The sequence below is a fragment of the Physeter macrocephalus genome, chromosome 16 (assembly GCF_002837175.3).
Source record: "Physeter macrocephalus isolate SW-GA chromosome 16, ASM283717v5, whole genome shotgun sequence".
NCBI classification, from domain to species: Eukaryota; Metazoa; Chordata; class Mammalia; order Artiodactyla; family Physeteridae; genus Physeter; species Physeter macrocephalus.
The window spans coordinates 68,535,086-68,679,264 of NC_041229.1; the positions used below are offsets into that span (position 1 = coordinate 68,535,086).

The 144,179-nt window shown below is 40.1% G+C and overlaps 2 protein-coding genes across 5 annotated transcripts in view; one reads left to right on the plus strand and one right to left on the minus strand.

Moving 5' to 3' along the window:
- SPON1 (spondin 1) overlaps positions 1 to 3,255 on the plus strand; it is a 276,795-nt gene extending 273,540 nt beyond the window's left edge. The window contains exon 16 of the mRNA XM_024118692.3: positions 1,303 to 3,255. Within this exon, the coding sequence (XP_023974460.1) occupies positions 1,303 to 1,466 (164 nt within the window). The 3' untranslated portion in view covers positions 1,467 to 3,255. The remainder of the gene's footprint in view (positions 1 to 1,302) is intronic.
- A 15,331-nt stretch (positions 3,256 to 18,586) lies between these two features.
- On the minus strand, positions 18,587 to 90,447 carry RRAS2 (RAS related 2). Of its 4 annotated transcripts, none has more exons than XM_055078761.1 (7): positions 58,100 to 58,127; positions 35,836 to 35,884; positions 34,438 to 34,525; positions 33,418 to 33,520; positions 33,137 to 33,245; positions 21,876 to 21,994; positions 18,587 to 19,412 (listed from the first exon to the last, which is right to left on the minus strand). In XM_055078761.1, exons 2-7 carry the CDS (start codon positions 35,869 to 35,871, stop codon positions 19,325 to 19,327), a joined length of 543 nt encoding a protein of 180 aa, XP_054934736.1. In that variant the 5' UTR covers positions 35,872 to 35,884; positions 58,100 to 58,127; the 3' UTR covers positions 18,587 to 19,324. The 4 variants fall into 4 exon arrangements, with proteins under 4 accessions (XP_054934736.1, XP_054934737.1, XP_023974349.1 ...); XM_055078762.1 differs by lacking the exon at positions 58,100 to 58,127 and adding an exon at positions 39,190 to 39,210; XM_024118581.1 differs by lacking the exons at positions 35,836 to 35,884; positions 58,100 to 58,127 and adding an exon at positions 90,050 to 90,447.
- Positions 90,448 to 144,179: the final 53,732 nt, after the last annotated feature.

Consider the following 144,179-nt stretch of genomic DNA (forward strand, 5'->3'; position numbering starts at 1 on the left):
GAAGGCGTTCCAAGACTTAAAAAAAAAAAAAAAAAAAAAAAAAATCCCACCTAGAGCTTCACTGCTGAATAAGCTGATCCAAGCCAAGTGTGCAATATCATCAGCAAAATGATGAAATGGTAAGTTGGGAAGATCCGCGGTCAGTCTTGGGTCCAGGCCAATTGATGGTCTTTGGATTCCCTGCAGTGGGTAAGGAAGGTGCCGCATATAAGTGAAGGTTAATGGGTTTCTATTTTTAAAGGTGCAGCTCAAATTACCCTTTTCTCTTCTCTTCTCTTCCTTAAGACATTACACCTCCATCTAGGACTAGAGAAGTGCAGATATGCAGAGCTATCTGAAGTTCATTATCTTTCCACTAGGGAGCTGTTCCCATATCAAAATGTTGTCTATTGCACATGGCGGTCAGTTGGCCAGTCAACAAACATTATGCCCAACTATGTGCCAGGCAGGCACTATGACATAAAACTCAGCGTAGTATTGACTGGATAATCATAAATGTAATTAATTGGATCTACAATGGAGTAATGTATAGAGTGCTATGGAAGCTCTTTTTTTTTTTTTTAAAGATCTAACCTAATCTTGGGGTCAGGGAAGTTTTCTTTGAGAAAGTCATGTCTATTTACACAGGAAAAATAATCAATTATACCTGAGTTAACTTAGTACTTGAGAGGCTAAGTACTTGGGGGAGCAAAGCATAAGAGAGAGTGGTTAACTGCTCCTTGAGTGGCTGCAGCATTAACAAGCCACCCCAAAACAAATGAAATTAACATGATTCTGTAGGGCAGTGACTTGGCCTGACTCAGCTGATTCTTCTGGCATCTAGTTTAGGCTCTCAAGTCGCTACTGTCAGGTGGCGGCTCAGCTAGGGCTGGAAGGTCTAGATTGGCCTCACCTGTGTTTCTGGAGCCTCTCTCCACGTGGTCTCTCCAGCAGATAGCCAGGCTTGCTTACATAGTGGTAGAAAGGTTCCCGACAACCTTTTTCAAGCCATGTTTGCTCATGTCCCATTGGCCAAAAGCAAGTCATAGAGCCAAGGCCAGATTCAAGAGGTGGAGAAGCGGACTCTGCCCCTTGATGGGGAAGAGCTGAGTGAGTATTTATGGCCAATTTTTGCAGTCTGTCACATATAAGCTAACAGTCCCTAATAAGGACTCTAGCCATTATTTAATTCAACAAATTGTTACATACAAGAGCAGAAAAGCCCAAACAACTAACTAAGTTTGACAGCTGTTTACTAGAGTTCAGCTTCCTTGTTCTTTCCCTCGTGTCTGCTGGCCTAACCAGGTCTTCTCATGCTTTCAGGCTGTAGGATGCGCCCATGGACAGCCTGGTCAGAATGCACCAAACTGTGTGGAGGTGGGATCCAGGAACGCTACATGACTGTAAAGAAAAGGTTCAAAAGCTCCCAGTTTACCAGCTGCAAAGACAAGAAGGAGATCAGAGCATGCCATGTTCACCCGTGTTAACAAGGGTACACGCTTCCCAGGGCTGCACTCTAGACCCCCCAGAGTCACCAATGGCTGGATTGTTTGTTTGCTTGTTTGTTTAAGGCAATTTAAATCGTGTACATTAGTTTTCATTTCTGCAGTGTGGTCTGCCCAGTAGTCTTGTGGATGCCAGGGACATTCTTCTGTACACTTCTTGGTGGGCACAGACTGAGGGGGGTGCTCCCTCATCCTCAGCCAGCCCTCATCCAGCACGAGTAGTGTCAGCCACCTGTACTGAATGGAAACGTGTCCCTCTGGAGCACCGACCTGGGTGGCAGGAAAGAGACCCCGGCCTCCTGCACATGGAGAGGCAACTGTCTGCAGATGACTCTGTGCCTGGTGCCGGGGCGCAGCATGGGGGAGACAGTCCCTGTCAGGTGGAGTGCAGATTCCCCTCATTCTCGTCTGGCCTGCTCCCTCTTGCAGGGAACTATTGTTTGCTCGTCTCTTCTCATTTAGTGGAACTTTAGGGCCCATTGTTGAGTCTCCTCGGTCATCAACAGTTCTTGGGGAAAACAGCTGGCAGACATGAAGAGAAGCACTGATGGTGGGTGGCTTTTTTCTTTCACTGAGAAATTCGTATGTATCTCAACCCCTAATATTGGTTCTTGATGGCCCAGAGGAAAGAAATGATGGCTGCTTTATTTGAACATAAGGTAACCAGTTCTTACGCCTGAGGCAAAAGGTACTAAGTCTAGAAATCATTTTTCCCTTCTTTTTGGGGGTTTTTTGGACACAATTCTCTTAGGAAGCCAGCCTTATGAACCTTCTGATGTTAGATCCTTATAGAACCAAGGCCAAGGCAGCAAAACTAGCCTCTATAGCAGTCCCAAACCTGAGTGAGTTTTTAAAATCTTCCGACACAGACTTTTAAGTTCTCAAACCAGTTTCTAACAAGAAAACATTTTTTCAGTTACGCAAACATTTTGTTAAATCTGTCCGCAGCCCACCAAGCCATTCCTTCAACAGAAATACTATCTATCTCTGTACTTGAAAGGGCTTCTTAAGTCCTAAAATTTTATACATAGAAAAAGTGTTTCAGAGGCCAAGAAAAAGACGTCAAATCTAGGGAGAAAGGAATGTTGCAGAATCAAGCTTGGCCGTAAAATCTGGGGAAGTCAAACCTATGTCAGCCCTCCACACCAGGGGTCTGGTCCTCTGACACAACCATAGGGAAGATCATGGTTTTCCATCCCCTTCCGAGCACTCATAAGCACACCAAATTCAGGGAGACTATCAAGGATTAGTGTAAAAGGTCATTTTACCGCGTTGAGTCCATCAGCAGTTGTTACTCATTCATTGTTAAAATTACTGTTTCGTTTCTGTTGCAGGCCTTCTTTATCATTCTTAATCCAAATATGTACCATGGATGAGATGCATACATTGCTTTGAATACACTACTTTAAGAATCTGCATTAAACACATCAGGATATTCCAAACACAACATATATATATATGCTATAGCCTTGAATCTGTACTATTTTCTTTAACACAAGAGACTGTTCAATAAAAAACTCATCGGGTCTGTCTTTTGTGTTTTAGTTTTAAACTAATTCAGTGTTCAGAAGGTTGGGTCTTTTTAACAATTGTTTCCACTTCAATCAGAGTCAGCAAAAGATATGCCTTTTGCACCCTCATTCTGGCGGGACCACTATTACCATTCCTGAGCTTTCTGGAGGTTTGAGTTGTTTCCAACATTATTTTTTTAATCCTTAAGTGAACCGCTTTCTCCTCCCACAAAGCAGCACAAAATTTAAAGAAATAAGAAGTTTAATTTCTACTTGATTTCTACTTGGACCAAAAAAAGTCCGGATACAGAATCTGCTCGCTTTTGCAACATTACTCTTAGCTACCCAGACGCATCCTTCCTCTCAACCCATGAAAATCATCAAAGTTCCATATAATGGCAATTCCTAAGTAACTCTAAGGACAAGCCACCCTAGTATCTCATGTTCTTATTTGGTCCCATTTTTAATCCAATTTTGGAGACTTAAAACCAGGCAACTGGTTAATGGCTGAGAATGGGTAACATGTTTCTTGTTACATAAGTGTTAATTCTTTTTTGTTTGCAAGGGGGAATTTTTAAGAAACATCAAATCTCTTTCTTACCAAAGTCTTGTGTTAGGTGGTTTATAGTTTCTCTGGCTAACCAATCATTTTGGAAATAAAGACTTTTTACTACAAAAATGAAATCTGTTTGGACTTGAGATACCTGAGATGATAGTAAACAGATCATAAGACACCCAGTTAAAAATTGCCATATAAAGAACAACTATAATTGTGTATGCTTTTTTTTATCAATGCCAAACCACTTGGACTCCAATTTACATCCACATTTTAAGATGAAAATAAGTTCAGAGATATATTCCCCAACCAGACATGGGGTCACTCACCTGTCACCTTGCCAATGCATTATTTGAAGGAAATCTGTTGTAGCAAATAAGAATAAAGCCTGGGCTTCTTCAGACCCAGAATTGAAAAAATTTAAACAATTTTGTGCTGTTTTTAATTTGAACTTTGTGTATTAAACGTGTTTTAGGCATAGTCAAGGTCTGTGTACTTCTTCCAGGAAGTAAGGATACATTATACATTCTCACATGACAATTCTCCAGAAACTTAGTCCAGGTCAAGTCCATGGCTAAAACGGCAAGACAAAAATTCGCAATGTCAAATTATTTCTGTGACCTAACAGCCCATGTTTCAGTTTAAAGGAGTTAAATATTAAACTGTACTAGGACTGTGCAGTCCTTTCCCCCCACCAAGTTAAATATTTATATCCTAAAGAAATGGACAGTATTGTCCAAATAAGACTAAACATAAATGTTTAATCTCTAATTACAACACAGAATTACAGAAGACATTGCACTCTTTGGTGCTATTAATTTTCATAACAGACAATTCATTTTGTTTTTCATATTGCCCAAAGCAGGGAGAATGAATGAAAATAGTCCCTTTTGAAAAAGAGTGAGATACTGTAACAAACTATAAATAGCAGCTGAATGCTAGTGAGCATGAAGACAATTTTTCAATTTAAATCCTTTGAAATCTGTGAGCCAAAGATCTGTACTAAAATGACAAATTTAAATAATGGCATCCCTGCTTTAGAAACACTGTCAGTATGCTTTGTTGGGCAGAGGAAGAAGTGGTACAGTGGTTAAGCATGGGCAGCCTGGGTTCAAACCACTGCTGTTATTTTACCTTTTCTGGCCTCAGGCTTGGTCACAAGCTTTCTTACACTGAAGGATTTCTCTACCCAACCTCCACAACTAGCCAGTTCGCATCTTGAGAGCGAGTCCTGATGGTAACCTGGCAGTAGTTTCACTGAATGTGTTTTACCCCGCCAGTCCCCTGCTTCCTCATAAACCAAGAAATGCCCACTTTGTGCTGAAGCTGGCTTGAGCTGCACTTCTATCACTTATGACTGTAAGTGTCCTGACAAATAAATTACACATGCAATACTTTTACCCAGCTATCATCGGAGCAAAATGCAATTCCAGACTTTTCACTCAACGTAATGTCGTAACGGGAGATAGCATTCATTATCTATCATTATCACTTTCTCATATAGTTCTGAATTCTTCATAAAACTCAGAATATGTGCTTAACTACTTCCTGGCTTTAGAACTAATTGGTAAAAGTTCTCGTATTTTAATAGTACTCATATTTAAGGTAGTAATCTTCATAGTTTAACTGTTATGTGTTTAAACAGTTTTCCTTTACTTCAAGTAATTTTAAGTCTTAGAAGGGAAAGGGGCCAACATCTTATTCAAGACTACTGACTTGTTTACTACATTTGGAGTTTATAAAAGTAGAGTCTCTACTTTTTGCTAGTGTTAGCATGCGACTCCTACTGGGTGATCTTAACCTGGAACTTACTAGCCCATCTAATAACTCAGATGGGCCACTCAAGAAAAATACTTGGATCTCCTGCTCCCTCACCCACTACCATTAGTGCTACTGAAAGAGAGACTGCAGCCTGGGAGCATCCACAAACTGTTCGTTACCATCCTACAATGAGAGACAGAAATTAAAAGCATTCAGAAACTTTTATAGTAATTTGATATTGCCACAATATCCGAGAGTATGATTATTTTTCTAACAGTTCATTTTTTGTATTACATTAGTAAATTATATCATTCCACGATGGTGAAGGTTAAAAATTTTTTAAACTGGCCCTTTACCTCAGTCTGAGCAGCACTGCATGACGCCATTCTCACCAGTCAGGAAAGGGAGGTCGCCTACAAACCACAAGCTTTTGAATCCCTCAAATGCTTATGTACCTAAACAGTAATAGCTGCTTCCAGACTTGCATACCTACGTATCTATGACTGAGTGCCCTGCACTGGCTCTTCTTATGCCTCTAACATCCTACCCTATCAAGCAATTCAACTGCCCCATCACCCTCTGACTTTGCCACAGAATTTCTACGAGTAGTAACCCAAACTTACTTCCCCCACTTCCTTTTCCTCCAATCACACCACAACCCACTATAATCTGGTCCCCCAAGCAGACTGACCAAAACAAATCTCTCAAACTCATCAGCAACCTCTAAACCTGCACTGCTGCCCCTTACCCCCCAATCTTTGCACAGCACTCAAAGCTCTTAACCACCCCTCAGCTTCCTTGACAATAGTCTCCTGGGTCTTTCCAATTATGGGCTGCTTCTCTTGGCTTTTTCCTGCCTTTTAATCTTTTAATTTCCTAAATGTTCATTCTCCCCTAAAGTGTTACCCTGGACCTTCTCTCAAACACACTTTCTATCTCAATCCACTCCCACCTCCTCAATCATTAGCTCAAAATAGATCAATTCCAAATCTGCACTTTTACTCCCTGCCTCTTCTTTCATGCTCCAATCCCCATTCCCCAATGCCTTCTGGACTAACCCTGTATGTAACTGCCACAATCACCATATATTTTATTTCTATCACCAGAAGGTTGCCTGTGCTCCTTATCCATTCATCAAATGGTTTTCTGCACATGCCAGGCAAAGTGGGTAATGCAGTAAACCCAAAAGACACAGTTCTGCCCTCACAGAGCTTATGATATTAAGGTACAGGTCAGACAAGACAGACAAAATAATCACAGGTGGGTTAAGTGTCATGAAGTAAATACAGGGCAGTGTGGAATTAGAATGGGGTGGTCAAAGAGGGCTCTCTGAGGTGGCACCTAAGCCAGGAGAAAAAGGGTGAAACAGCTAATGACAACAGTCAAGGGAAGCAAGTGATTTGGAAAATACTCCGCCAGTGCTAGGGTGTGAGAGAGCAAGTCAGCTTGAATGTGAGAGGCAGGAAGATGACAGATCCTGCAAAAGGTTTCCTTGTACACTATGGGAAGGGATTCAGATGTTAGTCCAAGTGCATTGAGATGATGACAGATTTTAAGCAGCAGTGTAACATTTAATTTATGGTCTAAAAAAGATCCCTTTGTACTGAAGGAACGGCTTTGTGGGGGCAAAGTGGAAGTAAAGACTACTTCACAGACTACTGCAATAACGTGGGTGTGAGACAGAGGGGCTTAGACAAAAGTAGCAGAACGAATGGAAAGAGAAAAGAGTCCATGATTCCAATAACCTCTCATCTAACCAACCCTCCTTAAATCCATACTTCTCCATCATCCATACTACACTAGAATGAATTCGGGCACTTCCTGTTCAGAAACCTTGGCAGTTTCCCATTATATACAGAAGGGCCATCATATTTAAAGCCCTCCACAACCCAAGCCCAGTCTACTCTATAATTTTTTCCCCACTGCATTAAAATCCTTTTAGATTAAGGTTCCAATCCCAGAATACACTCTGCATGCTGCCAGCTCTGTGCTTCTGCCCGGGCTTTTCCCCAGCCATTCCACACCTCACTCTTCTCCTCTCTTCCCACCTCAAAGCCTACCAATCTGTCAAGCTCCAGCGAAAACATCACTTCTAATTAAGAAGCTAAGCTCCCTCAGATTTTCTAGGAGGAATATAAAAGTATCACTTCTGCTGGACCTGAGAACTTTCTGCACACTCCTCACACTCTGCCTTAACTCTACCCTCTCGGCATTTGTTTTTGTCACTCTGCATCTTCCTCCACTAGACTGAATCATCTGTAGGAAGGAAATCTATCCATTCCCCAGAACACCCAATAAAGCCTTACACAAAGAAATCTGTTCAAATTAAAATGCTTTTAGAAGCCACAACAAGACAGCAGGAGGGGCACTTTCATGACATAATCAAATCCCATGCCTGCCAGATGGGTGACCCACAAACTGGAAAATAATCATATCACAGAGGTTCTCCCACAATAGTGAGAGTCCTGAGCCCCACATCAGGCTCCCCAGCCTAAGGGTCTGGCATCAGGAGGAGGAATTCCCAAGGCATTTAGCTTTGAAGCCCAGCAGGACTTGAGTGCAGGAGGTCCACAGGACTGGGGGAAACACAGACTCCACTCTTGGAGGGCACAAACAAGGTTTCACGTACACTGGGACCCAGCACAAAGCAGTAACTCCACAGAAGCCGAGGCTGGACCTACTTACGAGTCTTGGAGGGTATCCTGGGGAGGCAGGGATCCACTGTGGCTCACTGCGGGGGGCAAGGACACCAGTGGCAGAGGCCCCAGAGAATACTGATAGGTGTGAGCTCTCCTGAAGGTCGCCATTTTGGCATCGAGACCTGGCCCTACTCAGGTTCCAGTGCTGGAAAATCTCAGGCCAAACAACCAACAGGATAGGAACACAGCCCCACCCATCAGCAGACAGGGTGCCTAAAGCCACACTGAGCTCACAGCTGCCTATAAACACATCCCTTAACACAGCTCTGCCCACCAGAGGGACGAGACACACCAGTGGACAGGCAGCAGTCCCTCCCACCAGGAAGCGTGCACAAGCCCCTGGACCAACCTCACCCACCAAAGGGCAGACACCAGAAGCAAGAGGAACTATGATCCTCCAGCCAGTGGAAAGGAGACCACAAACAAAGAAACTCAGACAAAATGAGACGACAGAGAAATATATTCCAGACAAAGGAACAAGATAAAAACTCACAAGAACAACTAAATGAGGTGGAGACAAGCAACCTACCTGAAGAATAATTTACAGTAATGATAGTAAAGATGATCCAAGATCTTGGAAAAAGAATGGAGGCACAGACTGAGAAATTACAAGCAGTGTTTATCAAAGAGCTAGAAGATTTAAAGAACAAACAGAGATGAACAATACAATAACTGGAATCAAAAATAACACGAGGAGTCAATAGCAGAGTAACTGAGGCAGAATGAATAAGTGAGCTGAAAGACATAATGGTGTAAATCATTTCCACAGAAAAGAATAAGGAAAAAAGAATGAAAGAAATGAGGACAGTCTCAGAGACCTTTGGGACAACATTAAACACACCAACATTCACATAGGGGTCCCAGAAAAGAGACAGAGAGGGGGCCTGAGCAAATATTTGAAGAGATGAGAGTCAAAAACTTCCCTAACATGAGAAAGGAATCAGTCACTCAAGTCCAGGAAGTGCAGAGAGTTCCACAAAAGATAAACCCAAGGAGGAACATGCCAAGACACATATTAATCAAATTGACAAAAATTAAAGACAAAGAAAAAAATATTAAAAGCAACAAGGGATTGGGCTTCCCTGGTGGTGTAGTGGTTGAGAATCCGCCTGCTGATGCAGGGGACACGGGTTCATGCCCCAGTCCAGGAAGATTCCACATACCGTGGAGCGGCTGGGCCCGTGAGCCATGGCCGCGGAGCCTGTGCGTCCGGAGCCTGTGCTCTGCAACAGGAGAGGCCACACAGTGAGAGGCCCGCATACCACCAAAAAAAAAAAAAAACATACAAGGGAACCCCCATAAGGTTATCAGCTGATTTTTCAGCAGAAACTCTACAAGCCAGAAGGGAGTGAATGATTAAAGTGATGAAAGGGAAAAAACTACAACCAACAATCCTCTATCCAGCAAGACTCTCATTCAGATTCGATGGAGACTCAAAAGTTTTACAGACAAGCAAAAGCTAAGAGCATTCAGCACCACCAAACCAGCATTACAACAAATACTAAAGGAACTTCTCTAGGAAAATAAAAAGCCACAACTAGAGTCAAGAATATTATGAATGAGAAAGCTCACCAGTAAAGACAAATGTAAAGGTAGGAAATCATCCACACACAAATATAGTTTCAAAACCAGCAACTGTGAGGAGAGTACCAATGCAGGATATCGGAAATGCATTTGAAATGAAGAGATCAGCAACTTGAAACAATCTTGTTTATATATAGACTGCTATATCAAAACCTCAAGGGAACCACAAACCAAAAATCTATGTTAAATACACACACAAAAAAGAAAAAGCAATCTAAACACATCACTAAAGATAGACATCAAATCACAAAAAAAGAGGACAAAAGAGGAAGGGAAGAAAAAAGACTTCAAAAACAAATCCAAAACAATTAACAAAATGGCAGTAAGAACCTTCATATTGATAATTATCTTTAATGTAAATGGATTAAATGCTCCAACCAAAAGACACAGACTGGCTGAATGGATACAAAAACAAACCCATATATATGCTGTCTACAAGAGACCCACTTCAGATCTAGGGACACATACAGACTGAAAGTGAGGGGATGGAAAAAAGATGTCCATCAAAAGAAAGCTGGAGTGGCAATACTCATTATCAGACAAAATAGACTTTAAAATAAAGAATGTTGCAACAGACAAAAAAGAACAGTACATAAAGATCCTGGGATCAAGCCAAGAACAAGATATAACAATTGTAAATATATATGCACCCAACATAGGAGCACCTCAATATATAAGGCAAATGCTAACAGCCATAAAAAGAGAAATCAACAGTAACACAATAATAGTGGGTGACTTTAACACCCCACTTTCATCAATGGACAGATCATCCAGACAGAAAATCAATAAAGAAACACAGGCCTTAAAAGATACATTAGACCGAATGGACTTAATTTATATTTATAGAACATTCCATCCAGCAGAATCCACTTTCTTCTCAAGAGCAAATGGAACATTCTCCAAGTCAGATTACATCGTGGGCCACAAATCAAGCCTCAATAAATTTAAGAAAATTGAAATCATATCAAGCATCTTTTCTGACCACAATGCTATGAGATCAGAAGTCAACTACAGGAAAAAAGCTGTAAAAAACACAAACACATGGAGGCTACACAATATGTTACTAAACAGTCTGTGGATCACTGAAGAAATCAAAGAGGATATCACAAAATACCTAGAGAAAAATGACAATGAAAACACAATGATCAGTTCTAAGAGGCAAGTTTATAGCAATACAATCTTACCTCAGGAAACAAGAGAAACTTCAAATAAACAACCTAACCTTATACCTAAAGTAACTAGAGAAAGAGGAACAAGCAAAACCCAAAGTTTTGAAAGGAAAGAAATCATAAAGATCAGAGCAGAAACAAATGAAATAAAGATGAAGAGAACAATAGCAAAGATCAATGAAACTAAAAGCTGGTTCTTTGAGAAGATAAACAAAATAGATGAACCTTCAGCCAGACTCATTAAGAAAAAAAGGGAGAGGACTCAAATCAATAAAGTTACAAATGAAAAAGGAGAAGTTACAACTGACACCACAGAAACACAAAACATCATAAGAGACTACTGCAAACAACTATATGCCAATGAAATGGACAACTTAGAAGAAATGGACAATTTCTTAGAAAGGAACAATCTCCCAAGACTGAACCAGGAAGAATATATGAACAGACCAATCATAATACTGAAGTTGAAACTGTGATTAAAAAACTCCCAAGAGGGACTTCCCTGGTGGCTCAGTGGTTAAGAATCTGCCTGCCAATGCAGGGGACACAAGTTCAAGCCCTGGTCCGGGAAGATCTCACATGCCCCAAAACAGCTGAGCCTGCACTCTAGAGCCCACAAGTTGCAACTACTGAGCCCATGTGCTGCAACTACTGAAGCCCACGTGCCTAGAGCCCATGCTCCACAACAACAGAAGCCACCACAATGAGAAGCCCACACACCACAATGAAGAGTAGTCCCCACTCGCCCCAACTAGAGAAAGCAAGCGCACAGCAATGAAGACCCAACACAGCCAAAAATTAATTAATTAATTAAAAATACAAACTCCCAACAAACAAAAGTCCAGGACCAGATGGCTTCACAGGTGAATTCTATCAAACATTTAAAGAAGGGTTAACACCTATTCTTCTTGAAACTCTTTCAAACACTGCAGAAGAAGGACCACTTCTGAACTCATTCTATGAGGCCACCATCACCCTGATACCACAAAAAAAGATACCACAAAAAAAAAAAGTACAGGCCAATATCACTGATGAACACAGACATAAAAATACTGACCAAAATATTAGCAAACCGAATCCAACAACACATTAAAAGGATCACACACTTAGATTAAGTGGGATTTATCCCAGGGATGCAAGGATTCTTCCATATCCGCAAATCAATCAGTGTGATACACCACATTAACAAACTGAAGAATAAAAACCATATGGTCATCTCAATAGATGCAGGAAAAGCTTTTGACAAAATTCAACACCCATTTATGAAAAAACTCTCCAGAAAGTGGGCACAGAGGGAACCTACCTCAGCATAATAAAGGCCATGTATGACAAGCCCACAGCTAACACCATTCTCAACGATGAAAAGCTGAAAGCATTCCCTCTAAGGTCAGGAACAAGGCAAGGATGTCCACTGTCACCACTTCTATTCAACATAGTTTTGGAAGTCCTAGCCATGGCAATCAGAGAAGAAATAGAAATAAAAAGAATCCAAATTGGAGAAGAAGTAAAGCAGTCACTGTTTGCAGATGACATGATACTACACATAGAAAATCTAAAGATGCTACCAGAAAACTACTAGAGCTCATCAATGATTTCAGTAAAGTTGCAGGATACAAAATTAACACACAGAAATCTGTTGCATCTTCCTATACACTAACAACGAAAGATCAGAATGACAAATTAAGGAAACAATCCCATCTACCATCGCATCAAAAAGAATAAAATACCTAGGAATAAACCAACCTAAGGAGACAAAAGACCTCCACTCTGAAAACTATAAAATGCTGGTGAAAGAAATCCAAGATGACACAAACACATGGAAAGATACACCATGGGCTTCCCTGGTGGCGCAGTGGTTGCGCGTCCGCCTGCCAATGCAGGGGAACCGGGTTCGCGCCCCGGTCTGGGAGGATCCCACATGCCGCGGAGCGGCTGGGCCCGTGAGCCATGGCCGCTGAGCCTGCGCGTCCGGAGCCTGTGCTCCGCGACGGGAGAGGCCACAACAGAGGGAGGCCCGCATACCACAAAAAAAAAAAAAAAAAAAAAAAGAAAGATACACCATGTTCTTGGATTGGTAGAATCAATATTGTCAAAATTACTATACTACCCAAGGCGATCTACAGATTCAATGCAATCCCTATCAAAATACAATGGTGTTTTCCACAGAACTAGAATGAAAATATTTTTTAATTTACATGGAGACACAAAAAACTCCAAATAGCTAAAACAATCTTGAGAAAGAAAAACAGAGCAGGAGGAATCAGGCTCCCTGACTTCAGACTATACTACAAATCTACAGTCATCAAAATAGTACGGTAGTGGCACAAAAACAGAAATATATTAGATCAATGGAAAAGGATAGAAAGCCCAGAAATAAATCCATGCATGTATGGTCAATTAATCTACGACAAAGGAGACAAGAATATACAATGGAGAAAAGACAGTCTCTTCAATAAGTAGTGCTGGGAAAACTGGACAGTTACATGTAAAAGAATGAAATTAGAACACTCCCTGACACCATACACAAAAATAAACTCAAAATGGATCAAAGACCTAAATGTAAGGTCAGACACTATAAAAATATGAAACTCTTAGAGGAAAACATACGCAGAACACTTTGACATAAATCGCAGCAACGTCTTTTTTGACCCACCTCCTAGGGTAATGAAAATAAAAACAAAAATAAACATATGGGACCTAATTAGCCTTAAAAGCAAAGGAAACCATAAACAAAATGAAAAGACAACCCACAGAATGAGTTGAAAATATCTGCAAATGAAGCGACCGACAAGGGATTAATCTCCAAAATATACAGACAGCTCATCCTGCTCCAAGTCAAAAAAACCACAAACAACCCAATCAAGAAATGGGCAGAAGATCTAAGTAGACATTTCTCCAAAGAAGACATACAGATGGCCAAAAAGCACATGAAAAGATGCTCAACATCACTAATTATTAGAGAAATGCAAATCAACACTATAATGAGGTATCACCTCACAACGATCAGAATGGCCATCATCAAAAAGTCTACAAACAATAAATGCTAGAGAGGGTGTGGAGAAAAGGGAACCCTCCTATACTGTTGGTGGGAATGTAAATTGGTACAACCACTATGGAGAACAGTATGGAGGTTCCTTAAAAAACTAAAAACAGAACTACCATATGATCCAACAATCCCACTCCTGGGCATATACGCAGAGAAAACCATAATCCGAAAAGATACATGCACCCCAACGTTCACTGCAGCACTATTTTACAAGCCAAGACATGGAAGCAACCTATATGTCCATTGACAGAGGAATGGACAAAGAAGATGTAGTACATATATACAATGGAATATTATTCAGCCATAAAAAAGAATGAGGGCTTCCCTGGTGGCGCAGTGGTTGAGAGTCCGCCTGCCGATGCAGGGGACACGGGTTCGTGCCCTGGTCCGGGAGGATCCCACATGCCGTGGAGCGGCTGGACCCATGAGCCATGGCCACTGAACCTGTGCATCCGGAGCCTGTGCTCCGCAACGGGAGAGGCCACAACAGTGAGAGGCCCATGTACCACAGAAAAAAAAAAAGAAATCATGCCATTTGCAGCAACATGGATAGACCTAGAGATTATCATGCTATTGAAGTAATTCAGACAGAGAAAGACAAATATCATATGATATCACTCATGTGGAATCTAATTTTTTTTTAAATGATACAAATGAACTTATTTATGAAACAGAAACAGACTTACAGGTATCAAAAACAAACTTATGGCTACCAAAGGGGAAACTTGGTGGGGAGACACAAATCAGGAGCTTGGGATGAACATATACACACTACTATATGTAAGATAGATAACCAACAAGGAGCTACTGTATACCACAGGGAACTCTACTCAGTATTCTGTGATAACCTATATGAGAAAAGAATCTAAAAAAGAATAAATGTATGTGTAACTGAATCATTTTGCTGTACATCTGAAACTAACACAACATTGTAAATCAACTATACTCCAATAAAATTAAAATTTAAAAAAAATTAAAATGCCTTTTTTCTAAAAAGTACTTTGAAACTTTATAAGCAGTCACTGGTTAAGTACCTTTAAGTGTTTGAATGATATTGAAAAGTGATCGCTTTATCATCATCTCCCATTTACCTGCCAGTTACCTGTTCAATGGCATCACTATGTATAGGAATGGGGAAAGAAAGAAATTAAAACAAGTGGTGATGAACAGTTAGAGAAGGAACAAGTTAGACCTTAAGTATATACAACTTTGTTACACTGAATTTTATTAGTCAAAGGATAAAGTATATATATATATAACAAAACTCTGAAGTCCCAAATTTAGAGAATCATCAGTGTAAGAGGTGTGTCAAGAGGGCATAATGTTCAACTCTGAAACATTGTAAAGCCCTAAACAAACAATATAGGGAGAAAATTCCTAGGACAGAAATTCATGACTGTTAATTCAGGAAATCCTGTTTGAAAGAATTTCCACATTCATAAGAGATTCTGAAGTTGGGGGTGCAATTTCAAATGCTAAATGTGCTAAAGAGCAGGATTGGCAAACCATGGCCCACAGATCATATCCAGTCTGCCATCTGTTTTTGTACAGAATTATTTTTACAATTTTCAATGAGTTTTTGAAAAGAATTCAAAAGATTAATATTTTGTGACACACGAAGATGACATGTGACTTCCCTGGTGGTCCAGTGGCTAAGACTTCATGCTCCCAATGCTGGGGGCCCGGGTTCAAACCCTGGTCAGGGAGCTAGATCCCGCAGGCCGCGACTAAAAGATCACGTGTGCGATCGTGTGGGCCCATGTGCCCCAACTGAAAGATCCTACGTGCCGCAACGAAGATCCCGCGTGCTGCAACTAAGACCCAGCGCAGCCAAATAAATAATAAAAAATAAAAAAAAAGAAAGAAAATTATATGAAATACAAACTTCAGTGTCCACAAATAAGGTTTCATTGGAACACAGCCACATTCTTTCATTTATACATTGTTTATGGCTGCTTCGGCACTACAATGGTAGAGCTGAGTGGCTCGGACAAAAACCACATGGCCTGCAAAGCCCAAGGTGATATTTACGAACCAGCCCTTTAGAGAAAAAGTTTGCCGGCCCCCCAGCTAGAGAGGAAAACACAATGGCCACACAGACAAGGACTATTCGTGTCAGGAGACTGGCCATTCTCTGTGAGAAAAGATTTCAAGTCATAGATTGATGGCTACAAGGTACCTCTGATTATATGATGGAAATCAAATGCGAACGACCTCAGCTTCCAGTCATGGAGTAGCATGAACCACATTTAATCTCCTACCTTAGACAATCAGAAAACTAGAGTAAATAGGTGAAACTGTTTTCAAACATTATACACCAGGCAGCACAGGACTACAATCCCTGATGGAAGAAAAATAAAATAAACCTTAAGACTGTTCTGGCTCTCTGCCTAGAGACACATTCCAGATTGCAGAGGGGATAGGGGATTCCAAGCAGGTCACAAATGTTTCCCTGAGCTGAAAAGACAGACACTGGAGATCAGGGAGTTTGAAGCAGCTGAAAGCTGCAGGACAAAGTTCTGGAGGGGAGAGAGCCAAACAGAGAAAGAGTTCCAAAAATATGCAGAGGGTCAACGAGGCTTTGCTAAATATTAACATACGCACGTATAGGGTGAAACTCCAGGAGGCTAGGGAAAGAATGACCCAGGAGCTGTGAATAGAATGGTTCCCCAGAGCTCATATGTGGCTGGGAATTGTTTGAGTTCCCATGAGCCAAACTGGAGTCCTCAGTGATTACACAGGGCATTCAGTAGAGACCCCAAAAAGGCCACACCTTAGTAGTGGAGCTAAACTATCCTGGGAAAAAAGCTAGTTGAGTCTGCACGAAGCTTAAAAAACAAGCCTTGAAAGGATCAAAACTGAACTACAAATAAATTAACTGGCTACCAGAACAAAGCCCAAGAATCTTTAGATGAAGGCAACAAAATCTAGGCAGCGAACAACATAAAATACACAATGTCCAGCATCTAATATCAATAAAAACTTACTAGACGTGAAGGAGCAGGAAAATGAGACCATAACTAGAGAAAAATCAGTCAATAGAAATAGATCCAAAACTTATAGAGATGATCAGTGAACAAGGATGTTAAACAGCTATTGTAACCATGTTCAAATATTCAAAGCAGCCTTTCTCAACTGGGGTTCTGCGAGAGAATTAAGCAGTACAAAAAGTTATTTGAGGGATTATTTTCTCAATTCTCCCAAGGATGGTACACAGCTAGAACCATTCCAGATGCACAGAAGTTAATTCACTATATACAACAGATAAGGCATTAGACCCAATTCTCTGGGAACTCAATTGAGAGGGGCTGGATAAGAGAAATCCATGAACATAATGAGGAAAGAAACAGAAGATATACTTTTTAAAAAACAGGACTTCTACAGGAGGAAAAAATGGCAGGTCTGAAGTAAAAAATTCATTGGATGGGATTAACAGCAGACTGAATAACTGTAGAAGAAAACATTAGGGAACTTGAAGATGTAGGAATAAAAATTATCCAAAGTAAAGCACAGAGAGAAAAAAAGTAAACTGAGATAATAAAATTTAACTTTTAGGCTGCTTTGTTATAAATCACCTACTCAGAATAAAATAAAAGGTTTCCCACTAAATATGAATGTTGTATAGACTATCTCTTATTATCTGAAGTTACCAACGATAAATAAAAAAAACTTCCCCAACTGAAAGTACTAACAAGGATACAAGACAGTGCTATAGCACCAAAAGCCACGGGATAAATGTGGTATCTTCCTGGGCAGTAATTTTAATTAGCACTCGAATAAATTTGTGTGCTTTGCTTCAGCTGTTTTAGGCATCATCCTCAGAGAGAGTATATGTGTATGTATTCACCCTCCTCTCCCCTCTACAGTGAGAAATCTCTGTCAGGAGCACTTCTTAGAAAAAGTTAAAGAAACAATGACTTAAGAAAATATTCAGGAAATCACTAAAAACACCAAGCCATTTCACTTCAAGTTCACCTACTAAATAACCAGTATTGATCTTAGATTCAAATCCTCAGGAAAAGGCATAGAGCTATGAAAATAAGTTTCCTCCAACACTCATTCCTTCAATAAACCACCAAAATAACAAGTCATCAAGCATCATCTTGTGATAACAGATCAATTTTAATTCTAGCACCTGAAGCTATACAAGGGTATGCTTTATAAACTTCATGGAACTGTTGTACACATTCAATAAAGTGACAACTGTGCAATACCACTTAGTATCTCAAAATCAGGAACATACTTTTGAATTGTTTAAACACAATCCACAGAATTAAAAACAAAATCAGAAGTCACCCACAGTTATACTAATTGTCAATTAAAAGTTTTACCACTTACTACTTGATATAGCAGTCAATATCTAGTAGGGGATATCGGAAGTGATTTCAGATTCTCATCCTGTTGTACTCTATTGGGAAGGTTTCTTGAGTAGCTATGTGACTGGCCAAAGGTGGGTACAACCAGGACCAGAACAGCATGTAAGGTTCTACCACAGTTTCTGTAGTTTTCACTTTTTTTCCTTTGTCAGCTAAAAGTGAACAGTGAGAATTAAATACTTATCTTTACATATACACAAGGTATGCTGTGAAAGCATATTTGCTTACAAACATATAAAAATACTTGTTAACTAGTTTGATAAGAAAATAATGTATAAAAGTATATAGCAAAACATTAATCATCTCTGACCCTGGAAAGATCAATTCCATATTTTATATTACAAACAAAAACAGTTTTAGTTTTTTTGAATCCCTTATCCAGAAATACTTGAAAAGGAAGACAGACAGAAATTATTTATTTTTACTCTCAACATGGCTGTGAAAAGAGTTAAATTAAAAAACCAAGAACACTAAAATGCCTAAGTCCAGAATGAGTTGAAATATTTGGCCACACAGAATATTATCTTTAGGAATAATAGTAAAGGCTTTACACGCAGTTTTTAACCTATAAATACAGTAGGCATTTTGGTATTTTGGCCACTGGAAAACAAAAGGCTATAGCATCAGTAAAGGTCTGAGATGTCTCACTTTTGTGGATTCAATTCAGTGTATTTAAGGTTAACTAAAGTTGACATCAAAATTTTTAGAGATAGGCAAAAATTCACATTTTAAAAAAACTCCCTATGTTTCTATTTAGAGTAACAGTAGGCAATATGATTCCAGAAGTTAAAAGTTATTTCACAACCTGTGACTTCAGCTTGGCAAACAGCTTAGGTTCCAAAACTGATCCATCCCTATTAAAAGTAAGCCCTTAAAAAAAGAATGTGTCTGTGTATATAGATATCCATTTTAAAGGAATCAGATAATCTTTGAAGCAGCCTTAGTGTTTCCTTTAAATCTGTCTTGACTGACCATTGGATTAGCTTCATGGAAAGGATTAGCCAGCTTCTTGGTCTAAGGCTACCACGGTGATCATTTATCTAAGGCTAGAAAGGTACCAACGTGATGTAAACTGTAAGGAGAGAAGGAGAAGATGAGGGCTTTTCCTGGCAGTTGGTAGCTAAAATTCAAGGGATTCTTAGAAAATGACACAGTGGCAGCCTTTCTTGTCTTTTTCTTTCCGTGTTGGTTCTGGTGAAGGAGGACATTCCTGCTCTTGAAATTTCCTGTAAGATAGAAAAACCTATAGATAATTGACTTTTTGGTAATACATTATTATAAATGCAGGTTATTGTTGGATGAGTCTGGTTTATGTGCATATGCTTTTCAATGTTAAATTTCAACTAGGGAATCAAAGCAAATCTTTGGGGGCAGGGAGGTACAAATGCTTCAACATGAGCATAAGCAAAGCTGTCTGAGTTTCATTTATGGGTGAGCATTCAATTAGGTGAGATGCTGAATTCAACAACCTCTAAGTTCCCTTCCCAGTTTGAAATTCCATGACTCTAAGGTATCCTTAGGAATGAACATCCATCACTAGAGTACCTGCCCTTATGAGGCATGACATTCCTATCCTGGTTTTGCCACTTCATAACTACAAGTCTGTATTAAACAAGTTAGTTGACCTCTCTGAGGGGTGTTTTTTTAGGAGGCATAATAAAACCCTACCTTTCACAGTTGCTATGAGGATTAAAGAAGATTTTGTTATGTTCAAATGTCTAAGAGTCTCTGGCACAAAAAAAGTCTCATGTACTCCCTCCTCACTCCTGACTGACTGATGGATGTGGATCAATTCTGAGGATCAAAACCAAGGATTAAATATTTCAAAAAAGCAATAAAAATTATTTTTAAAAGGCACTGGTGGGGGCTTCCCTGGTGGCACAGTGGTTGAGAGTCCACCTACCGATGCAGGGGACACGGGTTCGTGCCCCTGTCCGGGAAGATCCCACATGCCGTGGAGCAGCTAGGCCCGTGAGCCATGGCCGCTGAGCCTGCGCATCCGGAGCCTGCGCTCCGCAACGGGAGAGGCCACAACAGTGAGAGGCCCGCATACCGCAAAAACAAACAAACAAACAAACAAAAAACAAAAACAAAAACAAAAAAAAGCACTGGTGGGACTTCCTGGTGGCACAGTGGTTAAGAATCCGCCTGCCAATGCAGGGGACACGGGTTCAATTCCTGGTTTGGGAAGATCCCACATGCCACGGAGCAACTAAGCCCGTGCACCACAACTACCGAACCTGTGCTCTAGAGCCCACATGCCGCAACTACCGAGCCCACGCGCCACAAATTCTGAAGCCCACGCACTCTAGGGCCCACGTGCTGCAACTACTAAGGCCTGTGTGCCTAGAGCCCGTGCTCTGCAACAAGACAAGCCACCGCAATGAGAAGCATGCCCACCACAAGGAAGAGGAGCCCCCGCTCGCCGCAACTAAAGAAAGCCCACGCGCAGCAACGAAGACCCAACATGGCCAAAAAAAAAAAAAAGGCATTGGTTTCGGGGGTTGGGGGGGGCAGGTAAGATACACATAAAATTTACCATCTTAACCATTTGTACAGTTCAGTGCTTTACATATATTTACAATGTTGTGCACTACTATCCACCTCCCAAGTCTTTTCATCTTGCAAAACTGAAACTCTGTATTCATTAAAAAATAACCGAATTTGGATTTTTAACAAACTACTAAAAAAAAAGCAATCTTCTTTTCCACCCCACAAAGAGAATGCCCTAGTAACGGGCTAAGAAAAAGTACAAGTAGAAGCCCATAGCTCAAAATGTCAATTCACCTTAGATGTACAACTAACAGGAACTAACTCCATATACCTGTCAAACTAACTAGCAGGGAAACCAGCAGATCTAAGAACAGAGGATGAAACAGAGGCCAAGCCACCAAGACCCAAAATAATCTCACAAAACCCCACCTGCTAAAGCAGGGGGTTTCTCACACACACCAACTCCAGCCAACCTCACTCACCGCCTCCAGCTTCCTGGAACCCAGTAATACTTTCTGAACCATACTTTTCTGAACCACAGAGGCCTCCTAGGCCAGCAAACAGAAAACCTCTATGAAGTCTGGATATCACACTTCATACGCTGTGGGACTGCTGAATCCCTACTGCCTGTCTTCCTCGTGGCCTGGGAGGACTGGGTAAGAAGCAAAGCTAAGAGCATAGGCTCTGGAATCAGAGACCTGGATTTAAGTCCCAGCTCTGCCATTTAATATGTTCAAATTACTTCACCTCTCTGTAGCTGTTTTCTCATCGGAGAGTAGGGGCATTATTGGGTTGTGCTGGGGATTAAATGTAGTAATACACGTGAAGCACTTAGCACAAGATCTGGCAGAGGCTACCTACCAGTCAAGTGTTAACTGCTGTCGTCACTATCTTCACACCACTGCCACCTTTGGAAGGTGCACCAATTCTTTTCAAAATCTCTATGTGTACTCTACTTCAATATAATAAAATTAGGCTTTTTATGTAGGAAGTAACCAGAATTATGTACATAATTAAAATTTTTAACATACCATGTCAAAAATGATTCCCAGAAAAGAATCAGTCCTACATACAATTTCCTCTTTCTTATGAAAAACATTTAATGGTAATTTTTAAAAATTTTTTAAAAAAGCATAATGTGACTACCCATCAAATTCAATAAACTAAAACAAACTTCTGGGATGTGTTTTGCTTACCTTATAACCCGGACAAGTTCATGGAAAGCTTGATCTACATTCATCCTAATCTTTGCTGACGCCTCCATGTATGTTACCTTAAGTTGTCGTGCTAACTGCTGTCCTTCTTCCTGCGTTACCTGAAATTTCAAGAGGTGTGTTTGAGGTACAGTATTAACAATTCCATCTGCTCCATCTACTGCTTGGCCACACGCTGCACTGTTAATCCAGCCAGAGACCAAGCTGGTTTGCCTTAAGACGAACAAAAACACTTAACAGCTTGACACATAGTGCTGAAGCCCACCTCTGCAGAAAAACTCAGAACATGACAGAAGCAAGATGTCATCTAGTGATTACTCAAAAAGTATTAAATACAACAGTGATAAATTCTGGGAAGTACAAGGCGCTATGACAGTATATAACCCTGCTGAGCAGGTCAGGGAAAGCTTCCCTGAGGAAGTGATATTTAGGTAAAGTGTATGGAGTTGGGTCAGGGTGAAGAAGTATCCCTGACAAAGGAAACAGCAGGCATGAGGGCACTCCAAGTTCCAGAAACTCAAAGAAGCCTAGAGTGGCTGGAATACAGTAAGCTAAGAGAGAAAATGGCAAGAGATGAGCCTGGAGAGCAGGGCAGGCCTCAAGACGCCATGGGGTCTTCTTCCCGCCTGCATTCCCCAGTACCTGGTACTTGGAAGACTCTCAATAAATACGTGGGAAAAAAATAATGAAGAGGACCACAAGCCCTCACAATGCCTTCCTTACATGAAGAAATAAAGTAAGGTAGGCAGGGAAGGGTGGCATTGCTGATGACATATAAATGGTAGGCCAGGATAAGAAAAGGCTAATTGAATATTAGCCCTATATAGTAAATGCCCTATATATATTTTAAAGGTAGAGAGTTGGACTAGTGATAATTACCTACAACTATTAAACTATATTACATTTATATTTATATAGTGGGGCTGAAAATCCATATTTCTGAAAAAATGACTTTCACTGCTGTCATTACCACAAAAGTAAACACTTATAGAAGGTTAGAAAATTACAGATGGGCAAAAAGGAAAAAAAAGAAAATTTAGGAACTTATCATCCATACAGAACCACATTCTTCTCATCTTTTTTCAATGATATACATTTTTCTCTGCAAAACAGAATCATAATTTTTGTATCTTTATCTTAGAACCTGGAACTATGCTAAACTCACTGATCTAGGGGGTTTGTTTTGTTTTTTGTAAATGCCATAGGCTTTTCTATATAAGCAATCATGCCATTTGCTAATAAAGACAGTTTTGTTGCTTCCTTTCTGATGTGGATGTTTTTTCATTCATTTTCTGGCCTTACCTCACTGCCTGGAAGCTCCAAGACAGCAGTGGTGAGGGGGTACTTTTGACTTGTTTCTGATCGTAGGGAGAAAGCATTTGATCTTTCACCATTAACTAAGCTGTTGGTTGTAGGGTTTTATTACAGATGCCCTTTATCAGGTTAATAAAGTTCCTCACTATTCCATTTATAAAGAGTTTTTATCAGGAACCGATGCTGGATTTTGTCAAATTTTTTTCTTCTGTATCTGTTGAGATATGATTTTTCCTTTTTAGTCTGTTAATATGATAAATTATACTGATTCACTTTTGCCTGTTAAATCAACATGGCATTCCTGGAATTAACTCCACTTGAGTGATAATGCATTGTTCTTTTCATATATTGAATTCTATTTACTAAAATTTTAATTAAAAAATTTTACATCTATGTTTATGAGAAATATTGAACTGTAGTTTTCTTATATCTTTGTCTGATTTGGTATCAGAGTAAAACTGGCTTCATATAATGAGTTGGAAAGAATTCTCTCCTCTTCAATTTTCTGGAATAGCTTCAGCAAAATCAGTTTAGTAAAATTGGCCCAGTGAATCCATCTGGGCCTGGAGTTTAGAGGAAAGGTTTTTACAATAAATTGGATTTATCTTATACATATAGTACTACTCAGCTTATCTAGTTTTTTCTTGAGTTTGTGCCTTTCAAGGAATAGGTCTATTTCATCTAACCTGCTGAATTTATTGGCATAAAGCTGTTTATAGTATTTCCTTATTATCTTTTAAATATCTACTAAGACTTGAAATGATGGTTATCTCTCCCATTACTGAATTTTTTTCTTACCTGATCATTCTGGCTAGATTTGTAACTTTGATCTTCTAAAAACCAGTTTTTGGTTTTTATTTACTTTTCTATGTTTTTTCTATTTTCAATTTCATTAGTTTCCATTCTTATCTTTATTATTTTATTCCATCTTATCTTTATTATTTTTCTTCTGATTACTATGGTTTCAATTTGCTCTTTCTTTTTCTTATAGTTCTTAAGGTAGAAGCTAGTCACTGAATTGAAACCTTTTTTCTTTCCTAATACAAATATTTAATGCTATAAATTTCTCTATAGGTACTTCTTTACTAGCATCCCACAAATTTTGATATGCTGTTTTAGTTATCATTCAGCTCATAATACTTTGTAATGTCCTGTTTTTTCTTTGTACCAAGGGTAAGTTAAAAGTATCTTAATTTCCTCATATTTGGAGATCTCCTAGATATCTTTGTTATTTCCAATTTAATTCCACTGTGGTCAAAGAACATACACCATCAGACTAGAATCCCTTTAACTGTATTGAGACTTGTTCTATGACCCATTCTCATTTCAAAAGATGTGTATTCTGCTGTTGTTCAGTGGAGTGTTTACTAAACGTCAGTTAGTATAAGTTGCCCAACAGTGTTGTTCAAACCATCTATATCCTTACTGATTTTCTTTCTACTTGCTCAATTATTGAGAGGTGCTGAAACTTGACTATAACTGTTCTTCCCATTTTTGCTTTAAGAATTTTGAAGCTGTTATTCATTACATGAATGTTTAGGATTGTTAAGTTCTCTTGATGAATTAATCTCTTTAGCATTATGAAATGATCCTCTTTATTCCTAGTAATAATATTTGCTCCGAAATCTACTTAGTCTGATATTTATATTGGCACTTCAACTTTTTTTTCATTAGTATTAGCATGGTATACCTTATCCCATCCTTTGTACTTTTCACCTATTTGTGCCTTTATGTTAAAAGTAGATTTCTTTTTCTTTCTTTCTTTTTTTTTTTTTTTTTTTTGTGGTACGCGGGCCTCTCACTGTTGTGGACTCTCCCGTTGCGGAGCACAGGCTCCGGACGCACAGGCTCAGCGGCCACGGCTCACGGGCACAGCCGCTCTGCGGCATGTGGGATCTTCCCAGACCGGGGCACGAACCCGAGTCCCCTGCATCGGCAGGTGGATTCTCAACCACTGCGCCACCAGGGAAGCCTGAAAGTAGATTTCTTGTAGGGTCTTGCTTTTTATCCAATCTGACAATGTCTGCCTTTTAATTGAGGTGTTCACCCTATTTAAGTTTAATGTGATCACTGACATAGTTGGGTCACCTTGAAATTTGTTTCCTAACCATCCCATTTATTCTTTGTTCTACTTATCAAAAGTTGCCTTCTTTTCGGTTAACTGTATTGTTTTTATGATTCCATTTGATCTTCTCTGTTGGCTAATAAACTATGTATCTTTTATGTTATTTTTATAATTGCTTTAGAGTTTATAATATACATGTTTCACTCATCACTGTCTAATTCAAATGATATTATGTCAATCCATGTATAGTTTAAGAACCTTATAACAATAGTATGTTTCTCCCTCCTGCTTTTTATTATTATTACCTATTACTTTAGAATACATTGTTATTATTTTTGCTTTAAACATCCAATTATGTTTTCAGGAGATTTAAATAACAATAAAAGTAATTTATATTTACCCACATAAATGGGTAAAGGTGTTCCTCATTTCTTTGTATAGATCCAGATTTCCATTTCGTATGGTTTTCCTTCTTTTTTTCATTTCTTTTAATGTAGGTGTTCTGGTAATAAATTCTTTCACTTTTTGTTTATCTGGGAGAAGTCTTTACTTCACCTTTGTGTTTGAAGTAAATTTTCAGATGAGTTTTTTCTCTCAGTACCTGGAAAATTCTGTGCCACTATCTTCTTTGCATCCGTCTCTTGTGAGAAACAGTGTGACTGCTGTCGTCCTTATCTTTGATCCTCTGTATGCAATGTTTCTCCCCCTCTGGTTACTTTTCAGTTTTTTCTCTTTATCACTGCTTTTAAGCAATTTCATTATAATGTGCCTTGTAGTTTACTTCATATTTCTCGTGCTCAGGGTTTGTTGAGCTTCGTAAGTTTTCATCAAATTTAGAAATTTTTCAGCCATTACTTCTGCTGTTAATCCCATCCAGTGTATTTTTCATCTCAGACATTGTAGTTTTAATTTCCGGAAGTTTGATTTTTTTTACATCTGCCATGTCTCTACTTAGCATATTCGATATTCAGTCTTTTCTCTAGCTTCTTGAACATATGGTATATGGTTATAATAACCATTTTAATTTCTCTGCTCACCAAGTCTATCATCTGTGTCATTTCTGGATCTGTTTCTATTCACTGTCTTTTCTCCTTATTATGGGTCATATTTTCCTGCTTCTTTACATGCTTGGTAAGTTTTGAGTGGATGCGTGGCTACTAGATTTTTACCTATTGAGTTCCAGATAATTTGTGTTCCTATAAATATTCTTGAGCTTTCTTCTGGGATGCATTATTCGGAAAGTTTGATCCTTTCTATTGTACAGTACACCAGAACAGCATTTCATCTAAGGCTAATTTTGCCCCACTACTAGAACAAAACCCTTCTCAATGCACTATTCCATACCCCAGGAATTATCAGGTTTGACACCCTGGCTGATTAGAATATTCCTGGGCCCTGTTTTAGCTCAAGGTATTGTTCCCTCTAATCCTTTCAGGTAGCTTGTTCTCCTAATTTAATATTATATTCTCAAAATTCAGCACCTTCAATACAATATCATTAGGCCATTACATTAATGCACACACATCTAACAATTACTTCATAACATTTTATACTCTGTTGTATTCCGAAAGAGTGGCAGGCAGGTTCTACATAATATTAGTATTTACATAAAGTTTATGTAACTTTAAAATTTACCCTGCCTCTCTTCAAAACAGCACATGTACCATAAGGCCTATGGTTTGAAATATAAATCAATCAAATCAAGAAAGCAATTAACAACAAGTAAGGAAACCAAGTAAGAAAATAAATCTTTACAGAGCCACCAATTTAGAAAGGACAATTCCTTTTTTTTTTTTTTTTTTTTTTTTTTTTTTGTGGTATGCGGGCCTCCCTCTGTTGTGGCCTCTCCCGTTGCAGAGCACAGGCTCCAGACACGCAGGCTCGGCAGCCATGGCTCACGGGCCCAGCCGCTCCGCGGCATGTGGGATCTTCCCGGACCGGGGCACAAACCGAACCCGGTTCCCCTGCATCGGCAGGCGGACGCGCAACCACTGCGCCACCAGGGAAGCCCCAACAATTCCTTTTTTAAGAAAAGTTGACATAAAATTCCTTCCTACAAAAATAACCTCATGTTCTCAAAAATTCTGTTCCTTCATCCTGGGATGTCATCCCTTCTCTCCCAACTCTATACTCCTAATTTGTTTCATACTAATACTTCAAGACTCAAGCAAAAACTTCTCCTTAGTGTTGTTTTTACAACAGCATCCCAGAAGGCCCATCACATCCTATAATGACCAGCAAAAAAAGTCAACACACTACACTACAATTTTTGGTTTTGTTTTCTCATTATCCCACCATTATGTCCTTTTTAGCTAAGTTGTAAGGTATATTTGTCTTTGTACACCCAGAGCCTAGAAAAGCACACAGTAGACATTTAATAAATATACATTAAGGAAATAGAGTATGACCAAATAAGTACATCTTGAAGTGAAAGAAAAGAGATATAAAAGAAGTAAAAATAAATTTTTGTGACATCAATCTTAATAAATTACTTACTTTACTAATATAAAGTAATTTGATTGGGGAAGGGAAATATATGTCCTTAAGAATTTTGTTCTTTGTATTTCTGCTCAGTTATTCTCTAGAAAGCTACCTTGCCCTATCCCACCTACATACTGTAATTCAGCCAGAAGGAAACAGCAAATAACCTATCTTTATACAATTAAGAAAAATTAATGAATTAATGGTCTAGATGATAAAACAATCCCACGGCTAAGACTGTTTATGTGCTTCACTTATTTATTTTTAAAGCACAGTCTCACATCAGTCTTCCAGGAATCGAGGTCAGCAAAGTTCATACACACATTTCTGGTCAAGAAATCTCTAACCACACATAAAGCTGCTTATGAGCTCACTGGTGTAGCATACTTTTAACGAAGAAGTAAAAATAGCATCACTACCACCAAAGGAAAAATATATGACAAAAAGAACACCACATGTACCAAAGCCAAAACATTGTGAAGCCAGAAATCAACAGAAGATTGAAAGCTACACAAACAAGGATTTCCTAGAGGTTCCCCCAACCCAGAGAATTTTACAAAGATACCAAATCCTAAGCCTGGATATTCTGGTTTAGTAGGTCTGAGTGCTACCAGAAATGTTTTGTTTTAAACAACGAAGGTGAACCTGATGCAAGAAATTCAGATTTACATTTGGGAACCTCCAGTGGGACTCAGTTCTAAGGCACAAATGAATATTTGTGAAAATCCACAATAACATGAGTTTATCTAATACTACCTATTTCTAAATAGAGAAGAGCAAAATGGGAATGATGAGAGCAATTTTATTAAAAAAACTAAGTTTAATAAGAATAGAGTACAACATCTGCAATAGTCACTTAGGGATGTGTCAAGTTAATGAATAACCTAAGTTTACAGAAGCAAAACTTGTTTTGTTTTTCAAAAATATCTATTATGTAGAAAGAGTCATCATATTAATACCACATCTTGATTCACTGATGCCTTGATTCATTCATTCAGCAACTGTATATTGAATGCATACCTTTGTTCTCTGTGCTAAGGACAAAACATGAACAAAACTAAGTGGTCAAAACTGAGAAGCCGTCATGGCACTTACAAATCTTTTAGATGCAGACAAGGCACAAACAGGTAAGGCCACAGAAGACCCTTACTCTATTGTTGCGGGGAGGGGATTCTTTTTCCTGGGAGGCTGCAGGGCACATTGTGGTCAAGGTACTGACAGGTAAGTGGAGTGGGGATTAATACACTTAAGTAATCTATTGTTATAAGTGTAATGGGCTCCTTTCTCGAATTAATGGTGGCCAGTAGAAATTAAGTACCTAACAAGGGGGACAGGAAAGGGAGAAACTGAGGCAAGCCAGGAGAGGTAAAAGGGAGAAAATCAAAAAAGCAAAAACAAATTTTTTAAAAAAGGCAAAAAACCATTGACTTCTAGATGAGGCTGAGTCAAGGACAAGGAACTTGAAATCAAAGCTATCATGAAGTCCACAGTCCAAGCCCACACACAGCTGCTGTATGAAATTTCAGAATCAATATGTTGTCATATTTACCTACGTTTACATTTTAGCAAGGGCAAGTAAATCATTTACCCATATTTTCTTCCTATACCGCTGACAGGATAAACAAAATGATCAATGTATCTCTAAGGGCCCAGGTATGTGGTAACACTGCCATTCAAATTCTACAGATCTCTCTTTATTTCGGTGACCTTGTTTTTTCTACTGCTCTGTCATAAGTGTCTAGAAAGTGTTCTGTAAAAAATTGGATAAATAGGTGGGTGGATGAAGCAAGTCCACAGAGATACAGAAGTCAAAAGGAAATAGGCAAAGCCTCTTCTGGCTTATCTCCCCTCCCTGATGTGTTCAGAATCTCAGGAGCAGTAGTAGGAATGCCCAGGGCTGACCCACAAATTCAAAGAACATGGGGAACTGGCATTTGCTATGTAAGAGAAAACGGGCTAGAAGCTAGAGAAAGTCCAAAGGGTAGAGCCTAAGACAAAGGCAGAAAAGAACAAGCTGATCAGCAACTAAGAGCAAGCCAGACTGGTCACTGACCTAAAGGGATGACCAAAAAGTCAGCATTTCCAAACAAGTGGAAGAAGTTATTAAGAGGTGCCTGTGGCCTGTCCAGGATCAGTTGGTAGAGCAAGTAAGGGTGCCAAGGCATTACAGAACAACATCTTTAATTCTGAAGAGACTTTTAAAAGGTAAAAACCTTTAGTACAGCATCTCAATTTCAACTACACCGAGTATGGCCCTCAAGGCTTGAAGGGGTAAGGCATGTTTGTCTTTGTACATCCAGGGCACAGAATGTACACAGAAGAGAGTGTGCCTGAGCCCTAAGACACCTGAGAAAGACAAGGAAGTACCAACAAAAGGAGAGAGGAGGGGGGAGGATGCATAGGGAATGGTGTTCCAGAGCTAAGTAAAGAAAGTGTTTCAAAAAGGAAAGTGTGGGCAACTGTGTCAAATGTTACATCTGCGCAAGTAGTGACCTTGACCAGGTGCTACATGCCTGCAGTCAGTGCAGACAAGAAAAAGAAAGGAAAGGAAGTAGAGCGTAGATAATGCTTCTAAGGAGTTCTGCTTACTAGGAGGAGCAGCAAAAAAGGTTCTCGGGGAGGAATGTAAGATTAGCTTTTGCTGTGGTTATTATATTTTGTTTTAAAGGTGAGAGCATTGTAGCATGTCGCATGCTGATGGGAATAATCATGCAGGAGAGAAATGGAACACCTAGATGGAACAATTGCTGGGGTGATGCCCATGAGGAGGAATGGACGGGCTTCAGTGCCTATCAGAGAGGCTGGTCAGAGAGGTGAAGTTTATCCATGCAAGTGGGAGGAAGCAGAATTAATGGGGCATACGTGCCCTTAGGTTAGCGCATGTGGAGGTGGGAACACGTAAAAATTTCTCAGTGAAACAGGAAAATACCATTCATCATCAATCTGCTGAGGATGAGGAAGAGGAAGAAAGTGTTATTAATTTAAAAATAGAAAGTAAGTAATAATCATCCAAACAAGTGGGAAATGAATAGACTAGAGAAACATAGTAGGATTTCCAGTCAGCACTAAAGGCTCTCACGTAAGAGTAATGATGATGACTTTTACACCTGAGCACAGGGTGAAGGAACCTAGAAAAGAGAAGACAAAGCATGGGAGGAATAAAATATTTCTTTGTGCCTATCCTTCAGAGAGGAGAACCTATAGGAACGAGCAGAAAACTAAGCTGTCAGTTTTCAGCCATTTGCTTTTCTCCCTTGGATATATATACATTTCAACTTTTCAGCATGTACATAGTACTTAATGTCTATGTATATGTTTTAAAGCAGAGAAATTAAGAACTTACTCCAAGCTAATTGCCTATCTTTAAGGTGATGGAAATATTAAACTTATCATCCCCTATCTTGCTTCTTTTACCACCTTGTTCTTATTTTACTCTGAAATCTATTACTTTTATAAAAAGAAAAAAACTTAGATGAAAAATTTATAAATCTATGGTAAAAACAAAGCCAAAGTGCCACAATATGTTAATATCTGCAGACAGATGGAAACCACACTCCAAATACTGGCAATCTTCAATTTATAAATGACTTAAAAGTAATTCATACAGACCCCTTGCCCCCAAGCTAATCATAGCAAGGCTTGGTTAGTTCTGATGGACATACTCCTTTTCCTCTGTTCTCCCTAATCTTGCCTAAACTATAGAAGGCTCCCACCTCACCCCAGGCCTACCACTTATTCCTTTACTGGAGTTACCACCGTAAAAAAGTTTGAGAAAAGGGCTTCCCTGGTGGCGCAGTGGTTGAGAGTCCGCCTGCCGACGCAGGGAGCACGGGTTCGTGCCCTGGTCTGGGAAGATCCCACATGCCGCGGAGCGGCTGGGCCCGTGAGCCGTGGCTGCTGAGCCTGTGCTTCCGGAGCCTGTGCCCCACAACGGGAGAGGCCATAACAGTGAGAGGCCCGCGTACCACAAAAAAAAAAAAAAAAAAAAAAAGTTTGAGAAAAATCACGGCAGGAAACATATCTATCTAGCATTAGATAGGGCAAGAACTGCTTGCTCCCTGCAGAGTTACTTTGCCATTATTCCCCAGATCCAACGACATCTAAAAGTGTTTCTAGTACTAGAAAGGACTGAGAAGAGCAGTAAAAAGGTTCTACTGGGCAATATTTAATAAACATAATTAGATTCAGAAACACTGAAGGAAATGGTCCCCAAAAAATAAAATATAAGTGAGAAAAAAAAAAAAGATGGACTGTCTACTCCAGGTTTTAAGATGTGAGCAATGTCATATCCTAAATTACTTCCAACAGCTTATACTGGTTTGAAATGAAGACTGAATGTTTTCACCTTAAGTTTATAATAATTCAGATTTGAAAAAGGGCTGACAGTAAAATTCATTCTACATCAGGTAAACATTTCTAAACCTTAGCATTAGAACAATATCATTCTCTTAAGTTCATGCTTTAAACTTGGTATACTTTCAACAAAACTTTACAAGTAGAGCACACAAATCAAAGATTATGTTTTAAATAATAGTTAACTATAAAATGGAAGGCTATCCTCAATGCTGTTTATCAACCAATTTTTCCTGATGTTTGCACTTTCAATCAAAATCTGTTAATACAAAAATCTGTTAACACAAGGTTATATAGAAACAAACGAGAAGTTAAATACCGGCAAAAATTAAGTATTTAAACAACTGTATTCCAGATGTGGGATAGAGACTAAAGACCTAAAAGAAATGAAGACACCAAAAGAACCCTCAAATAATGTAGAGCCTCCATTAATTTATATCTGATCTTGTTTCCCTCCCCCACAGAAAGATGAGGCCAATATTTACCAAAATTTTTTTTAATTAAATGTGAAATAAGTGGGTAAAGAACAAGTGAGTATAAACAAGCCTGCAACTAAATACTAAAAATATTATTTTCCTGCAGGTTACTGGTGTTAGAGCTGCCCATGTGAAGAATTAACAGAAAATTCAGTCATTAATGGGACTTAGGAAAAATCCAAATACTGTAATTTAAATCAAAGTCATTCTCTAAATGAGGTAATTTAGCATTAATACTAAATTACAGGTAAGTTTAAGAATATCTAACTAAATTAGAGCTGTGGGTGTTACCTAAGAAATTACAACATGTGAATGGAGCTGGTGCAAATACTTGCAGACTTATAGAGTCCACTGAAGTTCTGTATAATATGTAAAAATGTAATGTCCCCAAATCTACTTCCTTTTTATTTGTCACCTATTATAGGACCTCTATAAAATCCAGTGTGCCACACTCAGCACAGTGTTTTTTGATCATGGCACTTTCTCATTAAACATATCTGTTCACTTACATGATTACAAATAATTGGCTTCCCAATAGCAAAATTCCTTCTCACCTGTCTCTGATGATCCAGATCTGCTTTATTACCAATTAAAATCATTGGAAACTCATCACGATCCTTTACTCTGAGAATCTGTCTTTGAAACTTATAGATTTCTTCAAAACTAAAAACACAAAAACAAATTAATCAATTTGGTCAACTATCAGAATTCAGAGTCCCATGCTCCATTTACTACTTTATTACTTTTCCTTTTTCTATAAACACAAGAATGCAAAGTCAATGAAACAGTGATCTAGACATGAACAGGAGAACTACAATTGAATATTGATACAAACCTGCCTCTATCTGTGACTGAAAAGACCAACAGGAAACCCTCGCCAGTTCTCATATACTGTTCTCTCATAGCTCCAAACTCCTCTTGTCCCGCTGTATCCAGAACTAAAGAAAAAACAAGAAATGTAATTATGTTCGTGTTTTCATCTTACAAAAATGGCTTCCTCACAAGGGCAGGCCCAGTTAAACTGGGTCCTCTGGAGCACATCATACTTAGTATAATTTTAAAAATGGCATTCTCCTTTTAGTACTTTATTCAATGCTAAAGACAAATATATTCTAATGGCAGACAGTTTCAGAGTTATCTTCATCAGTGCAGGTTGATTTTGTAGTTAGAATATATTAGCATAGCAATTACAAGGTTAAAAATATCAAATACATCTAGGCAGACAGTCAGATAACCTCTGAAGTCTCTTGGATGTTTACCTCCTCCATGAAAAGAACTGAAAAAGATACTTGTAAGTTCAAGAAAGAAATGCTGGTCCACCCCACCCCCCAAATACCATACTGAATGTACAGATGCTAATGTATTTCTTGATCTCTGTGAATAAAAGAATCATACAAGTTAAAAGAACAGGGCTTTCTTTTGTGGAGGGGTGGAAAGTTTAGCCAAGCACAAAACACTATTTGCTAAGGCCTCTGTGCTATAAACTCTAAGCAAGTTAGCAAATATTGAAGCTTTTCTATATTTACTTCACCCATTTCAGCCTTCATCCAAAGGTAGGAAGAGCCGAAACCTCATGTTTTTTCCAAATGTCCCAACAAACACAACTTCTGCAAGTTACAGTGACGTGACCAATTTCACCAGAACAAGCTCAATCCAATTATTGTTTTACATAACATTTACTGAGGAATATTTAAATTGCCTAATATGCAGATTCATCAATCAAAACTAATGAAAGAGATGGGCTTATATTCAAGATCATCTAACATTTCAATTGTAGTATTTAACCTAGCAAAACATCAAAGCTTACTTTTAAAAATATGATACGTGAACCATCAAATAAAGGAAGATTACTTACTATCTAGCCGGGCTGCCCGGTCATCTATCACGCACTGCTTTGTGTAGGAATCCTCGATGGTTGGATCATAATCCGTTACAAAATAGGACTGTAAGAAAAAGAACCTTATTTTAAAATTTATGTTTACTTGCCCAAGTACCAATGTAACTTTATCCAGAATTAATCAAAATATTTTCATTGTATTAAGGTTTATCCTACTGTGTCAATTCCCCATTAAATGAAGTCTATTCAGAGCAGGTTTCAAGAAGAGAAAGGCTACTAAATATCTCTGAATTTTCATATCTGAAATATGCAAGGAGACTGTAAAAGATCTACTGCAGTAGATCTTTTTTTTTCATAACTTATATACACCTAAGACTCTAGATCTCAAATTCCAGAAAAACTAGAAAAACACAGTAAACTATAATTCAGGTCTATCTGCAACCCAATGGCAGGCATCAGTCCTTAGAACAAAGTAGTTTGAAACAAACAGGATTACACGAAGTCTGCCTGATTCAATGCCTCATCTTCTTTTCTCTACTTTTCGCACACCTTGTCTTAGAGTTCCCTTTCAGCTGCCTTGTGTATTATCCTAAGGAAATGATTTCACGATTTTTTTTCATCTTTGTGGATCTCAAACTTATTCTTTCACTGATATTTTTGTTTTTCATCTTAACTTCTATTTCTTCTTATGTTAGCAAAGTCACCCAACTGTTATCTTATGATATCGTCACCAGAAGGAGGACAGTTAAGGTAGCAGAGTAAGAAGGGAAGAGTCTTAGCAAACCACTTAATGTTTGTATATTACATTTCACAATCTTTTTTTAAAGGTTTTAAAAAGAAAACAGAAACAAGAATCTGAAAGACAACTTATTTCCCCCTTCATACAGAAGGGCACTAACTAGGACACTGACATCAGTTCTGAGTATCTCCTTCGCTCTCTCCCCCTCCTGACTGACTTCCTCACAGCCTGTTTTGCCACTAGCTCATTACAAAATCTGAGCGATGACTTGGAAGAAGGCAGCTTGATGCTAGGAACGCACGCCAAAGGTGTTCAGTCACTCTTCAGGCAAGGGCTCCTGGAAGCTGGACCAGTGCTGGCTCCAGGGACACATCATTCTTAAGTGACAACCCCTGCATGGTGAGCTGTGCAAACACCAGAAAGCTACTCAGAAGTAGGCACGCTGAACAGGGCAGCAAAGAAACTCCTGGTTTGGCAGCGGGAGGGAGACTGATCTGCTCGCTACCATGACTCTACATATTTATTTTATTTGTGAATGACACTTTCTATTTTTTATTTATATTTTTGGATTAACTTTAATTACAGAATTCGGTATCCATAATCCTATTTCCCTTTTGATGGTTTCATTTAAATGCATGATTTATTCAACAATGTCTATTAAAAACAGAAACATTTACCAACAGGAGCAGCTTCGAGTAGAAAGACATCTCCATCACCACCCCATCCCTGGTTAAAAACACACAGATATCAAAACAATCCTGAACTGACTTTCTGGCACCCACCTCTTAAAAAAGTAAATACAACTGGCAATAACAATATTCTTTGTATCCATTACTCTAAACAACACAAAACAGCAGTATTTCACCAAGCAAGCTGGATAAAGCATGCTATTTATATCTTAAGATTAGTTTCCTGCAACATGTTTCTGCATAGTAATCTGACACTTCTTGCCATGCTTTCATCTTGACTACTCCCAAGTTATGCCTAAACGTGCCAAAATGTCCTTCCCACTGTGTCTGAAAACACAATGGACAAATATTAAATATATTTTTTCAAATGTCCAAGTCATGTATAATAGCTAGAACTCTTGCAATGTGATGGGTTTTTTTGCATTGTGATACCAAATTTTAAAAAATAACACGTATAGAGGATGGTTGGTTTAAGCAACTTTGAGGGCAGTTAAAATAAACTGTTTTTCCTTTCTATGACTGTGGAAGTTTCATATTTTCTTTGGATGTCTTAGCTCTTGAAATACAATCTTAATGTTATAAGAATTTTGCCACTGCACTAGCACTGGCATGCATTTATTCCACTCATTAATTTTTAAGACAAATTAATTGTTGGAATTTCTGGATATTTAGGTCTACATTTCATCTTTGTTGTGTCCTATTTTCAAAATTTGTAGAGACCTTGCTACATATAGATTTTAAAGAGCCATCCTCACTGACAGCATCTTCCTCCCTCATAAAGATCCATCTTAAGGAACATTACTCTGAGGCCTGACTGTCACAGAATCAAAGATCCCTTTCCCTCTCACAATTCTAATAAGCCACAGGTTATAATGTGCCTAAAAACAGCAATCATCGTGTGCATGTAAGAAGGATAATCATTACCTTGTACCACAAAGACATAACATTTTTGTTACTTAAACCTGGGCCCCAGATATTTGAGGCAGCAGATCACCAACAAGAAATCAGTCTCTGATGATGGGCAGTCCTGGATTTAATTCTAACTCTGCTACCTTCTGGCTGTAGAACCTAAGACAAGTTACTTTACCTCTTTAACCTTCAGCATCTGTAAAACAGGATAGTAACGAAACCCCATGGAACAGATAAAATGAAGTAATGAATACAAAGTGCCAAGACATGCTGATGATTAATAAATGTTAGTCAGTGTATTGTTTTTGTCATGTAATTAAATGGTATGAACATTTTTATTCAAGTAAAAAGATGTGCTAATACCAGGAACAGCTGTTATAATTCCAACCCTAGTTATACCACAGTCCAAACTTGGTATCCAAAATGCTGTGTATCAAGATAAAGCTCCCCATCTGGAGTTCTGGAAATATTTTTGGGGTTGAGCAGTAATTACACAAGGATATACCTATGTAAAAACCTCATCAAGCAGTACATTTAAGATGTGTGTACTTTTTTGTACACATACAAGTTATGCCTCTATAAAATGCATAAATGGTTCCCCACTGCTTATAGGATTCAGCCCTTTCTTTACACAGCTCACAAAGCCCTCCAATTTGATGTGTGTTGTTCACCATTCAAAGTGTTATTTTTCACTACCTGAAACCCTTGTGCTGATTGCTCTTGCTCTTGGTTTCATTCATTTGTTCAACAATTATTTATGGGGCATCACAGGGACAAGGGCCTTACTTTCACAGAACCCACTGCTTTTTACAGATCTAGCAATTGTGCTGTGATTGGGGGCAACGGGAATGAGGAGTATTAATCACATTGGCCAAAGAACAGAAACAGCATGAAATGCGAATAACATGCTTGTTCAGAAGGCAACAAAATTTAAGCAGTTAATACTGCAGTCATATATAGGAATTATGTGTACAATTCACTTATGAACAGAGCCCCAGCAATTTGCTTAAAAACAGTCTCTCTCCTGAAATTGAAAAAAGTTACCAACCACAGCCCAGAAAGGATATTTTGTAGCAGAAAGCAAGAAAAACAAAACACAGCAATGCACTGTGGAAGACAGTAGAGGCTCAGGCAAAGGCAGGAAAGCACAGTGGACTAGAGTTCAGTACATTGAAAGGGGGAATGAGGGTCGTGGGTGGAGAAAGTAATGTGCTTTCTTGAAAACACAGGACAGGATGCATGGAGAAGAATCTCAGCCAGAAAGAAATGGAATGCCTCCTTTCAATGAGTGGGATGCCTTCCAGGTAGTAAGAAGGGCAAACGTGGACCTAAGTCTCTTTAAGGTTGTTAAGATTTATGGAGAAAAGTTTAAGATTAGGGAAGTTTCCCATTCAGACAGGGAGACTTTTCCCTGATAAACTCTGGTCTGAGTAGGGTTGTCCAAAGCTCTCAGTAACAGAATAGTGATAGCTGGGAATGTTATTCCTGCATATATGCCACTAGGTTGCACAATAGGAGCTCCGCTTGGCTTAAGAGAATTGCCACTTCGTTCTCTTCCCATTCAAAAAAGTTGCCTTAAGGAAGCTAAGGAGGAGCCCAGGGAGGAAAGAGAATAAGCTGAGGCAACTTCTGCATTTAGTGGGCAGGAGTGACAAGTCACTCTCTCCAGACACCGAGCTGCTGGTGAAAGTGTAGTTCCCAAGCACTGCCACAGAGCGGTGCCTGATCTACACTTTGGGATGGGTAATTTACTGGAGATTCTGGGAAACTCAGTAAATCCACCTCACTGGTTAAAGTCCACCACCCTTGCATATAAAAAGGACAGGAGATTAGACCTAAGGTGCCACTGGAAAGCTGTAAACAAATGGGCATTTGCTCAGGGCATTTCTGAGCACAGCACGATTCTTAGGAGTCCTCTAAACACATAGGGTGCAGAAAGAGGGGAAAGGGAGAGAGCAGAGGAAGGAAACTGGTTAAACAGTATGGGAAAACCTTGACAACTACTGAATCTGGGTAATGTGTATACGAGTGTATATTATATTATTCTCTCTACTTTTGCATATATTATTTTAAAAAATTTAAATCTGGTGGTAGCACATTAAATACTACAGGAAGGGTCAAATCAAGAGAAGAATATACTGGATCATTTTTAGGCCTGAGTTTTCATCTCACTCTACTCAAGACAACTAACTCACCTAGAAACTTGAATTTTTTTTTTCTTGGCCTATTTTGCAGTGCTCTCTATGTTTTATTTTTTCACTTTTATTGTCCATGCTTCCCCCAACCCGACTAGAATATAAGATCCATGAAAACAGAGATTTTTGTCAGAGGTAGAGCGACTTGCCTCATGTTTAAAGAGCGAATCACTGGACGATCCAGCACTAAAAGCAAGGTTTCCAGGATTCTGGCCAATGTTCCTTCTGCTCTACTCACCCTGACTCTTGGAGTTAAAGCACGCTCACGCGCATCCTCCGTTCCCGCTTCCGCTGCCGCTGAAGCACGCTCACGCGCATCCTCCGTTCCCGCTTCTGCTGCCGCTGAAGCACGCTCACGCGCATCCTCCGTTCCCGCTTCCGCTGAAGCACTCTCACGCGCATCCTCCATTCCCGCTTCCACTGGCGCTGAAGCATGCTCACGAGCATCCTCCATTCCCGCTTCCACTGAAGCACGCTCACGTGCATCCTCCGTTCCCGCTTCCGCTGCCGCTGAAACACGCTCACGCGCGTCCTCCATTCCCGCTTTCGCTGCCGCTGAAGCACGCTCACGCGCGTCCACCGTTCCCACTTCTGCTGAGGCTAAAGCACGCTCACGCGCGTCCTCCGTTCCCACTTCCGCTGCCGCTGAAGCACGCTCACGCGCGTCCTCCATTCCCACTGCCGCTGAAGCACGCTCACGCGCGTCCACCGTTCCCGCTTCCGCTGCCGCTGAAGCACGCTCACGCGCGTCCACCGTTCCCGCTTTCGCTGCCGCTGAAGCACGCTCACGCGCGTCCACCGTTCCCACTGAGGCTGAAGCACGCTCACGCGCGTCCACCGTTCCCACTTCTGCTGAGGCTGAAGCACGCTCACGCGCGTCCACCGTTCCCACTTCCGCTCCCGCTGAAGCACGCTCACGCGCGTCCACCGTTCCCACTTCCGCTGCCGCTGAAGCACGCTCACGCGCGTCCACCGTTCCCGCTTCCGCTGAGGCTGAAGCACGCTCACGCGTGTCCTCCGTTCCCACTTCCGCTGCCGCACACTCACGCGCGCGTCCTCCGTTCCCACTTCCGCTGCCGCTGAAGCACACTCACGCGCGTCCACCGTTCCCACTACCGCTACTGCTGAAGCACGCTCACGCGCGTCCACCATTCCCACTTCCGCTGCCACTGAAGCACGCTCACGCACGTCCACCGTTCCCGCTTCCGCTGAAGCACGCTCACGCGCGTCCTCCATGCCTGCTTCCGTTGGCGTTGAAGCACGCTCACGCGCCTCCTCCATTCCTGCTTCTGTTGGCATTGAAGCACGCTCACGTGCATCCTCCATTCCTGCTTCCGCTGCCGCTGAAGCACGCTCACGCGCATCCTCCATTCCTGCTTCCGTTGGCGTTGATGCACACTCACGCGCATCCTCCATTCCTGCTTCCGCCGCCGCTGAAGCACGCTCACGTGCATCCTCCATTCCTACTTCCGTTGGCATTGAAGCACGCTCACGCGCATCCTCCATTTCTGCTTCCATTGCTCCCATTTTTAAAACGTGAGATATTCTCAATCACAATAACAGGAGTCATCATTTATAGAGCATCTGTTATGTGACAGTTTATAACTGATACATATAAAATTTTCCCAATTAATTTTCACAATGATCCTTTAGATATATATTTCCCTCTTAACAGATTTTTTTTTAAATGAGGCACAGAATTATCTTAACCTCTTCCAGGTCACACAGCTAATGAGGAGAACTACAATTTAAGTTCTGATCTTATCCTCATGAATGTTTCAGAATTCCTGCTATTTAATATAATTCATAAAATTTCAAATCTTTCATTCCTTTATTGGCCTATAAATAAGGAGTAAAAGTACCATGAAAAATAAGAAACAAGGAAAACCAAGACTAACAACTTCATGTTCCTTTCTTACCTTTCTTGAGATCCTGCTCACCTCTCCCTTTTCCCCCAAGTGACACACAGAACCCAGGTCATGAAACATTCTAGACACAAAATTCTGTGGTTCTCTGGCTCCCCTCCACTTTAAACTCAGTATTTTCCTATTATTACTTCTAGCCACAAAACCTGTATTGTTTTTTAAATTATGATAAAATAAACCCAAACATGAGGTTTTAGGAGGGCTTGCTTTCTATTAATACATGCATTTATAAAGTCTTCACTAGAAGCAGCAGGATGAGAAGAAAACATATGGGCTACGGAGTTTGAGAGAACTGAAATTCAAACACAGATGCCATTCTACTTCCTCTTAGTTTGATTAACATCTCTAAAGCCCATTTTCTCAACAGAAAAGAGTGAGAACAGGGCAAATTTAAGGAGGGCATGTTCCAGTGCCCACTTCAGATGTGGCACTGAAGGATAATGGAAAAGGAAACCCAGAAGGCAGAAAGCGGGCACAAGGAAGTGGGATGATGAAGGGTTAGGGTTACTCACAGAGCTGCCCTGAGGGACTGAACAGTCAGATCACCAGTGATGCTGTGTGTGCGCCACTCCTCTTCCTGCTTATCCTGGCCCATTCCACCACTGGATCTTGGTGTGCAGCCACCAGGGAGGCAGCAGAGTGAAGTGGGAAGAGCCTGAGGTGTGAGTCACCGACCAAGATACAATTCTACCACCTTTACCAGATGTGGGAAACTGGAGCACCTCATTTAACCTGCCTGAACCTCAGTTTCCTTGTCTGTAAGATGGAAATAATACTAACCTTGCCGGATTGTTGTAAAAAGTAAAAATAATGTATGTGGAGTATTTTTACAGCATAGCCTATGATACACAGTAAGCCTTAGTTATAGCTAATGAAGCCCAAATCACATCTTACTTTCTTTGCAAGGCCTCCAGTACTCCAACCAGAAAATGATCTCGGTATGCTCTAAATTCCTCTTACCCTTGTTTAGCAGAAACCAGAACGTGAGTGAAATGGGGGAGAGCCAAGTGGAGTGCTGTGGGTCTGGTAGGCATGGCTCACTCTCAGCAAGCTGTTTGAGCTATGCCTGCGGTCAGTAACTCAGGCTGTTCCCTCCACTGCAGACCAGTGGGTAGTGTAGGGTCACAGTTTACTGGTGAGTAGAAATGAGAGGGAGGGACAAGAATCCATATTGATTAGAAGGGGAGAGGTCCAGCACTGGGAGACTGGACATAGAGGAAGTCAGAGTAGTTAAGCCCTGGCTAAACCCAGGGTATACCTTCCTTTTTTCTTCACCAGGTTAGACTCAATTTTTGTTTTTGCAAAAATGTATTCATTTCTCAACAACTCTATTTTATCTTTTTTAATTGAAGTGTAGTTGATTTATAATATTGTGTTAGTTTCAGGTGTACAGTAAAGTGATTCAGTTATATACATATATTTTTCAGATTATTTCCCATTATAGGTTATTACAAGATATTGAGGGCTTCCCTAGTGGCGCAGTGGTTGAGAGTCTGCCTGCCAATACAGGGAGGGGACATGGGTTCGTGCCCCGGTCCGGGAAGATCCCACATGCTGTGGAGCGGCTGGGCCCGTAAGCCATGGCCGCTGAGCCTGCGCTCCACAATGGGATAGGCCACAACAGTGAGAGGCCCGCGTACAGCAAAAAAAAAAAAAAAAAAGAAAAAAGAAGAAGATATTGAATATTGTTCCCTGTGTTATACAGTAAATCCTCATTGCTTATCTATTTTATGTATAGTAGTTTGTTAGTTACATACTCTGAGTTTATCTGCCCCCCACCTTTGGTAACCATAAGTTTGTTTTCTACGTCTTTGAGTCTGTTTCTGTTTTGTATATAGATTCATTTGTATTGTTTTTTAGATTTTACATAAAAATGATATCATATAAATAAATAAATAAATAAATAAATAAATAAATAAAATTCCTCTTGTCCTTAAGGTGATGATAGTCTGGATTTTCCCAACTTCAAATATTCTACCTTATCATTAATAAATAAATAAATAAATAAATAAATAAATAAATAAAATTCCTCTTGTCCTTAAGGTGATGATAGTCTGGATTTTCCCAACTTCAAATATTCTACCTTATCATTAAAAGTTGTGATTTGGAAAATATGTATATCAAGCTTTACGTATACCACGTATTTGGTACTTAACAATTTCCTTTTATAATTGCTCATCTTTTCATGTATGTGTATATATGAAGATATAAATGAAACACTGAGCTAATAAACTCAACAGGTTATAAGCATAAAACGTTCCTTCAAAGCCCTTCTGTGTGCAAGTTTTTCCTTGCACCTGAGAAATCTAAGACAAATCTCCTAATTTTTTCCAATCATTCTTCAATTATAAATAGTTGTTCAATTACTTTCAACCCCAAGAACACTGTGATTTCAATAATTAAGTTGTCTATACAGATGGCCAGCAGGCACATGAAAAGATGCTCAACGTCACTAATTATTAGAAAAATGCAAATCAAATCCACAATGAGGTACCACCTCACACAGGTCAGAATGGCCATCATTAAAAAGTCTACGAATAACAAATGCAAATAAACACAGAAACAAACCTATATGTCCATCGACAGATGAATGGATAAAAAAGATGTGGTACATATAAACAATGGAATACTACTCAGCCATAAAAAAAGAATGAAATAATGCCATCTGCAGCAACATGGATGCAACTAGAGATTATCATACTAAGTGAAGTAAGAAAGAGAAAGACAAATACCATATGATATCAATTATATGTGTAAGCTAAAATATGGTTCAAAGGAACCTATCTACAAAACAGAAACAGACTCGTAGACACAGGGATCAGACTTGTAGTTGCCAAGGGGGGGTAGGGGGGTAAAGAGAGGGATGGACTGGGAGTTTGGGGTTGGTAGACGCAAACTATTACATTTAGAATGGATAAACAACAAGGTTCTAATGTATAGCACAGGGAACTGTATTCAATATCCTGTGATAAACCATAATAGAAAAGAATATTTAAAAAGAATGTATGTTATGTGTATAACTCAGTCACTCTGCTGTACAGCAGAGATTGATTGGCACAGCATTGTAAATCAACTATACTTCAATTTTAAAAAACTGAAAAAAGAAGAAAAAACATAATAATTAAGATTTCTAGTACAGAGTCTTAATTGCATTAGTCAATACTCATTTAAATTAAAGTTTCTTTCTCCCCTTTCTACACAGAGCTGAGACGTCTGCGATAGGACAGGGGTCGGGGGATAGTTAAGACCAGTCATCTATCTTTCCCCATCTTATTTATTATGCATCTTTTCTACCCCCAGCAAGGCTGCCTCTGCTCTGGCTCCTTAAGGGCTGGAGCTGAAGGAGTGGGGAGAAGTAAGGGGGGTTGAAAAGACCACACCAATGAAATCTGATGTCCATGCTAACTTTCTCATGAGGGCCTATAGGCTTCCTGGAAGAGTGCACCAGTGAGACCCACCACGTGCAATTCCCAGGACGTGAGTGAGTCCTGGCCATTTACACTTCCATCTCTCAATCCTTGGGGTTCCCATGGGCACCTCCTGATTCACAGCATCTTCTAGGTAGCCATGCACAGTGTCTCTTTTTAGAAGGCTTTTTAAGCTGGTTCCATCCAGAAACTCAGGGAAACCTACTGTCTTTCAAAGTGCATACTGCTAACTAAACAGCCCTCTTCCTTTCTCTCTCTGCTATCAATCCACAGATTCACACACTAATCCTTATGCTCTCCAAACACCTGGGGATACACGTCAAGTTCTTAGAATGATTCTATTAGAGCTTCTCCCATCATTAGGCTTCAATGAAGGGGGCTTAAGAGAAGCATCCTCTCCTCTCTGCTGAGTGTGGAGGCGGGAAAGGACAAAGAACACACAGCATACTGACAGCTCTCTCCAAAAACATCCTTGTCTCAGAACCCTTAACTCTCCACACTTTTACTTCCGGGAGATAAAGTATGGGCTAAACGTGCAATAGCAATTTAAGGCCACCTTCTATGCAAGTCCTTGAAATATGAGAGTCACTTGGCAACTATTGCTTTATTCCCAGCCTTTGGGGCTTCAAGAGAAACTAAAATAGGTTAGAGTTCCAGTTAAAATCCTGTTATATATGTCCAACTAGATTTGATGAATCCAAGGTCTACCTCACGCCTTTCAGAATTTCTTTGGCATTAAGCAAGGTACTCTGCACAAACACAGTTAGAGCCTCAAAATATTTTCTGTTGGAAAACCCCGTAATTATGAAGATCATAATGAGGAGTTAGGAATTAATTTCCAAGAGCACTATATGGACCTGGTTAGCTATCAGTAGCCTCTGTTTGCTAAAACAGGAGCAGTGCAAATTCCTCTGGTAACACTAGAGAAGACTACAGCAACTTCAGGCAGCTGTGAGCCAGAGTCGGGCGCTTCCTGGTGTCACTTTTTAACAGCAGCTGTCAAGTCACAGAGAACCTTTGTTCCCTGCAACACCCTCCCTTACTTTCATGTCAAATGTTTCCAATATGCTTGATATTCCTTCACTCAAGTACATATTTTTTTCCTGATTGAAATGAGTATTTCATTTAATCTAACATGTGTAATTACAGAGATCTCCATAATTTATCCTCCAGAACTCTAATGCAGAATAATAAAAGCTACCCTAAACCCTGTAATCTTTTAGCTTCTTTTTAACAAAACTTAGGCCTTCAGTCAATGTTGCTGTCTCAGACTGTCTAAAGCCACCATGTGCCTTTCATGTGACCTCTGTGCAATCTCAGCGATAATATACAAACCTCAAGCAAAGTAACTGCTTGCAAATCAATGGGTCTAGTATGCACTAAGTACAGTACAAAGTCAACTTACAAACTGGTTCTATTACAAAAGTTTGTTTCTAAAGTCAGTTATTTGGTGCTCATTTTCCCAGGGAAAAACTGTTCTAATCTGTGTTTAGGTCCATAGGCCAGACCACAAAAACTACTGTTGAAATTTGGTCCTGAGCCAGTGTTAACCCTGAGTCTAACCTCTGCAGCAGAGTCGTCTGGCCCAAGAAGAAATGGGAAGAGTTTTGGTTCCTTTCCCAGAGTACAGAGCCAGCCGAAGCTACACTTATAAGGAGGAAAAGCTTGTCCTGGGGCACCCCTTGTACACCCAGACTCCTCATTCTGCCCCAGCTCCCCACTACTACACTCTTACCCTAGCTTTAGCCTCCTCCTGAAAACATACTAGGTACGAAACCACTTACCTCTCTCCCCACTGTTCCTTCTACTCTCAAAGTAAAACTAGCAATTCCCTCAGGAAAGCTAGCTCTCACCCAGAGGCACTAGGTAGACAATTATCAGTCCAAATTAGAGCACATTGCAGTATGAGACAGCTCACCTCAACCCTGCAAATGCTTGCTCTTTTTCAAAAGCAAAATTCTAAACCAAAATGAATCTTCAGTAACATTTTTACCTCCGGTTCAAAAAGAAAAAGAAAAGCTTCAGACTCTGTGAAGGGAAAATTATTCCGGGGGGTAAACCGCCATTTCACGATGCCAGCTCCCTGTATTCTTCACAGCTTTCATCCCTCCAAACCCACAGGCTTTAAAAGGAGAGAAGAAAAGAGAAAGGTTGTCCTCTTTCCACTTTCCCTGCCCTCCACCACCCTACAACTTGTAAAGCTAACCTATGGCGTAGACAAGATCACACAACATTTTCCATTCACAATGCCAGTGAGTGATTTTGAAAACTGTCAACAAGAGGAAAAGGGCTGCCACAGCTACAGCCACGATTCATATATATAAACCATTTGCATGTAAGTCAAGCTTGACTCAGGAGCTACCTACATAACTAGACAGTCATCCTTTAATGTTGGCATAATATTTACAAACCATTGAGCAACAATAAGCCAGTGGCCTCTATCATGTAGCATGATAAAGTTTATTTCACTTCCTTGAACTTAATAGTTGTTTACTCTTTTTTTTTTTAACATCTTTATTGGGGTATAACTGTTTTACAATAGTGTGTTAGTTTCTCCTTTACAACAAAGTGAATCAGTTATACATATACATATGTTCCCATATCTCAGTTGTTTACTCTTATCCCCCAATTACTGTAGTCTTATACAGATACCATATAAAGCCTACAGGAAGTTTTAAGGATAAGAATTAACAATTTTTTAAAAGCACAATGATAACTGGCACAGAAAGAGTAATAGATAAACAAAGAGGGCCATATAAGCCTGTGTATCATATGTACCTCACACCATCCCCATGGGAAATCTGAGTAAATCTCAGACATTCCCTTTTTCACACCAAGGCACAAGTCTTGTGTCTTTCAGTTCTTGCCTTGACTGAACCTTGCACTCCAAGGGAGTTTCCACACCCACCCCATCTTTTCCATCCCCATAGCTATTACCTTAGTTAAGTTAGCCTTTCCTACTTCTACCTCATGTGGACCACAGCTCCCTAAACAACATTATACTGCCCTCAGTGGGACACTTTAGATGAACGAGGCTGCCCCTAACCTCTAGGGGCACAAAACTGTCCAGGCTTAACCTGGGTCCCATCTCTGCATCCTTCCTCTCCATCAGGGTCCTCCCCACACTGGAGTCCCTTAGGTCCTCTCTGCAGGCTCAGCCCCACCACACAGACCTCAGGACCAGTATCAGCTTTAGGCAAGAAACATTTTCAACTGTTACAAGATCCACATTCAGAGTCTCAGCATTGTTAGCTTTGTTACCCGTCTGACCTTGGCACGATACTACAATGCTGATAACTGCTTCTATTTTACTCCCAAACCCCAATATCACCATTTCTCCTCCCTTTTAATAGACTTTCCCAATCAACATGTGTTCCAGCTCTTATAATTGGGTTTCTTCTACTCTGAACTCTTTTCTTATACTGATTATCTGCTAAGTAACTCAGGCCCTTCCTAGAACCAGGGCCTCATTTTTGTTTGTTTGTTTGCTTTTAAGAGTGTTATTGGGATATAATTCACATACCATAAAATTCACCCATTTAAGGCAGACTATTTAATAGTTTTTATTAACTTACAAGGTTATGCAGCCGCCACCACTATCTAATTCTAGAACACTTTCACCACCCCAAAAAGGAATCCTATACCCATTAGCAGTAATTTCCCATTTCCCCCATCCCCTCCCATTCCTATGGCCACTAAACGACTAATCTACTTTCTGTCTCTATAGGTAGGCTTGCCTGTTAGTGACATTTCACATAAATGGAATCATACAATATGTGACCTTTTGTCTCTGGCTTTTTCCACTTAGCATAATGTTTTCAATGTTCATCCATGTTGTAGCATGTATCAGTAATTAATTTCTCATTCCTTTTTATGATATGCCATCATATGGATACACCATACTATATTTATCCATTCATCAGGTAATGGACATTTGGGTTGTTTCCACATTTTGGCTATTATGAACAATGGTGCCATGACCATTCATGTACAATCTTTTGTGTGAACATATGTTTTTGTTTTTCTTGGGTATAAAATCAACTAGTAGTGGAATGGCTGGATCATATGGTAACTCTACGTTTAACTTTTCGAGGAACTGCCAAACTGTTTCCCAAAGTGGCTGTTCCATTTTACATTCCCATCAGCAGTGTTCAAGGGCTCTCACTTCTCAATATCCTCACCAACACTTGTTACTGAACATCTGTCTTTTTGATTCTAGCCATCCTAGTATAAAGCAGTTATTTCTTCGCAGTTTTGATTGGCATTTCCTTAATGGGATGTTGGGCATCTTTTAAACATGCTTTTTTGCCATTTGTATATCCTCTTTGGAGAAATGTCTATGCAAATCTTAGCCCGCTTTTAAAGTGGGTTGTCATTTTATTGTTGAGTGTAAGAGTTCTTAATATTCTTCATACAAATCCTTTATCATATATACAACTTGCAAATATTTTCTCCAACAGTCCCATTATTTTATAAAGTCTTCCTGCCAAAAATTAATACACAGTTCCTAAATCTCAACCATGAGCCAAAGTCCTGTTACCTACCAACAAATTGCCATAATTCCAACTTCCATATACCCACATTTCTGGGTAATATCTGTTCTTGTGTTCCATCAGTCATTTGCACTATCCTCCACTGTGTAGTGGATCTGCTGTGATGTTTGCCTAGAACAAAATTTCCATTGCCATACCCACCTCCCTAACACTCATCCACACCTACCCCAACCCTGAACTTTCCCCATCACACTGAACTTCCTCTGCCTATGAAATGCCCTAGCAAAGTTCCCTTGTGCGAGTATTTGGAGTCGCCCTACTTCATCAAATCTAAGATGCCGTCAATTCTAAGACCATCATTATTTTATATGCCAAAACAACTATGGCACATCTTTGATTATGAAGCAGCTTAATGTCAGAGATACTAAAATGTAGAGGAGAAAAACTGAGTTAGAATCAATGAAAGACGGTAGACCTAGACAACAACTTTATAAGGCTGGTGTTATTATTCGCGTTTTGCAGATAATATCAGTTAAGTGACCTGCCAAACGTCACAAGGTCAGTAGGTTGGTGGAACTGAGATCCAAATCCAGGTCTGACTCCAAGGCAATACTGCTTCCACTACATTTTCTTTAACCCGCCATATTAACATCAAAGCATCAGCATGCATCAGTTTAAAAAAGAAATCCTATTACTCTTAAAATAAGTTATTTTTTTAACTGTAAACTGCTATTGCCAAACAGGAAAGACAGTTAAAAACAGCTTTATTCAAAATGAAAACACTCCATTTCTACATTAAGAATAAACGTCTAGGGACTTCCCTGGTGGCGCAGTGGTTAAGAATCTGCCTGCCAATGCAGGGGACACGGGTTTGAGCCCTCGTCCGGGAAGATCCCACATGCCACGGAGCAACTAAGCCCGTGCGCCACAACTACTGAGCCCATGTGCCACAATTACTGAAGCCCACGTGCCTAGAGCCTGTGCTCCACAACAAGAGAAGCCACCACAATGAGAAGCCTGCACATCGCAACGAAGAGTAGCCCCCACTCGCCACAACTAGAGAAAGCCCGGGCGCAGCAACAAAGACCCAACGCAGCCATAAATAAATAAATAAATTTATTTTTTTTTAAAAAAAAGAAGGTCTAATGGGACTGCCTTGGCGGTCCAGTGGTTAAGACTCTGCACTTCCTTCCACTGCAGGGGTCACGGGTTCAATCCCTGGTAGGGGAACTAAGATCCCACATGCCTAGCAGCGCGGCCATAAATAAATAAAGGCAAGCCACAGATTGAAATAATATATTAAAAAAATAAATAAATAAAGGTCTAAGTATGGCAATATAAAAAAATACAAAACAAATACTCTTTGATCTAGCAATTTTACTTCTAGAAATTTATTCTACTGATACACCTGTGCATGAAAGAAATGACCGGTGCAAGGTCATTCATTACTGAATTGTTCTTAATTTTAAAAAACTGAAAGGACTTAAAATGTTCTTCAGTAATTGACTGGTTAAATTATGAAACATTCATTCAATATGAATGCAGCCAATAAAAAGAAAAATTACGAAGAAGAATGACTTCACGTGCAGCCAATAAAAAAAGAAGTAGAAGAATGACTTCACATGCTAATATGGAGTAATCCACATGATACATCATTAAATAAACACACACAGTTTAAATATTTGCTTTATATACATAAAATATCTCTGGAAAGATACACAAGAAACTTATTTAACTTTGATTACCTGTGGAAAGAACTGGGTTGCTGGGAGACATGAGTGGGAGGGAAAATTAATTTGCAGGTTTTGAAATCTGAAACATGTGAATGAAAGAAGGAACTAAGGGAAAAGACCCAGACAGATTAAAAATAAGCCCTTTAGTAATAAAAGCAGAGCACAGGAGTGTGAGGAAACCTAGATTCTAGTCCCAGCTCGACACCTAGATGAGTGTTCCTGGATGAGTCAACCTCTTTCTTGGCTTTTAGCTGTAAATGAGCAATTTCCTCTTCATGATCTTTTAAAAGATTCTTTCCAGCTCTTTAATTTTATTATGACATATTTAGCTCCCACAAGTGTGTCAAATATAATTTGTAGGTACTATTTAAAATGTCTTTGTTTTAAGTTTGTGGCACAATAGAATATCAGATCTTGAGTCAGGATGGTTTGCTTAAAGCCCTAGCTCCTGCTACTTTGTAGCTGTAGGATTTGTAGCAAATCACATCACTGACACCAAGCTCTACTACCTGTAAAGCTGAGATGATGCCTAGGCGATGTGGTGAAGGTTATTTAATCTCCTAAATCTCAGTTTCCTGACTTGTAACATGGCCATAATGATTCTTATTTGAAAGGACTACTGTGCAGGTGAAACGACACTGTAAAGTACCCAGTACCCTGCTTAGCTCAAAATGGGCATTTGAAAATTGGTTCTCTTCCTCTCCAGACTTAGAAACAAAAGGCTGCCCTGCAAGCAGGGAGCTGACCAACTCACTTCTGGCTGTAACTTTTGCTCCCCAGAGCCTGGGTTGTTACTTCCTTTTTCACTTCCTTTCCCCTCTATCCACTGCTACCTACGAATATCCTATACCCCATTTTCATTTCTCATCTCTTCTAGAGCAGAAAAGGGGCCTATAGAAGCAAAACCAGAAGTAAAGGAGGGTGATGACTTTCGCAGCCCACATTCTACTAAACTTTTAAAACTTCCACATGAATCTTCCTTAGGTTCACTCACTAACCCACTCAATCTACAGATGCTAATGGAGTACCTACAATGTGTCAGGAGCTAAGGATGAATCCCCGCTCTCACAGAGCCTGCAGTTTTTTGGCGGTTGACCATCAACAAATCAACAAACATAATGTATCAGAGATGATGAAAACTCTGAATAAAAATCAAGGGAGCTGACAGCAGCAGGACCTAGAGGGGAGGATGTGATAATGCAAAAGATGGCCAAGAAGGCGTCAGAGACAGTGTGACATCTGAGAGAATCTTGCATCAGTTGAGGGAGTGAGCCATGCTGCTACCTGGGGGCAGACCATGCCAGGCAGAGAGGACACGAAGTTAAAGGCAGTGAGGTAGGATGTGTAACACGTCAGAGGACCAGCAAGGAGGTCAGCATGACTACAACACAACAAGGAAACAAGTTCAGAAAGTTCACAGGGAGGCAGGCAGAGCCTTGAAGGTCTTGGTAAGGATTTTGGATTTTATTCTAAATGAAATTAAAACTACTAGAGAGTTTGATGCTCTAATCTCATCCTCTATTGGCTGTTGCTTTCCTTCCCAGTCTTACTATACATAATGGACAGAACGGTTATGATACTTCCTTTCAAAGAGATTAAGCCAAGATCCGTCCCACAGAGGGTCAATTATGCCTGAAAATTATTTCAGTAGTACATTTTAAAATGTGCTGAATTGTTTTATAGGAATATACTATAAATAGAGGAAAGCAACATTGTAAGCTACCGCAGATACATATAAGATACGCATACACACAAACAATATGTTTGGGCAGTTTTGTTTGTTATTGTGAAAAACTATTGATAACTTAAATGTCCATAACAGGGAACAGTTAAATGAATTACAGTCTGTACATTATAGAATAGTATAGTAAACAGCCATTAAAGGGAATGAGATAAGTCTCTATGTATGAATTTCAAGAGTGTCCAAGAGGGACTTCCTGGTGGTTCAGTGCTCCCAATGCAGGGGGCCCAGGTTTGATCCAGGGAACTAGATCCCACATGCATGCTGCAACTAAGAGTTCGCATGCCACAACTAAGGAGCCCACGTGCTGCAACTAAGGAGCTGGTGAGCCACAACTAAGGAACCCACCTGCCGCAGCTAAAACCCAGCACACTCAAAGAAATAAATAAATATTTTTAAAGGGGGGTGTGGTGGTGGGATGAATTGGGAGATTGCGATTGACATATATACATTAATATGTATAAAATAGATAACTAATAAGAACCTGATGTATAAAAAATAAATAAATAAATAAAATTTAGGGACTTCCCTGGTGGCACAGTGGTTAAGAATCCGCCTGCCAATGCAGGGGACACGGGTTTGAGCCCTGGTCTGGGAAGATCCCACATGCCATGGAGCACCTAAGCCTGAGTGCCACAACTACTGAGCCTGCACTCTAGAGCGCGTGAGCCACAACTAATCCGGCTGCCGATGCAGGGGACACGGGTTTGAGCCCTGGTCTGGGAAGATCCCACATGCCATGGAGCACCTAAGCCTGAGTGCCACAACTACTGAGCCTGCACTCTAGAGCGCGTGAGCCACAACTACTGAAGCTCGCGCACCTAGACTCCATGTTCCACAATGAAGAGTAGCCCCCACTCACGGCAACTAGAGAAAGCCCGCGCAAAGCAACGAAGACCCAACGCAGCCAAAAATAAACAAATAAAAATTTAAAAAATAAACTAAATAAATAATTTTTTAAAAGTGTCCATGATACATTAAGTTCACTTATTCAACAAGTATTTTGCCACTTTGAAACTGGGACATAGTCCTAAATGAGAATAAAACTGCCATGGTTCTGGCACTTGCAGAACTTACTTTTTAGTGGCGGAGACAATACATAAGCAAGCAGAATGAAGGTGACAATTTTTGAAATAAGTGCTACCAAAAAAAAACCCAGACTCTTCTGGATAGAGAATGGGGGCAGGGGCTTTTAGAAATTACATTGTCAAATATTATAGCTATGGGGCTATAGCACAACTAAACTTTAAAAAACTACCTGAATGAGCCTATATTGCTATTGTTTCATCCTAATAACAATAAGAACTTAATTCCTCATGACCTTCATATCTCAAAATGGGAGAGAAGAAGGAGAGAATGCTCTCACCAGTGTCTCTCCAAACAAACCACATGCCAGGAGGCTGGGCCAGCACTTCTCAGAAAGTGGCTCTGTCTATTCACACCAAGGACCACCTCGCTTACTTCTGATTATCTAATCCCATTTACCCACCCAGCAATTCTCAGTAGTTTCTGTAAAGTCCCTCCTTGTGGCACACAAATTTAAACCAGACTAGATCACTGGATAAATTTAAACTTTTTTAAGTGGAGACAGACATGATTCATATCAAAAAGAACCATATAAACATTCATCTTACAAAAATACCCAACTATGTAGGTTTAAAAAGCCAAGAGCTAAATGGCCTATGCTCACAGAATTCAAGACTTTGCTCACACCATTTAAAGTCACAAATTATAACTTGTCTGTATGTGTACAGCCTAATTTCACAGTGAAAGAATGCCACATCAATTGCAAACCACATGAAGAGAAAGTAAACATGCAACTAAATTCTGAATCACATTTATGTACATATAAGTCAGATTCTATAACTATAATTCCATTTAGTAAAAGTACAGTGCTTATTAGCAAATTTACAGTGCTTCATAGTGCTTATTAGCAAATTCAGGAAGGGGTTTACTCACTGTAGTGGGTTGAATTGTGGCACCCAAAAGGATATGTTTAACTCCTAATCCCTGGTACCTGTGAACATGACCTTATTTGGAAATGGGTCTTTGCAGTTGCAATTAAGTTAAGGATCTCCAGATGAGATCATCCAGGACTTAAATCCAATGACTGTGTCTTTATAAGAGAAAAGAGTGGAAGATTTGAGACACACAAACACAGAGAAGACCCAGAAGGGAAGACCATGTGAAGGAGGAGACAGAGATTAGAGTGATGTGTCCACAAGCCAAGAAACAGCCAAGAGCAGCCAACAATCACCAGAAACTGGGAGAGAGGCATGGAAGAGATTCTTCCTCAGAGCCTCCAGAGGGAACCAACCCTGTTAGACAATTTGATTTGGGGATTTTGTCCTCCAGAACTGTGAGAGAATAAATTTCTGTTATTTAAAACTATGCAGTTTGTGGTAATTTGTTATAGCAGACCTAGAAAAGAAATACACTGACCTATAAAATCTGACCTCCCCAATCTTCCTAATTATTTTCTGTATGTAGCTTACAAACCCAAGAGGGGTGGATGACAAAAGAGAATTTTTTTCTACTCACAAGCTATTGAAACTCAAATATTGAGCCGTCTTCACAGTACTGGCACTACAACTTACTACAAAGATATATACACAGACACATGTAATAACTATTTTTCATTCTCTAAACTGGAGAGACTCAATTATTTAACAAAAACAAAAAGTGAATGAAGGTAAATGGAGTTAAATAGTTCCAAATTTCTAGTAGTTTTGGGAAAGCAGTCAAAATAATACTTTCTTTTAAAATATAATAAACCAATGGGACTTCCCTGGTTGCACAGTGGTTAAGAATCCACTTGCCAATGCAGGGGACACAGGTTGGACATGTCGCAGAGCAACTAAGCCCGTGCACCACAACTACTGAGCCCACGTGCCACAACTACTGAAACCTGTGCGCCTAGAGCCCGAGCTCCACAATGAGAAGTCACCGCAGTGAGAAGCCCACACACCACAACGAAGAGTAGCCCTGCTCACCGCAACTAGAGAAAGCCTGCCCGCAGCAACGAAGACCCAACGCAGCCAAAAATAAATATAATAAATTTATTTTAAAAATATAAGCCAAGATTTAACAAGTTAATTTTATTATTTTCAATTTAGTTTTTCCTTGTTATAAAATAATACATCCTCATCGTAGAAAATTTGGAAAAGCATATGAAAAAGAATTTTAAGTTCCTCTTTAAAATCAAAGTCTCTCTTCACGATTTCTCAACTTAAAATGTGAAACCAGACATGTATTTTCTACCCTGCAAGTTGAATAACCCTTTCTTAAATTGCTCAAATAAGGCCCATCATTAAGGGCCTTTGTTTACAATCAAGTTTGTATGTCAGTTACACAACTATGAAATTGAGAGTCTACAATGGAAATTCTAATCTAATTTTAACATAAGTCTTATAATTGAAACACACAAATGGGAACTACAAGGAGAGCTTTATTGTCATGGGGGTTTCCGACAAGGTGCTTTCCCTTGATCATTTTGGGTCCTGAACTGTTCTGGTCTCTAATCATAATTTACATATCAACTAAGCCCTCAATTTTAGAAATAATATTTTCATGTGCAGAAAAGCAATAGATGAAGATCAAAATATCAACAAATTTTATTCAAGAGTTTCTGACTAATGATCTCCCATATTTCCCTTTCATATTATTTTCTCAAAAGTAAGTATCAAATAGACAACACAAAAAGCAGGTAAAGAGGAACACCTAACAGCTGTCATGCAATAGCAAAGGCTGAAAACACTGAGAATGAAAATAAGCTTGAAACTTTTTGCCAAACCAAATCTCTGAATGCAGGAACATTCCTTAATGTTTTATTTAAACAGTGATGTTTTTGTTAAAAACAAAAACTTCACTAACTCCAGGTACATTTTTAAACTGTTGTGCCATTTAAATATGTTTATTCAATATCACACAGCATTCCCCACACCCTAAGTGTGCGCTGCACATAATGACTTCCCTCCAAAGAATACGGGAAAAAAAGCAAGAGGAGACGAGTAACTTTACAGTGGAGAAACCAAACAAACACTACCTCAGCCAGATGATCAAGGTCAACATCAACAGTCATAAACCGTGCTGACAGTATGTACTCTTGATGTGATGTGATGAAAATGGCACTTTACCTCTGTGGTCTTCCTCCCCAAAACCCATAACCCTAGTCTAGTTATGAGGAAAACATCAGACAAATTCCAATAGAGGGGCATTCTACAAAACACTTGACAAGTACGCCTCAAAATGGTCAGGCTCACCAAAAACAAGGAAGGTCTGCTGAGAGGAGCCTAATGAAACATGACAACCAAATGTAACGTGGTGTCTTGGTGGGATCCTGGAACAGAAAAGGGATATCAGATAAAAACTATGGAAACCTGAATGAAGTATGGACTCTAGTTAATAAAAATGCATCAATGTTGGTTCAATAACTGCAACAAATGTTCCATATAAGATGTTAACAATGGGGGACCGGGGTGCCGCCATTATATGGAAACTTTCTGTTTATCTTTTCAGTTTTTCTGCAAATCTAAAACTCTTCTAAAAAAAATAAAGCCTATTTTAAAATTTTACATGGCAGTCATTTCCAGAAAAAATACTAATTAAGGTCCTAGATCAGACTTTTCTAACCCCTCACACATAAAAGCTTAACTTAAGGGAACAACTAGATCCACTAAGCAGTTTCTTCTTTTTTTTTTAAAATGGAAGAAGCATGAGAGATTGATTGATTGATGGCTGCGTTGGGTCTTTGTTGCTGGGCTTTCTCTAGTTGCAGTGCCCTGGGGCTACTCTTTGTTGTGATGCGTGGGCTTCTCACTGCAGTGGCTTCTCTAGTTGCGGACCAACTGGCTCTAGGTGTGCAGGCTTCAGTAGTTGTGGCACAGGGGCTCTACAGCGCAGGTTCGGTAGTTGTGGCACACGGGCTTAGTTGCTCCACAGCATGTGGGATCTTCCTGGACCAGGGATCGAACCTGTGTCCCCTGAACTGGCAGGCAGAGTCTTAACCACTGTGTCACCACGGAAGTCCCAGCAGTTTCTTCTAGCATCAAGATTACATCTAGATTTTGCAAGACTGATAATTAAGGTGCTCAGGGGCAAGATAAAGGGAGACTAGATCTACCCCACCTTCTCAAGCAAACATTTGGTTTTTTATGATAAGGACGTGAAAACCCAAGTCTCATAATCACAGAGCTATTTGTAAATCAGATAATTTTAAACTAATGAAAATAACAAAAGAAAGGTATTCAGAAGAGGATTCTTCTAAAGCACAAGCCTTGAGCAAGAAGTCTGGCCTTCCATCACCAGGGACTACACATTATGTCCCTAAGCAACTGACTCCCCCTCGCCCCCCCTCCCCCCACCGTTTCCTCATGTACATAATGGAAAGTGATTTTGACACCATGCAATATCCAAAGGATGCTCAAAAAATAACAGTATATCATAAAAATATAACATTCTTACTCTTTCACATCACTGGCATCTGCTAAAAGCAACCAATTCAGGTAAAATGTATGTAATACTTTTTCTGTGAGGTATGCATCAGTACTAAGCAAGAGAATCAACCAAAAGAGAGGGGGTGCAAAGGAGGGGAAGTAGAAGTAGCATTTAACTAACTACTTATCAGCAATTACCAGGCCCTCCTTTTAGATGTTTCTCCCTGCAAAAGTGTCCTAGTGAAAGTCTCATTTTAACTAACGCTTATTGAGATGATCTTAAAAATTGCTACACTGTAGTTCAGCAAAAGCAGAGGCTCTAAATGCAAATCAGACACTGGAGACAACAAAAATAAATGAGTATCAGTTCTTACCCTCAAGGAGTCTACTCACCCTCAAGTAGGAGGCAAGACAAGAAAACAAGTACAATCTTTTCTTGACTCAAGGATGCCATCAATTGGAAGATGCATCCTAATTACAAGGATATTAAAATAAGAATTTTTAAATGTGTCTTAGAATGGATAAGACACTATAGTTTCTGAATGATAAGCCCTAGGTAGGTTAGCATAAGAAACAATATGGGAGCACAGATATGAATGTTCTACCATCTGACATTGCTATCTTTATGGGGGCAGGGGGGAGGGGGGTAGGTATGAGCAGTTCCACATATTCTTAATCCTATAAATCAATGGGAAAAATAGAACTCAAAATTTATACATCTTGCTAGGAAGAGCTTTATTTATAAAAGGCAAGACAGACCTGTAAAGATGCAGAATACCTTTATTAATAAAAATTATTAAAGCCATAAATGTATGAATAAATTCATACTGATATTTCACTAAATTATTTGGGAAACAAAATTCACAGGTAATTTCTTTACCTAAGAAGAAAAGCCTTTTTATCAACAAGATACTTAGAAGATGAGAGAAGTTAACAGTTGTTCCTCTTGATCTTCCTCTATAAAACAAATCATAGTAAAGCTTTTAGTGTATGAAGGGAGACAATCGTAAAATAAACTACATTTCTAAAAGAGAATTCGGTTCTTTTCAGAGATAGCAGAAAGAACAAAACATTTTCATGATGTTTTTCCCTTCAGTTAGGACTAAAGCACTAAAGCTCTACTTTAGGACAGGAAAACGCTGTTTTTTGCAAAAACTCCTTTAAGGTCATGCACATAAACCCTGGAGAAGTATTTGCTGAATGAATGAAATCACTAGCCCAATAAGTCCTATTTGGATGTTTACTTCTTTTTAACACTAAAGTGCCCAGAGATGAGATGGCACCTGTTCAATTAGGTGCCCTAATGAGATAAGTAAAAACCCTTCTTTCACAGCAGGACTCCTGTATCCAGCCAGGTAAGGCCCTCACTCAGTCTCCCCCGCTGTGTTATCCCAGCAAAGAGCCCAGCTCAGCCAGGCCATGGAGCAGCTAAGACAGAAGAAATGTTTCCAGAGGAAGGCAGACAGTGTACAGTAAAGATAACCCAAGCAGAGACATTTTATTGATTCTTACATTCCCCACTTTGGGGGCTATTCAAAAGTAACTTTAAATCAGACTTTTAGAAAAATTAAGTTTCACACTTCCAACTCCTTCAGGGAAACATATCTGTACACCTTAAGTCACAATACCTCTACAGAGTTTACTATGTGCCAGGCACTAGGTGCTTCACAAATATGTTAATTGAAACCTCACAATAAGTCCATGAAGTAGGCAGGTACTCGTATTACTGTCTCCATCTTATAGGTGAGGAAAGGGAGACATAAGAGGTTAAGTAACTTGCCCAAAGCCACAGGACAGTAAATGGTAGAGTGGAGATTGATTCCAAGCAGTCTGGCTTGATTCTATGTCCCAAACCACTACGTTACACTGAGAGCTACCTGCAGAAAACAAATGTATTACCCCTATTTTCTCTATATTTATGGAGTAAAATGTCCAGACCTCAAATCCTTCTCCCCACAGACCTCAGTGAACCCTGACGTTGGCAATAAGCTGGCAAACAGGCGAAGTTTTTCCTAGGTACGTAAGTACGACTTGCATTGCAATAAACACAGATATAAACTATCCAGACGCCCTTCTGCCCTCTAAGAAAGAGCACAGAAAACTGCAAGCTTACCATACATATTGAAGGATTTCTCCTTCCCCTTTAAAGTATTATGAAAATATCTCACATCCAACACTTAACAGATAAAAGGTCACGATCCTATCCAAAAGGCTTATGGTAGAGAGATGCAAGTATTAGTTTTATTTTTCCTACTGCAAAATAACTGTGTGAGTAAAACAATGAAACTTGCTGGATAAACTAACAAAAACAGATGTAAAAGAATCCAACATGACATGATAAAGGGGGTTAGTTCCACATTGTGAGGCATAAGATCTCTTACCTTAAGGCGCTCAAAATATGTAAGCTATCTGCCCAAAAGAGAAAAATGAAGAGCTCACTAGAGAAATGATAACAAAATACGATTATAAAAACACTAAACACCTCATTGTAACTGTTATATATTTACAATGAACTAGTCACTGTGAAAATGTTTAAAAAATAATACCCAAAAAAGAGTCAGTGAGAAGAATATAAAGATGAGTTAAATAAAGGTCTTCTTGCATAATTCAATTTGTTTATTTAGTTGTAGCACTGCCCACCCACCCCATCCCTCAAAAAAAGCCACACTCATTTGAAGTCATTTTATCTCTTGCTATTTCCTTTGCAGTGAGTCTGCAAAGTTGTGATGCATGGTGGTGATCCTATTCATTGAACAGAAAGCAAGTGAGTGAAACATACAAGCAACTAAACCTCTGGCACCCTGTAAAACCACAAGAGAGAAAGATCTTTTTTTCCCATGTTCTAACAGATTTTTAAAAAGCCCTTTTCTTAAGTGGCAATATACCTAGAATGACTGCATGTTTGTCTAGAGTCACATGCTCTCTACCAAAAGTCAGAAGTCAATTGACACTGAGACTGGAAATTAATCCACTCAAAAATTTTAAATGGACTTTTAAGCAATTCTCGCTTATTTACTTACAACATTTAGCTAATTTCAATCTGTAAATAAAAGTATCAGAAAGTTTTTTTTTCTGTAGACCTTAGCTTTCATAGTTAAAAGAGACTGCCCATTCTCCAGAGAGTCCCCTTAATCAAATTTTTGTTTTCAGAAAAAGTTATGCAAAAACATTAGCTAAGAATGGCTTAAGATAAAAAGCACAGGAATGGAACTTTTCTAAAAGGCACTAAATATACTGTCAGTTTATATAAAGTATCATGGATTGGCAAAAATAAAAATACCAAATAATTTAAATTTATTTTAAAATTCATCTCTCAAGACCCTGACAACCAATCATGAAAAGAAGCATGATATAAAATAGAAAAATACTTTGAAAATGTGAGTTAGTGTTCGTAGTAACTTAAGCAACTTAATGATAAAAGATAAACTGATTGTAAACAAGTAAATGCAATGTCAATACTTTAAAATCTTTAGGAAATGTCCATACCATCTCTCCTTCTGCTAGCATGACTAATGAGAAAACCTAAATTTTCTCTCAATTAATTTCCCTTCGTGGAAGGGTGGTGGAATGTGGCCGGGAACTCTGCAAGGATGGCAGTGGAGTCCCTCATTCTTTATACTGACACTGAAGAATGATCAAAAAGTATCAAAATACCTGATGTCCCTGCGCAGGGTATGGGTGGAGCCTAAATCTGTTATTTGTTATTTCTGCCCTGTCTTGTCTTCTGTTAGTGCACATTTGCTTGATCATTCGGAAGCGAGTGGGAGTAGAGAGAGCAGGGGGCTGTCAACCTGCTAAGACCACTTTAGCCCACCTATGACCACTTCGGCCTGGTTGGAGGGACCCCTCTTAATGAGAGAAGTCTCAGATTTAGCTCCCTTTCCACCCTCCAGCTTGTTCCTAATTGAAATTGACTCGTTCCTGAAATTCTGCATTTCCTGTTTTCTTATCAACAAATGCTCCCTTCTCTTACTCGAGCTCACCCTAGCTTGGGGATAGGGTAATTAGGAAGCGTGAATAATTCTAGGACCAATAAAGGAAGAAAAATTAAGAAACAAAAGAACCTTGTTACACACACACACGAAAAATCAGGTCCAGAACTTGTAAAAGCCAGTTCTACCAAACTTTGAGGGAGCAGGTAATTCCAGTATTACAAAAATTTTTCCAGAGAACAGAAAAGAGGAAATACTTGCCAACTCATGAGGCCAGTATAACCTAGATACCAAAACCAGACGAGGACATTAAGAAAAGTGAAAATTATAGGCCAACTTCACAAAAAAAAACCCACAGATACAAAAAAAATTTAAAGCCCGTAAACAGGGCTTCCCTGGTGGCGCAGTGGTTGAGAGTCCGCCTGCCGATGCAGGGCACACGGGTTCGTGCCCAGGTCCGGGAAGATCCCACATGCCGCGGAGCAGTTGGGCCCGTGAGCCATGGCCGATGAGCCTGCGCATCCGGAGCCTGTGCTCCGCAACGGGAGAGGCCACAACAGTGAGAGGCCCGCATACCAAAAAAAAAATAAAAAAATAAAATAAATAAATAAATAAATAAAATAAAAGCCCGTAAACAAAATATTAGCAAGCAGAATCAATCCAACAGTAGTACATAAACAAGAATACAGATTATGACTGATGACAGATGTATCCCAAGAATCCAGGAATATAAGGATACACAGACTTTTTGAAAAAATTACAAACATAATTCACCACATGAGATTAAAGGAAAAACAATATGATCATAAGAAATACAGGAAAAGCATGAGAAAATGTCACATTTATCTTAAAAATTCATAGCAAGGGGGACTAGAAGGGAACCAAAGACCTACAGCAAACATTTTTTTAACAGTGAAACTCTTTAAAATCAAGAATAAGAATGTCATTCTATAATGGAGGTTTCTTAAAAAAACTAAAAGTAGGGAATTCCCTGGCAGTCTAGTGGTTAGGACTCGGCACTTTCACTGCCAGGACTCGGGTTCAATCCCTGGTCGGGGAACTAAGATACCGCAAGCCACGCAGTGCGGCCAAAAAAAAAAAAAGAGAGAAAAAAGAAAACTAAAAGTAGAACTTCCATATGACCCAGCAATTCCACTTCGAGGTATATATCCAAAAAAAACAAAAACACTAATTAAAAAAGATGCATACACCCCAGTGTTCACAGCAGCATTATTTACAATTGCCAAGATATGGAAGCAACCTAAGTGTCCATGAACAGATGAACAGATAAAGATGTGGTATATACATAACAATGAAATACTACTCAGCTATAAAAAAAAGAATGAAATTTTGCCATCTGCAGCAACATGGATGGACTTGGAGGGTATTATGCTAAGTGAAGTAAGACAGAGAAAGACAAATACTGTTTATCACTTATATGTGGAATCTAAAAAATAAAACTATTGAATACAACAAAAAAGAAGCAGACACAGATACAGAGAACTAGTGGTTACCAGTGGGGAAAGGAAAAGGGGGAGGGGCTTTAAGGATGGGGATTAAGAGGTACAAACTATTAGGTATAAAATAAGCTACAAGGATATACTGTACAACACATGGAATATGGCCAATATTTTAGAATAACTATAAATGGAGTATAACCTTTAGAGATTGTGAATCACTATGTTGTACACCTGTAACTTACATGATATTGTACATCAACTATACTTCAATTAAAAAAAAGAAAGAATGTCCACTATTACTACATTATATTGGCGATCCTAACCAATGCAATAAGTCAAGAAAACAAAATGATATGAGAATTAAAAACAGATTACAGTTAGAACAGTCCTTAGAGTTTCCTGAAAAGACTCTCCCAGGTTATAATCCTCAGGTTGGTGCAAATAAAATTTTCCATTTCTTTCTTAAACACACACACACAAACGGTTGACCCCTGAATAACACAGGTTTGAGCTGCATGCGTCCACTTATATGTGAATTTTTTAAAATAGTACTACAGTACTACATGATCCATGATTGGTCGACAGAGGAACCACCTTTACGGAATGCCAACTAAGTTATACCTGGATTTTTCCACTGAAAGAAGGGTCAGGCATCCCTAACCCCTTCATTGTTCAAGGGTCAACTGTATTTGATATGATTATCTACGTAGAAAACCCTACAGAATACACAAAACAATTATGGGAAATAGAGCTCTGCAAGGTATATGGATATCTTGCAAGGTATTTGGATACTTGAATACCCAAAACTAAATCTACATAACCCCCAGCCAAAAATAAGCCATTTCTGTATACAAGCCATTAGAAAACTTAAGTCAAATAGAAGATCCATTTACAATAGCAACAGCAAATATATGATAACTGGGAATAAACCTAATAAAATATGAAAAGAAACTATAAAGCCAAACAAAGGTCAAAACAGAGGAGGGAGGGAGAGAGGGAGATACACATGAATGGAAAAGCATTCTATGTTCATGGATAGAATTGTCAAAATGTCAGTTTTTCCTTATCTGATACAATTTAAAGTTGAAGAATCTCTCAGGTTTTTCATGAAACTTGAAAGCTGATTCTAAAATTTATAAGCAAGACAAATACCCAAGAAATTCTTTACAAGAGTGATCTCCATGAAAATTTTTTGTTTTGTTCAGTGCTATTTTCCCAACACCTACACAATTCCTGGCACAAAGAAGTTGCCCAATAAGTATTTGTTCAATGAAACTTGCATTGTATATGTATAGCTGATGCACTTTGTTATAAAGCAGAAACTAACACACCATTGTAAAGCAATTATACTCCAATAAAGATGTTTAAAAAAAAAAAGAAAGAAACTTGCATTGAATGAATACAGCAGTGAAGCTCGTCCTAACCATTCATGAAACTAAGATAGAGTGGAACTGATACAGGAATAGGCAAAAAGACTAATAAAACAGAAGGCCAAAAAAAAATTCTACATATATGAAATTTGATATATAAAGAAGCAGAATAACAGATCATAGGGGAAGGTTAGAATAATCAATAAATGATGCTGGAACAACTGCTCATGCACATGGGGAAAAGTGAAATTGGGAGGAGGAGATTATAAAAGACCTATAAATACAGTATGCATTAGCTCTAGAACCACCCTAGAGGCCTCACAAATTTTGATTTTCTAAATATATTTAGATGCTATTCTAATAGAGAAAATACATAGTACTTTGCCTGGAACAGTAGTACTTAGTAATGTAAGTGCTTACTACATATTAGCTATTATTACACCTAAGCCCTCAAACACCTTTTGTGATGCCTTGCTTCAACTACTTCCTAGCTTTCTGACCTTGGAGAGGTCTTGATTTCTGAGCTTCATTTTATTCATCTACCAAATGAGCTTACACTAATACTTACCTCAACAGAGTTAACTATCTGGTGCAGTTTTGTTTTTGTTTTTGTTTAGAATGCCATTAAACTTGTAGATTGACTTCTAGAATTGACACAGTTAAGAACCTGAATCTTCAAATCCAAAAATATAGTGTGCTTTTCTATTTACTTGGGTCTTCTATGTGAAATGTGGTAGCATTCTCAGGTTTCCTGATATAGATGTTATACATTTTTTAAGTATGTGGAAGAACTGTCTCTTTGTTCGCTGTTGTACAACAGATCTCTTCTTCCAACATAACTTCTATTTGGTTTGGAAAATGATCATTTTTGCATAAAATACTACTGTCCAATTATGAAATGTAGTGGGGGCTGGGGAAGAAGCAGCAATTGATCCCATTGTGAGAGAAGATGGGAGTTTAGAATCTCACTAGGCATCTCCTGACTACTTCCTCAAATTTAAGACCTTCTGTCTGGGAATATTATAGGAAAGCATTAGGCAAAACACAGACATATTAGAATCTTTTCAAGAGTTTGGTTTTCTTTCCTTCAATAACACTAAAAATGACCTCATTATCCCACGGCATGGAACATGAAAATATTAGTGAAGGCTTCAAAAGATTATGTGCAAATCTAAAAAGCTCAGGGCATATACCTAATGCTTTACTTATTTTTCATAAAACCAGAAACAGTAATAACTTAAAACTACAAGTAACTAGATTATATACCTTCTAAAACGCTGCTGCTACTAAGTAATTTTTAACATTCTGTATATTGAATTTCTGTGCCAGGAAGTATGCAATTGTTAACTATTTTACGTGATGCTTCTATTTTTTTTAATATTTGTTTGTTTATTTGGCTGCATAGGGTCTTCATTGCTGCATGCAGGATCTTCAGTCATGGCATGTGAACTTCAGTTGCAGCATGTGAACTCTCAGTTGTGGCATGTAGGATCTAGTTCCCTGACCAGAATCGAACCTGGGCCCCCTGCATTGGGAGCGCAGAGTCTTAGCCACTGGACCACCAGGGAAGTCCCGATGCTTCTATTTTAAATTAAAAGTCATGGGGCTGCCCTGGTGGTGCAGTGGTTGAGAATCTGCCTGCCAATGCAGGGGACACGGGTTCGAGCCCTGGTCTGGGAAGATCCCACATACCGCGGAGCAAAGATCCCACATGCCGCGGAGCAACTAGGCCCGTGAGCCACAACTACTGAGCCTGTGCGTCTGGAGCCTGTGCTCCTCAACGAGAGGCCGCGACAGTGAGAGGGCCGCGCACCGCAATGAAGAGTGGCCCCCGCTTGCCTCAACTAGAGAAAGCCCTCACACAGAAACGAAGACCCAACACACCCAAAAATAAATAAATAAATAAATAAAAATTTTTTAAAGTTATGGCACATACTAGCTTAAACTACACCAATTGTTGGGAGATTGAAACTTATTTCAGGGAATATAGGCTTTCCAATGCTAATAAAGTTTTGGAAAAGACTGTAAATATTCAACATAAAATAATATATTAAGTTTCACTGTTTAGTAAGCCCTGTGAAAGCTAAACAGTGGGTAAGAAAAACAAACTTAAGGGGTAAAAGTTCTCCTATACCTATATGTCAGCTGACGTTGGCATATAAATCAGGAGTTCCAATTCAATTTAGGACATAGCTTCCAATAAAAGCAAAATGTCTGTCCTCTGCTGAGTTGCTGGGGGTTGGTAGGGTGGGGACACTTAGCAAACCAAGCAGTTGAAATTCATGTCATATCTTAAAACAAACATTGCAAATCTATTAAGAATATGAGTTCGGCTGTGGAAAAACAGGCATTCACTGGTTAAAAAAAAACAACCTCAGATAAAGCAGAAATAGCATAAAACAATTAAGCCAAATTAAGTCAAAACAACAGTGATGTTTTAAGACATAATATGCACGCATGAATTTCATTACAGAAGATATTATAGTTAAAACACCACTGAGTATACTCAAAGTGACATGTAAAAATAAAAATAGCTGAACAAAAGGTGGTCAAACCTCAAAACAAGTGCTATAACCACCACCCAAAAATGCAAAATAAAGGAAGTTGTCTTCTTCAGAGTTAAGGGGGGGTGTGTGTGTGGGGAGAGTCTCATTCTATATACTAACTTTATTCAACTTGGGGGGCAGGGATCAGTTCCAGGGCCTTCCTGAATGTTTAAAGAGCAAATACAGATTGCCATTGCTAACACGAGAAAAGGCAAGCAGTGTTGTATTAGGTTCACAAGTATTTTTATCAGTACTAGAAAAACTGCCTTTTAATTTACACTAATATACTAAAAAGTAAGCAAACTAAGTTTGCATTGCTTGAGTGTACACACACACACACAAACACTCAACCTGAAAGGACCCCACAAGGATGTGGGGATTATAAAACCAGGAGAATAACCAGTTACCTTAAAATTCACTTGATTTCATTTGAAAGACAAGTTATCAAATTGCAACTAGAATTATAACAATATAAATTCATGCAACATAACCCAAGCCACATAAATTCTCCCCTACTTAAGGAATCTCTAAATGCTTTAAGGAAAAAGAAAATGTGCAGTACATAATTTTAATCTCTTCCAACCAACTCTTCACATATTCATATATACTCACTACCACAGCTCGTTAGAGAAAGAATTTCATGGATGAAAATTTTACTTACTCTCCCCTCAAGCAAAACACACACACACACACACACACACACACACACACACTGCCAGTAATAAAAATAGATGTTACTCCTTAAAAGTCTCTGTAAAATAAAGAAACTACAACACATGTCAAACAGAAGTAAGGAGGGAAAAATACAAAGAGGCCAAACTGAGACCAAAATAATCGTAATAAAATTAAGAGGCTTCCTTAAAAAAGAAGAGGCTCAACAGGAGTTCTTTTTAAATAAAACTGAACAATATAGTGCTCAAAAAAATAGAAGGCTAACAATAAATGTGTGAGCAAACAAATGTATCAAATTTAGTCAACAGAGGAAAGCAAGGATGAAAACATCATTATCAAACATGGTAAAATTTATTTGGCAAGAGCTATAATGAGATTTTATAATGTCTTTATGCAATAATGGAAACAAAATTATTTACATAAAAAGTATAAGTCAATGCAAAAACTATTAGAAACATGGGAAATTTAGGAAAACATTATCTACAGCATGTAATCAAAAATATAGAACACAAAAGATATGAATAAAGTTAATGAAGTTTCAATGTACATATACCAAATTTTATATTTTAGAGCTGAGGTAGATTCACCACAAAATGAATGTTGGGTTGGGTTTTCTTTGTTTTTTTTGTGTGTGTGTGTGTGTGGTATGCGGGCCTCTCACTGTTGTGGCCTCTCCCGTTGCGGAGCACAGGCTCCGGACGCGCAGGCTCAGCGGCCATGGCTCACGGGCCCAGCCGCTCCGCGGCATGTGGGATCTTCCCAGACCGGGGCACGAACCCGTGTCCCCTGCATCGGCAGGCGGACTCTCAACCACTGCGCCACCAGGGAAGCCCAAATGATGGGTTTTGAGGCCCTTTATTTACACAAATGCCTCTTTTCTCATTCTAAACAAATATTCATCTATGTACATAATTCTGTATTCTTTCTTAAAGACGGTCCCCAAAACCACATAGGCTTCAGGCCCCTCAACACTTGGATCTGTCCCTGCACTAAAGAAAAATATCGTCTCTAATGTCTAAAAATACCAGGTCCCTAGCCACAATGCCAAAAACAAAACAAAATATAATTAAATCTATTGTACTGTATGTCCAGTTTTATACTCTGCATTTACCTCCTACTTAATGAGTATTTCCTCCTTGCCAAATACTCTCTTAAAATTTAATTTTAATGACATGGACAATTATTTAATCCATCTTTATTATTGATCATATAGGCCAGCGATCCTCAACTTTTTTGGCACCAGGGACCGGTTTCATGGAAGACAATTTTTCCGCGGGCAGTGGTGGGGGGAGATGGTTCAGGCGGTAATGCGAGCGATGGGGAGAGGCAGATGAAGCTTCGCTCACTTGCCCGCTGCTCACCTCGTGCTGTGCAGCCCGTTTCCTAACAGGCTACGGACTGGTACCGGTCCACGGCCCGGGTGTTTGGGACCCCTGATACAGGCTATTTCCAAAATCTTGTTATTATATGTAACACTGTCTCAAAACTTTGTATATAAATCTTTGCATCTTATAGCAAATTACTTCATCAGGAAAAATGCCTTGAAAATTAACTACTAGGTCAAAATTTATGACATTTAAGACTAATTCAGATGGCTGATTTACAATTTCAATAGCAATGTCAGAGTACCCATATCCTTATATCTTTAACCTACAACAGATAACCTTTTATTAATTTTTGTCAACTGATAATTTTAAAATGGCTTTTAAAAAAAGTTAACTAGGTTTTTATTTTTTAATTTTATTATTATCATTTTTTCACATCTTTATTGGAGTGTAATTGCTTTACAATGGTGTGTTAGTTTCTGGTGTGTAACAAAGTGAATCAGCTATAGATATACATACATCCCCACATACCCTCCCTCTTGTGTCTCCCTCCCACCCCTCTAGGTGGTCACAAAGCACCAAGCTGATCTCCCTGTGCTATGCGGCTGCTTCCCACTAGCTATCTATTTTACATTTGGTAGTATATATAAGTCCATGCCACTCTCTCACTTCGTCCCAGCTTACCCTTTCCCCTCCCCCCATGTCCTCAAGTCCATTCTCTATGTCTGCGTCTTTGTTCCTGTCCTGCCCCTGGTTCTTCAGAACTTTTTTTTTTTTTTAGATTCCATATGTAAGCATACAGTATTTGTTTTTCTCTTTCTGACTTACTTCACTCTGTATGACAGACTGTAGGTCCATCCACCTCACTACAAATAACTCAATTTCGTTTCTTAAAATGGCTTTTTTTTTTTTGCTACTCAGTAAGGGGTGACAATTTAAAACATTTATTATACTTTGTTTTTTAATTGTTGCTCACCTGTTGCCATTTTTCTTCTGAAACACAGGAATTGTTTGTATCATCAGCCAATTTTTTAAAAATATGCAACCGTGAGATGCCTGAAATTAACTCCACACTCCCAGGCCATAAAGAGGCACCCCAATACCCCACTGGATAGCGTCAGAGAAGGCCAAGTAGGAAGCCAGGACTTTCATCCCCACCGACCAGTAATGGACCTCTCTCACCCAAGAGCATCACTGAAGAACATGAGAGGAGTCTGGACTTCCACCCTTACCCAGCAGTAATAAGGAGTGTCTCCCCTCACCTCAGGTTCCAGTGGAACCTTGGTGAGGCATCTGGAATGTCTACCTCCACCTGGCAGTACTAAGGCAGCACCTCCACCTTCCTTCTGCCAGAGAAGCATCAAAGAGTCAGCTAACACAGATGGTTTGAGTAAGATCTAAAGTCTCAGAACAAAATGTGTTCTGGTTTCAACAGAAAATCCAAGAACCGGGACTTCCCTGGTGGTCCAGGGGTTAAGACTCTGCACTCCCAATGCAGGGGGCCTGGGTTCGATCCCTGGTCAGGGAACTAGATCCCACATGCATGGCACAACTAAAGATCCCACATGCCGCAACTAAAGATCCCACACACGGCAATTAAGACCCAACACTGCCAAATAAATAAATAAATAAATATTTTTTTTTTAAAAAAGAAAGAAAAAAATCCAAGAACCAGGAAGATCTCAAACTGAATGATAAAAGTGCAATCAACAGACACCCACATCAAGATGACAGAGATGTTAAAATCATCTGACAAAGACATTAAAGCAGTCTGGACAAAAATGTTTCAACAATTACAAGCATGCTTGAAATAAACGGGGAAAAAAAAAAGAAGTCTCAGCAAAGAAATCAAAGAGTCAGCAAACAAATATGTTATAAAGGACCAAATGGGAACTTAAAACTGAAAAATAGAATAACCAAAATAACCAGAATGGAAGAACAGAAATAACCAATGGACTGGAAGACAGTAGGGAGAAGCTACCTAATCTGAAAAACAGAGAGAAATAGGTTGAAAAAGAATGATGCCTCAAGGTCCTGTGAAACTGTAACAAAAGATTGAACATTCATATTATCAGCATACAGGAAGGAGAGGACAAAAAGAGTAGGGCTTAAAAAGTACTTGAAGAACTAATAGCTGAAAAATTCCCAAATTTGGCAAGACATAAAGCTATACATTCAGGAAGATGAGCAAACCCTACAAAGGTAAAAAGCCTGAAAAAATCCACACCAAGACACATCATAAGTAAACTTCTAAAAACTAAAAACAAAGAAAACATCTTGAAGGCAGTCAGAGAAAAACACCTATCTATAGGGGAAAAACAGAATGACAGCAGATATCTCATCAGAAAACACGAAGACCAGAAGTGGCACAATTTTTCAAGTGCTGAATTATCAATCCAGAATCCTACACCCAGAAAAAATACTGTCTTATGGAAAAAAGATAAAGTAAGTATAAAAGAATCTGTCACCAGCAGACTTACTCTTAAAGGATGACTAAAGAAGTTCTCTAAACAGAAAAGAAACAATACAAGAAGGAACCTCAGGAAGGAAGAACAGTTAGCAAAAATATGGATAAATGCAACAGGTTTTCCTTCTCTTGAGTTTTCTAAAGTATTCCTGAAAGTTGAAGCAAAAATTGTAATATGGTCTGATGCAGTTCTATACGTATGCAGAAGAAATTTTTTTTAAGTATATTATAAACAGGGGAGAGTAAAGGGACATAAAGGGAGGTAAGATTTTCATACTTCACTCAAACTGGTAGAATGACAATACCAGTCGACTGTGATGGTAGATGGAAATGGTAACGGTACTTGTAGGATTTTAGTTTTGTAGGTGTTCCCACAAGTACTATTACCATCTCCATTATATTGATGAGGATATAAAGGCTCAGAGTTGAGAAAGTATGCAGATACTAGTAAGTGGTGAACGAGACTCAATCCAACAGTCATCTGGATCCAAATCCTTACTGTATTCATTCATTCATTCATTCATTCATTCATTCTGCATTAAAAAGAGTTTCTTGGGATTAAAACTTCAAAAACATGGATGGGGAAAATTTTTTTTTCACTAATCTCTAACCAGAAATTTAGCATTTCCTTCAATAAACCACTATAGCAGTACCTGTGACTGTCACCAATAGAAATCACAGATATTTCATATAACAGCTGTTGCAGATAAATCAGAATAGCATTTACACTCAACATGTGTTAAAAAAGACTTGTTTTTAATATTTTGATAACTGTATTTAAATATAATTGGTTTCTTTTATAAACCTATGTGGTATACATTTTAAAAAACAGTATTCTGAGAAGTCCAGAGGCTCCACCAGAATCCCAAAAGAGTCCTTTGTACCAAAAAAAGGTCAAAGAACCTCTGCATGTAGAATATTTTCCAAATTCTATTACAAGTCTTAATGGATCACAGCTTCCACTTGCCACTGGAATGGAAAGAATGGCTCTCCTTATGAGAAGACACCAGAAGAAGAAAACCTATAAAATTAAACCATGCTAGAAGCAAAACACTTTTTCAAGTTTCCAAAAATCAATACCACAAGAGTCCAGTCCTTCCATGACATTCAGAATCCATCCAAAATCACCAAGAGACCCCTGCAACTTACATCATGAGTTAATTTGTAGGTAACCCCCCCAAAAAGGAGATCATTCAAACCTCTAAACTCAAGAACAAGAGCATTTACTCCACCTTCCCCAACCTTCTACCTCTTACCCACTCTACCCCACCCACTTCCTCTTAAGCACACATTATAATCTTTAAATCTAAAGAGGCCCTTTAATCACGTTTTCAATCCATTTCTTTGAGGGAATTAGCAACATCTAACCATACATACTTTCACGCTGAAGAACACAGAATTCCTTTTCTCTCCCATCTTACCTCTCCAAAATGCAGAAGTACCCAAATAAAGGGAAAAAGCTTTCATATGAACAACCACCAACAGCATTTTTTCTAATCCTATAATCACCCAAACTTGGAAATACGATTCTTTTTCATTCACAAGGCCATCAAATGGGTAGCATATTTTTAAATAAATAAATAATCCTATCCCCCCAAAATTATCAATTTTTGATGATAATAGTCCAGGAATTATCCATTTTATAAATGAGTGAATTTCATAAGCAAAAATGTTTAACAGTATAGCACACAGCACAGGTCTAGTATATAATAGTCTAGATTTTCTTTTAATCCTTACTCACACCTATCTAAAACCACATTATGTGAGCATTCATTTTTTATATCTACTAATAGTCTAAGAATTTTATTCTGGGAAAAGGTAAAGGTATCAGTTCTTCATACAGGAAATTTAAGGCAAAATGAATCATCAGTTCCTGTAACCACCATGATGAAATGAGATACTGTGCTTTGGAGAAATCTTCAGAAACTGGGTATAGTAGTTTTAAAAGCAAATCACAATAAGTACACTTATACACACACATTCATACAAAAGCTTTACTCACAAACTCAATTACCAACTTTTTAACGTAATTAGAATCGCACTCAAAGTCTTATTTGTTGTTTGAATAGACAGGGAAGAAAATAGTTTCCCACCCTGAAGGAAAACCCCTAAAGAACACACTTGTGTCCTGTCAACCAAGTCATGATACCTTGAACACCAAATGAAAGGCTCAAAGTTTCCATTTGACTACATAGTTAAGTCAGTTTAGAGCACATTCTTGTTCTTAATTAACTATAAAATATCTCAGAAAACGTTATGAAGAAAAAATATTAAGACTATTTATACCTATCTCCCAACTTAGGAAATAAAACATTAGCAATATGACTGTAGACCCTTATATGTCCCTCCACAATCATACTCCCCTCTCCTCTCCTTTCCCACCCCAACAGATAATAAATACCTAAATTTGGTGTTTGCCATTTTCACGCATTTATACAACAGTGATACTCTTAAAACAGATACCTCAGTCTTGTGAAGCTACACGTTAGAGAGAGGATGCCATTACACAGCTTGGGCCCCCACACTAGCTTTCATCGGTGCCATCATCAGCAGTTTTAGCAGAAGTATCAAGTCATCAAGTGGGCTTCTGATTGAAACCTCACTTACTCTTCCCTCTCTCCACCCCTCCGCTATTCAGTGCTCCTCCAAGATTCATATTGGTAACAGTCAGATAACAGAATTCCATTCATTAAATGAGTATGTATCACTCTTTTCAGTTCCCCTCTAGAAAGTGTTGGCACTTTTGTTCCAACTTAACATTCCTAGTTCTGTAGAAAGACCACTGTATTTTAGGAGTCAGGAAAACCAACTTAAATTCCAACTTCACTGTTTGCCTGCTATAGGACCTTGAGCAAATCACTTCTTCCCAAGCCTCCATTTCCTCAACTACAGAATGGAAATAATGATGACCATGACAACGTCATGCCACCTTCCAATCATAAAGGGTTGGTGCTGGTATAAAAGGAAATCATGTACGTAAAAGTCCTCTGAAAACAAATATTACATAAATGTAAAACATCACAAAAGGTAAATGCTAGTTATGACAAAATTCTTAAGGAAGAATTATTTTTAAAAGTTAAAATGTGGCCAATTAATTTTTAATAATTCACTAAATAACCTAATACTTTTACTACAGAACTTAAAATTACTAACAATGTTGAAATAACGCTCGGTTCTTTGAGTCTGTTTATAGCACAGTAACTTCTACAACTAAATAATTTGTTCTAAATTCCACAATGAATCAAGATTCTCACTTCTTTAGAAATCATGATATAATGATTAGAAACTCTAAAACCCTCTAAAAGGAATTATACATAAATCATGTTTTTAAAGGTAATAAACACTATTGTGCCGAATTGGTTTTTTCTTCTCTTCTCTTTTGTTTTAAGTAATTTAGAAAACTCCAAGGAATGACAGATTTATTTATTGACTGTTACGGGAATGAGTCCCCCACTCCCACCCTCACCCCACCAAAAAAATACCACTTTGTCTTTCAGTCTGGCAAGAGACATTATCTAGGTGTGAAGAATATCATGGCCCCAAAGTAGGAACAGGTCGATTACAATCCAAAGCAATGAAACATTTATATATTATACAGAAAGAAGTAGGAAAACAATTTTTTAGAAAACTTAGGGTGGAAAAGGTCAAACAGGATGTAACAATCTAATTTTTTAAAACTCATAAACTCATGTGCTTTAGAATCGGAAAGGATCTTAGATATAATCTGTTTCAGCCACTTCATTTTATAGATGAAAAAAATCAAGGCCAAGAAAGTGTAGATCCTTCTAAAGAATAAAGAAAATGTAGTAACTGGGGGCTTTTGCCCCTAAAGAAAATATGAGTATGACACAAGCATTCTTTGAGAGCATTAAAAAAACAACTCTTGTCACAAAACACAAATTGGAGATAGCAAATTTAAATAAGAAATGAAGGGCTTCCCTGGTGGCACAGTGGTTGGGGGTCCGCCTGCCGATGCAGGGGACACGGGTTCGTGCCCCGGTCCGGGAGGATCCCGCATGCCGCGGAGCGGCTGGGCCCGTGAGCCATGGCCACTGAGCCTGCACTTCCGGAGCCTGTGCTCCGCAATGGGAGAGGCCACAACAATGAGAGGCCCGCGTACCGCAAAAAAAAAAAAAAAAAAAAAAGAAATGAAGAAGGAAACGAGGAAGGGAGAAAGGAGGGGCATTCAATAAAGAGTAAGAGACACAACCCTAAACGCTCAAAAATAACTAGTTATTAACCTGGCCTCAGGGTCTGTACCCATAAGATGTTAATTACAAAGGGAACAGTAGCAATTTTTCAGCAATTAACTAAGGGATCAGATTTCACATCAAAGGTTATGGAGAAATGTTGCCTCCTAAATATGATGTACTGGAGAAAGACTTTTCTATTGTGATATTTATGCCAAAACTACACAATTTGATTCTAATGATAAGAAAACACAAGACAACCCAAATTGTGGGATATTTTATAGATAACTTCTAAGACTAAAAGATATGAAAAATAAGCGCAACATGCAATCCTGGCATAAAGCATTATTTTTCTTTTGTTATAAAGAACATTATTGGAACGGTTGGTGAAGTTTGAATAATGTAAGTTAGATAATAGTATTATCCTGATTTTGATAACTGTACAAAGGTTACATAAAAGACTCTTTTTTGTTCTTCAGGCATTACTTCCACAACTTACTCTGAAAAGGTTCGGGGGGAAAAAAATGCACAGGATACTATGTTAGCACATGGGAGGGGCACCTCATCCAATCTGGATACTCCCTCAGGAAAGGCTCAGATGAACCCTGAGTCACACCTAGAAAGATGACTAAGAATTAGATTAAAAGGGCCTACTTGGTAAAGGATACAGCAAGAGTCATGGATGTACACTTCACACAGATTGTGACTAAAATGTGATCAGACTGTGTTTCTCCAGTCATAATGCACTATGTGAGAGCAGGAATTTCAAATAAGTGTGGGGCAGGTGTTTGAGGGTTGCCAGGTCAGGGGAGAGCAGTAGCCAAAACAGCACGTGCAGGAGTAACAGGAGAGACTGATCACAGACAGGCAGGAGGGAGCAGAGAGGGAGGCAAACAGATACTATAAACAACCCTTCACTGCCTATTCAATCCCAGGTTTCCTAATTTCAACTAAATGGAAAGTGCTTCATGAACCTAATCAAAGAAAAACTTCAGCAAAGACTTCATTATTAAGGTAACTCACTTAATAAAACGTGTTTTATTTGGGCAATGTAATAGAGCATAGTCCCCTTAGGTGCTTTGTAATCAAGAAAATATGGCTTCAAGTCCCATCTCAGTCATTATTGTGGGATCTTGAGCAATTTATTTAACTTCTGAGCCTCAGTTTCCATGTCTGCAAAAAAGAAACAATAAATTGTAAAGATTAAGGCAATGTTTGTAAAGCTTTTAGCATGGTATCTAACAGAGAAAATGTTCAATATATATTAGTCATTACTGATTCAAACTACTCTTCATAGGTCCTTGTTCCTTATTAAAAAACAAAACAAAACTTGAAGCCCTTAGTATTATAATTCAGTTACTGTGTAAGATAGTAAAATGAATTGAAGTACAACCATCTGCTCAAAAAAACATAAACTGAAGTCTACCTATACAGGTTCTATACAAACTTTATAAACACAAAATCACGGCTTTTCATCTTATAATTCTATTGAAGCTTATTAATACAAACACAAGGTTAAAAAAAGAAATTAGAAGATGCCAGTCTCATCATCCAGATGCAACTACTTATTTGGGGACATTATTTAAGTTTGGTGCCTTTTTCAATGTTTAACACAACTTGTATAAATATTTTACATCTCCAACTTTAATTCACAACAAAAAATTACAAAGGTGACAAAGTTTAAATCTGTTACTCATAATCCATTTTAGCATCATTCTAAATAAACAGCTATTGATAGGCATAAAAGTGAAGAAAAGTCATTAAAGTAATTGGCAGGATCCATTTTAAGTAATAAAGTATAGAATATTACAAGGGGTTCCATTAAAAAAAAAGGAATGTGGGGTATTTTGTGACAGGCCAGTAAGACAGCTGGAACAAAGCTGTTGGAGCAACAGCTGTGCACCATGTACTGTTCTCATCTAAAACCACAAACTAAAGTAACCCATGTCAGACAACTTCATTTGACTAATCAGCTCAGTCAATGGCTCCTTCCTGAAACTATCTGCTATAAAGAAATCTAAATACATAATTTGCAATTTGAGGAAGGAAAAAAAATAAACATCAGTCTGTGTCTTTAAAATGTAAAATTAAAAATTGAGAATCACACTGTTAACACTGTAACAGAAGACAATGTTTTCCATAGTATTTTACCACCTGCTAAAATTATGACCATAGAACCTATCAGACATCATGATGGTAAGGAAATAAACCCAAAACCCAACATTTGATGAAGTATGAATTACTAACATGCAAGCTCACCAATTTCTACTCCATTCTTAACTTTCAACTTTGCACTTTTATGTTTACCATAAAACGCTGCAATGGTTACAAGAAATTTTTAACATTAAGTAACTTAACAATTAAAAAGAACCTAATTCAAACCAACTTGTTGGCATGGACCATGGCAATATCTGAAAATAATAAATTCATGTAGTACTCAATTAAGCTACCATTATTATTCATTTAAACGTCTGCAAGTCATTAAATTATCACAGACCTACACCTTTGTTTTATATTTTATCTCCATTTTTTGATTCCAAAAACAATGACCCTTTCTCTCACCTAAATTCACTCCTTTCTCAGTTTAAGTAAGATACACACCTATGTGCACTTGTGCACATGCATATACACACATAAGGTGAATTTCCCTACCTTATTTAATTGATATATCTTAATTTCGGAGGCAAAAGAGACAAAATTACAAATTTAATATTTACATATCTTTTCCACAAGATTTTTGAAACTTAAATGTTATATTTATCACAAATCTTCCTTTGCAGTTTGACTCAACTACTTGCTTACTGTTCTTTTCCTTTCGGCTAACAAATTGCTGACTGTTGTAATCTCAACCACATGTCATCATTTAACCAAGGCATTAAGAGAAAACCCACCAGGAAACAAGACAAAAGTAATAAATCTTTAAGACCTTACTCTCAAGCTGTTTTACATTTCCTGAGTCAGAATTTCCAGAGAGAAATTAAAATAGGACAATCTTCTCCAAAGATTATTTTGAATAAAACTGAATGCTGTGGATCAACTGCTAAAACTCCTAAAACTCAAGATTCAACTGTGCATATGTCACATATAAACAATCTTTTAATTACAGAGAAACTCTGAAATCCAAAATCAAAAACAGTTTAGTTCTACATCCTCTTCAGTGACCAGCAGCTATGGAACCATAATAGATACAACTCATGTTTCCTAAGACCTCTTTTTTCCAATTATTTATTATGCCCTGTTCAAGACCCAATACTAGCAATTAATAAATACTAATAAATATTTTGCTATATGCTTACTTCTATGTAACAAAAGTATTCCTGGTCTATGACACTCAAAATCTAAATATGAAGAATAAAACGTACAAACAAGTATAACCAAGGAGCAGACATTCAGGCAAAAATTCCAAGCCTATAAAAATTCTCTATTAAAATACTTGTTTTACTTGTAAACATTCTACTGTTTAGAGTTTAAAATAATGCCAAAGTGAATCAAACACAGAATGGTTATCTTATCCAAAGCCACAGTCATATAGTAGCTAAATCAAGATCTAGAGAAATATCTTGACTCGCAAGGATTCTTTACACTACGTCAAACTGCCTGTTCTCAGATAAGCAGTATGAGTTTTTCCAGGTCTAGGACATCTTTTTAAAAAACAAAAACATGGCAGCTGTGGTGTTTAATTTCACAGACTACTTATGACTATGACAAAGGCAACCACAAGGAATAAGTTTCTCAGACACAACCTCTACTTTTAAAATAATCTCTATTTTTTTTTACTCTCAATGCAGGTGAAATAAAGCAACAAAAACAAAATTAAGTCTGCAAAAACAAATGTTAAAAGCAAAGAATATAAAAAGAGTAAAAAGGATCAAAGCAAATTTATCTAGATTATTTCACAAATACATAATCATATTATACAATAAATGTGAATGGGGTGAATTCCACTGCTAAAAGACAAAGACTCTCAGGTTTGATTTTTAAAGATCACATTACATATTATTTACAAAAGCTTACTATAAAATGACCAAAAAAAAAGAAAGTAAAATATAAATGAAATAAATGCATACAAACAAAAAATAGAAAGGGCAACATTAATATCTCAGGTTGAAATTCAAAGTAAAATTCTGCACAAGACTGGTACTATTTAATTATAAGAAAGATGTAATCATCATAACATTTTATATACCAAATAATACAACATCAAAAAGCAAAATTAGAAATGCAAGGAAAAAATTAAAACAGATTTAATAAAAATTTCAGAGCTTCACAGATTAAAAATACACAAGAAAAAAGTATACAGAAGATCTGAATAATACAATCAACAAATTCTATTTTAATAGATTTATGTAAAACTTTGCACCTTATAAGCTACAAATAAATACTCATTCTTCTCTCATGCTCTTGGAGTATTTACAAAAATCAATGGTATGTTTGGCCATTAAAAATTCTTAATGTTCCAAAACAGGGAATTTACAGGTCACATTCTTTGACCATAGCCCAACAAAGCTAGAAATCTACAGAGAGCCACTCAATCCTTCCTCAAATTTAAATCATGTAAAAATTAAGGGACTATCCAAACTGAAATCAAAATTATCTGAGAATTAATAAAAAGTACAAGATTTCATTTCAAAAGAAATAATGCAAAATCAGTTTTACAATGCTTTTACAAAAGTCATTAAGGATACTACAGACTTTGTGATGATGGTAATGTAAGAAACATTCTAGAAAAGCTCTTACTAGAAATCCTTTCAAATACCTTTCAAATATAAATTACAGCAGATAAGTTACTTAAAGCACTACTGTGAGAAATAAATGGCAATCAATCCCATTTTTTAAGGAAAGGAGAAAGCACAACAAAGTTTATATATGAAATCGTACAATACAGCATAAAATAAGCATACTTCATATTACACACACACACACACATACATGCTAAAGAAAGGACTCCAACTTTTGATTCTAGGCCCTTCTAATATCTATACCAACAAGAAAAATCTTTGCATTGATCTGCATTTTACAGCTTCACACACACACTCTCAGCCTCCCTCCACTATCTTCCCTAGCCTCTTCTACTTGCCTCAATTCAGAAAGCTTAGATTTGAAGTATTAATAAACTTGAAAACTATCCCTTTTAACCATCTCTAATTCTCCATAATTATACCTCTCAGCCAAAACAAAACAAAACAAAACATAAATTTGCCTGAATGTCTTAGCAGATTTCATAGAATTTCATATTTGCTGACACTCCAAATATCAAAGCTCCCTAGTATCAACTTGCCCATCAGTATCAAAAAAAAAAAATGGGAATCTCAGTGTCCTGCAGGAATTCTGAGGGACGGCCAGTTCTTTATTTCCAGCACCAAGAACGGCTAAGATCAACTGGAATCTCAGTGTCCTGCAGTAATTCTGAGGGACGGCCAGTTCTTTACTTCCAGCACCAAGAATGGCTAAGATCAACTCTTTGTAAGAGGATAAATTTAAAACTACATTCTGCCACTCAAGAAAAAACCCTTCCCTGGCTAGAGTTGTTTCCTTAAGCAGTACCAAGCTTTAGGAAATACCAGTTTTGTGGCCTTAAGAAAAGACAAGAGAACATCACCACTGATTAATATTAGACTGAGATATCAAGGGCATTAAATCTGTTTAAGAGAGTAATTTGATTTGACATCCAGAAAATTTCATCAGTGATACAGAAGGCAAATTTGACAAATTCTTGAATGGAGACTATATTAGCCTTCTCACTGATTAACTTAAGAAAATATGGAACAATGATTTTAAACAATCAATGCACAAATAGGTATTTCAGAAGATAATTGGGATAATGACTTCAAAAATGAAGAGGAAAACCTTCCCAGACCTGAGAATGTTTCATCATTTCTCAGAGAAAAACTTCTAGTCATATCCTGATAAATGTTTCTATTTCCAGTGATAAGAGAAGGCTACAAGCATACAAATAGAAAACTAGTTATTCCTGCAGAATAGAAACTTGAGGCCAGTTAGATAAAGGCAAAGACATGAAAGATAAATAAAGCAGTACCTCCAACTGCTCTAATACAAAAGTCTTGGGATCCAATAATTTTATACTCAGCCAAGTCATTTGTATCATGCAAAAGTAAAATTTTAATCTTAAGACTAAAAAAGTACTCGAAAGTGTTCTCTAAATAACAATTCAAAGTAAAAACTAGCTGCTCATGAGGATTGCTTGTAAGCACTGAAACCAGTTAGAATGAAAGAAATGGCAAATAAAAGCAACAGCTCCTAATGAGAAAGGGGTTAATACCACTGAGTGTATTTACTATTACAATTATAATAACAAAATCAAATGCAAAAGACAAAAAACAATCTCTTAAAAACACTGCAGTCACACACACTTTTGGTAGCTTTAAATAAGGATATTTGGGACTTCCCTGTTGGTCCAGTGGTTAAGACTACGCACTCCCAATTCAATAACAATACCTTATGGGGAGATACTTTGAGACTATGTTAATATCCAGCTACTCTCAAACTTTTACATACTACTTTTAACACCCATTTATGATTCTTACTTAAATCAGTTGTTTGACTGCCAAATGGTGATTTTCTAATTCTACCATTTCCTCTATGTTTATCAGTCAGAATTCTACATTAAGGAAGAACTTCCCTTCCTCCTTTATTTATTTATCCTTATGGATTCTTAGATGCTTACATTATTTATGGGCAATAATCAATTACTATCATTATTTATTTTGATGATGATACTGTCCCAGAGTTAGCCAATGGGAGTTCTTCCAGGCTGGCTGTGTCTCTTTGACATGCCACCATCATTTTGTTTTCTGAGCAGCTCTTTACTTTCTGGCACTATAAGATGCTCCAAGCTCATCTTCTACTTTGTCCTTGCCCCAGCCCGGGATCAGTCATTTCTCCAAGGTTCCTTTTAGTAAAGAATGGTATTTAGAAACCAAGATCCAGCACTGGGTGTTCTCACTGGTAATAGGGTGTCACCTTTTCTATGCACTCTCAACAGACAGAGCTGGAAAAAAGATGTATAGATGTGTTCATGAGTATCCACACACACCTATTTCTATATCTATCTTTATACTTTTTAAACCATGAGTTCATGCCAGTATCCTCAATTCCAATCAAGCATCAAGAGTTCTTCCTAGCCTTAACCCTTTCCACAATTATAACTCCCTTCTCCAATAGTGAGGAACTTGGCTCCCATTTTCCACAATACATTTACTAATTTACTTAATCCTAGTATAGAAAATGGTTTTAGAATTGCAAACCCATGCCTTTGTGATGAAGGAGGGGGGAAAAGAAGCCTATTAACCAGAGTTCAGTGTTTATTTCGAATTCTTTTTGTCTTTATCCTGAGGACATAGTCCAAATACCGGGTTCAAAAGTTACTTACATTAGTTTTTTTTCTCTCCCTCCTTCAGTGTGGTTATGTTAGTCATCTGATATAAAGTTCAGTTCATTTGTTTTGTTTGTGTTCCACCTTTTGATTTTATTGGTGCTTGCTGTTTATATACTGAGTATGTGAAACATTAAACATGGTTCCACAAGTCAGAAAAGTATCCTCAGAAGAGTCACTATCCCTATTCCCTCTATCACTTTCTCCTTATCCCTACCCACCCCCATAGCTAACCAATAATATCTTTAATCTCAAATTCATCCATTCTGTGCTGTTTTTGCCCCAATAAGTAAATACAGTCCTATTTTCTCATTTCCTCTTCTTTCTTACACTAAAAGTAGTATATCACTAATACAGTAGATACTTTTGCACTTTGTATTCTTCACTTAACAATTTATCCTGGAATGCATTTCCCATCAGTTCAGAGATGGTTCTTACTCTTTTTATAGGTGCAGAATGCTCCACTGGGTGAATGTACCAAATTCTATTCAACTTCTCTCTCTCCTGCAGGTTGTTTCTAATGCCGTGACCTCATGCACATGTATTTTCATACTGTTGGAAGTACATTTTCAGGGTAAATTCCTAGATCTGGGATTACTGAGTCAAAAGGTAAGCAACTATGTAGTCAAATCAACATCCATTTTATGTCTCCTGATATAATGCACTGAGAAAAACATCATTTCTGTGCTATTCCTGCCCCCAAAATGAATCTAACCATGAAGAAACAAACTCAAATTGAGGGAACTCAACAAATAACTAACTTGTACTCAAAGATGTCAATGTCATAAAACACGAAGACTAAAGAACTGTTCCAAGTTAAACAAGACATGGAAACAAAGTGCACTGCATAATCTGAGATTTTCTTTTGCTATAAAGGGCAATATTGGGACAACTGGCAAAATCTGAAAAAGTTCTGCATATTACATTAGTAATATATCAATATTAATTTCTGATTTTGGTTATACACTATGTTTATGTAAGTAGGTACCCCTGTGTTCAGGAAATATACATAGAAGTATTTAAAAATAAGGCGGCATTGTCTTCAACTTACACTCAGATGATTCAGAAAAAACAGTGCGTATACATGGGGGGGGGAGGAATAAAACAAATACAGTAAAATGGTAGCATGTGGGAAATCTGGGTAAAGTTTTTTTAAAAAGCAACGCCAGATATCATGTTGGCATGTATATCCGCACTTTCAGTACTGAACATTTACTAACTTGTATATAAATTCTTTCTCCTAGGCAAAAAACATCATCATATGAGGTGACAAGATAAATTGGCTGGCAATATTAAACTACTAATATATACAAACAACCAATTCTGTAACTATAATATTTTTAATTAAACTATGATTTAATGTTATTTAATGTTATGTAACCAATAAACAACTGGTTTATCACATTGCTCTTATAAAATGCTAAATCTAAAATATAATTTAGAAGGAACTCAAGTCCAGTATAGCTCCAGTAGCACAACTTTAGTCAACTTATATTTCTTTGCTTCTTTCAGAACCACACAGTAAATAAATAATATATATATGGGGCTTCCCCGGTGGCGCAGTGGTTGAGAGTCCGCCTGCCGATGCAGGCGACACGGGTTCGTGCCCCGGTCCGGGAGGATATATAATCTTTGTCTATTTCATAAAGGCCTGAGAGACATTTTTCTTTGCGAAATAGAAATAAATCAAATGGCTACCAAGGACATTACTTTAAACTAAGTTTCAATCCCAAACTCAGACTTCATGGCTCTACCCAAAGTAATTCAAGATCAAGGCCTTTCAAGAAGATTCAATGACAATTAACTCTACATTGCTTACAAGCAGAGTCTTTTACTCATTATCACTTTTCAACAAGGAACTAATACCCTAAAGACACTTCTATTTTTCCTCACCAAAAGGGGCGAAAAAAAAGTAATAAACGTTCATGCAGCATCACAAAATCTGTTTCTATTTTATGAGATCAATTTTAATTTGAAAAAGGAACCTTTAAAAATGTTTTAAATAATACAGCTTTAAGAAAGTCTCTTTCTGCACTCCTCCCCCACTTTAATGTTGGCAATTTACTTTCCTCACTGAATTAAACAGACTAGTTTCATTTCAAAGCTTAGGAATGACTCTTGACATTTCAGCAATACAGATGAATTAAAAATCCCATCCCAGTAGGTAGCTGCCTGTCATCACTTTGCCTTCAAATGGTATTATACCAAGGGAAAGCATAATTCTTAATCTACTCAATAGAAGCATCCCCACTAAACTCCTGCAACTTCCGCATCCCAAGACAGAGAGACAGACAGACAGACACACACACACAAAGGTTAGAAACGAATAAGAAGAATGAGTTTTAAGAAACCCTAGGTTAGAATTTCTCCCTCCTCTAAAAGAAAGTGTTCCTCCTTGAGTGCCTAACATTTGGATCTAGGAATTACAATGTCCGAGTCATCAGAACCACTTCAGCTCCTTGGGACTTCCCTGGTGGTCCAGTGGTGAAGACTCCGCCCTGCCCACGCAGGGGGCGCGGGTTCAATTCCTGGTTGGGAACTAAGATCCCATAGGACACGCAGGGCACCCAAAAGATTAGGAAAAAAAAAATCATTACAAGAACCATTTCAACTCCTACCAAAATGAGGAAATCTCTAGTATGTACCACCACTAGGAGGGGTACCTTATTTTTCAATGCTAAGAATTCATTTGTAAATTACTCTGAAAATATAAAACAGTAATTTGCACACTAAAAATAAGTCTACAGTATAGTTTCAAATTCACAGATAAAATTTATTTTAAGTGATTTCTAATGCAGGGCACATGTTCAAGATGTAGCAACAGAAGAGAAATTCAGGAATCTAAACTCACAAACTTCACACAAAGATCAATTAACTTTAACACAAATGCATGTGTCTTGAAATCTCTTCTAGGATCTCTGCCCCAGGAAAAGGCAATGGAAAAACATTCACCAAAACGCAAATTAGGTAAAAAGCAATGTCTGAGTCAGCTCCGGGCTAAGAGGTTGTAAGATTGACTAAAACTCAATAATTGAGAAATCAGCTACCCCCTACATAGCTCAAAATCTGACAAACTGCTGAATAATAAGTCAGGGTGCTAAATGAAGAACAGAGGCTGGGAAATTCCTCTCCTTAATTGTGTAAAACATGTATGGTCTTTTCTCAGAGTTGCCAGAAACCCCAATGGTTACTCCATTATTTCCAAAAATCAACGCTCAACTGATAGTTTCCCCAACTCAAAATGGGATCAACATTCATTACCTAAATATCACACAAAAGTGAGGAGAGGAGTATGAGGCTGAGGGGAAAAGGGGCTGAAGACTTAAAACAGATCAGATTACATGTCAAGAAAAAATGAATCAATTACCAATTTAGTTTTGGAGGAACAAGATACAGAAGTAAAAGCAGCAAATTTATTATTTTACTTATTCTTAGATGGCACTGTGCTGAATGAGTTGGATAAATTATTTTATTTACTCCAAAAACCCTAAAGGTACTAATATTAGTCTCCCTTTTCATACAGGAAACTGAGGCTCTGAGAACTTAAGAAACTTGACCTAAGACACCTACCTAGTTTGTTAACTGAGTAAGAAAGAACCTAGAATTTCAAAGATGCAGATATTTGTTCACCCAAATCCAACATTTTATGGAGGAAATTAAGCCCTGAAGAGATTACAGACAATTAAAAGATTCCCCAGCATCACCTGAGTAGGGAGACCTAGAACCCAGATAGTCAACGCTCTTTCCATTTCACTTTGTACAATGTTAAGATCATTTCCTAACGATAGAATCCACTCATCGTTTAGGGGCTGTATTCACCAACAAAACTTAAGACGTCTTTCAAAAAACTATGAACAGAAACGAGGAGGTCATGCACACACATACTCTTAATAATATTTTACATTTTTAATCATGGATGCTTTATGATGTGTTACATTCATTTTTAAAGAGAAAAAGCCATCTCAATTACATAATTATAGCCTTAATTTCCTAATTTTGTAGCTCTTCATATGCATAAAAGGCAACAAGTAATTTACGGTTAAGGAAAGTCAGGGTTAAAGGCAAAGTTGTTTTTTCAAGTTCTCCACTCCCAAATTTGTTCATTATATTTTTTCTACTCAAGATTACATAATAGAAAAATACATACTGAACACTGTAAAAAAGTGTCGTGTCTCAGGAGTCTTACAAAATAAATAAAACCAATTTGTACCATCCTGATCTCCTACAGAGAGAACTGGCTTCCGCTCATTAAGGGTACTATCCTTCTGCAGTCTCCTCTCCTTCCAATTACTACTGCGAGACAATCATAACAGAATGGATTTTAATTTCCCAGGAGTCAGACAATAAACAGCAGCTCTATTAAGTGTAGATGATAGTCACCTTAGCTCCATAAGCTACGATTAATACAGTAACAACAATAATAATAATGTCTGTAGCCTTACTATGTACCAGACACTGTTCTAGGCCCTGAACATATGTTAACTTATTTAATTTTCACAACTGTATGTAGTACTTTGTATGTCCCCAGTTCACAGATGGGAAAAACTAAGGTTCCGAGAGGTTAAGTAATTTACCTAAGATTACACAGGCAGCAAGTGGTAGAGATGAGACTCGATCCAGGTCTGGTTCCTACTTCTCCAGAAAGCCTCCTCAAAGTCAGAGGCCATGTTCCTCCATTAAACTGGCCCCAGGTCACAGGCCTATCCCACTCCCCTCCTTGCCTGCTTCCTCTCTCCAAGCTAGCATATGACTGCCCCACCCCCCATACTCAGGTAAGACATGTCCTCTCTTCCCACCATCACGTCTACACAGTACTCTTATCAATCCTTCCCAAACTGACTTTTCCTCGATTCTGAATTCCCTTTGCATTTAAACGTGTTAACAGAAGTGTACACATAAGCTTATATAATAGCCATCATTAATAGAGCACATACTACATACTAGACACAATGCTAAGGATGTTCCCATAATTTAAAGGATTATGAAGACTGTGCGATCAGACCCATTTTACTGAAAAGAAAATTGAGGTTCAGAGAAGCTAAATAATATTTTCGCAATGTTCTCCCAGTAAATAAATAACACAGCAAGATCTAACACTCAAGTCTGTATGACTCAAAGCTCACACTCTTTCTCTATGTATAAATACACGTCTCTCGGGCACACACGCCTCTTTTACTTCTTTTAAATCTAGAGTGCCTAGATACAACACTATTCATAAAGGTGTTTCTTTAACAAATGAATTCTAGAAAATCATTAAGCAGACAGAAATTACAGTTATCTTAATGGTTTCTAATACTATTTCCAAAAACAAAAAGTTCCAATACCTTAACTAAATAATTAACTTACAGATTCAAATACATTTCGATGGTCCGTCCCCCCAAAACACTAAAGAAATATTTGTGGTTTAAATCTTTTAGGGAACACTATTTTTTTTTGAACACTATTTATTAATACTGGAACCCAGTATTATTCTCTCACTCCTCACCAACCTCCCATCTCCCCCTAACTACAGTTCCCAAAGAAAGACTTGGCTATAAATTGTTTTGCTTTGCCATCAGTTACTTAAAGTATCTCTTGGCCCTATGAGAAATAGCAACATGACGGCATCTCTGATTCTGCAGTTAAATTGCAGCTAAACTGAAAGGCCAAGTTGCCCATCTCACCTCTTAGTGTGATTTTTTTTTTAACCCACTAATGAACATACTGTACATGCTCACTACATAAACATCTCTTCCTGGATACAAAGGTTTTAGCAGCAGTTTTTAATACTTTGAAACAGTATAACAGCAATTATTGCTCATTTAGTCAAGTGAAAGGTAACAATCATATGTATGTTACAGTACTCGGTATTTTAATGTCACTAGAAACATTAAGTGAAACGAAATACGCTATTCAAGTATGCCAAGTGATAACATATGGGTCAAACAAAAATATTTCACCAAAGCATCTTAAACAATACTCGATATACTGAGAGTACCTTTGTTACCTGTTATAACGCGATACCTTCATTCTCTCCCACCATATGCCACACCTTGTAGGTTGACAAAAGCAGAGAGATATCTGGGCTTCTCTCTTTTAATAGTCCCAGAAAAGATCACTCAAACCTCCTACCAAGAGCAAATCCTAAGAATCAAGAATTCCACCGCCCTTTCCTTTACAACCCGACTTTCCGCCTCCAGCTACCAGAGAGGATTGGGGGTGGGGGAGAGAGTGGTTGGAACGGACACAGAACGCACGACTCGGTCGGTCATCTCCCAGCCTGGCCCACCCCAAACTTCACCTTGGCACGGCGAGAGGCAGGAAGGCACCAGGAATACCTAGGAAATGGTCTCACCCCTATCGGAAAACATTCTTAACTTCCTCGAGGCCACCATTTCCCTGGGGCATTATCACACACTCCCACCCGGACGTTATTACCTAAGAGATTACTTAAAAGAAAAGCACAAACACACACAAAGAGAAACACTGCTTGAAGCGGGCAGCTCCGGCTCGGCGTGCGCGGAGAAGCCCGGAGATCACGCGGAGCCGCGGCCAAGTTGCCACCGGGATTGCACCCACGGTGCAGGAGGCGGCCGGGGCGGCTGGAAACCCAGCGCGCGGGGTTCCAGCCCCACGCCCTACGCCCGGCGCCCCAGCCTCGGGGCAGGAAGCCCGGCGCGGCAGCGCTGCCTCTCCCGAAGGGCTCGGGCCGCGGCCGCAGCGAGAAGGTGGATCTGCGCTTCCCACCCCGCCAGCTCCGCCCTCCCGGACACATTCCTGAGAAGCCCGACTCCCGAGACGCCGAGCTGGGCGCCCAGCAGGCAGGAGCGGGGCGCCCCGACCGCAGGGCAGTAGGGCAGAGACGGCCGGAGCCCCCCGCCCGCCTCTCGCCCACCCCCGGCCCGCGCGGCACCTCCGGGGCGGGGTCCCCGCCGCCGCCCCACCACAGGTAGCGCGAGCCCCCGCCCGCCGCCGCCCCGGCGCCCCGGGGAAGGCCCGCTCCAGGCACCTGGATGAACTGGATGGTGAGCGCCGACTTGCCCACGCCGCCCCCGCCGACCACCACGAGCCGGTACTTCTCTTGGCCGGAGCCGTCCCGCCAGCCGGCCGCGGCCATGGGGACGCCGCCGAGCCCAGCCCGGCCACGCCGAGCCGCCGCCCGCCCTAGGCCCGGCTCCGGGGACTTGTGCGGCCGGCGGGCTACGGGCGAGCGGCCGGGCGGGGGTCCCGGGCGCCGGGAGCTGCTGGAGGGCCGGTCCGGGCGGCAGCGCGGCGCCCGGGCTGGCCGGGTCCCAACCGAGGCGCGGAGAAGCGAGGTGACCGCAGCGGCGAGGGGCTGCAGCGTCCGGGGGGCGCACTCCTGCACACGTCTTCGCAGCGCCTGCCGAACGCAGCCTCCAGCGCAGCTACAAATGGCCGTCTGGGGGCCGGGCCGCCAGGCTGAGGTGCTGCATATGCATGAGGGGGCGGGGCGGGGCGGGGCCGCGATGGCCTGGGCTGAGATTCGGGAGCTGACGGAGGGCTCAGACCCCCTCAGATGTGCCCCTGCAATCCCTTGACTGTGAGTGGGTGTGTGCACGCGTGTGCGTGTGCGAGTGAGTGTGTGTGATAAAGAGTGTGGGAGTGGGAAGAAGATGGTAGACAGTGTGTGACCATAATTGCATATGTCAGGGATGGTCAGGGATTGTGTGGATAAAAAATACAGTATGCGAAGGCGTGTGTGAAAAATAGAGCTGTTGTCATCTTAATTCAGTTTGTAGGAGGGTAAATATCCTGTTTTAAGAGTACAGATGGTGACCATGACTGTATGAAAAACAGTATATGACAGTGCTTGAAGATTAGAGCTGTCACAATAATTGTGTATGTGATATGCTTGCGGTGTGTGAGGGATGTCACAGAGACTGAATCACAGTGATTGAGGGTGCGTGGACAAGAGTATATGTGGCATATGTTGTATCAGGAGAGTGTCTTAGTGGCTGTGTGTATATGTGAAAAGTGTGCGGTAATTGTATTTGAGGGGTGTGAGTGTGAGAGATTAATTTATGCTTTTTTACACACTACATACCAGGCACTGTGCTCAGTGCTACTGATCCTTTTATGAACAGTTCCCTGCCCTCAGGGAACTAAGAATCCAATGGGGAAACGGCCAGGACAACGGGCAAGTTGTCAGGCATAATGATAAGGGCTATAACTAATAGCTCCGTGTGGCCATGGGAGAAGCACTCACTCCAGAGCTGGGTAGTCAGGGAAGGCTTCCTAAAAGACCTGAAGAATAAATAATATAGAGAGAGGAATAACTGGAAGAAAAGTATTCCGGGGAAAGCAAACCGCATATGGAGAAGTCAGAGCGGAGAAGGTAAGCCATGTGTCACATGATTTTGATTGTGTTGGGGGAGTGTGCTTGTAAATTAAAAGTGATTATGTGTATAGCAGTTTAACCAAATGTAGCAGGAATCACATCTGTATACTGAGGCAGTGTAGGGCAGTAGATAAGACCATGGGCTCTGGGGCCAGACTGGATTCAAATCCTAGCTCTCTCACTAATGGTATCATGTTGGGAGCTCACTGAACTGTGCCTCAGTTTTCTCTTCTCTAAAATAAAGACCGTAAGACTACCTACCTTAAGGGGGTTTTTAGTAAGAATCAAATGAGTTAATACATATAAAGCACATAAAACAGTGCCTGGCATGTAGTAAGCATTTATGGCAGTTTTGGAACATGACTGCAAGTTCTTGGAAACAGCTTAGTGACTCTCTTGGAACCAGTAGAATGCAGCAGAAGAGATGCTGTATAACTTCCAAGTCTAGGTCAGAAGAGGCCACGTGGCTTCCACCTGTTCTCTTGGGATTCTCACTCTGGGAGAAACATCATAAGAAGTTTGGCTACCCTGAGACTGCCATGCTAGAGAGGCCACATGTAAGCATGCCAGTCAAAGGTCTAGCTGACTGCCAGCATCAACTGCCAGCCATGTGAGACACCTTGGACACTGAGCTCTGTCCAGCCTTCAGATGACTGCAGCCCCTGCTGGCATCTGACTGCAACTGCATGAAAGACCCCAGGCAAGAGCTACCCAGGTCAGCCCTTCCTGACCTACAAAATCATGAGCAAAATAAAACACTAAACTGGTTGTGCTTTTTTAAACTGTTTCTTTGGGAATAATTTCAATCTATAAAGTATAAAGAACAGCCATACGCCTTTACCCAAATTCAACTATGTGAGCATTTTACCCCACTTCCTTTATCATTCTCCCCTCTCTATCTCTGCTTCTCTCTCTCTCTCATATATATGATATAGTTATTCATATAAATTTATGATAAATTTATGTATATATATATAATTCATATATTAAAATGAATTTTTGAACCATTTAAGGGTAAGTTACAGGTATTATGCCCTTTACCCCTAGGTGCTTCAGTGTGTATTTCCTGAGAATAAGGATATTATCTTAACATAACCACAATACAGTTATCAACATTAGTAAATTTAACATTGATATGAATACTTTTGTCTAATCTACCTTTCATAGTCCAATTTTGTCAGTTGATTCAATAATGTGCTTTAGAGCAATTTTTTCCCCTCTAGTACAGAATCCAGTCTAGGGTCAGGCATTGCATTTAGTTGTCAGATCTCTTTAGCTTTCTTAATATGATACAAAATGGTTATCTTAGCACCTTTTTTATTTTTTTTGAGGGGAGGGAGGTATTTTTTATACAGCAGTAATAGCCAGAAAAGCCTTAATGCAGATAGTGTTAGCAATGTGAAAAGAAAGAAAAATAAAGAGGAACCCATGTCAAGGAAATGTTGAGAAAGGGCCAGTTATGCTTCTCTCAGTGCCTGTTTAGCCCTGAAATTTCCCATAATCCTTCAGGACCAAAAAGATAACCAATGAGTCCTCCTTATGCAGCTTTTCTTCTAAAGTACAATCCAGAATCTTTCTCTCCTTTCAAGAAGATATGATCATCTGAAAAACTTATCAAATCTAAAAAATATCCAAAAGAAAGAAAGTTATTCCCTGACAGGGAAAAAAACAAACAAACACATAGGGATTTCCCTGGCGGTCCACTGGTTAAGATTCCACGCTTCCACTGCAGGGACACGGGTTTGATACCTGGTCGGGGAATCAAGATCCTACATGCCACACGGTACAGCCATAAAAAAAAAAAAAAAAAAACTAGTCACAACTATTTAGACTGGGGGAATAAGGTATTGGTCCTAAAGCAATTATAATGAATTCCTTAGTATTCTGTGCCTCTGCATCTGGTATAGGAGCACTCAGGGGGTTCTGAGCCTGATGATAGTTTGACCAGTAAAAGAAAAAGAGGATAAGGTGGTAATGAATACAAGCTTGTGTGCACATATGTATTCAGTGACTAGAGTTTTCAGGGAGAAACTTATTTTCAATAGAACCTATTTCAATCCTTATTTGCTGAGCTTCTTCTCTGCCTGAGTCCTGACCAAGATTTGCTTTCCTTCCTACTCTGTACCACTGCAATCTCTGTGTACAGGACAATTCCAACGCTGCAACCAAGCAAGCAAACCCATGCTGTAGAAACCATGTGTTGGTTGCCTCCCAGGCATCCGTTTCTCCTTCCTTTCATACAGTGTCTCCTAATTTTCTCTCGGTGGTTTGAGAGTGACTGACTCCCACCTGCAGCTCCAGGGATTTACGCTAATTCACTGAAGATTATCAACCTCCACTGGCCACAGTAATTAGCTGATAGATGGGCGTATGACCTAGGTGAAGTCAATCAAGAACAGATTCAACTACAGAATCAAAACTACAATGAGATACCACTTCACACCCACTAGGATAACTAGAATCAAAAAGACAGATAATAACAAATGTTGACAAGGATTTGGAGAAACTGAACCCCTCATACACTGCTGGTAGGAATGTAAAACGGTGCTCCTGCTTTGGAAAACAATCTGGCATTTCCTCAAAAAAGTTAAACATAGAGTTACCATATGACCCGGAAGTTCCAGCCTTAAGTATATACCCAAGATAAATTAAAACCTGTCCATATGAAAACCTGAAAGTGCAAGTTTATAGCAACATTATTTATAATAGCCAAAAAGTGGAATTAACTCAATTATCCATCACCTGATGAACAGATAAATAAAATATAGGGTATTCATACAATGGAATATTATTTTGCAATGAAAAGTGATAAAGTACTGATACATGCTACGACATGGATGAATCTTGAAAACTTTAGGCTAAGTGAAAGAAGCCAGTCACAGAAGACAACATATTATATGATTCCCACTGTATGAAAGGTCCAGGATAGGAAAATCTATAGAGACAGAAAGTAGATTAGTGGTTGCCAGGAATGAGGGGGAAATGCTCTGTGACTGATAATGGGTATGGGGTTTCTTTTTGGAGATATGAAAATGTTCTGGAATTAGATATCTGTGATGGTTGCACAGTTCTGTAAATATACTAAAAACCATTGAACTATATACTTCTTAAAGTGAGTTTTATGGCATATGAATCAAATCTCAAAGCTGTGAGGATGAAAGATTCAATTGCAGGGTTTTATTTGAGTTACTAAGGAAATGTCTTTTTACTTCAAGATATTCCTCATGTCAACTCTATTCCTTTATTTTTTAAAAAATTTAACTCAAAGTCAAGTGTTCAGCAAGGAAGAAGCCCACATGTTCAACTCCATGTAGACATTCTTTCCCAAAATGCTTTCTTGCCCTTACAAAATATCCCAAAAGCCTACAGCAAAAAGAAATTCTCCTGCAAAACAAACCACTGAAGACAGGAGTATCTGGCAGAGAAAGAACTAGTTGTCATTCATGCCAATTAAAGATGAATTTTCATCTTAATCTAAAAAGTTTCTTTCTCAAGTAGCTAAGAGATAACAGGGGAGTACAAAAATCTTCATCAGAAGAATGACCCAGAACCTTGGAAAGGACACTAGAGATCATGCCTCTAATCTTACCGAAAGAAATCCTGTGACTAGGGAAGGAATTTCTCTCCCAATGTCACCTACCAAGTTGTTAGCAGGATACAGGTCTCCTGACTCCTATGCTCAGAGCACTATGCCCCATGCCAAGCTGGGTGTTACCCAGAATCCCACAAAGCCTCATAGCACAGAGACAGCGTGATGCTGCCAATCAAAAGAGATGTTGAATGTACCATTTTGATTTCAGTGGAGTGATGGTCTGGCTAAAGGGGTGTCAGGAGACTTCAGTGGGCAGATTCAGGGTCAGATTTGGCCAAAAGATATGTTTTGAATACAATTATTGAATTGCTTGCTGATATTTGAATTTAGAATATTTCACAAACAAATCTAGATTTCTAACTCTTCTTGAAAAAATTAAATGGAACATCTACCAACACTGGGCCAGCATTATCATAGGACAATGGCTAAAGGTAAGTACAGGCTGCCCTTGAGAAAAGTATGGATGTTCCTATTCTTCAAACTAATCAGCACTCTTGTATCACACCCCACCCATTTGACGTTACCTGTTTGGCCTCTGTGGGCTTTAAGAGTTTGCAAATCCTACTACTATATGCCAATGTTCTCCACCTAGAATGCACATTTGAGTCCCCTGTAGTATCTTAAAATGAAGAACCTAGGCTCCACCCCAGACTTAGTAAATAGAAATCTCTATTTGCAGACCAAGAATATGAATTTGTGTATTTAAATACCCAAAGCGAAATTATTAGAGAAATGCAAATCAAAACTACAATGAGGTATCACCTCACACCAGTTAGAATGGGCATCACCAGAAAATCTACAAACAGCAAATGCTGGAGAGGGTGTGGAGAAAAGGGAACCCTCTTGCACTGTTGGTGGGAATGTAAATTGGTACAGCCACTGTGGACAACAGTATGGAGATTCCTTAAAAAACTAAAAATAGAATTACCATATGACCCAGCAATCCCACTACAGGGCATAATATGGAACCTAGAAAAATGGTACAGATGAACCAGTTTGCAGGGCAGATATAGAGACACAGATGTAGAGAACAAACGTATGGGTACCAAGGGGGGAAAGTGGGAGGTGGGGATGGTGAATTGGGAGATTGGGATTGACATGTATACACTAATATGTATAAAATGGATAACTAATAAGAACCTGCTGTATAAAAAAATAAATAAAATTCAAAATTTCAAAACAAATAAATAAATAAATAAACAAATACCCAAAGTGACTCTGAAACACCACCACAGTTGGGAACTCTTGGAGGAGAGTAGACTCATGCATGTCCACTCTTTTTTTTCAGGACAAACAATGACCCTCTCATCTGGAATGCTGGTTACTCATCATCTCTAAAAATGACCATTGCCGAAATACCATTCCTGGCCCATCCCAGAGAAAGGATTTGGGGGTGGAGTGGGGAGGGAGGTGCTGAAACTAAGATTCCCCTGACCTCATCTACAGCTGAGTCAGACAGAACCCAGGCCTGGTCACCAAAGAGAACCAAACCCCCAGTTCAGAGAGCATTCGAATCTCATCACAGTTAATGGAAGAGCACCATCCACTTATTTCCTTAATAGGCCCCTGCTTCTAATGTGAATGAATGGCTGGTGGAGAATGAAACAACCCAGCAGGAGCTGCATGCATCTGAGATGAGACAGACGCACAAATCTATTCCTTGTTTAAAGATCACGCTGCTAAGAATAGAAGCTGAAACACAGGCTGGAGCGTGTGCACACACAGCCCTAAGGAAGGCCACAAGAGAGCTGGAGGAATCCACAGCTTAGTGGAGGACGATCAGAGAATCATAGAGCCTTAAAGCAGAAAAGGGACCCTGAAGTCATTCCCTCTAAGGCTCTCATTTTATAGTTGGGGAAGCAAAGGCCCAGATAGAAAAGAGCATATTCCCCACCATTGCCTAGAGATAGAGCAGAAGCCTGACTGGAGCTCAGATTCTGTCTCCCAGCTGGGTCCTGACTTAATGTAGTGCACTGCCTTGGGAGCCCAAGAGTCCAGAAGGCTAAGCAGGGCCAAGGTCACACCGCCCTTCTCAGGCATAACTGCCAGGAAGAATCTAGCTAGAGTGTCCATTATTGCATTTTTCTAAATAATCAAAAATCAAAAACCACCTAAATATTCAACAACAGGGACTTGATTAAATAAATAATGCTATAGCCATAGTATAGAATACTATGTAGCCATTAAAAATAATTTTTAGGACTTCCCTGGTGGCGCAGTGGTTGAGAGTTCGCCTGCCGATGCAGGGAACACAGGTTCGTGCCCCGGTCCGGGAAGATCCCACATGCCGCAGAGCGGCTGGGCCCGTGAGCCATGGCCACTGGGCCTGCATGTCCGGAGCCTGTGCTCCGCAACGGGAGAGGCCACAACAGTGAGAGGCCCGCGTACCGCAAAAAAATAATAATAATAATAATTTTTATTTATATAGGAAAATGAAAAGAGTGGGATACAAATCAGTATATACACTATGATTCCGGTGATACATATATATATATATATATATATATATATATATATAATAGCTACCATCTACTGAGCACTTACCATGAACCTGGCACTGTGCTAATCCAATATTATCCAATTTAATCCACAAATCAACCAACTGAAGTGGATTCTATTTTTGTTTGTATTTTACAAAAAAAGCTTTGGCACAGAGGTGTCATATAGCTAGTAAATTGCAGAGTGCATATTGAAACCCATGAGGTCTGAGCTCCAAAGCTTTGTATTTAATCATTATTAATAGATTTTTTAAAAAAAGAAAGAAAGGCAGGATATTCAGTTATCCTAGGTTATTTGCCACTTTTCATTTTTCTGTATTTTTTACCTTTTTTTCCTGCAATTTCGCATTCCCTCCTACCCCCAGCCCCTGATAACCTCTAGTCTACTTTCTGTCTCTGTGAATTTTCCTATTTTAGATATTTCATATAAGTGTAAGCATACATGTGTCCTTTGGTGTCTGTTTTATTTCATTTAGCATAATGTTTCAAGGTTCCTCCATGTTATAGCACGTATGCATGCTTCATTCCTTTTTATGGCTGAATAGTATCCTATTGTATGGATATACTACTATTTGTTTATCCATTCATCTCTGTTGATGAACATTTAGGTTGTTTCCACTATTTGGCTACTGTGAATAATACGACCCGCTATGAACATTTGTGTACAAGTACCTGAGTTCCTGTTTTCAGACCTTTTGGGTATATGCCTAGGAATGGAATTGTTGGGTCAAATGGTAATTTTATGTCTCTTTGAGAAACTGCCAAATTGTTTTCCATAGCAGCTACACCATTTTACATTTCCACCAGCAATGTGAGAGGGTTCCAATTTCCTCACATCTTCATCAACGTTTGCTATCTTCCTTTTTTTATAATAGCCATCCTGAAAGGTATGAAGTGGTATCTGATTATAGTTTTGGTTTGCATTTCCCTAATGACTAATGATGTTGAGATGTTGAGCATATTTTCATATGCTTATTTGCCATCTATATATCTTCTTTGGAGAAATGTTTATTCAAGTCCTTTGCCTATTTTTTTTAATAAATTTATTTATTTTTGGCTGTGTTGACTCTTCGTTGCTGCATGTGGGCTTTCTCTAGTTGTGGCGAGCGGGAGCAACTCTTCGTTGCAGTGCACGGGCTTCTCATTGCAGTGGTTTCTCTTGTTGCGGAGCATGGGCTGTAGGCACGCAGGCTTCAGTAGCTGTGGCACATGGGCTCAGTAGTTGTGGCTCGCAGGCTCTAGAGCACAGGCTCAGTAGTTGTGGCGCACGGGCTTAGTTGCTCCGCAGCATGTGGGATCTTCCCGGACCAGGGCTTGAACCCGTGTCCCCCACATTGGCAGGCAGATTCTTAACCACTATGCCACCAGGGAAGTCCCTTTGCCTATTTTTTAACTGGTTTGTTTGCCTTTTTGTTGTTGAGTTGTAGCGTTCTTTATATATTCTGGATATTAAACCCTTATCAGATATGTCATTTGCAAATATATTTTCTGTGGCTCTTCATCCTCTCGATAGTATTCTTTGATGTACAAGTTTTTTATTTTAATGAAGTCCAACCTCTATTTCTTTGTAGTCAAGAAAAATATAAGATTATGTTTATGCACAATTTTTAATGATATAGGCAAAGCAGAAGCCAAAATTGTACCTATATGATTGAACTATGTAAAAATAAGTGGTAGTTAGATAATCTGGGAGACTTATCTATTCCAGGAAGATTGAGAATCAGAGTCAATATATAGAAAATACTTATGTCATTCTCCATCAGTCAGGTTGAACAGTGATGGCTGCTTTCTCTCTTTCTTCCCCTCAGCAGCTTTCCAAAGAGAGACATACCTGCTGCTCTATGGGGACTGAGCCCTGAAAATTGAGCTTCCTCTAGCACCCAGGCCTGGTTTATAGGGCTCCAAACAGCTCTCTCTTTCACCCACACCCCTTACCAGGACTGTGACTATGGCTGTTTTAAAGACTTGTGAAGAACTCAGGAAAGACCGAAAGAGTGGCAGAGAGAAGAGCGAAGTCCTTTCTTCTTTTGAATAAGCTAAGACATCTCTAGCCTCCAGAACAAAAGGATACAACTTCAAATGCAGCTATATGGATTTAGGTTAGACAGCTGGTAGAACCTGATAATAAGGCAAGGTAGACAGCTCCTAGGAAGCTTTTTAAAATGCAGTGGTTTCTAAGCCCTGTACCTATCCCCACAGAATTACACTGTTTCAGGAGAGAACTGAAAGGAAATGCTTTGTGATTGCAATCTTCCCTCCTGTGCCCCATGGGACATGGGATACTTCTGTCTCCTGCAGCTGCAACACCAGTGGTCTGGTCAGAACAAACAAGGTTTTCTTTTTGGAAAACTCAGGAGCCCTGGAGTGAGAGTGTGAGACATGGCATCCTAAATACTAGAAAGGGAAGGGACTTGACAGGTCTACTCTACCTCCTATATTAGTCAGTGTTGGGGCATTAGGGGACCCAATAAATAACAGCCCTCCTCCCCACCTGAGTTTTGAACCAGTTGAGAAATAGGACACAGAAAACCAATAGATGAAGATCCAAAGGTCAGCTTTGTTGCTGATAAGACACAGACTGGAGGATATGGCTTAGACGTGAGGCCAAGTAGGCTTGCTTACACTGTTCCCAGAATAAATGTACCATTGAGTTACAGGCAGGGCTGGAAAAACTGCAGGCCTCATCTTATGGGGCTCTGCCTCCGTAAAACTTGTAGCACGTAGAGGAACACAGAATAACTGCCCCCTTTTAGTCAGGCTGACTCCCAAAGAAAACAAAGGAAGGAGTTAAACAGAGCATGCCCACATCATTCTTCCAAACTCAAGTGGATAGTCAAGTAGAAGTCATACCTTCTTCGTGGAGAAGGATGAATAAGGGATGCGGAGAGAGGCTAGGAACCTTACTCTGGTGATTTTCAAATTTTAGTGGGCATCAGAATCACCTGCAGAGCTTATTACAACACAGATTTCTGGGCTCCACCCCCAGAACCCTGATTCACTGGGTCTCTGGTATAGCCTGATAAGTCTTATTTTTTAACAAGTTCCTTGGTGATGCTGATGCCGCTTATCTTGGGACCACACTTTGAGAACCAGTGCTCAAAGAGAATCTCTCCACTTGGAAATATAAGGAGGAATAAATGATTCCCTTGACCGTAAGGACTTGTTTGGTTGCCGGTGACAGAAACCCAACTCAAACTGAAATAAAAAGAATTTATTGGTTCATGTAACTAAATGATACAGCTGTTGATCTAACTTGAAGGACAGCTAGACTCAGAGACTCAGATGGTTTCGTCAGGACTCTTTCACTCTCTGTATCTCTCAGCTGTGTTTGTCCTATATGACTCCAGTCTCAAGCCGGATTTGCCCTGGTGTTGGCAAGATGGCTCCACTTATTTCTCTTCCCCTGAGTCAGTGTTTCTCAAACTTCAGCATGAATCAGAATCACCTGGAGGGCTTGTTAAAACACAGATTGCTGGGCTCCAACCCAGGAGTTTCTGATTCAGTAGGTCTGGGGTAAAGCCCAAGAATTGGCAAGTCTAACAAATTCCCAGGTGATAATATTGATGCTATCTGAAGAATGGAGAATGGATGCTGGAAAGACTCACACAATAGATGTTCACTACTCTTTGTTTTACAGATCAAGAAACTGAGAGGTTATGTGGCTGGTCTGTTTTATCCCATTTAGAAGAGAACAGTTTTTCCAAGGATACATTGGTTTTGAAACAAGAAAATCTGACATCAAATCCCTACTGATAAACTGAGTAGTTTAGGGCAGGTTACTAAACCTCTTTACTCCTCTCTTTATTGTTTTAAAATGGGAATAACTGTAACACCTATTCATAGGGTAGGATGAGGGTGTGTTGATTTACTGGAACATGTAAGAGTCCTTTATATTTAGAGAAGTGTTAGATAGACGGTGAGTTTTAAATTATTTTAAAAATCAATGTGGACGCAAGAGGGAAGAGATATGGGAACATGTGTATATGTATAACTGATTCACTTTGTTATAAAGCAGAAATTAACACACCATTGTAAAGCAATTATACTCCAATAAAGATGTTAAAAAAAACAATGTGGATTATAATAGACCTGAAAATTAAAACTACATGGAGTCACTATTTTTTGTGTTATTAGTACAATTTTTCCCCTATACAATTGGCAAGATCAAATATTTGATAACACTTTATGGAGCAAAAGTCAGGCGAAACAGTAATTTTCATTCATTGCTAGTTGAGTCCAGCCCATATCCTGTACTTTCAATGTACTCAGGGACTCAATGCCCCAAAATTTCATCTCTTTGCCTGAGGGATTTTTCTGAACTGTGGAAGTCCGTTCTGGCCACCAGAAGGCCAGACCAGGGCATTAACACCTACCCTGCTATTCGTATCTCACACCGCCATGCTCCCAGAGCAGCCTTCAGCCAATGACTTGGGAGATGCAGCTTCCTCACCTATGTTTAGGAAAATCCAGAAGCAAGTATTCTGCACCATTTCTCATCGTTTCCAAGTGGGATTAAGTTTCAGTCACCTACTGTATTAGCTGGTTTCATAATACATCCCTTCAATGGTTGCCTTCCTTTCCCTGTTTCACTCCCCTTCCCCTCAGCTTTCTGGTGTTTCCTGAACCTTCCAAATATACTACTTGCACTAGAATCATTGTCACAGAGATATGCTTTCCTGGGGGAACCCCAACCAAGATGTAAACATTCTTTGGGAGTGGGCAATATCTAGCAAAATTACAAATTTACATGCCCTTGACCTAGCAAATCTGATTCTAATAACTTATTTAATGGGTATATGCATGTAGAAAATAACATACATGAAGCTGTTTACTGAAGCACTATTTGTGATAGCAGATAGCAAGAGACTGACACAATTTAAATGTCCGTTAACTCAAGACTGGTCAAATAAATCAAGGTACATTCATACAAGGAGATACTATGCAGAAAAAAAAAAGGAATTCATACTAACTTGGAACAATCTTCAAGATTTACTTAAATGAAATAACGGACAGTATGTATAATACACCACCATTTGTGTAAAATGAGAGCATATATAAATGTGTAGTTAGTTGTATCATTGATTTTTTTATTTCTAGAAGGATAAACAAGAAACTGGGAGATTATTCTTGTATTATCTATTCAGAAAAACAAATTAATTAGTTAAAAACTTCTTTAAAATGAATGTGGAAAAAGTTTTACACTCAAAATTATTTATTACTCATTTCAGAAACACACTTATTTTTAGAGTTAGATACTGTAACTACAAACACTACAAATTGCAATATGTCCAAAAAATGTTTATCAACAACCACCTAGAGCTTTAAAATGTATAGACAATGTGTTAATTAGCCAGGGAGATTTTTTTTTTTAAAAAAAGGAAAAAGAAAGACAGGGAAGGTACTGAAGAGCCCAAAGTCACACTTGGGGATTTTGAAGCTCTTGTTATAAGTAACATCTCCCCTGTCCTTCAAACTTGCTATGAGCTGGGAGCTTTATATGCACATTCTCTTGTGTTCACTGCAGCTACTATCACCCTAGTTTTACAGACGAGGGGATAAGACTTGGGGAACTGAAGGGACTGGTTAAGGGCCACATAAGTAGAACCTGAATTTGATCCCAGGTCTGTCTGACCCCAGGGAAAGATATATGCCAACATCCTCTCAGTGCTACCTATTAAAGATGCAAACCTTGATAAGAGCTTTGAAAAAAGGGATCATATTTTAGAGTCACAATACCCCAAGGTCCAGTCCTGAAAGTACCCTAGTGAGCAATAGGGAAAGCCATTTCCTCTTTGGCCTTTCTGCACAGAATTTCATGCCAGAGCCAGAGCCTAGGGACCAGCAAGGGGGTTGTTGGTTCATACCTTTCTGTGACTGGAGCATGCCAGTATCTGGGGCCATACTACAGGGCAGGAATGTATTAAAACTAATTTGGAAAATATTATTTGACAAACAATTAGTTTTGCCTTCTCAGTCCTTCACACAGTGCCTGGAACATAGAAGTTTCTGATAAAATACTTGTTTAGTAAATGAATGAACCAATAACTGGACAGCATAGTGTGAAGTGATGCAAGGAAGTCCAAAGGGGTAAAATACAGTTCCAAGTTATAACTCAGTTGAGGAGACAAGACAAAAATACCACAATATTTAGGTAAGAGTAGAAGACAGGCCTAAAAATAAGGCCTCAGTGCCAAATGAAGCCTGAGCTACAGGAAATCAGAGGTGGGAAACAGCCTTTTAGGCTGATGTGATGGGAAGATGACATATATAGATAAGCAGAGACAAAGGGCGTTCTGGAGAAGACAATTTTTAGTGGAGATGTGGGATAAGCCCAATATCTTGATGCACGGGAAAGAAGCACAAGATTTGGAATTAGATAAGACCAGGGTTTGAATCCCACATCTACCTTTTATTGATGGGTACAATTACTCAACCCCTCTAATAAGGATAATAATGGGGCTTCAGGACCAGGCAGAGACATTCAGACAATACAGCCCCCACTGGTGGCCATTTTAGATGACTGGTCTTCAGGATCTTGTCCTTACTTGAATGCTTGCCTGAAACCAGACCAGAGAGAAGAAAGACTATGAATAGGAAAAAGGAAAGATACTTTCCTCTAGGCCCCTGAGATCTCCCAGACCTGGAGCCAACTGGAGAATGAATGGGAACTGGCGTTCTCAATGGACAGACTAAAGCTGGATGGAGCAGTTGTAGCAGAAGGAGATCCCCCATTGCTGCTCCTTGACATCATCTGAGCCTCTGCAGTCAGTTCCCCAGCCTCAGTGGTCACCAAGCCAAGCTCCAGGCCTGAGACACCCAAACCCTCTCCTGCACTGGACCTCCGTTTTGTTTTTTTTCAATTAAAGTAAGTTGATTTACAATGTTGTGTTAGTTTCTGGTATACAGCAAAGTGACTCAGTTATATATATATATATATATATACATTTTTTTTCATATTCTTTTCCATTATGGTTTATTACAGGATATTGAATATAGTTCCCTGCGCTATACAGTAGGACCTTGTCGTTTACCTATTTTATATATAATGCTGTGTATTTGCTAATTCCAAACTCCTAATTTTCCTTCCCCCACCCCCTTTCCCCTTTGGTAAACATAAGTTTGTTTTCCATGTCTGTCTATTACTGTTTTGTAAATAAGTTCTTTTGTGTCATATTTTAGATTCCACATATAAGTGATATATGGTATTAGTCTTTCTCTTCCTGACTTACTTCACTTAGCATGATAATTTCTAGGTCCACCCATGTTACTGCAAATGGCATTATTTCATTCATTTTTATAGCTGAGTAGTATTCCATTACATATATATATATCTTTTTATCAATTCATGGGTAGATGAACATTTAGGTTGCTTCCATGCCTTGGCTATTGTAAATAGCGCTGCTATGAACACTGGGATGCATGTATCTTTTTGAAGTATAGGTTTCTCTGGATATATGCCCAGTAGTGGGATTGCTGGGTCATGCGGCAACTCTATTTTCCGTTTTTTAAGGAACCTCCATACTGTTTTCCATGGCGGCTGCACCAATTTACATTCTCACCAACAGTGTAGGAGGGTTCTCTTTTCTCTACACCCTCTCCAGCATTTGTTATTTGTAGACTTTAATGATGGCCATTCTGCCTGGTGTGAGGTGATACCTCATTGTAGTTTTGATTTGCATTTCTCTAATAATTAGGGATGTTGAGCATCTTTTCACATGTCTATTGGCCATCTGTATGACTTCTTTGGAGAAATGTCTGTTTAGGTCTTCTGTCATTCTTTGATTGGGTTTTTTTTTTTGTTATTGAGTTGTATGAGCTGTTTATATATTTTGGAAATTAAACCCTTGTTGGTTGCATCGTTTACAGATATTTTCTCCCAGTCTGTTGGTTGTCTTTTTGTTTTGTTTATGATTTCCTTTGCTGTGCAAAAGCTTATTAGTTTGATTAGGTCCCACTTGTTTATTTTTGCTTTTATTTCTATTGCCTTGGGAGACAGACCTAAGAAAACATTGGTAAGATTTATGTCAGAGAAAGTTTTGCCTATGTTCTCTTCTAGGAGTTTTATGGTGTCATGTCTTATATTTAAGTCTTTAAGCCATTTTGAGTTTATTTTTGTGTATGGTGTGAGGGTGTGTTCTAACATCATTGATTTATATGCGGCTGTCCAACTTTCCCTACACCACTTGCTGAAGAGACTGTCTTTTCTACATGTGTCTTCACTTCTCTTTGTTTCTATTTCAGTATCTATTTCAGCTTTTCAGTCTCTGTTTCAGTTGTTCCCTCTCTCTCTGTTTGTATCTCAGTTGTCTAAAGTTCTTTCTCCATTTTACTCACATTTGTCTCAATAACAAGCCCCAGCTCCCTGCACAATATTCTTTGTATTACTAAAACTCAAATCAAAGCAAAACAAAAATGCAGAGTCTTGGCTTATTTACAAAAGCATATCAATCGAAAACTCAGTGTGATCATTTAGATTCATACCTTTATACAATACTCAAAAATATATCTCAGATGGATAAAAGAGTTAAATAGATGAAAGCCAAATCACAGAAAAACTGGCAGGAAATTGAATTCACTATTTATCAGACCTTTGGAGGAATAATAACTTTTCAAGCATTGAAGCAAAGAAGAAATCACGAAGGAAAAGATGAACAGATTTTACTATGTAAAAATGTGAAGCTTCTGTGCAAAGAAAAGTAACAAAAGGAAGATAAAACAGAAAAATGTTTGCAGTAAATATTCAAAGAATTAATATATAAATTATATGAAGTTGATATCATAAAAAGAAAAATTAAATCTTGAATAAACAGATCCCTTCCATAAATAGAAATACAACCATAAATCTACATAAGGAAATGTGTTTATCTTCATATTTTCAAGTATGTGCAAATTAAACCATTAATAGGAACCATTTCCCTGCCATTATACTAGCAAAAATTAAAACAATGAGAATACCCAGTGCTTGTGGTTAAGTAAAGTTACACGATTCTTTTGGAACGCTCTTTGGCAATAATTATCAAGAAACTTTAAACTGTTTGTACCTTTGTCCCTTAATTCCATTCCAAGGGGTTATTCCTAAGGCAGCAGATTTTAAACTATGCTCCTTGCAACCCTAGAAATTCCACAGAATTGTCCATGGGACTGCAAGGAAAGGTATGTTTTAGACAGGGTTTGGATCTATAAGCAAGAGAAATTAACCCTGGCTATCTTAAGCCAAAAGTCAATGCACTGAAAAAACTCGAGGTTCACAGAATCAGTGGGAAGCTATACAAGCAGGTTCTGAAAGCAGGCAGAAAACAAGACAATTCCAGCAGGCTGGGGAGCTGGAACCACACTACACGTCTCAGAGCGAGCAGAGTCCGGTACGTGTGGCCCTGCTGCTGAGAGGAAAATGACCTCAATCACCCCCATACTGTCACATGCTCCTGATTCAAAGACATAGAAAAGAATGCCTAATTGAGCCTAAATCACATGCCTTGGGTTTTGCAAGAAAGCAGGAGGCGGGGGTGAAGGATATCCGTCTTGGGCTTACCAGTGGGAAATGGGAATTCTCTCCCAAGTCTCCATGCATATGAGGAGTCTCCCCAAACAGAAAACTTGGGTATGAATTGCAAGATGATATAGGTGCTGGACAGTTGGAAAGCAGGAAGTACCTTCTACTGGGTGATGGGGTGTTGACCACATAAAGCTCTAAGCCCCCATCCTCACTTCAACTAAAGCAACTCCACATTTATCTGCTTTCCGAATAGGCTTCCAGGCAAGATGTTATTTGCAGGAAGCTTTCTGAAGCTTCAGCACATTTGAGAAGCCCTTGTGACCACACCAGGAAGGCTGGTTTAATGCACATTACTGTCTCTTTTCTTCTTTGCTGCCTCCAAATAAAGAGGTTGGAAAGATGCTTTTGTAGCCTCCCTTGCAGGTAGGGGTGACCTTGTAACACAATTCTAGCCAGACAGACCTAAGTCTATGTCTACTGGTGGTGATTCTGGGACGATAAAAACAAAACGCAGACCTGAACCAGCGTTATCTCTTCCTCCTTTCTGCCTTGGATACTGATTTTATGATTAGAGCTTCAGCAGCCATTTTGAGAACACTGACACGAGAAAAAGGCCAAGGGAACCAAAGCCAGCAGTCTTTTGCCTTTGAGTAACTTATTATATGAGAACGATAAACCCTAATTTGAAAGGCCATTTAGAGAAACCTTCTTTTCCTTGCTGCTAAAAACATTACTAATTGAACACCAAAGAGAAAAATCTAAAAAAAACTAAATATATGTACTGATAAGCTGTTCATTACAGAATTTTCCAAATTGTTTTTTTTAAAAAAACCCAATACATTTAAATATTTAACTATAGGAGATAGCTTAAACAAATTGCAATCTACCCACTGGATGAACTATTATGCCCACGTTAAGCTGGATAAGTATGAAGTCTTTATATGCTTATGACAAAATAATTCAAACACTAGAATACATAATTTATCTATGTTATTGTACTATACATAAAAACCGAGCTACCTATGATAGCTGCTATCACTTTTTTTTTTTTTAGTCTCACTGGAGCTCAGGTTCCTTATTTTTTTTATTTTTAATTAAAGTACAGTTGATTTACAATGTTTCAGGTGTACAGCAAAGTGATTCATTTATATATATATATATATATATATATATTCTTTTTCAGATTATTTTCCATTACCGCTATCACTTTTTAAGGAACTGTATCACCCACAGCACCTGCTGATCAGAGTAGCCCAACAACCATGTTCTGTGCCATTTGGCTCTATGACCCCTCCTCTCCATACAGCCCAATGGCTGGAGGCGGGGGAGGTGCCAACATCCTCTGAGATATTTTGGTGTAAAACTGCTCAAACAGGAGTAAACTGGACCAATAGGTTTCTCATCCCTGGGTCCTGGTGCGCATGAGACCCTGTGCGCGCCCTCCAAGATTGGAGTTACTGTTTCCCCCAGTCCTGTGGAATTCCTGCGATCAAACCCCCCTGGCCTTCTAAGCCAGATTCTCTGGGGGCTCCTCCTCCCGTGGCCGGACCCCAGGCTGGGGAGCCTGACGTGGGGCTCAGAACTTTCACTTCTGTGGTGTAATTAATTTCCAGTTTGTGTGTTGCCCACCCTGCGGGTATGGGATTTGATTTTATTGCGATTGTGCCCCTCCTACCATCTCGTTGTGGCTTCTTCTTTGTCTTTGGATGTAGGGTATCTTTTTTGGTAGGTTCCAGTGTTTTTTTGTCTATGGTTGTTCAGCAGTTTGTTGTGATTTTGGTGTTTTTGCAAGAAGGGTGAGCTCACGTCCTTCTACTCCGCCATCTTGTCTCTGTCAAGGTTTCTCATCCTTTGGAGTTGGAATTGGGGGAATACTAAGAGAATCAGGCAAACCACATCAGGGGCTGAAGCTTAAAGGACATGTAGATCACGAGGTCAAGTATGGGAATGAAAGGCTGTGAACACGTGTATTGTCTGGAACTGGAAAATATTAGGCTGAGAAAAGATACAGAGCAGAATGTGAGGAAGTCAGCCAGGGGAAAGGAGAGAAAGAGACACAGAAAGAAGCAAAAGCACAAAGAGTGGCTAACTGAGGTAAATGACAGAGTGTTGGCATGGATCTCAGGAGGTCCGACTGAGTTCTGGAAAGCTGCCTGAGCTCTAGAACAGCTTCTGCAGCTCCAGTCCAACAGATTTACCAGATTCCAACCCCTTTTGCTGAATTTTGGTGGCACTCTTTTCCCTTTTAGCTAAATGGTTTCAATTAGACCCTGAAGCCTGTATGAGTATGCATTCCTGGGAATTATAATAGCCTAACATAGGCATAAACACAATCATGTAGGACTCCTCTCTGCATATGGACAGGAACATGAGCAAAAAAAAGCAACTGATTTGTCAGAGAAGGAAGTTTGTGGATGATGTTTCTTTTGAGGAATTCATTATTACTGCTCTAATGTTGTTTTTACAGTAAATAAAATTGAGTTTTAAAGGCACTGTAGAACTGGAGTAAAGCTTTAAATGTGTGCATGCTGTCTGACCCTGCAATACTACTTCCAAGAATGTAAGAATATAATCAGAGATAATGCATCAGAATGTAAGTTCTTGAATACTCATCACAGCATTGCAGAAAAAAAAAAATGGAAACCACTAAAATGCCAAACAAGAGTATTGATTAAATAAATCATGATATATCCATAATGGGATGTCGTACAATCATTAAAAATCATATTGTAGAAGAATATTGGTTGGCATAGAAAATATTCATGATTTACTGCTGAGAAGAAGAAAAACAAACAAGCAAAAACAAAAACCAAAGAACCCTACAAAATAGTAACTCTTTTCGTGCCTTTTTTTTTCTGTAGAGAAAACAATGTATGCTATTATAGGCATAAAAAATATTAATATGGAAAGACAGATACTAACATGTTAACAGTGGTCAGTCCTCAGGTTGGGAGGCAGGGATGATTAGAAGAAATTTCTGTATGTTTCCTCCATGCTTTTCTCATGTTTTCCTCCCTTAAATATTACGGAGGTTTAGGGAGGCGGGTTTTATTTCCCCCACTTCTTTTTTTAAGAAAAACCTGCTGACTGCCCATATGCCTAGGAAACCATTGCCACAATTCCCAACATTCTCCACAGCTCTCGAGCTTGGGGAAACCTAGGGAACTGCTCCCAGAGCCAAGAGCGCAGGTAATGACAAGGAGAGAGGAACAGACGACAGAGACAGGGGCTGGGCAAGTCAGAGGAAACTCAGGCCGCAGGATGGCGGGGATGCACTTGGAAGCGTGGCTCTGGAAGGACCCAGGGCTGCTGACCTGGGCTGTTAACAGGCTGTGCTCACAGAGGTATGACGCTTTAAGCCTGTGAAAAGCCCAGCCAACTAGGGGAAGCCGGCTCTGCAAGCGCCCCAACCTGCTGAAGATGGCCTTGAGCGCTCAGAGCCCGAATAAGAGCTGTAAACCCAGCGGGGCTCCGGCCAGGTCCCGGTAAGGCACGCGTGAGCCTGGGAGGTGGGAACCATGTGCTGCAAGCTCAGAGCCTGGGGCATGCCTCACTTCCTACAGTCCTCCCCTCCGTCCCCACCAAGGGGGGGATCTGTCTAGTTTCACAAACACAAAAACAAAACAATTATGGTGACACTTGTCAACTGAAAAAAAAAAAAGCACAGCATGAGGGTTGTGAGTTAAATTTTATGTGGGGCAAAATGAAGACTATAGCCTGGGAAACAGCCTCTCACAGAGCTCTGAGGAACTGCTGGGAGGAGGCAGGGGTGGAGGTCAGTATGTATGTGATTTTTGTGAATAAGGTTACGTGCAGTCAAGCACACATTTGGGCAGAGGGTGGCTGCTGCTCATGTGGAGCAGATGTCTCCATTAATGATCTCAGTGCTTTTCTAGATATGACAAGATGCAAGAATTGGGCTCATAAATTCTTCTCCTGAAAATATCTGTCTGAAGGCCTGTTCTGCCAGTTTTTCCCAGAGCACAGAGTGCCTCCCTCTTGATCTGAGCCCTGAACTCCTTTCAGGATGTGTTGAAGGTCAGCGACTGCAGTGGCTAGTGACTAATCCTCGTAGAAGATGACGAGTGACAATTTTTCATCCACACACTGAAGAAATATGGAAACAGGAGTCAGACTTAGGTCTGACTCTCAACTCATTCGACCGTGAGCAGGTCCTCTTGCTGCTTCATGCCCCAGTTTTCCATCTGTGACTTGGGAATAATGATAATATTTACTGCAACAGGTAACTCTACATGTTATTAATGAAGACAAAAAAATGGTGTAAGAAAGGATATGTGAAAACTGCTTTGTAAATTATGAAGGACTAAGCTAATGTCAATCCCTGTTCATCAGATGTATATGCCTTTTAGTTCTCTAATTCTGAATGTGATTTGTATATATCATGGTACCTCACTGCCTTCCAACTTCCACAGCTTGCAGTGGAAAGCTCCACAGAGAAATGATCATTTAGACATAGAAAGGAAATCAGATCCAAAGCAAAGGAGAACACATACCTGCTAATATAAAGATCAATACAATTTCTGAGACTGAGTTTTGAATTTAGCTCTGAGTTTTACAGTCGAGAAGATGTAAAAGGAACCATTTAGGGGAAATGGAATGTTCCCTAAATCCACATTGCTCAAGTAGCAGTCATTGACGTACCACTCTCCCGTGTTTTGCTGTATCTGTATGCCACCTGTACTTTTACTAGAGCATTTACTAGTAAATGAATACTTTAAACAAGTCTAACAAAAATTATTTCCTAAGAAAACATATAACGCTCCTTTAAGTGCTTGCCTTATATTTTCCTTAATATACTGTACAAAGCCCATATCATGGCATGTCCACACTGCCCAAGATCCTAGATCCCCAAGATCACTGGGGATGACTCCCCAGACCATGCCGAGGAGAGCAAGGCCCAGCAAAGGGACCAGACTTACCCAAGGTCACACATCAGGGGAGGGACAGGTTGAGGCTTCCTGACCTCCAGTCCAGTGCCCTTGGCTCCCCTTTACCCACTGCTTTTCTCTGAGTCTCTCCCCCCACCATCCTAATTGACCCCTCAGTCAGGGTCTGTGCCTATAAGGTCCCATTAATGAGCCCATGTCTGATTCTGAAAGAAGGTGAGTTGATGCAATTTCGGTGACTTCCAAAACCACCTGGGATTCTTTCCTGGGCTCTTTCCCTAGATTGTGAGAACCAGGAGGGGAACAGCCATGATTCAGGCGGTTGGTGCGGAACAATAGGAGTGGAGGTGGAGTCCTCTAGACCTCTTGACAAGTGGGTGGTGAATGAGCTTGGAACAAATGGTACAGGATGAAGAGAAATGGCCAGAGGAGGGGAAGGATTTCCGGGGCTCAGAAGTTTGTGTCCCGAAGGAAAGCACCCAGCAGAGGAGGCAGCCCAGGGTCCCCAGCTGAGGCTGAGCCAGCAGAGGAAGGGAGGCTGTTTAACCTGGGCTCTCAGAATGGCTCCCTTTCCCCATTTGTCCACCTGAGAGGATGCCTGCTGTAATATGCCCTACTGTGCTATATGAGCTAGCAGAGCCCCATGTGGGTCCCAGGGACAATTTTATCAAGGACTGCAAGGCGATATGAAACCCAGGCAGGTCCCCTGGGGCCAGATGGGGACATGTCCCCTTCACGCAAATGCCCCCGCCCCAGGACCCCTGCAGAGCCAGTGAGCAGTGCTGCATCAGACTAGTAAGAACAACCTGCTGAGCTCCTCCAGAGCTCAGCTCTAATACAGATTCGGGCTGGGAAGAGGGGTACAGAGACTCCACAAAGTCTAGTAATCATGCTGCCAACACCCAAGGTAGACATGGAAGTGCCTTTTCGGCTCCACTTGGCCTCTGCCAGGTGTTGCTCTTGGGAGACAGTGGGATGAAGGAACAAGCCCTGGGTTAGGAGCCAGCAGGCTAGAGTCCTTGCTCTGGCTCTGTGTGATGTCAGGCAAATCCCTTTGACACTCTGGGCTTCCGTTTCCTCATCTGCACAATTATTTTCTTAATTCTTGTCCTGTTGCAAGAATTAGGAAATCTAGGTTCTGAGGTCAGATGGACTTGGTTTCTAGTCAAATTCTTCTAGTCAAAGGAGCTCAGAGTTCAGCAGAGGATATAGACAAAGACAGACAATAGAGACTGGCACAAAAGCAGTAAACTTGCTTCTTGCTCAAGCCTGAATAGACAGTAGTCACTAGCAGAGTGAGGACTAGAATGAAGGATCTGGACTCTAATGTAAAGACACATCTAACAGATAATCATACAAATAATTAATGGAATAATTAATCATAAATGTGATAGGTGCTGTGAATGAAAAACAGAGGATGCTGCCAGAGTACGAAACAGATTATAACATGACAGAGAAGCCATGTTAAAGATTTTGGACATTCTCCAAAGAGTCATAGGAAATCATTTAAGCAAAACAGTGATAGTGAGAGTATGCTGCAGTGAAGACTGGATTGGAAAGACACAACAGTAGAGGCATGGATACCTGTTAAGAGGCTCTTGCAGTAATCCAGACAAGAGATGGTAATGGCATGGGTTAGGGTAGTGAGGACAAGAGACCAATGTGGTAGAACCATCAGGACTCAATAATGGATTTGATATGAAAAAGGGAAGAGAGAAGAGAGAAGAAATGTTAAAGATGTACCCTGAGTTACTGGAATGAGCAATAGGGTAAATGATGATGCCATCTACTGGGATTGGGGTATGAGAGGAGGGGCAGCTTTTGGGGGAGAAGACCTTTAGTTCAACTTTGGCTGTGTTGGGTTTTCCTGTTGTGATGGTGGTTGTTTTGGTTGTTTTGGTCTGGTTGTTTTGTTAAGTTTGCCTGTGAAATTGAGAAGGGAGTTAGATATGTAAGCCTCTCAGTCAGAGAGGAGGGGGCTTCAGAGTCAACCCAATATGGCAACAGAAGCCACAATGGACAGAGAGAGGCAGCCTGCCTGGCCCTAATACAGAATAGGGGTGGGTAGAGCATAGGCTTTGAATGACACTCACTGGTTTCCACTCCCTCTTTACCGTCAGCCATGTGACCTTGGGCAAATTGCTTCATCTCTCTGAGCATAAGACTCCTCATTTGTAAAATGGAAATGATTTTAGCATCCTCACCAAATTATCACGAGAATTACACTATAATACAATCAAAAGACTTTCATCTGCTATATGTGAGGATATTTCAGACAAGAACCTTGTACTGTATCTTAAAAGCTTGGTGTGAACTCTAATACCAAAACAATGTTTTTTTAACAAAATAAGATATCCAAAGCACTTATCACAGTAGAGAGAGAGCATAGCTTAGGTTTCCGCAGCTATTTTAGAGATAGACAACCCTGGATTCAAGCCTGGACTTACCACTTCCAAGTTGCGTGACTTTGAGCAATTATTTACTGAGTTTCCTTTTCTGAAAAATTGGGAGAATAATGGAATCAGCTTCATGACTTTGTTGCATGGATTAAATGAAATAATGATGTAAAGTATCTTGCATTTACTATGTGCTCATAACATGCCAATTATTATTATTATCTGTAATAGATTGTCTGGCACACAGTGAGTATTCATTACATTTGATCCCCCGCATCCTCCTCGCCATTCCTCCACCCTCCACACGTCCATCTGCACACATTTTAGGTGCATAGGCCTTACTCAGTGTCTGCTTACAGAAGAACCAGAGCTCTCTAAGTCCTAATTCCTCACGGCACCCTGAATTCAGCTCTCTCTGCAGCAATCTATTCTCCCCCTTCATTCAACAAACACAACAGATAATACAGGACATTGTCATGTTGTTCTCAAGTACCAGCTCCCCTCCCTCACTGGGAATGTAAGAGACAGAGGCTCTAGTCCATATGCTCACATCATCAGCTGTGTTTCCATGACGACCCGTCCAGCATAACTAGATGTTTCAGCAGAGATGAGCTGTTACACCCAGCTCCCCACAGAATGTAGCTGACTAGCTATTATTTATATTCCTTGCACTGATCTAAGGACTAAAGCAGGCTAGATATGTCTCTGAGGGGTGGAGAAGTTTGTGTTTGCATAAGTAAGGGATTGAATTTGGGAATGCATTTGGCTATCCATTCCAGCAGTAAATGCTTTGGCTGTAATAAATTAAAAGAAATCTGAAACAAAAATTGGGCTCTAAATGCCACAACAGAGGAAGGTACCTATTGCTATGTGAACCAAAGATACAGACCTAATTGTCCCTAAGAGGAATGAAGAAGACTTCATTTTAACAAAAACTTTGGCATTTGTTAAAATGAGGTCTTTAAAAAAAAAAGAAACATACTATAAATGTATCAGGGTTCTTTCAACTGCAAGTAGCAGAAAACCTAACTAAAGTAGTTTAAATAATTAGGATATTTGTTATCTTCATGCTCCAGAAAATCTAGCAGTAAGCCTTTCCAGGGCTGGTTAATTCAGTGGCTCAGGAATACCAGCAGGATCCAAGTGCTTTCTGTCTTTCCTTAGCATGTCTGCAATATCTGCAATATCTCCTCTCACAGTTAAGAGATAACCAAAGCATTTCTAGATATCACAAGCAGACATTTCATCTCCAAAGAAGAAGAGCATTTGCTCCCGTGCATCCTTTTTTTTGTAGTGAGGAAAATCTCTCCCAATACTCCCCCTGCAGACTTCCTCTCAGGTCCCAATGGCATGACTTCATCATGGATTCAAAGTCAAGGATTTGGATTTTATCCTGCAGAAAATGGGGAACCATTAAAGGATTTTCAGCCAGGTGATGGAGTCATAGACTTCTGTTTTCGATAGATCACTTAGAGAGTCATATGGAGGATGGAATAGAGGGAGGGATGGATGAGAAGCAGAGAGACCTGTTAGCAAACTGTTTCAAAATCCATATAGGAGATGATGAGGTCTGAACTAAGTTAGTGATGGTAGCAATTGAGGTGAGAGATAGGAAGATAGATGGAGGGAGTTGGAGCTGTTAGATTATCATGACATTAGACACAGATTGATTGGCTAGAATGCTACTTAGAATTCTTATTTTTGTATCTGAGTAAAAGAGTCTTACCACCAACTGAGCTGAAGAACATCACAGCAGCAAATTTGAGGGAACTGATGATTAGCTCAGTTGTGTAAATATGGAGTTGGGGGACCACAGTATATCCAGGTAGCAGGACAATACAGAGGCTGGAAGCTCAGAAAAGACATAGGGAGCTGGGGTCACCAGTATGTGAGGGGTTGGTGAAAATCAAAGAAATGGATGAGGTCACCCAGAGCAAAAAGGGAAGGGTGCCAAGAACAGACCCTGAGTGAACAGCATTTAAGGAAAGGGCCACGGACAGGAATTCAGTGAAAAAGATGGATTCCGAGAAATCAGAGAGGTAGAAAGAGAAGCAGAGAGGGTGGTGTTATAGAAGCTAAAGGAAGAGGGCTCCAAAAGAGTGTAACATCTTACAGAGGAGCTAGGAAGATAGGGGATTGGTTTAAGCTTTAATGACACTGATACATTCTCTTTCTAGAAGTCTGGCTGTGAAGGGGAGTGGAGAGATAATGTAATGACTGAGGCAGGTGAGGGAGGATTTTATAAACGTGGAATGAGGCTTGAGCATGTTTATAGTCTGAGCAAAGGAGCCTAGAGCCAGGGAGATGCTATCGTTGCCCTGCCTGACCCAGATACAGGACAATTTGGGAGCAGAATTCCCAAAGCTAGAGTTTTCTGCTCTCCCAAGGCCATTCCAGGGGTCCCTAGGGATGGCTGCTCAACAGGGGGCTGCCAGGTGTCCCTCAGTCTCTGTTCCTTCGATGACATTCATCTACATGCCTGTATTGTTCTTGGAAGATACACGGGAATCAATTATGGTCTCCACTTAATACTGGCTTACTGAGAATTATGCAAAATACCAGCTGTCTCCCAGATCACCTCATTAGTGCCTTGGGGTGGTAATTTCATGGAAATGACTCTGAGGCAAAGTTGAGCTACCCAGCAGGGAACCTTTTATGGTACGCATCTGTCTTCTAGATCTTCTCTGCGTCCTTTGGGGCCAGCCCAATCAATTGTCCCCAGACCAGACTCTGGGGGGGCGGGGTGGGGGGTGGCTGCACCCTCAGCTTCCCTGCTTCCTTCAGACTCAGAGGGCCCTTTACCCTGGCCAGTCACTCACTGTCCATCCCTTGGTGGCACAGCTTGGACTAGAAGCAAAGAGTAGGGGACTGTACCTTGGGAGGATCAGGAGTATGTAACCTGGAAGAGACACAGGAAAAGCTGTCAACACTGCAGAGATCCCATCAGAGCCTGGAACACCCAACACTTACCTTCACAGCCCCAGTTGGACATATTTTGAGGTATTGGTGTGTCTCTAGAGAAACCGTCTGCCTCACTCTAGTTTATTCCTAGAAGCCATGTTACTGCTGCATCACCCTATTCATCATCCTCATCATTGGGTAATTGGTCCAGGGTGGACATTGGGCCCAAGAACTTTTCCCATAATCGTTTTCATTGCAGAATTGCAGTGCTCACCACTGTACCTAGCACAGAGTAGGAGCTTGACAAATATTTCCTGAATTCATTTTTCACCTTTGCATTTACCACATCCTATTTGCTTTACCAGGAAGGATTTTTCTCTGTCCTTTTCATTTAGCTAATGCCTACACATCTTTCCAAGCTCACTCAAAACATCATCAACCCCATGAAAGCTTCAGTGATTCTCCACCTCTGATCTGTACTGTAGTATTCAGAGCTAATCTCTGAGGTAGAATTTTGCACTCCATATTGCAAATATTTTCTTGCTCATCTGCTATGTTGTCCTCTCTTTCTCTCTAGATAGATAAATGATAGCTAGGTAGATATATAGGTAGGTATGTATGTAGGTAGGTAGGTAGATAGATATACAACCTAATGCATTTGAGACTCATCTATGTTGTACGATGTATCAGTACTTCATTTCTTTTTATTGTTGAATAATATAACGCATTTTATTTATTCATTCTTCAGTTGATAGACATTTAGTTCATTTTTGCTTTTTGGCTATTATGAATAATGCTGCTATTTACATTCATGTACGAGTTTTTGTGTGGATGTACATTTTCATTTCTCTTGGAATAGCTGGGTCATATGGTAACTCTATGTTTAAACTTTTGAGAAACTGCTAGACTCTTATCTAAAGCCCTGTACCATGTACCTTCCTATCATCAGGGTGTGAGGGTTCTAGTCTCCACATCCTCGGGCAACACTTGTTATTATCTTTTTTATTATAGCCATCCTAGTGGATAAGAAGTGGTATCTTATTGTTGTTTTGATTTGCATTGCCCTAATGATTAGTGGTGTTGAGTATCTATTCATTTGCTTATGGGTCATTTGTATATCTTTGGAGAAATGTCTATTCAAGTCCTTTGCCCATGTTTTAAATTGGGTTATTTGTCTTTCAATAAGTGTTTGATAACAATTATTGAACTATAAGTGTTATTTATGTGTTCTGAATGCAAGTCTCTTATCAGATGTATTTTTGCAAATATTTTCTCCCATTCTGTGGGTTGTCTTTTCATTCGCTTAATGGTGTCTTTTGAGGTACAGAAGTTTTAAATTTTGATGAAATCCAATTTATCTACTTTTTCTTTGGTTTTCTGTGCTTTGGGTGTTGTATCTAGAAAGGTTTTACCTAACGCAAAGTCATGAAGATTTATTTATTTATTTATTTTTTAAATGGAGTTAGATTCTTTGTTACCCAGGGCCATCTTTCAAATTCAGCCCCCGTTTTCTTTTTTTTTTTTTTAAATAAATTTATTTATTTAGGCTGCATTGGGTCTTCGTTGCTGTACATGGGCTTTCTCTAGTTGCGGCCAGTGGGGGCTACTCTTTGTTGCAGTGCGCGGGCTTCTCATTGTGGTGGCTTCTCTTGTTGCGGAGCACGGGCTCTAGGTGCACGGACTTCAGCAGTTGTGGCACGCGGGCTCAGTAGTTGTGGTGCATGGGGTTAGTTGCTCCGCGGCATGTGGGATCTTCCCGGACCAGGGCTCAAACCCGTGTCCCCTGCATTGGCAGGCGGATGCTTAACCACTGCGCCCCCAGGGAAGTCCCATGAAGATTTATTCTTACATTTTCTTCTAGGAGTTTTATAGTTTTAACTCTTACTTTCAAGTCTCTAATCCATTTGGAGTTAAAAAGGTTTAATCTTAAACTCATTATTTAAGATTATAGGTTGGGAACTTGATTGTTTAGAGCATAAGTAGGGGAGTGAAATCTAGCGTGAAGATACCTCTTCTCCTTAATAGGGGGAAGGCTTCTCCAACATCAGTGTTTTCTTTCAAAGTGGGAGAGTTTGGTTAGTGTGACATTCTCCATTTATTTATTCTGTCCACAGAAATTGGAATGACTTACTGATTCATAATCTGGATATGTTTGATTCAGTGACATCTTCTCTCCTCATTTTTCTTGGGTGAGAGCCTGCCTGCAGGGAACAGGAGTTCTCCTCTGCTCCTCCCTGTTGTATGTCTTACCTGGGCAGCACCCCTTATCTGCAGGCAGCTGTGGTCCAGCACTACCTCCACTGAATGGTGAGTCTGCATAATTTTAGAGTTCAGTTAGCAGCTTATTTGGCTCTCACTGTCAGCTGTATGTCCCAACTTAGTTTTTATCACCAAAAAGGTGATGTTTTGCCTACCATCTATCTAAGTTATTCTTTGTTTAATTACTCAATTTGTTTAGAATCCAGACAATGGGATGGGTACTCTGATTGGGCCACATCAGAGACTCTAATAATCCTTTTCCCTCTTTAAGCCTCTAGTATTGGGAGATGGGCAAGAAGGAAGGAGAGAGTGTCTTAATTTGACTGGCCCTAGCTACAGTCCTCCCTCTGTTGGTTAATGTTGCTTCTCTGGCTGACAGTGATGGGCCATTGATGACCTCTGTCAGGCAGATTTCTAAAAGTAGGCTCTCTCATGGAGAATGTGTGGGAGTTCTTGGAGGGAACTGCAGGAACCTCCCCACTAGACAGTGGTCTGACAAATCAGTCAAGAGTCCAATCAGGAAAGAGACCCCACATTCAAAAGAGTAACTGAAGAGACTTTAATGAAGAGACTGTTGGCGGAGGACTGGACAGGTTAAGGGAGCCAACCAGGACTGCTGAAGCACCCAAGGGTAGTCAGGGGGAAGCCTGTACCACCACTAGGTTGGAAGGGATATGGGGAAGGAATTGTTAACCACGGGAGAGGGGACACCCGAATGCTGTGGCCATAGGAAGATGAGGGAAGTTATTGTAAAACTGTGGCTCAGCGTGGAGGGCACTGGGACAGGGGGATAAATATCTTTCTTTCCTTCCATCCTCTCATCTCTTGCTAGTGTCTCCTATTGCCCAGACCCAACTGGAAACCAGAGGGCAAAGGAGACTGGTGATAATGTCCATAGAAGTAAACCTCCCAGGTCATAGAGCAGGGCAGGGAAGGGTAGGGAATGGAGCTGGAGAGGCAAGTGGACAAAATGCAGCACATGTGACATGGGAGGTGGGGCTCTGCTCTTCCACACCCCTCAGCTACCACTATCAGGGCGACAGCAGCAGTACTGCTGTCAAAGTGTTTATGTCTAGTGCATATTCTGATTAAGCAGCAGCCATGCCATCCAACTTTGAATATCAACCCTGAGCGTATTTTACAGCTTCTTAATGCTGGGATTTCCTGTCTGGCAGATGGCCCTCTTAGGTAGAACAACAATAAAAAGGATCAATCCCCCCTACTCTGTGATATTCACTTGACCTTCAAGGAACTCACAGAAACTTTCAGCTCTGAGCAGTGGGTGTGCAGACTATTCCACTGCCCCATTTCTTCTCTCTGGCTTGCCATCCTTCTCCAATTTTATTCTCTCCTGCTCAGTTAGACATGAGATAGTTCAGTAATCTACTGCCTAGGCAGATGGCCAACTGTAGAATAGAATTCTGGTCTCTTCTTGCAGGCAACTGTAATGTTTACAAATTATTCTTTTGGAGCTCCCCCTCCATGCCCCAGCATGAGGCTTCAGGTAGACAAGAAAGAACCCACTCACCTTGAAGAAATGCTACAGTCTCCACAGGCCAACTATCCTCAAGAAATCTCTGCTGTCTTCCCTACTCTATATTTTAATATATTTTGGAAATGAGGGTAGAGTAGTGGAGAGGTGATAGATGGTGGCAGCAGGACAAATTCTGTACCCTCTTTGTAAGCCCAGGAGAAGATTGAAAGGTATGGGGGTATACCTCCAAATGTAGGTTGTTCTTTTTAGAAGGTGAGGTATTTAGTTATTTTCTGTTTTGTTTTGTTTTGTTTTGTTTTTTCCAGCTTTCAGCTTTAGTGTGACTGCAGGGCAGTAAGAAAATAACTACCAACATCTTATTAAAAAAATAATTCCTGGGAATTCCCTGGCAGTCCACTGGTTAGGACTCTGCGCTTCCACTGCAGAGGGTACAGGTTTGATCCCTGGTCAGGGAACTAAGATCCCACAAGCCTCTCAGTGTGGCCAAAAAAAGAAAAAATAAATAAATTCCTGCTCTTGGCAACATTTTAAATACTGTAAATATAGATGTAATATAGAAAGTACAAAGCTCCCATAATCCCAGTTCTCTGAAAAAACACCAGTGCTAGCAGTTTGATAAAATTCCTTTAGACTTTTTTTTTACAATGCATATAAACTTTATTAAATTTAAAAAACAGGATCTCATAGTGCAAATACTATTTTGTAACTTTCTTTTTTCACTCAACAGAGTATCCTAGACATTCATAAGTTTTCTCACTGTCAGAGTATGGAGTTAAAAGTATTGAAAGGGGGAAAACCAGAATGTAGTGTTGAATTAGGATTGGTGGAAACTGATGAATTTCAATATATGTGGAAATAAATATACTGTATATATAAATGTCTGTATGTGTGCATACACATACAGTCTGGAAGGAGTGATATCCCAAACACAATGAGCATACCTAGTACTCATTTTTTGGTTTCTAAAAACCATCCTCCACCAAAAGGAACCAGCGTTCCTTGGAGAAATGGTTGATTTAAGGGCTCAATGAGGGAATATACAAGATGAACCTGGAACCTCCTTTTGTATAAGGAAAATAAAGAAATGCTCAAAAAACAATGGGGACAGGTAAAAAGGACATAGAAGCAAGCTTGAGGGGACCCCCACCAGGCAAATCTAGAATAATTTGCACATCAAAATAAATAATGATAATAATGGAGTATAGGGGGCTTCCCTGGTGGTGCAGTGGTTAAGAATTCGTCTGCCAATGCAGGGGACACGGGTTTGAGCCCTGGTCCAGGAAGATCTCACATGCCACGGAGCAACTGAGCCCATGCACCACAACTACCGAGCCCGCGTGCCACAACTACTGAAACCCGTGTGCCTAGAGCCCGTGCTCCGCAACAAGAGAAGCCACTGCAATGAGAAGCCCGTGCACCTCAATGAAGAGTAGCCCCCGCTCGCTGCAACTAGAGAAAGCCCGAGTGCAGCAATGAAGACCCAACACAGCCAAAAATAAATAAATAAAATAAATAAATTTATTTTTTAAAAATGGAGTATAATCCACTATATAAAATATAAACAATGAGTGCATACTGATATAAATAAATAAGTAAATTGAAAACTTGGTGAAGGATAGTATATTTGTATGGTTACAAAACACATTCCCACAAAATACTTATTAGTTACAAAAAGGAGAATTGTTGCTCAATGGATAGTTTCAGTACTGCAAGATTAAAAATTTCTAGAGTTCTATTGCACAACAATGTGCATATAGCTAACGCCACCCTACTGTACACTTAAAAATGGTTACATGGTAAATTTTATGTTATGTGTGGTTTTTAAAACCACAATAAAAATACTTATTAGTTACGAAAGGAAAGAGTACTTTTTCAGTGGAGAAGTCTGGCAGACACCACCTTAATCAAGTGATCAAAGTGATCATTAGTGATGGAACAAATTGAAACCCTATACCACCTGATAGGATGCAATGGAAACACAGCATCATTCCTGTGATATATCTGCCAAAACTGAATCTCGGGCAAATCTAAATTGAGGGACATTTTACAAAATAACTGGACCGTAATCTTCAAACGTGTCAAGGTAAGGAATGTCAAGGCAAGATGGAAGAACAGTGTCAGATTAAAGGAAACTAAAGAGACATGACAGCAAAATGCAACATGTGATTCTGACCTGGCATGCTTTTCTGTAGATGATCTCATTGGGATAACTGGTGAAACTTGCCTTGGTGTAATGTGTCAATGCTGAGTTCCTGATTTTGATGGTTGCATTGTGGTTAAGTAGGAGATTGTTCTTGCTTTTATCTTATTTTAATTTTAAATATTTATTTATTTATTTAGGCTGCTCAGGGTCTTAGTTGCAGCATGTGGATTTCTTAGTTGCAGTATGAATGCAGGATCTAGTTCCCTGAGCAGGGATCGAACCTGGGCCCTCCATTGGGAAACTGGAGTCTTACCCACTGGACCACCAGGGAAGTCCCTTTTCTTGCTTTAAGGAAATACACACTAAAAGACTCAGTGGTGCTGACTCATCATGTCAGTGCCTTCCTCTCAAATAGTTCAGGGGAGTAAAAGTTATTCCACGTATATTGAAATTCATCAGTTTCCACCAACACCTACATAGGTAATATACTTGCAAACTTTCTGTAAGTTTGAGATTGCTTTTAAAAATTACTATTCTTCTGGAGGAAGAAAAGAGTGTGGCACTAAAATGTTGATTAGAATCTGCCTAGGGGCAGGATTGTTGATAGAGGGCTTCCCTGTAGCTTCCCCATAGGCAGAAAACTGGCTTGTTCATTGGAGGATCTCATTCCTGCCTTCCAGAGCTCCTGGTGTCTTTCCAATTCCTGAGGGTATGTTGTATGATATGGCAGGGAAAATCAATTTACTTCTTGTCAGGGTCCCCTCTACAAGTTCCTCTGCCTTAGTTTGGCTTCTCCCACAGCAGAGCCTGAGACAAGAACTTGGGTGCAGGAGTTTATCTAGCAGATGATTCCAGGAAGTAGGAGTAAGGAAGTGGAGAAAAAGAAGTCAAGGGAAGAAGGAAAGGCCACCTGCTTTCTCTAGTTCAGACTGTGTCATTAAAGATGCAGTTTCTGTTTTTATGGACCTCATTGTTTATGTGGGCTAATTTCTGAGTAAAGAAGGAGACGAAAAAGACCTTGATTTTGCTATCTTGTAATCAGAAGTCTACTAACTGATGCTTGTAATTTATTCAATACTTGCACTGCTGTAAGAAGTTCTCAAGCATTGTCCCCAACCCTCCTAGGTCTCTCAATTCCCAGGGTTTCTCTGGCATTGCTGGCCCGTGAAGTGGGATTTGCTCATCCTAGGCAAACCACAGGTTAGGCTCTTTCCATCCAAGAAGGAACACATCACAGGCTCCACAATTTTCACAGAAGCATGTCAGCTCTGGTCCTGATGGTTTTATATTTAAGTCTGTGGATAGCCCTATAGTCATCAAATGGATGCCACAAGCCCCTACCAAGAAGCAAATCTTAGAACTGAGTGCAGACTATCTTCTTACAAGAAGCACAGTTGAAATAAAAAAGCCCAGATGAGAGAGACTGAGAAACAAATGCACCACTCTCAGACAAGTTCAGATCTTCTCTTACGCAACATTCTCCTGTGTAACATTTTACAATATCACAATTAAACAACTGTGTAGTCAGTTGTCTGATGCCTAGCCCTCCTCCACTATAAGATAAGCTCTATGAAGTAGAGATGTGTTGTCATCTAAAACTGTTTCCTCAGCACCTAATAAATAGTTGGATTCCAATAAATATTTGTGTAGTATGTGCTTTCAGTTGCAAGTGACTGAAGCCCCAACTGAAATTTGCTTTACAATACATTTAGAGGTAGGGTAGTTTCCCAGGTTGGTTGATACAGAAGCTCAACAATGTCATAAGAATCCTGGTTCTTTCCAGCTCTCAGTATGTCATCTTCGATGTTGACTTCATCCTTCAAGCTGCAAGATGACTTCAAGATGAGTTCCAGGCATCACAGAAAATGCAGAGGAAGAAGAGAGAGCGACTCTTTATGGCTCTTTCTTTGAAACAAGGAAACTTTTCCCAGAATCCTCCAGCAGACTTCTCCACTCTCATTGGCCAGAATTGGGTCAGATGCATATTGCTAGACTCATCACAAGCAAGGGGTAAGACTGCCTTTAGACCAGTCAGCCAGGCCTCTCCCTTGGAGCTGGGAGCAAAGTTCACTTCCCCTGATGCACATAGCTGCATGGAAGAAGTGGATGGCAGAACAAAATCATGGTTCTGTTAAAATGGAAGCTGAAGGCAACACAGAGTGTCCTCTGTGGGTTCACACACCATGGAGCTGTCGGCATAGCACACTGCACTTCTAATCTGCTAACCTGGGCCAGACAGCAGTCTCTGTAAGAGACATGGGCTGCCCTCACTACCCTCCCTTCCGATGTGGACTTCTCCCTAAAAACATTTATCCTCTCTCTTTCTTGTTACCCACCTTCCCACTGAGTTCTGGAATCATTCCCACAGACACAGCTTGTGTTTCCCTTGAGGTTTTTGCTACAATCCCATGGAAGACACTGCTTATGTTTTTGCTCCCTATCCTTTATATAAGAATCTGTGCTGAATTTCTCCTTGAATTACAAGTTTGTATCTGTGGACAAATATCCTCTCACCACACAAGGACAATTATACAATCCATCATCATTCTTTCTTACAGTGGTGAAGCTTAGAGCTATGTGTAGAGCTCAATAGCCATAATGATGTCATCCCAGGCTCTTGGTACCATTATGTTTATCCTTTCTCTAATACTGTGTCTAAGATCTGGCTGTTGTTGTTTCTTTATGTAATAAGTTGATTCTGGAAAACCCTGGACCCCAGGATTTTTGAGCCCTTGAGGAGAGACCAACTGAAACGACTTAGTTTGGTATATTTCTGCCTGGGTCAGCAATTGATATCCCAGATTACATACCTTAATTTGATTTTAATTTGATTTCTGAAGCCCACTGACAAGATATTTGAACTGTATTCAAGTCAGATTCTTGGAATTGTCTTTTGAGGACCATAAGGCCAAAATACACCCTTATGGGCATGCAGGGGATAGCTCCTGCAGGGAATGGTTTTGCCACTGTTAATCCTCCTGGCAAGAATTCAGTCCTTTAGCCGGAAGTAAGTTCTGGTGAGCCACCCCATAGACTGGAATAAGGGAGAAACTTCCTTCTCTCTCTGGGCGAGTTTGGCTTGGTCTCTGAAGTGGGGATATTCCTGGAGAGGTCCTGGTGATGATGAACATTGACTCCTCCTGAGAGGCCAGGCCTGGAACACGGCAGGGAGATGGACCAGTAGAGGATCCTGAGGAAGAAACTGAGTTTGTGCAGTCATGGGAAGTGATGGTCTTTTGTTATTCTTGCCTTTCTTTATTCTGGAGTCATCAGTCATCACTCTTTAAATGTTATGGGCTGGTCTCTGCTGGGGTATGGGACACTGAAGAGAAGATTTCGTCTCACATTTGGGCCAGAGAAGCCAAAAGGAGAGCAGTGCCCTCTGTGAAACCCAAATACTGTCAACCTGAGTTGCCAGCAGCAGACGGCTGGGCCCGCGGAGCAGCAACCTCAGGGATTATTATAAGAGAGGCAGCAGTTTGGTTGCATGGAGGGAAGGACAGAGAGAAAGAATAGGAATAATTCTCCCTCTTGTCTTCCTTCCCTCTCTTTTCTTTCTTCCTTTTCCCCTCTTTCTGCCTTTGTTCTCTTCCTGTCCTCTCCTTTCCCTCCGCCCACCTCCTCCATCTTTCCCTCCTTCTTTTTAAATAGGCAATGTAGTCACATGGTCCTAAATGAAAAAGTATAAATGGAAAAAGTATAAAAAGTATATACCCCAGATATCTCGTCAACCAATCCCCTCCCCACCCTCATTACTAGTGTCTTTTCAATTCTTCCAGGGATATCCTATGAACACAAAAGCAAATATAAATATACATACAGTTGACCCTTGAACAATGCAGGGGTTAATCCACATATAATTTATAGTTGTCCTTCCACATCCACAGTTCCTCCACATCCGTGGATTCAACCAACAATGGACTGTGTAGTATTTTTTACTATTAAAAAATATCCCTGTGTAAGTGGCCCCATGTGGTTCCAACCCGTGTTGTTCAAGCATCAACTGTAATACATATATTGTTCTTTATTCTATAAAAATGGTAGCATAATCTACTTACTGTTCTGCATTTTAAAAAATCCATTTAACAATATACCTTAGATATTCTAGCATAGCAGTACATAAAAAGCTTCCTCATTAAAAAAAAAAAAGCTAGATGGTACTTCATTGTATGGGAACATATTTTATTTAATCTTTTCCTTTCACCAACAGTGCATGTTTCATTTACCATGTTGGTAAATATATCTATCAGAGAAATTCCTAGAAGTGGACTTGCTGATTCAAAGGGTATGAACATTTGTAATATTGATATATGTTACCAAATTGAGGAGGGACCTATTCTTGAACACATATGGAATAGCACCCTGAAACATTCTCAGAAATAATTGGGAGGGGACTTCCCTGGTGGTCCAGTGGGTGAGACTCCATGCTCCAAATGCAGGGGCCTGGGTTCAATCCCTGGTTGGGGAACTAGATCCTGCATGCTGCAACTAAGAGTTCATATGCCTAAATTAAGAGTCTGCAAGCCATAACTAACAAGTCCTCACACCACAACTAAAGATCCCACATCCCGCAACTAAGACCCGGTGCAATCAATAAATCAATCAATTTTTATCGTTTAAAGAAAGAGATAACTGGGAGAACCCATAAAGAAAATTTTTTCCTGGCAGTTAATTGGTAGGACTTAGTGGCTTAGGCCTAAAAATTTGGGTTAAGATTATATCTCCTGAGTAAAGGTTATTTATTATTGTGACAGATACTGGCAGGTATCCTCTCAAATCCATTCTCCCCTTCTTTCGTAGCAGTAGAGAGTAAGCCAGGCAAATGGCCACCTGTTTTCTAGCTAGTTCACAGCTAGATGTGGCCTTGTGACTAAGTCATCACCAATGGACTGTGAGTGGAAGTGAAGGATGCCACTTTGTCTCATTTGTCTGAAAAAAAAACCCCTTGCTCTGGACTTCAACTCTATCCCCTTCTCACAAATGGAAACATGTATGGGTCATGCATGGTCCATCTTTGACCATGCAGATGAAGACAATGGCATTGAGGATGGCAGAACAATAAGATGGAAGAACTGGGACCCTTAATGCTTATACATATCGGAAGGGCTCTGCCACCCTGGCTTGCTTACCTTGGGGTTCTTTTGTGAGAGAGAAATGAGCTTCCATTTTCTCTGAGTCATTATATTTTGGGCCCCTTTGTTATAGCAACTTAGCCTTTACTCTAACATCCATCCAATATTTTTTTTAGAAATAGGTTCTTTCTTGGAGTGTTACCCTCAGTATTTAAGCCAAATTATTTTGGCTTAAATATATTCTGCCTATTTAAGAGAACTTAAGATGGCTAAGCAAGGACCCTCCATAGAGTAGGCAATCCCTTTCTTCCTTCTTTTTATAATATTTTTGAGCATGTACTATATAATAGGTACTTTGCTAAGTGCTAGGGATACACTGGTGAGCAAAACAAACACTGTCACTGCCTTCATTGGACTTTCCAATCTGGTGGAAGAGACACATTATTTAAACAGTCACACAAATAAATATAAAGTTACAAAAGTAATGAGTATGAGGGAAAATAATGTTAGAGGAGATTGGAGAGGAAGTCAGTGGCCAGATCATGAAAGGCCTTATGGGCCATGGTAAGGCTGAGTGGTCTGCACCAAAAAGGAGCTGCTGATAAAGCCAGTCTTCTGGTCAGATTGACTCTGCCCACACATCCTCATCCCATTTTATTCACTTAACAGATATTTATTAATCACCTAATTAGCTGATAGGCATGAGGGAGTCCTTCTGGTCTTGGGAAGACAAAGTGCTTAGGTCTTAGGAAAACCTTAGGCATCACTGTACATATTCCTTGGAAAAGGGAAATTCTCCAATGAAAGCTGGGGACTTAACTGGGAAGGCATGAGTTTCTGCTCACTGAAGGTGTTCAAGCAGAAGCCGGATTTTTGCCTTATAGAGAAATTAGATTTGGAATTCAGGGATAGAACACAAGGCTCAGGACCTCAATGCCAAACAATACGCTCAAGGCCAGCAAGGGGTGGCAGAGGTGGAGCAGGAAACCGCAGCTTCACACAGTTAATTCTGAACTGGCTGTCCTTGCTAAGGCCTTCCCCTCTTCTGGGCTGGGGCCGGAACTGCTGCCACGTGCCCCATCAGCATCCCTTAATGAGCCCAGGCGTCACCCCTGCTGTTGCAGCCTGAGTTTAAGAAAGAATTTCCCAGGGCCTGCCAGCTGCATGTAGGTTTTTCCCCAGCCTCCAGGAAGCCCCAACTCAACCTCACCATTCCTCAAAAATCTCCAGGAAGGCTAAGTAGGATGGTGGGTTTTCCATCAATATTACTATCCAGGGAACAGCAAGATGATGGAGTAGAAAGAAAACTGGATGGGAAATCTGGTTATAGATCCATCATGTTGACAAATCACTTTCCCTCGGTTTCCTAATCTGTAAGAAAGGATGTAGAAGGGGAGGGGGCTTCCCCTCCGAGTCCTCTTTCTGCTCTAATACTTGATAGTGGGGGTTCCCAATGTTTAGTCCCCAGTCAAGAAGCAGGGAACTTGTTATAAATGCAAATGTTCAAGATCCACCCCAGACCCATTGAATCCGAAGCTCTGGGGTGGCTCCTAGCAGTCTGTGAACCACTGTTCTATAGTCTGGTCTCTATGGTACCCAGTGTCTCCAGAGCCTGCACCCTGCCCCTGGCAGAACGTGTGACGGTGTGGAAGCCTGCTGCTTAAGACCGTGCGGGATGTGCTTGGCACAGCTCCAGAGAGTGCCCTTCACATTGTAGACATTCTAGATTTGTAGAGTTATTAAGACAATTTCCTGGAAGACAGCAGTCAAGTACCTTGAAGAAGGGACACATTTTTTTTCAATTGGATTGGAGGTGAAACTGGCAGGTTCTGGAATTTCAGGTTGGAAGCTGGGGCAGTCTGAGCTTAGCTGTGAGACCATCTCAGCGTTTTCCAACTTTCTGGGCATGAGCCACTGCTGCTGCTCTTACTGTTTCAAAGCCTAAAAGAAGAGATTCCAGTGGAAACTTCCTCCTCTCACTGGCTTTCTCCTCCAGAAGGCATTTGCTTCAGGTCCAATGATTCAGAACGGGAAAGGCCCTTAGAGACTTCCTTACCCAACCTCTTCATTTTACACATGAGGAAACTGAGGTCCAGAGAGGTTAAGCAATGTGCTGAAGGATACAGAGAATTAGTGGCACAGCCAGGGATAGACCTAGGTCTTTATTAGAGGTACATCTGCATTCAGGAGGGCTCCAGCCCCAATTCTGAGCATGTTTCTTCTGTGAATTCCACCTCCCACATCTACCTCCAAAACACACACACACACACACACACACACACACACACACACACACACTCCCTCCCTCAGGCTCCCACTACTCCCGCTGTCTCCTTCTCCCAACCAGATAAGAAGGAAGGATGTGAAACTCAGTCTTCCATAAAGCTCATGGGACTGAGGTCAGCTTTGAGGATATTCTTGAGCATTAAACAAGTTGCATATTAATTGGCATCAAAGCCTCCAAAGGTAAAGGAAAGATCTGCTGGCTTATTTTAGGCATTTAGAGCAGCTGGGGAAGGCGTGCTGGGAATGAAAAGTTTCCAGACCCCTATAACTCCCACCCGCATATGGCCCAGTGAAGCCCACTCTGTCTGCCTAGGAGATTCCCAGGGCCTACGCAGCCACCGCCCATTACCATCCCTGCCAAATTTGGGAGGCAGCAGATTTAATTCCTTAACTCAGCCCTGAGTCAGAGGTGGCCCAAGCAAGCTTCAGAGCCCAAGCCAATGCTGTTAGGGGTGAAATTGCAAACTTCTCCCCTCAGGCTACAAACACATCATCCCTGAATTACTAAGGCCCAAAGCAGAAAATCAGAAATTCTCCGGCAGCCTCCGTAGCAGGCTTCCTCCCAAGGGACAACAGTTTTTTTCTGTGACTCTGAGCCCCACACAGGGGGAGTGTTGTCCTTCCCTCCCTTGCTGAAGCATTTCTAAATTGGGGAGCAGATAGGGGAAGTCTGAGTTAGAGGGACGGGAGGAGAAAGAGGAACGGGTTTGCCTCAACCAAGCAACCATCTGGGACTTCTGGCTGTAAAAAGAGTCAATTCAGGTCACAGAACGAGCTCCCCAGGGCCCAAAGCCTCATGGGAGAATCTTAGTATCACAGATTCGGGTCCCTGGAGGTGGTCCCAGCTAGTGCAGTCTTTATAGGACGATATTCAACGTGTCAATTAACTCAACTGTTATACCCACAGTCCCTCTGCTCATTGTAGCTGCAGCCAAGGGTAGCCCTACTTTTACCACTTGATCCTACCCCCCCTTTGGGTACAACTGACTGGGAAGCGGAAAGCTGAACTCAAGTGTAACAAACCCACAGGCTGGCCAATGACCTACACAATGTGATGGCACAAAAAGAGGAGTTGGGATAACTATATTTCCCCATTTAGGAATTTAAACAGAGAAACGCTGAGAGAATGAGATATTTAGCAGCAGGAGCAGATGTTCAAGGGTGCTGATTTAGAGAGAACCAGGGGCAACTAATGATGAGCAGGCAAAAGTTGTAAGAAAACAGAAATTATAAAGAATAAGAAGCTGTGAGTGGTGGGGACTTCCCTGGTGGTCCAGTGGTTAAGAATCCGCCTTCCAATGCAGGGGATGTGGGTTCGATCCCTGGTTGGGGAACTAAGATCCCACATGCCACTGGGAAACTAAGCCCGAGCGCCACAACTAGAGAGCCCGTGCACCATAACTACAGAGAAACCCATGCACCGCAACGAAAGATCCCACGTGCCACAACTAAGACCTGATGCAGCCAAAAATAAATAAATGATAATTTAAAAAAAGAAGCTATGAGTGGCGATAGTATTGAGAAAATGGAACAGACATATAGACGTACAGACTACCTGAGTCACATTCACAGACCAGAGCCGTGAAGGGCCATGGAAACCCTGTTGTTAAGGTTCCCTTGAGGCTCTTTAGATCCAGAGCAACTTTCCAGACTTTATGGCCCAATGACATAACAGGGGTCCTCTCCCTAGAGTCAATATGAAGTTTGTCTCCTTTTTCATTTCTCTCTCCCACACTCACGTCAGACACACTACTTGAGATGAATTGAATGTTTCTTTATTCCCAACAACCAAAAGAATGAAGCACAGCCTAATCTCAGATTTTTAATAAATAGAATGATTCAACAGAATGAAGGGCAATGTTGAAAGAGCAAAATAAGATCATTTGCCATGCTTCTCCACTTAATAAAGTAACTACTACTAATAGTAGTAGTTTTCAAGTATTAGACACATACTTCGGCATATCCTTGTACACATTTGGACACAACTGCAATTATGGTGAACATACATTTTTATTTTGACTTTTATTGGCTTATTGGGACTTTAGGAGGTATTTAGGAGAAGCATCGGGAAGAAATGAGGATTCAGGGAAGACCTCTACATTTCTGACCTGTGTCATTATATAGAACTATGTTGTTCTAGCCACATGTGGCTACTTAAATTTAAATCTAAATTAATTAATTGAGGTAAACTTTAAGTACCTCAGTTACTAGCCACATTTCAAGCGCTCAATAGCTACACATGGTTAGTGGCTACAATGTTAGCACAAACAGAGGACATTTCCATCATTGCAGAAAGTTCCATAAGACATTGGTATGAGATGTCCATTATCCTCTATCATAGGGGTAGGTAACTTTTTCCATAAAGGGCCAGATAGTTAACATTCTAAGCTTTGAAAGCTATATGGTCTCTGTCACAGCTACTCAACTCTGCCACTTTAGCATGAAAGCAGCCAGACAAAATGTAAGCAAATGATCATGGCTGTGTTCCAATAAAACTTTATTTACAAAGAAAAGGCAGTGGGCCACATTTGGCCCTCCCATTGCCTGTAGTACCCTTGCTCTATCTACCACGTCACCCTATTTGCTTGCTTCACAGCATTAAGCATTTTGTAAGAATTACTTCTTTATTTTTGAATTGTCTTTCTCCCCACATTAGACTATAAGCTCCATGAGGTGAGTGCAGAGACTGTGTCTATTTTGCTCATCACAGTGAATTCCATACTGACAACACATGCTTAATTAATATTTGTTGACTGACTGAATGAATAATGTATTGCCCTTTACTGGGTTAGGGAACACCAGAGAAGGAACAATTTTTTAGAGAAGATAATGAATTCCCTTAGGGACATGCTAGTTGTACTATAATTTATTTTTGTTATTCTCTTTGGAGTCCCTTTCAGCTTTAGCCTTTGTTAAGCCTCATTAGTCTGGAAGTCGGTGATATTTTTCAGGAGCCAGAAGAGTTAGCGTTTTTTGGACTCACTCCCTGGAAGGCTGTAATCAGAGGCCCAGCCATGGGGGAGATTCCCTGGGGCATCAGCCACGAACCAAAGGAGCAGGAAGAGGACTTGGGCCTGGCCTGGCCCTACTGCACATTTGTCAGTGTTGGCTCCAACAACTTAGATCCTTTCCCATTCTGTTTGGACTGAGTGAAGTAGAAAGACCAAATCTGTGACCCAAGGGATTACTCAAAGCAGAATTTTCCAAAATTTCAGTCATTCAATCATGTACCCCCTTCGCAGTTTTCACTGCATTTCCATACCACCTGAAAACATGTTTACTGAATATTTCCAACCCTTTCAAAATCTCTAACATGTTTTTGCATAACTGAATCACTTTGCTGTACACCTAAAACTAACACAACATTGTTAATCAACTATAATATAAAATAAAAATTTTTAATTAATTAATTAATTAAAAATAAATTTTAAAAAATCTTTAACATGTTTAAATTAGGTTGGGTCACTCCTTGCTCAAGAACTCCAGTGACTTCCCATCTCAGAGTTAATTCTAGAGCTCTTACCACAGCCTATAAGGACCGTGCAGTCCTGCCCCTGGATTCTTCTCTGACCTCATTTCTGCCACTCATTCAATCCACTCCAGCCACATTGACCCCCGCCTATTCCTCAAACATTCCAAGCCAGCTGCTGCCTCAGAGCCTGGCTCAACTAACCCAGAAGGCCTCACTCCTCACACTCATCTCCCAGAAATGCCTTTCTTGACCACCTTACATAAAATAGCAGCCTGCCAATGCAGGAGACACGGGTTTGAGCCCTGGCCCAGGAAGATCCCACATGCCACGGAGCAACTAAGCCCGTGCGCCACAACTACGAAGCCTGCCCTGTAGAGCCCGCGAGCCACAACTACTGAAGCCTGCGCACCTAGAGCCAGTGCTCTGCAACGAGAAGCCACCGCAGTGAGAAGCCACGCACCGCAATGAAGAGCAGCCCCCGCTCGCTGCAACTAGAGAAAGCCCACGCGCAGCAACGAAGACCCAATGCAGCCAAAAATAAATAAATAAATAAATAAATTTATAAAATAGCAGCCTTATTTGCTCTTACAAATACATTTTAGAATCAGCCAGAAAAATTTCACACACACACACACACACACACACACACACACAAACAAATAAGCAAACAAAACCCTGTCCATATATTGTTTGGGATCACATACATTTCTAGAATAATCTGGGAGAACTGACACCTTTATAATATTGAGTCTTCTTCCTATCATGTTATATCTCTTCATTTGTTTAGGTTTTATTTTATTTTTTTCATTAAAGTTTTACAATTTTCTTGATAAAGTCCAGGAACACAGCTTTTGTTAGATTTGTTTCTAGATGCATAAAATTATGTTGCTTTTGTAAAGGGTATCTTTTTAAAAAAAATTACATTACATTAGAAAATGTTTATTTCTGGTTTATCATTTTAATATCTGTTGTGTCAACTGTTATGACCCCATTTTTATGTTTAACATTTATTTGTGCCTCCTCTCTTCTTTTTTTTCCTGATGAGTCTTACTGGTATTAGAAAGGTGTTAAAGACCTACTAGCACCCAACAGACATTCTTTTTTGGTGTAATCAAGAGTGTTGAAAAGGGGTGAAAAGAGGAATAATTAAATATTATTTAATGCTGGTGTTTATGTGGAATCATTAAATCATTTTATGTCCCACCAAGGCTATCTGGCTACCATACTGGGAAACACTGATTTTTTTAAATTTCACAACCACAGTGAAGTACCTTTTTAGTTATCTGTTGCTTTGGCTCACCTCTGGACCTGTCTTTAGCTCAGGAGGTGATAGATGGATGCTGAGCTGGGAGACGTGGGTGTGGAGGGTGCCCCAGAGAAGTGGGGGACCCAGAGTCTGGATAAGCTGAGGGGCCTCCCTCCCTGCCCCATCCTGCTGCCCACATTGCTTCTGTGAGCAGCTGTGCACATGGAGGTATCCCCCAGGGAATGTTTCCGGGGGTGGAGGGGGCAGCCAGTGAGGGCCTCCCTGACTCCTGGGAGGCAGGAAATGGGGGCTTCTTAGAACTGTCGAGGTTTCCTGGAAGCCTATGAGAGCTGAGGCCATCTGGCGTTCTACAGCTTGCTTTTTGGTGGTGTTTGGAACCTGGAGGAGGGAGGCCCCTCTGGGGACATAACCTCTCCAGCTGTAAATGCTGAGGCCCTGGGGGTGTTCGTGTTGGGCTGGAGAAGGAGGCTTTCAGCTGCAGCTCTTCCTCTCTCACTGCTGGTCATCACAACCCCACCCACACCCCTGCACCCTGGGCAGTCTTTGCAACCTGTGCTTGTCAAATCAAACTACGTCTTCTGAGAAATATGATCATTTTGAGGGCTCCTTCTCTGAGAAACCCTTGAACTGAGGAAGGCAGGAAGCCACAGGCTTCTGGGTGGGCAGAGTCTACCTGGGTTACTCACCCCCTACCTCAGAGGGGAGCGCAGCTGTTCTGAGTCATCAAAGAAGCCTAACAAATAACACCTCCTTGCATGTTAACACCATCAAATTGGTGGTGAAGGCCAGTTTATAGCTGGCTTGAGGGCGCTGAAAAGAATACAGTCTTTGGGGCTACGAGGCCCAGGTTCCAGCTCTGGCTCTTTCACCTCCTGGCCCTACTTCTCAGATGACCTCCCTTAGCTGTGAAAGCCAAATGACATCATGCTCGAATCTGTGATCCCATTTTTTAAAATTTTGTATACGTGACTATAATGTAACCTAAAAAACTTGTGTTTGTATATGCTATATTAATTATCATACCGCTAGCTGTGGCAACAAATAAATCCGCCAATGTGTAAAGACCCAAACATAATAGAATTTCATTTCTCACTCACGTTAAGTTCATGGTTGTTTGGCAGGTGGCCCTTTTCTCCTCAGTGATTCAAAGACCCGTTCCTTTCATTTTCTGGTTCTGTCGTCCCCCAGAGCTTCAGCAGGCAGGAGAACAGGGTGTGGAAGAGTCACGCTCACTTCCTGAAAGCTTTGGCCCAGAAATGACACACGTCCTTTCTGCTTACATTCCACTGGCAAAAAACGATATGCACGGTCACACCTGGGCGCAAGGATGGCTAGCAAATGTAATCCCTGCCCAGGTAGCTGCTCCTGGCAACCATGTGTATCAAGGAGAAGGAACTGAAATTCTGGAGGACACGCTAAGTATGCAAAGAAAAAGTTCGGGGAATATACACTAACCTATTAACAGTGATTACCTCTGGGGAGTAAGATTAGAAAAGATGGAGAGTCTTTCACTTTTTACTTTAAACAAGTAATATTTTATGAACACATATTAATTATATAATTAAGAAAAGAACGACGGGCAGGTTCATTGGAAATTTCTGAGCAAGTACATGTTATGTGTTGTTACGTTTATTATTGTTCTCTTGTCCAGTCCTAGAGTCAGAAAATACCACACAAGGAAAGAAGGCCCCTCTTACATGTCCTTCATTAGAGGCAGACAGGTGTTAGGGTAGGGGTGGCTTGGGGGAGAGCAGAGATTTTTTTCCCTTAAAAATGTGTTTAGGGCTTCCCTGGTGGCGCAGTGGTTGGGAGTCTGCCTGCCGGTGCAGGGGACACGGGTTCGAGCCCCGGTCCGGGAGGATCCCACATGCCGCGGAGCGGCTGGGCCCGTGAGCCATGGCCGCTGGGCCTGCGCGTCCGGAGCCTGTGCTCCGCAGGGGGAGGGGCCGCGGCAGTCAGAGGCCCGCGTACCACAAAAAAAAAAAATGTGTTTAACCTATTGTATAGCACAGGGAACTATACTCAGTATCATAGATAGATAGATAGATAGATAGATAGATAGATAGATATAGATACATCAAACTGAATCACCTTGCTGTACACCAGAAAGTAACACAGCATTGTAAATTAACTATACTTCAATTAGGAAAACAATTCTTTCTAAAGTTAGGTGACTTGCTCACTGTCATGAAGCTAGCAGAATCCAAACCCAAATCTGAGTCCAGACCCAAGTGGAATTTTTTGCAACCTGAACTGTCTCTCAGCTAACGAGAAATACCCCACATTTTCTGCAATAACTGAATTTCTTACCAGATCCTCACATTAAAAAGGAAAACGTAGAGAGATCCTGTGTGACATCCATTCCTGATGTACACTGGGGGCAGCATTTAGAGATGTTTCTGAGTAATATAAGATTGCTTATAGCCAAACTCTTCAGAAAATGTCTCATTGATAAATAATTGGCATATTTGCTTGATATAGATGTAGCTAGAACACACCTATATTGTAGAGCATACTTCCAAAAAGAAAAGAAAAAATAAAGGACTTTTACACCTAACCCCAGACATTGACGCCCTGTTTTGGTGTTAGAAAGTATTTTAAAACTTCTTTGGTATAATTTGGACCCTCTGAACTACGGCAGCACTGTCCTGGAGTGCTGATGGACGCTTTTGGGGGAAGTGTGATGAGCTTGATGGAAACAGAAGAATCATTTTGAATGCAACATAGCAGGTCTTACCTGTTAACCTGAGCGCCTGAGTCTTTTAAACTTTTGAAGACAAGGCATAGTAGGAAACACCTCCCAAGGAAGCTAAAATGGAAAATATTTTGCAAATGGCTTTCGGTACATTCTTTGATCTGCAGATTCAATCATGGAGGAGAGAATGTTCTCCAAACCGTTACTATAATTCAGTGCAAGATGTTTCTAATGTTCTTTGAATGGTGGAAAAAATTTTTTTCACAAAAGACCAGGCAAGTTTGTTGGTAGCTGCTCTCCTTTTCTCATTTCATTACAGTTTTCCCTATTCAGTGTTTCACCATGTGTGTTTTACTTGTAAGGTCGTAACTCAGTTAAAGCATTCAAGCACTTCAACCTTGTACATTAAAGACTATCATCAATAAATTCAAATGGGGTTTAAAAATTTGTTTAATATTTGTACCAAAGGAAACTTTAGAGAGGATACAAATTTAGGAAGCTATGGAGTGGTACACTCATAAGGACCTACAGGGAAACACTCCATATGCATTTCTATAAATACACAGTGTATTTACAACATGTGTAAAAACATAAATGTAGTTCTCAAAAAACTGAGATGCCATGTCTTAATTCTTTGCCAGATGGAAAGGTCACTCAGATTTTCTAATTTTGTTTGAACACAAATTATTTAACATTTTGCATGTAGTGAATAAGAGGCAATCCTTAGCATGAAAGGGAGAAAGAAAAGATTTACAATCAATACTGTGTAGAAGGAAAGCAAAATTACAAATGCCAGCCTGCTCTGCAGATGGGTACTGGATGGACAGGGGGTCAGATGAGGAGGGAATAGAAGGAGAGAAAGAACAGGGGGAGAAAGAAAGGAGGATCTGTGAAGGATGCAACCATTCCTAAGACCCCCAACAGGTGATAGTCTCCGAGGAAGAGCAGAGAAATCTGGGCTGGCCAGAATGCTTTATTCATTCAACAAATTGTTATTGTGTGTCTACTACAGGCCAGGATTCTTCTAGGCACTAGAAATACAGCATTGAACAAACCAAAATCTCTATTTTCTAGAAGAAGGAGACACAAGAAACAAATGAAGCCAGAAGTATATGATGTATCAGGTGGTGAGAAGTGCTTTAGCTAAAACTAATGCAGGGTGAGGGAGATAGGAAGTGCAGAGGAGAGGAGTGGAAGAGTACTATTTTATGTAAGGTGGGAATGTGTGTGTTTTTTTATGTAACTGGTCTCATGGTCAAGAAGGACCTCACTGGTAAGGAGCCTTTTGAGCAAAGGCCTGAAGAGACCCTTGTGAGCTAGCATGCAAACAATGAAAGAGTTATCATTGCAGAGGATGCTGTTGGTTGTCCAGCCAACATCCAGGTATTCCTCCCTTCTCGCTAACAGAACCCCTCCCCACTTGCCAGGATGCAACCTCATGACCGGGAGAAAGCTGGACTCCATCTCTAACTCCAGAGGTGGATCCCAATTAGTCTAAGCCAATCCTGGCCACTCAACCTCACTTACCAGTGACCGGTTCAGGAAGCCAGGCTTAAGCCAGTTAACACAGGGAATCCCCCTGGTCACTGTCATTGGTCCAGGGGCAGGCACATAATCTAAGCTGGCCTAAGAAGATTGAAAGAAGGGATTTATATTTCTGTTGGGGGTGGGGGGAAGGAGGTTTGTTCTCTGTTGTGATGAATGTGAACAAGGAAGCATGTTGTCACAGTTGCTCAGGACATGGTGACACGGCCATCTCTAGACAATGAGGGAAGCCAGGCTACAGACAAAGCCAATACAAAGGAGAGAGCAGAGCTAGAACTGCAGAGAAACAGAGTCCGAGCCCTGATTATCCCATGCCTGGAGGCTGCTCTACTTCAAGCCTTCCTATTATAGAAGATGAAGAATCTCCTTACTGTTTATGCCAGTTTGAGTTAAGTTTTCTGTTCCTTGGTACTTAAAGGTTCTTAACTGTGACAATAAAAATAATAGCAGCTAACATTTCTTGAGCATTACCTTGTGCCAGGCCCAGTCCTTCAATCTGTAATTTCATTTAATGTTCTCAGCAATCTTATGAAGCAAATAAAACTATGTCCTTATTTGTAAGATGTAAGTGACTTTCCCCAAGATCATATGGTTAGTAAGTGGCAGAAGCAAAATTTTTCACAGCTCAGTGCCTGCACTCATAATCACTATGATAGTTCAATCAATATACGAGGCAGAGAAATAAAAAGAGGAAGGATTATGTGAAGAAGCCAGAGGAAGAGGCAGGGGAAAATCAAGTTGCTGCTAACAAAAGGGGGAGAGGCAAAAACCAACACAGGTCCTCCATGGAGGAAATGTACTATAGATGACAGTCTGCTGAAGCACTAATCCTTTATGCAGATTTTTTCCATTTTTGAACTCAGAGAAGAGAATACTAATTTTGATAGGTCCAGGCTTAGGATTATTCTCCCCACGTTACCAGTGGGGTAACCAGGTCCAGTGCAAGAAGGACCTGCAGAGGGCTCATCCCACCCAGAGACAGAGCAGCACAGATGCCCACTGTTCTGCCGAGGGCTGTGCCCCCCACCAACTGAGCAACCACCCACAGCAAAACCAAGTCTATGGTTAGAAATCACCAGGACAACAGCTGTGACTCAGCCGCATAGCCGGCCCCCAAGGAAACCTTTGGAGGGAACTCTGGGAACAACCATCCAGGCTGAGAGAAGGTATCTGACTTGCATGATGGCTAAGAGCAAAGACTCTGGAGTCAGGCCTGGTTTTGAATCTGTTTCATGACCTCGGATGATACCTTAGACAAATTAAATAACTTCTCAGAGCTTTAGTTTCCTCATCTGTAAAACAAACTGGAGAACAGTACCTACCTCACAGGACGGTTAATGAGGTCTGAATGAGGTTATGTAATGCATATTAAGAATTTAGCACAATGTCTATTCCAGAGAACGTTCCATAAATGTGAGTTTGAGGGTGGTACAATGTGATGTAGGCCCTAGAGTCAGACAGACTTCCAGAGGTCAAATCCTGGCTCCAGTACAACTACTGTATTTCATTAATTCTGTAATGCATGCTCCCCACCCCCACCCTCTTATTTTAAACATCTCTGCATCAAAGCATCTGAGCACTGTAACATGGTTTAATTGCCAATGTCTATTAGCAGTACAAGAGACAATAGTGAGACTTACAGTCAATGTCTTACATTGGGCAGATAACAATCTTTTGGTACTTCAGTTTTTTCAGTTGTAAAATGGGGATAACAATAGTATTTATAAGGTTGTCGGGAGGGGTAAATTAGATTTATTCTGCAAATTTCTGGCACATAGTGAGGGCTTAATAAATTCCATGTATTGCTACTATCTTTATGACTATTACCCAAATGAGATAATGGAGGTGGTGGGAGCCACATGGGCTGAGGTGCCAGAGGCAGAAGCAGCCCGAGGGGGTGTGCAGAAGTGAAGGTAAGTATCAGAGGGGCAGTGTCAATTCTCAGATTCAGGAGGGCAGTGTGAGGAACAGTAAGAAGCCACACAAGAAGCCAATGGAGTGCAAGGTGGATCAGGGCATTTGGTTTTCAGTTGAAGACTGGAAACAATGCTGGGGGACCCAGGCCCAGTGGGGATGGGATAGTGAGTTAAAAGGGCTGGTCAGGCTGGGCTGCTGCTCTACTTGATTTCTTTGAACTCTCATGTTCTCTAACTATAATAGCCATCATTTATTAAGTGTCACCATGTGCCAGGCACTGTGCTAGTTGATAAGTCCTATCTCATAAAATCCTGTTGTCAACTCTATGAGATAATTTTATTAGGTCAATTTTATAGAAGAAACCAAAGCTCAAAGAGGGGCTTTAACATGTTCAAAGTCACATGGCTATTACAAGTCAGAGCTGGAATTTGAATTAGGTTTTTTGACTTTACATCCAGTCCCGAAGTCCCCCTGCTATACTGCCTCTTGAACTACACTCTCCACCATCTCTCCGTGTGTTGACAAGTAATTTTCCTCTCTCCTCACTTCCACTCCTCCTTCCTCCCCCTACAGGTCTCCACCTCCCCAGCCCACAAATGCCAAGCTCACAAGTCATCTGTTTTGCCAAAATTCTGTTCTGATTTGATAAACTCTGGCCGGGCCAGCTCACTCAGCATGATTCAGCCAGGGAGAATAGCGAGGCTGCATGCTTGGCATACCCATCGTCTGAGCTCAGGCAGAATGGGCGGCGCAGGAACCTCAGCCTGACAGATGGCTCCACTCGGCTGTCTCCCCGGGCCCGATGCCAGGGGCAGCGCTCACTCTCTGCAGGGGGGAGGGTGGGCGCCAGGTCCTGTGATTCTCACATGCGTGGCTGTGTGTGCGCGCCTGTGGTTACATATGGAGCATGCGTGGGCCAGGCTGTGTGCCACCCAGGCTGCATATTTGTATGTGGCCGGTTTGTGTGTGCATGTGTATCCGTGTGCATGCAGATGAATGGGTATTTGTGTGTGTCTGGCTGCGTGTTTCTGGGTGTGTATGTTGTGTGTATGCAGAGGTGTGTGTGCATTTGATTTTGAGTTTGCATTCATTCTGGTATGTGTGCTCAAGAACGTGAAATGTTGAGAGGGACGGAGAGAAAGAGAGAGAGGACGGTCCTATGCCTTGAGAAGTCAGCCTTTTGAATGTCCCTGCTTGCAGTGGAGAGCTCCTGCACACAGCCCCCTCCAGCTCTCTCCTCATCCCAGAACTGAGTGACATGAGTTGCAGTGGGAAGTCATCCCATTCCCAAGGTGAAGTTTAAGCTCTGAACTGAGCTTCAGGTTTCTGAAAACAACTTCCTGGCTACGGTTTCTCTCGAAGGTAGAGGTGCTTAAATTCTTGTGAATCCGGCCCCCTCTGAAAATCCGTTAACTAGAATGGATCTCCTTTTAAGGAAAATATTCTCAAAACATATAATTTCACATATAATACAGAGAGCTCAAGGGGCCCTCCAAAGCCTATTGTGGACCTCTCTGGGAGGGAGAATGCTTAGGGTTTGGAAGGGTTGAAATAGAACCAGGAGAGAGAGATTCCCTGGAGGCTAACAGTGAATAAATTTTTTTAAATGAGGGAGTGATCATTAGTGTCAAGGGCTAGAAACAGGTCAAGTAAGGGGATTATTGATGTAAAATCATGCAAAATCAAAAGATAGAAAGAAAACTATAAGGAAATATGAAATACACAAAACACTAACCAGAGTTATTACTATAGGGGAATTATGGGAGTGTTTATATTCTTTTTCACTTGTGTTATCTAAATATTCCCAGACCAATCCAATGAGTGTGTACCAAATCCGCACAATAAGAGAGAATACCTGGGGGAAATTTTGGAGGCTATTGGAATAGACAACTTCCACTTCCAGTCAAGATGGCGTAACAGGCACTGGATTTAACCTCTTGCCTAAACTAATTATAAAACAAGACAAAATATATGAAATGACTGTTTTCAGATATTGGACAACAAGCAATGGAGGGCACTGATTCCTGAAAATGGGAGGAAAAAAAAGGAGTCCTAATACTAGAAATATACACTAGATAGGACTAACAGATTAGACACTGAGGAAGAAAATACAGACATACCTCAGAGATACTGTAGGTTCAGTTCCAGACCACCACAATAAAGCGAGTATCTCAATAAAGCGAGTCACATGCATTTTTTGGTTTCCCAGTGCATATAAAAGTTATGTTTACACTCCACTGCAGTCTACTAAGTGTGCAATAGCATTACGTCTAAAAAAACAATGTACATACCTTAATTAAAAATCGCTTTATTGCTAAAAAAATGTTAACCATCATCCGAGCCTTTGGCAAGTCATATTGGTTACATCAAAGATCGCTGATCACAGATCACCATAACAAAGATAATTATGAAAAACTTTGAAATATTGTGATAATTACCAAAATGTGACACACAGACATGAGGTGAGCAAATACTGTTGGAAAAATGTCATCAGTAGAATTTCTTCATGCAAGGTTGCCACAAACCTTCAATTTGTAAAATGCACAATATCTGTGAAGCACAATAAAGTGAAGCACAATAAAATGATGTATGAATGTATTAGTGAATTTGAAAACAATAGAAATTAAACACAGGAAAAAAACACTGAAAAAAACATGGAGCATCACTGAGCTACTAGAAAACTTCCAGGGGCCAAATATATGTATAATTTGAAATCCTGAAAAAGGATGAGAAGAGGACAGAAGAAATATTTAAAGAATGAATGCCCCAAATTTTGCACATTTGATGAAAGCTGTAAACCCACACACAGATCCAAGAAGCTTTATGAACCCCAAAGCAG

Excerpts from the sequence above, each read along its gene's own strand:
- RRAS2 (XM_024118581.1), bottom strand. The coding sequence starts at position 90,157 with ATGGCCGCGGCCGGCTGGCGGGACGGCTCCGGCCAAGAGAAGTACCGG. Across the intron at positions 33,521-34,437 it reads CCGGGCAGCCCGGCTAGATA|TTCTGGATACAGCGGGACAA; the intron begins GTAAGTAATCTT and ends TTTTTTCTTTAG. Across the intron at positions 33,246-33,417 it reads TCAGTCACAGATAGAGGCAG|TTTTGAAGAAATCTATAAGT; the intron begins GTTTGTATCAAT and ends TTGTGTTTTTAG.